The sequence below is a fragment of the Capricornis sumatraensis genome, chromosome 5 (genome assembly GCF_032405125.1).
Source record: "Capricornis sumatraensis isolate serow.1 chromosome 5, serow.2, whole genome shotgun sequence".
Taxonomy (NCBI): Eukaryota; Metazoa; Chordata; class Mammalia; order Artiodactyla; family Bovidae; genus Capricornis; species Capricornis sumatraensis.
Window position 1 is genome coordinate 124,115,733 of NC_091073.1, and position 142,847 is coordinate 124,258,579.

Sequence of the window (142,847 nt, forward strand, 5' to 3'; positions counted from 1 at the left end):
TTGTCCCTCACAGTTCAGTTCAGGTCAGTCGCTCAGTCGTGTCCAACTCTTTGTGACCCCATGGATTGCAGCACGCCAGGCCTCCCTGTCCATCACCAACTCCCAGAGTTCACTCAAACTCACATCCATCGAGTCGGTGATGCCATCCAGCCATCTCATCCTCTGTTGTCCCCTTCTCCTCCTGCCCCCAATCCCTCCCAGCATCAGGGTCTTTTCCAATGAGTCAACTCTTCGCATGAGGTGGCCAAAGTATTGGAGTTTCAGCTTCAGCATCAGTCCTTCCAATGAACACCCAGGACTGATCTCCTTTAGGATGGACTGGTTGGATCTCCTTGCAGTCCAAGGGACTCTCAAGAGTCTTCTCCAACACCACAGTTCAAAAGCATCAATTCTTTGGTGCTCAGCTATCTTCACAGTCCAAGTCTCACATCCATACACGACCACTGGAAAAACCATAGCCTTGACTAGACGGACCTTAATCAGCAAAGTAATGCCTCTGCTTTTTAATATGCTATCTATGTTGGTCATAACTTTCCTTCCAAGGAGTAAGCGTCTTTTAATTTCATGGCTGCAATCACCATCTGTGGTGATTTTGGAGCTCAAAAAAATAAAGTATGACACCGTTTCCACTGTTTCCCCATCTATTTCCCATGAATTGATGGGACCAGGTGTCATGATCTTCGTTTTCTGAATGTTGAGCTTTAAGCCAAGTTTTTCACTCTCCTCTTTCACTTTCATCAAGAGGCTTTTAGCTCCTCTTCACTTTCTGCCATAAGGATGGTGTCATCTGTGTATCTGAGGTTATTGATATTTCTCCCAGCAATCTTGATTCCAGCTTATGCTTCTTCCAGCCCAGTGTTTCTCATGATGTACTCTGCATATAAGTTAAATAAGCAGGGTGACAATATACAGCCTTGATGTACTCCTTTTCCTATTTGGAACCAGTCTGTTGTTCCATGTCCAGTTCTAACTGTTGCTTCCTGACCTGCATATAGGTTTCTCAGGAGGCAGGTCAGGTGGTCTGGGGATGGAATTCCAGTTGAGCTATTTCAAATCCTGAAAGATGATGCTGTGAAAGTGCTGCACTCAATATGCCAGCAAATTTGGAAAACTCAGCAGTGGCCACAGGACTGGAAAAGGTCGGTTTACATTTCAATCCCAAAGAAAGACAATGCCAAAGAATGCTCAAACTACCGCACAATTGCACTCACCTCACACGCTAGTAATGTCTCTCACAAGTAGGCTTAATTGGCAAACTACCTTTTTTTTAGTGTCTTCAAAAGTGAAAAATATTTGTATTTTCATGTGGTCGAAGAACCTGCAGATTTGGAAGAGGAATCCTGAAATCAGGTGGTTTGGGGCCCCAGCCTGCACCAGGCTCCAAGGAGGAGTGGTTGCATGAGCGCCCAGGACATTGGCGCCCTGGCCAAAGGGCTCCCTGAGCCCCGTGCTCTCTGACCACAGCCCTGCAGCCGGCGGGGGCATCTGCTTCTGCTCCTGACGCCCATTCCCAGGCGCCCTCAGTCTGCCCCCCGCAGCCCTTCGTCGCTGTCTCCGCTGATGCTAACAGCCATAGGGCAGTGCTCAAGCTTGAAAGGATGGAGACTCTGGTTTCAGGCTCCCATCTGAAGCCACTGTAACTATATTGCAGGGCTTTCTGCTTTGCTTGTATGTGATTAGACTCTTCGATGGGTAGAGCCTGTTATCTGCTTGGTCTTTGCAAACCAGGAAAACTCACAAAATGTCAAGTCTCTAAATGTCGGTGGGTAAAGTGTCATAAGTGTGATATGTCAGGATATTTGCTACTTTATTTGAAAGGTCAGGCTTCATAGGAAAACAATAAAGAAGTTCTCCAAAGCCAAAAATGCTTTTTAGAAGGTGCCAGTTACTACTTAAAAATATCAAACCAATATTGCAGAAGTAACTCATGACACATCCAGAACCAAATATTTCCTAGCCAAGAAGGTGACCCCTGGAAGCCTTCCTGGGGAGAGATGAAGGGCAGCTTTTATTCCACTGACTGTATGGTTTGGCTCTGGTCTAATGTGGACGTCATCCCACTTAATTACAGAGAAAGCCAAAATCCTTACTCTTACAGAAAGGCTGCTAGAAAGTTCTGTCTGATCATCAGTCTTCTGATTGTTATATGCATTAATAACTCACTAACTGGGGCAGACAATCACAGTTTTCTTTAAAGAACTTTTCTTTAAAAATCCATTTTCCCGAAGAGAAATTACTTTTCTCTTTGACTCAGGTCTAAGTTTTCACAAAACAAATTCAAGGTTAGCCCTTAAACACTGTTAGTTCTTCAAAACTGTGCCCAACACACGGGAGCTCAGGACACATCAAATGAATGAGAGCCGCAGTCTCCACAATTTGCATGAACGCTTGCTTACACTTTCTGTATCTTCTCTGCCTTCCCTGCAAGATGGTGATCTTGCCGTGGAGGGTACGGTCTCTCCACATGCTCAGCACTCCCAGGTCCTGATGGACTTCTGACGACTTGATAAAGAGCACCTTTCTGGTGGGGCTGGACTGGTCGGAGAGGAGCCCAGGTATCTTTAGACACAGCGATGCGCACAGAGAGGGATCGACAGAGCAGAACCTGCACAGAGAGGGATCGACAGAGCAGAACCTGGAGCCCGAAGGAAAGAGTGTTTGGAGTCGGTGATGGACCAGAGCAGCTGCACTGGGCGATAAGCTTGGACTGAAAAGCGAGGAGATGAGGGGGGCTGTGGGTGCTTGCTCTGCCCTGTGAAATAATCCACACCTTTAAAGGCACTTCCAGCCACTACCCACAGTCATAGTTTCAATAGAGGACTCCTTTAATGTCAGATGATTCCAATGAAAACCGAGGCTGCTGCCTGGGAAGAGCCCTCCTGGGGTGCTGGGTGATCTTCCCATGCGCAGGGCGTGGAGTGTTTCTCACACAGTGGAGCATCACTGTTACCACCACTGACGAGAGTCTAGGTCAAAATAGAGAAAAATCTGTTGCTGCAATTTGTGAAGCAGCACACTTCTGCTACTTTTGGTTTCGTGTAGAAAATCAGATGGAGCCGTCAGCCTGATTCCAGGGCACACACGGTGATAGATGTAGAAGGTTTGCAATTAACCCAATTTCTGCTCTGACTACTACAGGGCCAGCTACTCTGGGACTGACTATGGTCAAGTTTTACCCCTTGAACAAAGCTACTGCTCATAGACCCCAGACGTCAAAGGAGCTCGCCTCCCAACGTTGATGTCACAAAGAGATTTACTCTGGAACTTGTTGAAGTTGCTTTTTTTTTTAAACAAACTTTCCTTTATTTCAAAGACAAACTTCTGCCTTGACCTGTTTCTGTGTTCATCATTTCCACATTATACAGAATCCCAAACCACAAGGGTTATGTGCCATATGAACTTAAAGGAATTAGCAGGAATTTACCTCAACATAATAAAGGTTATGTATGACACGCCAACCAGAGAAGGCAATGGCACCCCACTCCAGTACTCTTGCCAGGAGAATCCCAGGGACGGGGGAGCCTGTTGGGCTGCCATCTATGGGGTCGCACAGAGTCGGACATGACTGAAGCGACTTAGCAGCAGCATGACACGCCAACAGCTGTCTCTGAGACAAGAGCAAAACAAGACTGTGCCCATGCTGGGCAATCAGGCAAGAAAAGAAATACAAAGCACCCAGGTTGGAAAGGAAAAAGTAAAATGATCTGTTTGCAGATGACATGACTTATGTGTAGAAGACCCCAAAGGTTCCATAAAAAAACTATTCGATTTAACAAATGAATTTAGTGAAGTTGCAGGATACAAAAATCAGTTGCATTTCTATACACTAACATGAATCATTCAAAAAGGAAATTGATCAAATTATCTCATTTACACAGGATCAAAAATTATAAAATATTTAGGAGTTAACTAAGGAGATGAAAGTCTTATTTCTGAAAACTACAAAACATCAGAAAATAAAGTAGAGGAGGTGAAAACGCACGGAAAGATACCTCATGTTTGTAGAGTGGAAGGCTTAGGGTTACAACGTCCAGAGCCAGTGTTTGTCCCCATCAGAACCCCAGTGGTAGTCTTTACAGAAGTAGAGAAATAGAGAGGAGCTGAAAATTAAAGTTAGTGAGGACCCAGAAAGAAGAGCCCAAGCAGTCCTGGTAAAGAAGAGCAAAGCTGGAGGCGCCACAGTTCCTGAGACCAGAACGCATCACAAAGGCATGCTGAGGCACAGGAGTTCAATCGAAGGAGCCATGACCTGCGTGGAAGGTGGCCCTTTGTGGAAGGAAATCCCCCATCCTCAAGCGTGCATCACCCGAGCGGCAAATCTTCCTAACGTTTGACTCAGGACCTGCTAATCTTGCGGATTTCCGAGAGTTCACATGTTTGCCGCGGTTACAGCCTCTGGAAGGCTTGAAGGACGGAGCACAGCCTGGCCTCCTTTGTAGCCCAGCCAGCACTTCAGGGAAAGAGCAGAGGGCACTTTGCTCTCTGGCCCACCCGCAGTTACGTGCTGGACAAGGTACTCATCCTCACGAGAGGTTGACGCGGCCGCAGGCCTGCCCAGCAGTCCACACGGCTCCTCTCTGGGCACCTGCTCCCAGATGGCGTGGTGCTCCCCGCCCTTGGCTCTGGGCTCCTCCAGGCTCGTGCCCGGGGGGAGGGGGGATGGTCAGAATCCACCATGTGTCATCATCTACTGCAGGCCTGCGTGTTCCAGAACAAAGGAATCCCCAGGACCTCTGGGTGGAGAGGGGAAAGAGGACTCCTGGATCCACAGCAGGTGATCAGGTCCATGTCCAGGGATGGTCTCACTTAGGGAGGAGGGGAAGTCCAGGAGGTCAGTGACGTTTGCCTGCACGCTGGGGAAGCGACCCTTAGCAATGGAGACTGTGCTACTTGGAATACTCTGCCCCGCCTGGCAGCTCAGAAAGCAGCCCATGAGATACAGGGCCAACGCAGGGCCTCTCTCTGCTGGTTGATCACGCTGATTCAAGTCCTCCCAGCTTTGGGCCAGAGCTTCTATTCCTCAGTCTGTCTTTGATCTCTGGACTCTTGACCGAGGACTGTGCCCCTCTGTGTGGCCCTGTGAGGTGTGAGTTGGTTTCTTTGGTCCACACTGGATGTCCTTTTTCACTCCAAACATGCTCCGGTGCTTCCCAGCAGCTGAGAAGAGTGTGGATGGCCGCAGTCTCCCCGAGCTCTTGTCTCATCTCATGTCCATGACGGGGTGACCTGTCCATGTCCCGTCTGGGGTGTGCAGAGCAGACCCACTGACCTGGGTATTTGTCCGACGTTTGTGTCCAGGAGCTGTTGCTTCTTCTCTGGGACAGAGACAGTATTATAGCAGAACTGTCAGTCTTGAGGAGCAGAAATGTCTTCGACAGAATGTCCTTTATTTTTAAAATTGTATGTCTTTCGTCATGCTAATGTTAATGACACAAGACGGTCGTTTCTGTTTTGAGTCCTTACTGGCCAAAACTTTAAGCAGGCAAGCCTCTGAGGTCACCGGGGCATTACTTCTCTTCGTGGTCCAGACGTCCGGAGCCAGGGGGCCGGGCCTCCCAAGTAGACCTCCTGGACTAGTCTCTGGGTGGGGTGCAGCAAGGTAAGACATGGCTGGTGGTGTCCGTGCATGAGGGCCCTCATGAACGTTTTGTGCTCAGCCAACAGCCCATGTGCAGACGTGTAATATACATGATCTGAGATGTCGCTTTGCTTCGTTTCAAAGCAGAGATGAGCCTTAGACTTTTTGTTATAGGAGCCGCCAACAGGAGTTGACTGAAATGTGTTTAAACAATGCTGTTGGTCTGTTTGAGCCTTTGCCCCAAACTTGGACTAAAAACGCAGGGGGTCAGGTTGACAGCAGCCATGCGTCCATGGCTTTTTTCAGTCAGCAGCCAGTGAAAGCAGAGCAAGTGTGTCTGTGCAGTAAGGGACAGCGATGCCAAGTCCTCCAGAGTCTGTAGTTTTTGGGGGGCGGGGTGGTGGTGTGTGGGGGTGGGGATCCCCTGGGGAGGGGGAGGCCCTCTGGAGTTCCACTGGTCCTTAGGCTCTGAGGCCAGACTCCTGCACGGCCAGCAGACTCTCCCAAGAGTGAGTGTCTCTGCTGGCTGGCCAAGCTATCTCGGGACCTTAGGTTTTACTCTATAGAGTATGTCTTGAGAAGGCTCCACTTCAAATTTCTTCACCCAGAGAAGGTGTTAAGGAAGCTGACATCACACCCTCTCTGCCTGGGGACTAGGCGGAAAGGAGAGCCGGCCCCCTGGCTCCTGATGTCCTGAAGAGCCAGGGGACATGCACCCGGTCCGATGTCCCTCGGGGCTCAGGTGATCCCTAAGAGGCCCCCACTTGTGCGCGAGGGACCCCGTCACAGAAGGCTGATCTGGGCCCTGTGCAGACCCAGGCCCCAGAGCCAGCTTGCTGTCTTCCTCCCCTCCCCTGGGTTTGCTCCGGCGTGTCTGGCTCCTGGTCCACGGTGGCTTGGACGTTTGGCTCTCGACACAATGCCACCTGGCAAAGTTAGGCAACTCCCTTCAGCGTGCGCTCGTTGCCCTGTCTGTGCAGGGCAGAAAAGGGCTTGAATTTTAACGACTCTGTATCTCAGATACTCTCACGTGTTCCTGGTTGACTAAGTAGGTGGGAAGGGGAAAGAATCCCATTTCACAGGTTGTAAACTGGGTCCGATTTGATGATTGGCTCGGGGTCAGGGCCACAGCTCTGGCTTTAGGGGCCAAACTTCCCGACCAAGCAGCAGGGCCTCAGGGTCTGCAGGAAAAGCATCTTCGTGCTCTTTGTTTACTGAAAAGAATCCTCTGTGTGTCGACAGCCTCGGGGTCACGGCTTTCACAAGCCCTGTATGGAGACGCCCGAGGCGTTTGGTGTTGGCCCAGGACTTTCTCTGTCCTGCTGAGGAGCCCGCGCAGGGAGGGTGGATAGGTGGCTCCTGCTCCTGGAGAGGGAGGCCAGCGAGCGTCCAGGTGGCTGGCATGGCACCGCCAGCGGACCTTTCCGGGAAGGCGCTGAGTCCGCCGACCGGTGAAGGCTCTTTGGGAGGCCAACCCCTCCCTCTTCTGGGGGCGCTCATGGTACCAGCTTCTCCCCCTCCCTGCCCCTCTTTCAAAGGGAGAGCCAGCCACAAACACATGAGGTTAGTCCAGGCTTTCAGCTACTGAGGGCTGATGTTCACGTCTGCGCCTTTCTCTGGGCGTTTTCAAGGTGGGAGCTCCAGTTGGCCTTCCTCGCCTGCCCTCTTCCCCGCCTCTCCATGCTCCCCTCCCCCTTCCCTCCCCCTGTCGCCCGCCACCCCTGGCCCCTGTGATCGAGGCCCAGAGCTTCGCTGGGTGAGCTGCCTGCAAGGGTACTGCCTGCAAGTGGGCCTTCCCGCATTCTCTTCCCCAGCAGGCCCTCTTCGTGAAGGAAATGCCACAACATCCTGTAAGATTAACAACAAATCAGCCAAGACAGTGAGCTGGCAAAGCGGTCTGCACGACGGCTCACTCTACGGGAAGAATCTCTTGCAGCAGCTGAAGTCTTTCGGGGGCCGATTTTGGTTTCATTTGAAACGATGCTGTAGTCACAACTTGCTGGCCCAAAATGTGTGCTGAGTGAAGAACTGCCTTTTAATTTAATTATAGAAGTGTGCATCTTAGAAAATTCAGCTCAGTTCTGTTCAGTCACTTAGTGTCTGACTCTTTGCAACCCCATAGACTGCAGCATGCCAGGATTTCCTGTCCATCACCAACTCCTGGAGCTTGCTCAAACTCAAGTCCATCGAGTCTCTGATGCCATTCAACCATCTCCTCCTCTGTCTAGAAAATTAGGAGGACCATTCATCCCAAATTCCTGCCCTGTGGGAACTGACAATCAGGCCAGTGAGGCACCTGCAGTGGGCTGACCCAGCGAATTAGGCACGATGCCTTGGACACCAGCTCCCGGGGCCCAGGGCTGTGGACAGACAGCCAGGCCAGAGCACCCAGGTCTCCTGACTCCCAGCTTTGTAGCCTTGCTGCTGTGGCTTTCGCTGGCAGAGAGCCAGGCCTCCCTGATGGCTCTCAGGTGGCCAGCCTCAGCTTTCAGCTGCCCTCTGCTAGGTTTCTACCAAGACGCTGGGTGATGATCATCCATCTAGTCAAGGATGAGGCTCGCTGTTGAGAAGTGATCACACCGAGTCCTGTCAGGAATGAAAAGAGCAACCCGACATCTGATGCATCAGGAATTCTCGGATCGCTGGCCAGCTCCTCCTCTAACCCTGGCCTCCCTCATGTGACTCCTGGGCAGAGGTCCACAGCCCCTGAGGGGCCAGGACAGCCCCAGCTTGACAGGAGGACCAGCTGGAGTAATTCTGGTCTGGCAGCGTTTACCAAGACTCAGGCCATGGAAACTTCTGGTTACTAAGACCCTAGAAAGGGCAGGACCTCTGTGGGACTGGCCCACGCAGGGTCTCAGGCCCCCTCTCCCCCAGGAAGGGGTGCCGTGAGGGTGGGGGTGGCCAGCGCCCCCAGGGTCGGGGAGCAATACAGGCAGACATGGCCCAGTCTCTGGTCGCAGACTCTCCTTGGCCGCAAGTAACAACAACTTAGCCTAGAAAACGGGGGGTTATTTATCACATGAAGAGAGGTCCAGGAGAGGTGGCCGCTGACTCTTAAAGTCACCCCTAGAAAGCCAGCCCCTGCGAGAAGCCTGTGCCCTGGTGAACCGGAAGGGCCGTGCCCTGGTGAACCGGGACGGCTGCACTGACTTGCTGATTTGTGCTCTGCAGCCGTGACTGGAGGTTTCCTGCATTTCTAGTCTGGATTCTAGACAGACTTGCCCTGTGATACATCTGCCAAGGGGAAGACCACCTTCACCAGCCTGGGGCAGGGGCTTCTCTGCGTGACCCGGACCTCCCAGCTCCCCTCACTCCTGGGGTGCGGTCGATCCCGCCACGGTGTGGGGCTGTCCACACAGCAGTGACTCAGGAGCAGCCACTGCTCTGCAGAAGTGGGACGTCCCCGCCACGCGCGTGCACTGTGGACCCGTGGACCCGGGGGAGCTGGAGCTGGCTGTGTGAGGGGGCACCGCGTTCATGATTAAGTGGGCCTGGACGATCCGAACATGATGTATAAACCTCAGCCTGGAGCTTGCTCATCTGAAAGTCAGCACCACAAAATCCTGGGAAAGCCCTCAAACGGGATTTGAACGGAATAGAAACGGGTCACTTCTGAGGGCCTGCGCCCCTCAGACTCGAGAGACGAGGTTGGAAGGGAAGGGGCAGCGGCTGGGGGCGTTGGGCAGACCTGCCGACCCCTAGACCAGAGCCGACGCTGCGCCCGGCCCTGGGCTTCAGACACGTCCCCACGCCGGCTCCGCCTGCACTGAGTGGGCACGTCGCGTTGGTGGCAGAGGTGGGTGGGGACTGCAGGCCTGCAGGCGGCCAGCCCACAGACCCTCCCCACCGCGGGCCTGGCTCCGGCTGCCTTAGAGCTCGGGGACGTTCTGGTGCCGCCACTGGACCCAGCCCAGCGAAGGGAGAGGGGCGGGCCTGGCCTCACAGTTAGAAGCCCGCCGTGGAAGCCCGTCTGCAGCGGCTGGGCTGCCAGGTTCGGACCAAGTGTCCGCTGCTGCGTCCTGGAGGCCAGACTGCTGGGGAAGGGGGCGAGGACGCTCAGCTGCCCACGATGGATGGCCCCTCTGGGCGCTGGTCACGCACACCGCAGGAGGGCCCCGTCCAGCAGAGAGGAGCTCCAGGAGCTCCAGAAGAAGTCCCTGCACCCCTTGTCGGCCCAGTGCCTGGGGGCAGAGTGGGGTGCTGTCCAGGAGCTGGGGTGGGGGGCTGTGTCTGGGGGCAGAGTGGGGCAATGTCCAGGAGCTGGGGTGGGGGGCTGTGTCTGGGGGCAGAGTGGGGTGCTGTCCAGGAGCTGGGGTGGGGGGCTGTGTCTGGGGGCAGAGTCGGGTGCTGTCCAGGAGCTGGGGTGGGGGGCTGTGCCTGGGGGCAGAGTGGGGCAATGTCCAGGAGCTGGGGTGGGGGGCTGTGTCTGGGGGCAGAGTGGGGTGCTGTCCAGGAGCTGGGGTGGGGGGCTGTGTCTGGGGGCAGAGTCGGGTGCTGTCCAGGAGCTGAGGTGAGGGGGCATCTCTGGGGGGCAGAGTCGGGTGCTGTCCAGGAGCTGAGGTGAGGGGGCATCTCTGGGGGGCAGAGTCGGGTGCTGTCCAGGAGCTGAGGTGAGGGGGCATCTCTGGGGGGCAGAGTCGGGTGCTGTCCAGGAGCTGAGGTGAGGGGGCATCTCTGGGGGGCAGAGTCGGGTGCTGTCCAGGAGCTGAGGTGAGGGGGCATCTCTGGGGGGCAGAGTCGGGTGCTCTCCAGGAGCTGGGGTGGGGAGCTGTGTCTGCAGGTCCATCCCGTCAGGCACACAGGTCAGCTGCTGGGCGTCACTCTTCTGTCAGGCTGCTGCCCCTCCATGGGCTTCCAGGCATCCTGCCCAGATAAACATCCTGCACTCACACTTTGTCTGGAGGTGTGCCCGGGGGAACCTAAACTGAAACAAGCGTGGTCCGAGCCTGGGTCCAAACCGGCTCCTGCGGTGGGAGAACAGGGTCCCACTGCCTATGGACCTCACCGTCCAAGAAACGCCTGCCTGGGGAGAAGGAGAAACTGCAGGGCACTGCGTGTCAAGTCACCCTCCTTGAGGGACAGACGCCATGTGAGGGTGACAGCTGGCCTCTGGGAGGCCGCTCTCCCAGAACCCTTGGGGCCTGGCAGACCCCCACCTCAAGGCCCCTGCGACCTTTGTGCTGCTGCTCTGCCTTCATGGCACACCCCCAAACCCTCCCTGGCTCCCCGCAAGGTTTAGACGTGGGCATCGGTCCAGAGCACGGACACTGACAAGACCCCAGAGGAGACCGGACTTGCTGGGGTGCCCGGGGGGCAGCTGGAGCCGCTGGGCATCAGACAGGGCTGGAAACACAGGGCTGGGCACTGAGAGCTGATGGTGAACGGTGTCGGGTGTGCGATCTCCAAAGACTTAGCTTCGGGACCAGGGACCAGGCTTGATCACTCGAGAGCTTTTGTGTAGCAGAGTTTTATTAAAGTAAGAAAGGGTCAAAGAAAGCCTCTGACACAGACATCAGAAGCGGGGTGGAGACTGTCCCCCTTGCTAGTCTTAACAGGGGAGGTATATACTTTTCCAATTAGCTACTACAGTACATCAAAATAATGTCTCAAGGCAGTAAAGGTCTTACCAGACCCACTTCCACAATTTACAGTTTGAGATAACAAGATTCAGTTCAGTTCAGTCGCCCAGTCGTGTTCGACTCTTTGCGACCCCATGAATTGCAGCATGCCAGGCCTCCCTGTCCATCACCATCTCCCGGAGTTCACTCAGACTCACGTCCATCGAGTCCGTGATGCCATCCAGCCATCTCATCCTCTGTCGTCCCCTTCTCCTCTTGCCCCCAATCCCTCCCAGCATCAGAGTCTTTTCCAGTGAGTCAACTCTTCGCATGAGGTGGCCAAAATACTGGAGCTTCAGCTTTAGCATCATTCCTTCCAAAGAAATCCCAGGGCTGATCTCCTTCAGAACGGACTGGTTGGATCTCCTTGCAGTCCAAGGGACTCTCAAGAGTCTTCTCCAACACCACAGTTCAAAAGCATCAATTCTTCGGTGCTCAGCCTTCTTCACAGTCCAACTCTCACATCCATACATGACCACAGGAAAAACCATAGCCTTGACTAGACGGACCTTAATCAGCAAAGTAATGTCTCTGCTTTTAAATATACTATTTAGGTTGGTCATAACTTTTCTTCCAAGGAGTAAGCGTCTTTTAATTTCATGGCTGTAGTCATCATCTGCAGTGATTTTGGAGCCCCAAAAATAAAGTCTGACATTGTTTCCACTGTTTCCCCATCTATTTCCCATGAATTGATGGCACCATATGCCATGATCTTCGTTTTCTGAATGTTGAGCTTTAAGCCAACTTTTTCACTCCTCTTTCACTTTCATCAAGAGGCTTTTTAGCTCCTCTTCACTTTCTGCCATAAGGGTGGTGTCATCTGTGTATCTGAGGTTACTGATATTTCTCCCAGCAATCTTGATTCCAGCTTGTGTTTCTTCCAGTCCAGTGTTTCTCATGATGTACTCTGCATAGAAGTTAAATAAGCAGGGTGGCAATATACAGCCTTGACGCACTCCTTTTCCTATTTGGAACCAGTCTGCTGTTCCATGTCCAGTTCTAACTCTTGCTTCCTGACCTGCATACAGATTTCTCAAGAGGTAGGTTAGGTGGTCTGGTATTCCCATCTCTTTCAGAATTTTCCACAGTTTGTTCTGATCCACACAGTCAAAGGCTTTGGCATAGTCAATAAAGCAAAAATAGATGTTTTTCTGGAACTCTCTTGCTTTTTCCATGATCCAGCGGATGTTGGCAATTTGGTCTCTGGTTCCTCTGCCTTTTCTACAACCAGCTTGAACGTCAGGGAGTTCACCGTTCACGTATTGCTGAAGCCTGGCTTGGAGAATTTTGAGCATTACTTTACTAGCATGTGAGATGAGCGCAATTGTGCGGTAGTTTGAGCATTCTTTGGCATTGCCTTTCTTTGGAATTGGAATGAAAACTGACCTTTTCCAGTCCTGTGGCCACTGCTGAGTTTTCCAAATTTGCTTGCATATTAAGTGCAGCACTTTCACAGCATCATCTTTCAGGATTTGAAATAGCTCAACTGGAATTCCATCACCTCCACTAGTTTTGTTCATAGTGATGCTTTCTAAGGCCCACTTGACTTCACATTCCAGGATGTCTGGCTCTAGATTAGTGATCACATCATCATGATTATCTGGGTCGTGAAGATCTTTTTTGTACAGTTCTTCTTGTATTGAGATAACAAGATTAGAACTAACAATAGAAAGATCTTACCAGACCCACTCCCATAATATACATTTGAAGATGACAGGATTAGTCAGAAGGTTCTCAGGAAGGAGGGTTCACTGTTGTCATATAACCATTGGTACAGATGAAAGGTTGTTGCTGAACAACACAGAGACGCTGGGATTCTTGGCCTCCGGAGGAGAAGAATTCAATCTGGGGCCAGAGACAAGGCTTGATCACTCAGAGGTTTTGTGTAATAAAGTTTTATTCAAGTATAAAGGAGATAGAGAAAGCTTCTGACATAGGCATCAGAAGGGGGCAGAAAGAGTACCCCCTGCTAGTCTTCAGCTGGATGTTATGTAGTCACCAGCAGTCTCTTCATGAAAGAAAGGAATGTCTTAAAACTCAGAATAGCACCAGGCCCCAAACCCACAGATGCATTTTGGGATGATCTTGAGACCAGTCCAGGCCACAAAATGATTAACTTGAATCTTGTAGAAGAGCAGGTTACCATACAAATAGTTTTGTTTACATAGATTAGGGGAACACTATCTGAGTATAACGTACTGGTTTGTCAAGTAGGTTCTGAGCCACTAGGTGGAACCGACTTGAAGACAGAGTTTGGGGTAAATGCATCGTACATTAGTATAGCTTAAGACAAACATTTCTGTAAGAAAAATGCATTGATTATCTCAAGGTTTGAGAATAGTTAACTTCAGGTGAAACCAGGTGTCATTATGGCAACACAGTATTTTAAGAGAAACCTCCTTTTAAATTTGTACAGAGAAGGAAAAAATATCCCTAGTGTGTTTCCTCCTGCCGCTTAAGAGAGGCAAAAATGTCTGACACTTGCAGGCTATCTCCTCTGTTTGGAGACCCCGGCCTTCCTGCCTGTTACCCTCTCACAGAATTCAAGATGAGCTGTTCTGTTGTGGTATCATCAGCTCTGGGCTTAAAGGAAAAACGTTTTATGTGATTAAGATGCAGGAATGTAGAAAAGAAGTTTGTCTTTTTCTCCTTAAGAGTCCCAGATCCCTTTCTCCTCCTTGGGGACCCTGGACTTCTTATCAACCTAAGAATTGACTCTCCCAGTTCAGTTCAGTTCAGTAGCTCAGTCGTGTCTGAGTCTTTGCGATGCTGTGGACTTCACCATGCCAGGCTTCCCTGTCCATCACCCACTCAAACTCATGTCCATTGAGTCGGTGATGCCATCCAGCCATCTCATCCTCTGTCGTTCCCCTTTCCTCCTGCCTACAATCTTGCCCAGCATTGGGGTCCTTTGAAATGAGTCAGTTCTTTGCATCAGGTGGCCAAAGGATTAGAGTTTCAGCTTCAGCATCAGTCCTTCCAATGAATATTTAGGACTGATTTCCTTTAGGATGGACTGGTTGGATCTCCTTGCAGTCTAAGGGACTATCAAGAGTCTTCTCCAACACCACAGTTCAAAAGCATCAATTTTTGGCACTCAGCCTTCTTTATAGTCCAACTCTCACATCCATACATGACTACTGGAAAAACCATAGCTTTGACTAGATGGACCTTTGCCGGGGGCCAGCGTGAGGAACTCCGCCCATGGCAAAGCTCATGAGGAAGGAGGCTTGGCACACACAAAGGCGTGATCAAGCCTCAGGAAACCCCCTGTTCCCGAGCATCTACCCCAAAACCAGAGTCTGTTTTATGCTCTCACCTACACCTCTGACCTTACGGGGGGCTCTCCCCCATAACCGTTTTTCTCGGAGGAGTTAACGTGCAGCGCCAAGTCAATAAAAATTCCTGGGCGTGACAAGAGTGTTTCAGCTTACGGACTCCTCTGAAGGTTATCTAGCCCGCCTGTATAGGTTCCTCCGGCCACATGTGATTGTTTACAGCCTCCCAACCTGAGAGGCACGAGATGTTTTAGACTTACTAAAGGCAAATTCCTTTGGGAAGTTGGAAATTGTCAGTATAGTGGGTTGGTTAGGAATTATATTGGTGAAGGGTTTTTCATTTGTTGTGCCAGTAATTGCTGCTAATTCCCTGCCCTGGGTGGGACAAGGGTGTCTCAGGTCAAACCTCTCTGCTGACAGACTAGCTTGTGTGACAGGATTATCCATACTCCTGCCACATGATTGTTTACTACCTCTTAACCATAAACAGCACAGAAAGTTTGGAGTATTTTGAGAGTCTTAATTAGCATAGGACTGTTTCTACTTGTTGAGTCAATGATTGCCGCCAGACCTCCATATCCTTAGGCACCTGGGAATACATTAATCAATGTATTTGGAATATAGAAAAGGAACTATAGTAGTTTTTAATGTTAGTAATACTAGATTTTTTGAGTGAATGAATTTTCTCTTTTGTAATAGATCACTGTACTTTGTTATAAATCACTGTGTCCTTGCTATGTAAAACTGTAACTTTATCACTATCTTAAGACTAAACAGATCTTAAGGGGAACATTGGTGAAAGGATTTTCAGTTGTTGGGTTGATGTTTGCTGCTAAATCTCCATGTTCCCTGCCCTTACAATGAATATAACTAGCATATAGGAGAAATAAGTATTCACCTTTAAGTATATAGGGGAAATAAGTATTAACCTTTAAGATTAATCATGTTAACCTTGGGTTAAATAACTCACTAAATAACCCTTTGTAACTCACTACACCCTCACCCTATAGGAATGTAGCTTTATTTGGAGGGTGGTGCCTGGTTTAAGAAAAAATACCCTTGGAAAAAATAAGTTTTCTGGTTATCAGAAAGAAAGGATCATAAAATGTCAGCAGGTCTCATAGCCAGAAGATGATGTAAAATCCCTAAGACCTTTTTATGTGAAGCACCTGATTTTGATAAAGGTCAGGACTGCTGACCCCTGCGTGACTCTGTATTCATCCCTATGTGTAACAAAAGGTATATAAGCAAACCCCAAAATAAAGAAATTGGATCAGTGTCTGGAAAGACTGATTCCCCCATGTCGTTTCTTTATTGCTCCCCGTTTTTCTGGCTGAATTCCCATCTGGAGCATGGATGCTATTCCACGTAAACCAAGTTATTCAGCCTCTTTTTTTCCACTAATTTTCCTACTACACTATCCATTTCTAATCTCTCTCTATATCTGTGATTAAATATGTATTTTTCCAAGGACGCCGACTCCATCCCCACCTTCGAATCACCCTGGATCCACCGGGGCTGGACCCTGGCAGACCTTTGTTGGCAAAGTGATGTCTCTGCTTTTGAATGCGCTATCTAGGTTGGTCATAACTTTCCTTCCAAGGAGTAAGCGTCTTTTAATTTCATGGCTACAGTCACCATCTGCAGTGATTTTGGAGCCCCCTCCCGCCCCCCGCCCCCCCCCGCCGAAAGAAAGTCTGCAACTGTTTCCACTGTTTCCCCCTCTATTTCCCATGAAGTGATGGGACCAAATGCCATGATCTTAGTTCTAAATGTTGAGCTTTAAGGCAGCTTTTTCACTCTCTTTCACTTTCATCAAGAGGCTCCTTAGTTGTTCTTCACTTTCTTCTATAAGGGCGGCGTCATCTGCATATCACTGTAGGAGGGAAACCAGACCAGTGACCAAATCACAGCCTCCCTGCCTCCACCTGGAATTACTCAGCACTGTCTTTGCCTGGATTCATTGCCAATAGATAAATAAAATATAGTAGTGTTTCAAGCATCATTTATTTTAGGTGAAACTTCTAAAAATAGCATGTGGCTGGATTTTGGCTTTAGATTCAGTTTTAGATTTATTCTTCTGCAGAGAATTAACCTATGAATGATTTCAGGTTAGTTGCTCAGTTGTGTCCAACTCTTTGTGACACTTTGGACTGTAGCCCACCAGGTTCCACTGTCCATGGAATTCTCCAGGCAACAATGCTGGAGTGGGTTGCCATTTCCTTCTCCAGGGGATCTTCCCAATCCAGGGATCAAGCCTGGGTCTCCTGCATTGCGGGCAGGTTCTGTACCATTTGAGCCACCAGGGAAGCCTGGGAATGATGTAAAATCATGTCTAATTTAAATACTCTTTCCTCGTTCTAACTCAGGCTTGCATGCAGCTTCCTTCTTTGGGTACTGATTGGTGTTTTCTTCTGTGTTCTCTGTTTTACAAGCAATATGTACTATATTCAGCGCTAACTAGTGATTATTTTTATTTCTTAATGGCATTCTTCAGCCATATTTCCCCAATTAGTAGAGTCACCGGTGTTGACTTTAAAAAGATGTACAATTTGAGAGGTGTGAGTTAAGTTTTCTTTGGGGCAAAAAGAGGCCTTCAGCCCGGGAGGCAGCGTCAGATAGCCCTGAGAGCCTGCTCCAAAGCGGCAGTGGGGGAGGTCAACACATAAGGTTTTGGTGAAGGGGGAGTTCAGTGTCGTGGAGCAATCATTTTTATGAAAGGCTTCTGTGAGTCATGAGGACCTCGTGTCGCCATGAAGGGGTTTACTGCTTCTCTAGATGTGAGGAGATGCAGGGACTGAGGTCATAAAATCTGTTCCTAAAAACACCCAACCATCTAAGGACCTGTCCCACCAGATTCCCTGGAGCACAGAGTGCTTCACTCTGCCCTGAACCCCCTCAGGGGGGTGTTAGGGGTCGCCAGCTAGCAGCATGGGGTTCGATCTCCGTGGGGGCAGATGGCAAACGCCTTTGTTGCTGAGTCGCTGGCAATGCTCTTGGTAAGTGCCCATTTGCAGTTGACACTGGTGACACGATCTGTCTTGAATCCCCTTCTGCTGAAGACGTGTTTGTAGAGCCCTCGCCTCTTCACATACGTGCCTTATGCATGTCCACTGCCCAGGATGAGGGGACATATCTACTGTTTTAAATGACTTGCAGTTATTTTATATAATCTTATGTAATTCAATACTGAGATTTCTTTTTTCATTTTCATTTCATTTTAAAAGCAGTTTAATTATTTAGATCATTTCTACTTAGACTGATTCGGGGCTAACAAGTTTTATAATACCATCACTTTCCCTATTTGAAAAATTTCATTTTCTCTATTTGTTGAACTGTTGACATGTAATGTCGTTAAAAAAAGCAAACAAACTGGCATTCCTGGGTGGTGTCTGCGTTCTATGCTTTCTGAGAATTTACATCTTCTCCTGCCTTTACGCATGAAGAGATGGGGCTATAAATCTGATGTCTAGGTTTGCAGAGAAATCTGACAGTGGCTTGATTTTCAGCCTTTATTTGTTTCAATGTGTGTAGAAGATTTTTTAAATTACAAAAAAGTCAAAATATAACTTAGAAGAATAATTTGAAGCTCAATTACTACTGCCACACATACCTCCCACACACTTTCTATCTGAATTATCACAAATTCCACTTAATGGAAATCTGAGCTACATTATGGAGGCTTAGCCCTTTAGCTAATGAGCTTCCCAGGGGACTGAGTGGTAAAGAATCTGCCTGCAATGCAGGAGACATGGGAGGCACAGGTTCAATCCCTGGGTCGGGAAGATCCCCTGGAGAAGGAAATCGCAGCCCACTCCAGCTTTCTTGCCTGAAGAATCCAATGGACAGAGGAGCCTGGTGGACCGCAGCCCATGGGGTCACAAAGAGTCGGACACAAGTGAGCACATACTCACTTAGGTCTTCCAGTTCAGTTCAGTTCAGTCACTCAGTCATGTCTGACCCTTCATGACCCCATAAACTGCAGCATGCCAGGCCTCCCTGTCCATCACCAACTCCTGGAGTTTACCCAAACTCATGTCCATTGAGTCAGTGATGCCATCCAGCCATCTCATCCTCTGTCGTCCCCTTTTCCTCCTGCCCCCAATCCCTCCCAGCATCAGGGTCTTTTCCAATGAGTCAACTCTTTGCATGAGGTGGCCAAAATATCGGAGTTTCAGCTTCAGCATCAGTCCTTTCAATGAACACCCAGGACTGATCTCCTTTAGGATGGACTGTTTGGGTCTCCTTGCAGTCCAAGGGACTCTCAAGAGTCTTCTCCAACACCACAGTTCAAAAGCATCAATTATTCTGTGCTCAGCTTTCTTTATAGTCCAGCTCTCATATCCATACATGCCTACTGGGAAAACCAGAGCCTAACGACTTAGGTCTTTAGGTAATAGAATAAGATGCTTTCCTCTTTTAAAGACATGTGCCCATAGTTCTACATGAAATTTAATATAAACAAAGTATTGCAAATAAAAAGCGAAGTAAATACAGACATCACTGTTTCTAAAGTCTGTGGAGAGCTTGCCCCTCTTTCCCCACTGAGCCTCCACCGTGCGGGGCTCCCCTTATGCTCGGAGAAGGCATCACACCCAGGATGGGAGAGGGCCGCCCGGGACCCCGAGGCTCAGACAGAGCGGCTGGTCCTGGTGAGGGCGGAGGACGCGGCTCGAGAAGGAACATACGGTTGTGTTAAAAAGCCAGCGCCTGGGATGGAGCGCAGGTTCTGATGAATAAACTGTCCTAAGCCTTTGTTTGTGTGGTGTCTGCTGGAGCTGTATCTCAGGGTGGCGCGCTGACCTCAAAGGGCGGAGGCCCACGGCACACGGCAGGAGTGTGCATAAGCGAGAAGGAACTGCCCGCAAGCCAGGTTTGTGGGGTCTCTGTTTCCACTGTTTCCTTCTCATCATAACGTCAGTGTTGGTTATCTCCGTCTTCAGCCCCTGATGCTCCCGAGCCCCGAAACCGTGCAGAGAGTGTGCAGGGCATGACGGACTGTCCGCCTTCCTGACTGGAGTCCTGGGAAGGCAGGGATCCATCCACGCGTGTTCCCAGAGCCCAGAGGCCAGCCTGCCATGTGCAGCGCACGCCACACACGCTGGTGACGGGAAGGAAGGACGAGCTGGTGAGAACGAGCGACTGTGGCCCTGGGAGCTGCCACTGTAATACTTTGCGTTTTTCATGCCTATCACGTGAATTACGGGCAGGAGGAGGAGGCGGAACAGAGGATGCGATGGTTGGATGACATCACTCACTCAACAGACACGAGTTTAAGTAAACTCCAGGAGTCAGTGAAGGACAGAGGAGCCTGGCGGGCTTCGGTTCATGGGGTCGCAAAGAGTCGGACATGACTTAGCGACTGAACAATGACAGTACGGACTGAGGATCCTACATGCGGTTCAGGGTTTCTGCTTTCTCCTAAGCATTAGCTCTCACCATTTTCCCGTCTGTATCCAGTGGTCAGATTATATCCCCGTGGACGGCACACTGCTATCTAGTCACGGCCCCAGTTCCCAGCTCTCGTCCTGTCTGCATCCTTGTGCATAAATGGTTGCTTAAAACCTTCCCCCTCTTTTGTTGCTTAGGGTAGATTCTTGTGGAGAAGCACCCGTCTTTATTTGGCTGCCCCGGCTGGCACACAGGACCCTTGTTGCAGGTGCGGGGTTCAGTTCCCTGACCAGGGGTGGAACTTGGGCCTCCTGCTCTGGAGTGGGGAGTCCTAGCCTCAGGACCACTAGGCAAGTCCCCCAGGATAGAGTCTTCAGAAGTTAAGCTGTCAAAGTTTGTGAACATTTTAAAAGTTACTGCTGTCTTTACCAAATCGTTTTCTACAACTTTTGGGTGAATTTAATCCTATCACTCACATTTCAAGTCCTGCCTCACAGGGTCAGAGTTGAACCTTATTTGTTTCACAAGTTATTGTAAGTGTCAGGAAATAAAAATGCGTCACTTCACCCGCTTGTGAAACTGAACAAGCTCCGTACGTTTATTAGTCATTGTCATTCATACTTGGCTTTTTATGCAACCTGACTATGTATTTCTTGGCGTCTTGGCAGGTTTCTTACTGACTGAACCTTAGGAATACTAACTGCTTTCCATAGTCCTTGCAAATATTTTTATTTGCCTTTTAATTTAGTTTTCGGCTTTTTCTTTTTTTGATGTGCAGAACTTTAAAATGTTTATGTGGTTAAATGGAGCACGTTTCTTTGAATTTAGGAAGAGTTTTCTCAGTTAGTGATAAAAAAAAGTCACACATATATTCTTTTTTAATGGACCTATATATTCTTGTGCTGTCTTTTGGTTTTTATTTTTAATACATTATTAACTGTTTTATCTATCCGAGGTTCATATTCATCCATAACGTGAAGTACTAGCATACGTTTTTCTTTTCTGGTTTTAAAATGAGCTTTGATTTTTTTTTTTTCTGAAAGGGCCCTTGAGAACCCCTGGTCAGGTGAGACATTTCCAACTCCTGGGGTGCTGGTGGGACGTGCATGTCTCGCGAGGAGCCCACGGGCACCTGGCCTCCTGGGTGGCTCAGACTTGCCCTCCCAGAGCTGTGGATGGGCAGGGCTGTGGGTGGGCCTGGCCCAGACCCTTGCCAGTGTGATGCCAGCCCAGGTCTCCAGCCTGGGCCTGGCTCGTGACCCTGGGGACAGCAAGTGTGTTCTCAGCACAGGGCGGCTGGGCTGCTGGAGGGAGACATGGTCCGACCATGAGGCTGGGAAACCTTTGCTCTGTTGACCTTGGCGCCAAACCAGGTCCATCGGCTATTTGAGAACAGAACTGTCTTAATGAAAAGATCCTATCAAAACAAAACCAAAAATTTTCTGAGGAAGAACTCTGAAATTTCTGGACTGGTTATTTCTCATTCCACACTCGTTACTATGACAACAAGTATCTTTTGCTAAGGCAGATAGCTGGAGACAAAGTGACTACTTGAGAAAATGAGTTACTTTTGTTTAAATTGGTATGTTTTTTTTCTTCCCTCAGAGAAATAAATGCTGTCAAATGTAGTCCTAGGAAAATAAAGTGAAGGCCTATTCAGTCCTGGCCTCATCAGGTGTGGGCACCCCCACCTGCTGACCAGGCCAGGCCAGGCCGTGGGTGGGTTGGTTGCTGGGACGGCTGTGTTCTCCCAGGCACCTCAGCCCCACAGCCACCCTCCAGCCCTCCTGGGGCCGCCTGCGACCTATCCTATCACCAGGGGAATTTTTAACGAAGTCCTGAATCTCTCACAGGCCTTTTTCTTAAGCTACTACATCTGCGGCCAACATGCCTAAGGCGTGCCCGGGGGCTCCATGCTCTCTCTGCAGCTCCGTGGCTGCCTGCCTGGGGGAAGGACTGTGGTTCACGCGGGTCCCCAGGGCCTGGGGCAGGGGCCTCAGGGCCCGAGTGGAGGGCGTCCTTCTGTCCCCCTGATCATGGTGCTGAGACCACGTCCCGCAGCCCCAGGGGCCCCGGGCACTCGTCTTCAGCTGCCTGTTCTACTCACCGCCGCGTGCAGACAAGCAGCACCAGGTGCGCTTCGACTTGACGGATCTGTAAGGAGCTGGCTGGAGAGTCACCTGGATCTTTACTCCCTGGAGAGATCTAAAGCGCCAGCTCTCCAGGAATTCTAAGTTGAGGTTTTCTGCTTCCAAGCATGGAGGAAAGTCAGCAGGACAACGTCTAAGCAGCCTTTGGACGTTGCTTTCCATTGGAAGCAGAGGAGACCCTCTGCCCATTTGATTCTTTGTGTCTAGAAAATCTGCCTCCTGAGTTCACAAGTCCCAGGGATGTGGGCCAGAGGAACGATTTCTGCCCTGGGCCAGATCCCTGCAAGGAACACTTCCGTAGGCAGCTTGCTCGCCTTGGCTACCACCATTAATGTGGAGCGAGTGAACAGGACCTGCTTTCTGCCGTGACGCCTCAGTCCTGGGGGGCAGAGGCAAACAAGACACCATTTGTCCCAAGAGACTTAGAGTCTAGATGCGAAGTGGAACAAGCATGTTCACGGTGATGCTGGTGCCAAGGGGAAGGCGGTCCCTCAGGCCCCTGGGGGAGTCCTCACCCTCAGCCACGGATGGGCACCTGCCACCCACCTCGGCAAGGATTGAACTAGGTGCTGCTGCAGCCACCGACCCTCAACATCCCCTGAAAGGAGCTCAGGGTGGGGAGAGGAACGAGGCACTCTGTGCTCCAGGAAAAACTGGCAGAACACGTCGTCAGATAGGTCTTTTAGGAGCTGACTTCATGAGCCCAGTTCTTGTTATCGCTTATTTAGAACACTATAATCCTTCACGGTGATGACTGCTCCTTGTGACCAGCAGAAACCTTCTGCACAAAAGTATGTGGCCGATTGTATGTCCGCCCCCTTCACTGAAATCATGTATACTGACCTCCCCTCTTACTTCTTACGAGCACTTTCTCAGAACTACAGGAAATGCTGTCTCCTGGGCTATAGTCTTCTTTTTGCCCCCAGTAAAACTTCACCTGCAGTCCTCACGGTGTGCATTTCTGGTTAGCCCAGCCTGCCAGCAGGGAGTGCAACTGCTTTGTGGGGTTGGCTGAGACCCTGGGGTCACAGTGTGGCCCAAAGTGCACATCAGGAAGCTCACCCTGTGGATGGTTTGGAGAGAATTCGGGGGAGAAGCAGCACCAGGACCCCAGCTAAGAAGCTGTTGGCTAACACCCACAAAACGAGGTCATAGAGGAGGGGGTGGGGTGGCCCCCCGCTTTCCTCCACCTTCTCCATCACAAAGTCCTAAGCTTGTCTGATGAGGAGCGACCCTCCTCAGAGGTATGGGAGAGGAAGATGCTTTGCAAAGGCCCTGGGGAGGCAGCTGGGGGTGCCTCCTTGGAAATACTCCCTGACTGGCATTCACGAGTGTGTTTTGTGTGCACACACACACAGAACCTGGAACTATGCTTCCAGAGATGAGCCTTCTATAGTGCTAAGAACAGAGAGTCCTTGGGTTTCAGAGCAGGCTGACAGTTTGGGGAGAACACATTGACCCAAGCTTGGGAAAGTCTGCAAGAGTCACCCTTTCATGGGGTCTTACTATATTGTGTGATTTAAACCTGAAAGCGTTGTGATTGTATGAAGATCAGAAAATCACAAAGTTTGCATATTCTGGATGCATGACTGTAATGATTAAATTAAATGATTAAACGATTAGTATGAAAGTTTGTACCCTTCAGGTGTCCCGAGTTTACACACTGCTTCTCATGCTTTGTCACCCACGGCCTCCAGCACACAAGGGTTTGTAAAACCTTAAATTTCCTAGGAAGGAATGATGCTGAAGCTGAAACTCCAGTATTTTGGCCACCTCATGTGAAGAGTTGACTCATTGGAAAAGACTCTGATGCTCGGAGGGATTGGGGGCAGGAGGAGAAGGGGACAATAGAGGATGAGATGGCTGGATGGCATCACTGACTCGATGGACATGAGTTTGAGTGAACTCCGGGAGTTGGTGACGGACAGGGAGGCCTGGCATGCTGCAATTCATGGGGTTGCAAAGAGATGGACACGACTGAGCGACTGAACTGAACTGAACTCTCCTAAGATTTACTGCCCAATGCACTCATCTCACACACTAGTAAAGTAATACTCAAAATTCTCCAAGCCAGGCTTCAGCAATACGTGAACTGTGAACTCCCTGATGTTCAAGCTGGTTGTAGAAAAGGCAGAGGAACCAGAGATCAAATTGCCAACATCCGCTGGATCATGGAAAAAGCAAGAGAGTTCCAGAAAAACATCTATTTCTGCTTTATTGACTATGCCAAAGCCTTTGACTGTGTGGATCACAAGAAACTGTAGTAAATTCTGAAAGAGATGGGAATACCAGACCACCTAACCTGCCTCTTGAGAAACCTATATGCGGATCAGGAAGCAATAGTTAGAACTGGACATGGAACAACAGACTGGTTCCAAATAGGAAAAGGAGTATGTCAAGGCTGTATATTGTCACCCTGCTTATTTAACTTCTATGCAGAGTACATCATGAGAAACGCTGGGCTGGAAGAAGCACAAGCTGGAATCAAGATTGCTGGGAGAAATATCAATAACCTCAGATATGCAGATGACACCACCCTTATGGCAGAAAGTGAAGAGGAGCTAAAAAGCCTCTTGATGAAAGTGAAAGAGGAGAGTGAAAAACTTGGCTTAAAGCTCAACATTCAGAAAACTAAAATCATGGCATCTGGTCCCATCACTTCATGGAAAATTGATGGGGAAACAGCAGAAACAGTGTCACTATTTTTTTGAGCTCCAAAATCACTGCAGATGGTGATTGCAGCCATGAAATTAAAAGACGCTTACGCCTTGGAAGAAAAGTTATGACCAACCTAGATAGCATATTTTAAAGCAGAAACATTACTTTGCCAACTAAGGTCCGCCTAGTCAAGGCTATGGTTTTTCTTGGGGTCATGTATGGATGTGAGAGTTGGACTGTGAAGAAAGCTGAGCGCCGAAGAATTGATGCTTTTGAACTGTGGTGTTGGAGAATACTCTTGAGAGTCCCTCGGACTGCAAGGAGATCCAACCAGTCCATCCTAAAGGAGATCAGTCCTGGGTGTTCATCGGAAGGACTGATGCTGAAGCTGAAACTCCGATATTTTGGCCACCTCATGCAAAGAGTTGACTCATTGGAAAAGACCCTGATGCTGGGAGGGATTGGGGGCAGGAGGAGAAGGGGACGACAGAGGATGAGATGGCTGGATGGCATCACCAACTCGATGGACATGAGTTTGACTGAACTCTGGGAGTTGGTGATGGACAGGGAGGCCTGGCATGCTGCGATTCATGGGGTCGCAAAGAGTGAGCGACTGAACTGAACTGAACCGATATCTCCAAAGGAGAGATGGGAACTGCTCGGCCTCCTTTTCTGTCATATTCCAATAGCTTGCATCCCCTGTGGTGCAGCGCCAGCGGTTGAATATAAGCAGCCTTGACAGCGATCCCAGTGACAGCTCTGGGTCAGGGTTGGCACTGAGGCCTGTTGCCGCAGGCTCTGGCCGGGACGCCCGGGGAGGTGGGGCTGCTGTCAGGAGCAAGGGGACCTCCCGCCACCTCTGCCCACTCCCCTGTCCTCAGTAAAGCTTTATAGAGGAGAAGAAGTGACAGGCTCTTTTCCTTCCGTCTTCCAAAGAGCACACTTCTGTATAAAAGATGCCCTAAATCCTGTGTTGATGTCCACAAGCTGAGTGTTCCTCTCGGAGGGCTTCACGGCCGGTGATGCAAACAGGTGACAGACGCACATTGTCCACGGCCTCTGCTGAGTCTCGCCCCCGTTTCCAAGAATAAACACATTACTCTGTAAACTTTCCCCAGGGCCTGAGTCAGGTAGGACAGCCACCTGCAGCAGCGGCTGGCTCCCTGACGCCTGTGTTAGTGGGTCGGGCTGAGGCTCAGCATCAAAGGAACAGCTTTCCGTAAAGAGACGCTCACCGTCCTCCAGACTGAAGACAGGCAGATTGGGGTGCAGAGAGAAGGGAAGCCCCGCGATGCGTCAACTGCAGCTCGGCCGGAGCGGTACCGCGCCACCTCTTCCGAGGCCACGCCTGCCCAGCGCCCAGCGCCCAGCGCGCACGCCCGGGGCCCCCACTTCCGGGGCGGCTCTGCGGGGACGCGCAGACGCAGAAGCGCTCAGACGCTCATCGGCGGAGGGGAGGGTGTGCTGGGATAAGCGCAGCATGTGTGCAACGGAGACTCACGCAGCCGTTCGGGGTGAACCACGTCTGTGTGCAGACAGGCGAGGTCCACACACGGCTGACCCAACGGAAAGGCAAGCTGCAGAAATGTCTGTCCAATATGACGTACTCTCCACGAGGAAGAGAAGAAAGAGTGCGAGAGAGGGAGAGACGTTTGCATGGGCCCAGAAGAAAATGTCGGGGAAACACCACGCACTCATGATGGTAATACTGACTTCCCGAGCGGTGAGAGGCAGATGGCGGGTGGAATTCACAGCTTTTTCACTTTTTAGCTAGTCTGCCTCTGATGTTTGCGCGTTGGTAACTCCTCTGAATAGCTTCTCTAGCCTGAAAATGGCACCACTGGAAAAAACTGCCGTTCATGATAAGAAAGGAAGGCACTGGCTATTTCCGTCTATAGAGGTGGAGTCTTCTGCAAAGTGGCCCCTGGGCACACACCCGTCCCCACGTTGTGTGTTCACTTCAGTTCCCCAAGTCTGGAAGAGACCTGATGCAAGTCCTCACGAAGCTCCTTCCACCAGCAGACATCTGACAGAGTCCTGTCACCAGGAGCCTGGGGCTCTTAGAAACCACGAGAGGCTGGTCTCCACTCATTTCTAAGTCTTCTCTAGCTCAGTCTCTGGAGATCACAGGGTGCGATGCTTTGGCACTGTGTGATATTCCCCTTGGAATGAGACAGTTTGACTGAGCATGGAGTTTATTAGAAATAGATTTTATCTGTCTGTGGCACAAATCAGAGAAGGCAGTGGCACCCCACTCCAGTACTCTTGCCTGGAAAATCCATGGACAGAGCAGCCTGTTAGGCTGAAGTCCATGGGGTCGCTAAGAGTCGGGCACCACTGAGCGACTTCACTTTGACTTTTCACCTTCATGCATTGGAGAAGGAAATGGCAACCCACTCCAGTGTTCTTGCCTGGAGAATCCCAGGGACGGGGGAGCCTGGTGGGCTGCCGTCTATGGGGTCGCACGGAGTCGGACACGACTGAAGCGACTCAGCAGCAGCAGTGGCACAAATGCCACAGTTAGGAGTTTGCTCCCAGAAGGCATGCACACACACGCGTGCACACACACATATACACGAGAACACGTGTGTGCTCAGCCCTGCCCTGGTGAACAGGTTCCCAGGTTCCGTGGAGCGAGGGTGTTTGTGTTGGGAGCGGCAGCCCCCTCCCCGCCTCCGGGGTGCTGGGAGCCCCTGCATGGACACGTCACTGACCAGGCCTGTAAGGAGCAGTTCCGACTGGTGCCAGCGCCCAGGAAGCCACGGAGTCCAGAGGCCTGAGCTGCCGCCCACCTGTCCCCACCGGCCCACCCTCTGCCCGAGCTCCTCTTCACAGGCGGGAAGGCTTCCTCTGAACGTCCTCAAGATGTTGATGCTATCAGAGTCAGCCAGCAAACAGACACGAAATGGGCTTTATTCAAGTGGCCACACACGGCGGCATTCTAGGCACGCGTTTACAGCACTTTGCGGTGACACGTGGGGCACTTCGGTCACCTCTGTCCTGATAACGGGTAGTGACAGGCAGTCTCCCCTCTGCTACCCTCTGGCCGGACCACCAGTCAGGCTCGCAGCCTTGGCGCTGGCAGCTAACAGACTCCCGGGTGCTTATGCAGCACCCATGCCAGACGGCGGCCCAGAGACGCTTGCTCGCTGTCTGAGCTGGGACACTGCTGCCGGGCCCCCCGCGGCTGCCCCACGCTCTTGGGCCCGGCTCCTCTCACTGGGGGCCAGGCACACCCCCAGGGGGCTTCTGCTGGGTGACAAGCCTCCCAGTCTTGCCCCGGCCGTCCAGCCCACTCCTCAGCGAGCCCTGCCCCCCGGCCCTGCGCCAGCCGCCCTGATGACAGGCACCCACGCTCAGGTCTGTGATGCCCCAAGACGAAGGCTCCATGGTCTCCTTGGTAAGTGGGGCCTGATGCCACAGAGCGGCTGGGGAACCGAGCGCAGCAGCAGAGAGGCAAGAGCCCGGATGTGGTGCGAGCAGGGTGGGGCCGCGGGCGCCCGGGGGTGCGGAGGCGAGGGGCCCAGCTGAGCTTGCGGGAGGCTCCGTGGAAGCCCTCAGAGTCGGGGGAGGCCCACATGTCCTGCAGCCAGCGGGGTGGGCCGCCCCCGTGACTGGGGGTGGGAGACCAGCAATGCAGGTCATGCAGAGACGGGGGGTAACCACGTCCCTGAGGGCCAGTGCCCCAGCTCAGGCCTGTGCCCCCCGAGAACTGGCGCTGAGATTAGAAAACCCCTCCTTTCTTCCAGAGTCGCTGGACCCAAGTCCTGGGTTCTACCACTGTGGTCTTTGCTAGTCTCTTTGAAAATGGGTCTGTCTGCATGGCCAAACAACGTGAAATAGAAAGCGTCTGACTGCTGGAGTTTGACAGTCTTGAGCTTTAAGTCCCAGGTGGTTTCGAGGTCCCCCAGTCCCCCGGGGGGTCAGCCAGGCCTGGCTCTGGGGGGTCAGCGCCGAGTCTGTTCGGGCCCCCACTGAGGCACCCTTAGATGACTGAGGTCTCCGTCTGCAGCAGGGATGGGGCCCGGGAGCCGCGGGGACCCTGCAGGGCGCCGTCGGAGCCGGTCCTGGAGATGGACGAACTGTGCAGCCGGTAGTCCCGGGCGGAGGGCCGGCTGGGCCACAGGCCACGCCACGTGCGTCTCAGCTCGCTCTGCACCTGGGGAGGGGCACGGCGGTGTGGGCTCAGTGGTGGGAGCTGGGGGCCTGCAGCCCCGGAGCAAATCTCCCCCGCGGCTCCCGGAGCAAATCTCCCCTGCGGCTCCCGGAGCAAATCTCCCCCTGCAGCCCACTTTTGGGTGTGGAAGCTGTGATATCCGTGGACGGGGTCAAGTGGGCTTGGGAACCAGGAGAGGACGGGGACGCAAGGGGTGCCAGAGAAGTGTGCTCTGACCCAGAGCCAGAGGCAGCTGAGACGCATGGTGGGCTGAGCTGAGAGCCGTGGGCACCGGCAGCGGCAGTGACCCCGGCAGGGTGACCTCTAGAAGGTGGACCGGATCCAGGTCTTTTGAAGTGAAGTCAGTCAGTCGTGTCCAACTCTTTTGTGACCTCATGGACTGCAGCCCACCAGGCTCCTCCGTCCATGGATTTTCCAGGCAAGAATACTGGAGTGGGTTGCCATGTCCTCCTCCAGGGGATCTTCCTAACCCAGGGATCGAACCCGGGTCTCCTTCACTGCAGGTGGATTCTTTACTGTCTGAGCCCCCACGGAAGCAGGTCCTTTAGGGGTGTTTTAAGGAATCCCCCTCAAGCCAGGAGCCTGTGCTCCCCCGGGACTCACCTCGCTGTTGAGGAAGCAGTAGAGAACCGCCACTGCCAGGCCCTGAAAGGGAGAAGGTGCTGGTCAGAGGCTGCGGCCCCTCCGCCCCCCGCCCCGTTCCCGCCTGGGACGCGCGGCCCCGCCAGCCGCACCTGAAAGGATCCGAGGCACAGCTCGAACAGAATCTGGTATTTGGAGGAGATGCCGTTTGGAAAGCCAGCAAACACCATGTAGTGGACTCCAAACAGCGGGATGAGCAGCAGCGTGGACTTGGCCAGCCTCCTGCAGCGGAGACAGCGGTCAGCTCTGGCCAACCGAGGGCCTCCCTACGCAGCCACACCTCTGCCCGTCCGGGAGGGTATGCAAACGCAGGGGCGAGCACCACTCTGCCCCGCAGAGCAGCAAAGCCCTCTCGGGAATCTTGGCCAGTCGGAAAGGGCGGCACTGGTCTGAGCAGGTGAGACAGCCCTGTGTGTCCCTCGTTTAGCAGCAGAGATGGGGAGAGCATCCCCAGCATCTGGAGGACGGGGCGAGTTTTAGTTTCAGATCCAAAGAGCAGGTGCTGCAAGGCTGCCCCTGGGCACAAGCGAGACCGTGTCCCCCTGACGGCCATGGACAGGTCCTGCAGGCGACCCTGCTGGGGGGACCAGACACCTGAGGAGTGGGAGAGCTTGGATCCGATCTCACTTCCCTGCTGCGGAGCTCTTACCCTCCTAACCAAAGAGCACACTTTCTTCTCACTGCAGTGGTGTTGAAAGCAAGACAGCTGAACTCAGTCCTACCTGCCCCCAAGCCTGTCCCACGCCCCAACCAGGTACAGGTCATCTCCGCTAAGTCAGCATTTCCCAGGCCGCTGCACCGGCCCTGGCACCAGGGGCAGCAGGCTGCCTCTGACTCAGCGTCTGGGCCTCAGCCCGAGAAGCTGCTTCAGGTGCACAGAGGCGCTGCAGCTGCTCAGCGGAACCCCCTTGGAGAACCTGCCGTGAGCCAGGGACTCTCACAGCTGCACACGAGAGTCATCGGGGGGCTCTTTAGACTTGGAATCCAAGCTGCCCCCCACCCAGTTACATCAGGTCTCTGCAGGTGACCTGGCCTCTTCCCAGGGGAGTCCTCGTGGCTGTATCTGATGCAGTGACCCCAACACGGCCTGAGGGTCAGGAGCCTGGGGTCACCTGGAGGATGGGCAGACAGGCAGCGGCTGGGCCCCCTCATGACCCCACCAGCCACCGTCCCGATGACCAGCCTCACCCTGGCAACGTGGAGGGAACCAAGGGAGGGGCGCCTCCGGCTCCTCTCCACCTGCTCTGCTGGGTTGGCGCCAGTACTTGGGAAGACCCTGATGCCGGGAGAGATCGAAAGCAGGAGGAGAAGGGGACGACAGAGGATTAGATGGTTGGATGGCATCACTGACTCAATGGACATGAGTTTGAGAAAACTCTAGGAGACAGTGAAGGACAGGCAGCCTGGCGTGCTGCAGTCCATGGGGTCACAAACAGACAAACTAAGCAACTGAACTGAACTGAACGGAATACTCAGAAAGAAGTCACCCCTTTGTTCACGTATTTTGAGACACCTGCAGAGTTCACAAGCGGTTTCCTCGTATTGGGTGATCTGCCCGAGCTCTGCCCCAGCTGTGCGTGTGACCAGGGCCTCGCTGGGCCAGGAGGCCTCAGGAGCCCCTACTGGCATGTGCAGGCCTGACTGTCTGACCACAGCACATGGTGGCCTCACGGCCTTCAGCACCGTGGCCGGTGTCTGCCTGGCGAGTGAGGCTGGGGTTCTGCAGGGAGCAGCCCATTAGGCAGATGTCAGAGGGATCTGCCTGGACTCCTGTGGTTGACACTCTGCTGGTCTCTAGAACAGGGGCTTAGAGGCGGGACCCCTGGGGCCCTGTGCCTGGGATCTGTCACTTCTGCTATGAGATGGAGACGGAAAACACGCCAAAATACAGCCAGGCGAGCACCACGGATAGCTCTGCTTTTGTTACTCTGGACAAAGAGTAGATTCTATTATCCGCACGTAATCTTGTTTCCAAAACAAAAGCACCGCTGTCTACCATCCACTTACGATCGCTCCCCAGAGCCCAAAGGAAAGGTCAAGGGGGCAGTGAGCGAGACCTGCGGAACCTGGGAGTGCCGTCGGGGGGTGGCCGGGGCTGCAGCTGGTCTGGGAGCAGCCCGGGCGGTGACAGTGCCGGAGGAAGGCTGCTCCCCTGTGGCCTGAGCCCACCGAGGGCCGGGCAGAGCCTGCCGCAGCCCGGGGCCCGGTCACGTGTGCGTGCTTACACACCCCATCACGGCACTTACTGGGGCCCGGTCACGTGTGTATGCTTACACACCCCATCACAGCACCTGCTGGGGCCGGGCACTAAGCTTCTTCTGAAGATTCCCTCTATCAGCGCTCACAGCCTTCAGTTCAGTTCAGTTCAGTCGCTCAGTCATATCTGACTCTTTGTGATCCCATGAATCGCAGCACACCAGGCCTCCCTGTCCATCACCAACTCCCAGAGTTCACTCAGACTCACGTCCATCGAGTCCGTGATGCCATCCAGCCATCTCATCCTCGGTCGTCCGCTTCTCCTCCTGCCCCCAATCCCTCCCAGCATCAGAGTCTTTTCCAGTGAGTCAACTCTTCGCATGAGGTGGCCAAAGTACTGGAGCTTCAGCTTTAGCATCATTCCTTCCAAAGAAATCCCAGGACTGATCTCCTTCAGAATGGACTGGTTGGGTCTCCCTGCAGTCCAAGGGACTCTCAAGAGTCTTCTCCAACACCACAGTTCAAACGCATGGCTCAGCCTTCTTCACAGTCCAACTCTCACATCCATACACAACCATAGGAAAAACCATAGCCTTGACTAGACGGACCTTAGTCGGCAAAGTAATGTCTCTGGTTTTGAATATGCTATCTAGGTTGGTCATAACTTTCCTTCCAAGGAGTAAGCGTCTTTTAATTTCATGGCTGCAGTCACCATCTGCAGTGATTTTGGAGCCCCCCCAAATAATAGTGGCTGTCTTCCTGCCAGCATCTCCACTCCAAGGTGAGGAGGCAGGCGGGGTGCAGGGTGGTCACCTCCCCTGGGCCTCCAGCTGGTACAGAACCAGCACTGGGCCGCCCACCTCAGGGGAGGCCACCTGAATGTCCCCCCAGGCCACCCTGCGTCTCAAGGAGGGAAGGGACGGACGCAGCTGAGGGGGCCCACCCTCCTGGGGTGGGCGGGTAGCCCCCTGGGGCCACACATTGTCGGGGTCTGCAATTCCCACCCCTGTTTGCCTGAACCCAAGGCTGGACCAGCTGCACCAGCCCCTCCACACTGAACCGAGTTTTAGTTTACACTCGAGTTGCAGACTTTATTTGTTCTTTATAAATTCCTGATAGACATTTACAGAGTCTTCCAGTTCCTTACAGAGTTCTCAGTCCTTGTTAATTAGGTGGATGAGGGTGGGTGATTATTTAAACTCTGCTCTCTTTCTCACGAGGGAGATGATATCCACCTTCCTGTTACCATTCAAGCAACAAACACCAAACAGCTGTTATCAAGCACAAGGCCCGCACGAGGTGCTGCCTGGACCCTGCGGCCCCACGGGGAGGACAGAACCAAATATGAAATGCGAGCAAGCGTGGCCAAGGAGGATAGGTCAGGGCACAAACAGGAGAGTGGGCAGAGCACTCCAGCACCCAGCTCCCTAGAGGGTGTCCACACTGGGGGCAAGGGAAGGACTCAGCCATGGCGATGCTAGCCTTTGGGCAAGTCACTCCGTGTCCGGGGGTCCCTGTAAATTGGCCAAGGGCACACTCCTGTGACTAAAGGAGAAGACGTGGGGTCATGTGTGGATCCCCGAGCCCCCGTTTCTCTGCTCTCCACACAGGTACTCCAAGTTATCAGGCTGCGTGAGGCTGGTGAGGGTGGTTCCAAGCTGGCTCTAAACACATACTCACTTGTACTGTGACTGATCGTTGCCGCCGACGTCTGGGGACGTCAACTTCTGCAGTAAAATTCGTATAATACTAACAAAAAGGATGAAATTGACCTGCACAAAAAGAGATGACATTTCAGGGTGTGAAGGCCCCCTGCAAGGGAGGCGGCGAGGCCTGGATATCTGCGGCTCAGCCCCACCCAAAATGGGGCTCTGGGCCCCGCTGGCTCAGGAGCGCCGGTGCCCTGCCCAGCTGGGGTCTGCTCCCCTTGCCCACCCCCCAAGTTCGAGCAGGGCAGTCTGTCTGTGGCGTCACCTATGTGTTGACCCCAGGCTGTGGCAGTTAAGTTGAGAACATTAAGACGTGCAATCCACAGATGGAAATCCAGTTCAGATCCAAGGCTGCACACCTGGGGGAGCTGACCGTGACCCTCCCCCCCCCGAAGGCATGTCTCCCTCTCACCCTCCCCCTCCTCCTGACGGTGGGCAGAGCCCCCGTGGAAGAGCTCAGCCTGGGACTCTTGTCTCGAGAGGCCGAGTGGAATGGGGCCATCTGTATTCACCACAGGGCTCTCTGCCCAAGTGCAACCTGGTGGTAACTCAGGTTTCCACACAGAAGTCACTTACTATAATAGAAATTAAAATTGGTGTTCGTATAACCCACCAAGGAACACTGTGGTCATTGGTATCCCAGCAACTATTGAAGAAAGAGAAGGAAAATCACATTATCACGGATTCCATCTACAAACCAAGCACAGGAGGATTACACATGCCCGTGGCCGCACCCCTTACGCTGGGCTCGCCGAACAAGCCAGCCCGACCACGACGAGCCCGACTCACAGGTTTGTCAGGTGGCCCCTCCTGATTGCCAGGCCCTGTCTCCGAGAGGAAGCTGGCACAGCAGGCTTGTACAACGCCCCCCGATTCCCTGTTAACCCACACCCCTCCCAGCAGAGCAGGCCCACCCTTGTCCTGAGCCTGGCTGGTTCCGACAGGAGGGCGTGGAGTCCGTGTGACTCGGCGTGGCCTGTCTAGACCCGAAGCCCCGGCCTCCCCTGCCAGTAGGTGCCCACGGCAGGTGAGTGAGCGAGACTGAGCTGGAGAGCTCACCAAAGAGCCAGGGACGGAAGCACACCGGTAAGCTGGAGCTGTGTGAGCGCCATGCTTGGGGTGTTTGTTACTGGCAGGGGACGGCTGGGACGGGGTGGCTGGTGGACCCGGGCCCGCACGAGGCACAGCAGCTGCTGGGCTCCACGGCGGGAGCTGGGGTGCCTCAGGCTGGGCACGGCCTGCCCCACCGTGCACACAGCAGAAGCGTCCGGGCCTGGCCCAGCCGCAGGGCCTCAGAGGGCTGAGCCCGGATGCCCTCCCGCTGGGCTCCCGCTGGGCTCCGGGCCACACCAGTCTCCCTAAGACAGGGCTCTGTCTCTGCCTGGCGGATGCCAGCCCTGCTCTGAGGCCAGCCCCCGTTCAGCTCCACCTGCACTGTGGCCCCTCTCCGAGCCCCCCGCCCTGAGTCCTCCCCGAACATCCAGAGGCTGCCTTCTGCCCAGACACAAAGCTGCCCTCCGGCTCGGCCAGGCCCTCCGTCAGCGGCGCTCCCCCTCAGCCACAGGCACAGCACTCACCCCGTGTCCTCCAGCAAGAGCCGGGCCACAGTCCACGCACCCGTGCAGACGGTGGGGATGCCTGCAGAGAGATACCCGGTCACCCCGGCCCAGCGCTGGCCACCTGGACCAGCCTGATGGGGACGCACATGGGAGCCTTTGTGAGCCCCCGCCAGCGGGGACAAGGGCTTTCTGACGGACAGATTAATGGAAACTCTTCATAAATACAGAGAAGGCAATGGCACCCCACTCCACTACTCTTGCCTGGAAAATCCCATGGACAGAGGAGCCTGGTGGGCTGCTGTCTATGGGGTTGCACAGAGTCAGACACGACTGAAGTGACTTGGCGGCGGTGGCGGCGGCTTCATAAATACAGGCTTACCCTCACACCTTACTAAGCAGCGAAGATAATTTAATACGTGTTTGAAGGCTTCACAGGCCTGAAACGCATGTGTTTCTGGATGTTAGTACCAACATGCTGGAGAGGCTGTGTCCCGACTTGGCAGAGACCTGAAGGGGCACCCCTCATTGCGAAGGTGGGGGCCTGCAGCTTCACCCCTTTCTGATTCCAGCTTGGGCAGAGCCCCGCTGGTGAGCATGTTAGGGGGCCTCACTGGGGACGGTCTCCCTGCTTCTTCTCCCAGGCCCCTTTCTTTCTGATCCCCCCCCACCCCCCGCCCTGGTTGGGGTTCACCCGAGGAATGAGAGTCACAACGGTTTTAAACCAGGCTCCAGGGCTTCCCAGGTGGCTCAGCTAGGAAAGAATCCGCCTACAATGGGCGAGACCTGGGTTCCATCCCTGGGTCGGGAAGATCCCCTGGAGAAGGGAAAGGCTACCCACTCCAGTAAGAATGCTTCGAATTCCATGGACTAGTCCATGGGGTTGCAATGAGTTGGATACAACTGAGCGACTTTCACTTTCACTTTCTGGCTTCGGAAACATTAAGGTGTTGAAACTCTCCCTCCAGGGGCAGCCCAGGGTTTTTCTGAGCGGAGAGCGTCTTTGCGGGCAGGTCCGAGGGAGCCCCTAGCAGGCAGGGCGAGTCCTTACCCCATCCGATCAGGAGGTAGGCCCGGAAGCGCCGGCCGGGGGCGAAGATGACCACGAGCAGGCTGTGGAGGTAGAGCCCCTCCGCCAGCAGCCAGTAGAAGTTGGCCATGATGCAGTACTGGAAAAACACCAGGCTCAGCTTGCAGCCCACCTGCACGGGGAGGGGCCGCGTGAGCGCGCGCCACGCCGCCGCTCCGGGTCCCTGCTGCGCGAGGCGCCTCCCGGAGGCCCACGGCCACCGCTCCGGGTCCCTGCTGCGCGCGGTGCCTCCCGGAGGCCCACGGCCGCCGCTCCGGGTCCCTGCTGCGCGCGGTGCCTCCCGGAGGCCCACGGCCGCCGCTCAGGGTCCCTGCTGCGCGAGGTGCCTCCCGGAGGCTCACGGCCGCCGCTCCGGGTCCCTGCTGCGCGAGGCGCCTCCCGGAGGCCCTGCCACCGCTCCGGGTCCCTGCTGCGCGCGGTGCCTCCCGGAGGCCCACGGCCGCCGCTCCGGGTCCCTGCTGCGCGCGGCGCCTCCCGGAGGCCCACGGCCGCCGCTCCGGGTCCCTGCTGCGCGAGGCGCCTCCCGGAGGCCCACGGCCGCCGCTCCGGGTCCCTGCTGCGCGCGGCGCCTCCCGGAGGCCCACGGCCGCCGCTCCGGGTCCCTGCTGCGCGAGGCGCCTCCCGGAGGCCCACGGCCGCCGCTCCGGGTCCCTGCTGCGCGAGGCGCCTCCCGGAGGCCCTGCCGCCGCTCCGGGTCCCTGCTGCGCGAGGCGCGCGGAGGTGCCTCCCGGAGGCGCGAGCGTGAGCGCGTGCTTGTGCGGCGAGGCCCGCAGGCTGCGGACGGCGGCTCGGCCGGGCAGACGCACCCCACGCCCGAGGGGACGCTCCCCCTGAGCGACCGCGCGGGGCCCGGCCGCCTCGTCTCCACTAACCCTCCGCTCACTCCCACTTCCCTCCTCTCTCCCTCCTCCCTGTGTACTCTTAACAACAGACGAGAATAAAGTAAAAAACAAGAGAAACCCACCGAACAAAGGATTTCCTCAGGTGTTTAGAAAGGGGAAATTTAGGCTTTAGATCACTAAGCTTATATAAACGCACTGAAAACAACCCCCCAGCACTTGTATTTCTATTGTTCTGTATCTTTACAGCCTGGTGCCCAAATACACACTCGTGGACAGATGCGGTGGACACACGGATGACGTGTGGACAGACCCACACGTGTGCACCTGGCGGGCAGGCAAGAAACGCGCGGCAGCCTTCCAGGCGGGCGCCGGCTGCGAGGAGCTCTGACCTGGAGCGGCTCCACGTCGCCAGGACGTTGCCTGGCACTAGGTTTCTCCTGCTCTGTTCTTTCCAAGGCGGTTAAGGTTCACCAGGGCCGGGTGTGGGGCGGGCATGCGGCACGTGGAGGACGCGGGGCTGGCCGGGTGAGTGGGAAGAGGCTCGTAAAACCCAACGATGAGGCCCTGGGACTGGCGCCCCCTGCTGGAACAGTGGCAGAGGCGGGTCTGGGTGTTGGGGGAGAAGGAGCCCACGGCGAGCCCTGGGGCCGGGGCAGGAGCACCCTGCACACGCGGTGCCCACGGCGCCCAGCTCTGCTTGTTACAGCTGAGATACATGTGCCCTTCACCGCCTCCAGTCTCTCGCCAGTCCCCCCTGACCGAGTGGTGGCAGAAATAGAAACCAAGGTGTGTCTGTTACTGGCGGGATGGTCACACAGACTACATCACACCTTCCAGATTCAAAGGAGACCCTGGGACCCTGGTAGACTCAGAAAGTCTCCAAGATGAACTGTTGAAGGAGGAAAAAAGACAAAGTGTGTTTAAGATGATTCCAGTTCCTTCTTCTCGGTAAAAGGTTTAAAATGCCATGTCTGCACTTCGTCCCTGCAGCTCGTACGCCATCAACACACTCCAAGGGCAGAGGGTCTGGGGTGAGGGGCTGTCTGCCGACCTTCAGTCGTGGGAAGGCCAAGAGGCCAGCGGCCAGGACTGCACCCTGCTTGGTTCCCAGCGGGTCCTTGGCCAGTCCTGTGCCTTCTGGGAGCCTCTACCACCCACGGCAGCCAGGCGTGCAGGGCACTGAGCCCCAGGGTCTGCAGGAGGTCCTGCTGAAGGTCAGCTTCAGGTGGCCCTTGGGTCGCTTCTTTTCTCCAGACTGCAGCGCAGTTTCCACAGTTTAGATGAAACCCAAACCAAGGAGTGCAGACAAGGAGGCCCCTGTGTGTGTGAGGGGGCTGGCCTTGGTAAGGATGCAAGCTGGGTTCTGTCTCTAGGTCCACTTTATGAGCCAATAAAGTTGGCTTCTTTGAGGGCCAACCCCTTGCAAATGATGAGAAAACTGCTCCCATTTCCATGACTGTCAAAAGCACAATCCAGGGCCACACTTGGAAACGCTTGCCTCTCGGGCCCTATGGGGACACAATTCCCTACGGTCCTGGGGAGACTTACAGAGTCTGCAGGTGCTAAGAGCCAGCAAACAGGAGATCTTACTTAAACGTGTGGGAGTGACGGCTGCAGGGCTGGGGAAGGAGGCTTTGTCTCCTCTGCGGGCCTGAAGCCCGGAGCCCTCACTGCTCAGCGAGCAGCAGAGGTGAGGGCCACGGCCGCGGCCGCTTCTGTGGTTTCTGGCGTCTTGTGTGCCAGCGCCCCACACTCGAGGACGTGGGCTCCCCCAGCACCACTCAAAGCCCCTGTCTTCAGAGCTGTCCTTCCAGGCTTGGAGCCAAACTTTCTTGATGGGAGAGACTGTGAAGAGTGTGTGTGTGCCTGGGTGTGAGCACTCACGGCTGCATGTCTGCATGCACGTGTGCACCTGTGTGTGTTGACAGGCTCTGCTCACTTCCCTTCCTCCTGTTCCCTCTCCCCCCTCTGCCCCCCTATTCTATCCTGGGCTGTGGAGCCCAGGACCCTTGGCAAAGTCAAGCCCCCAGCCCAACCTCCTGCCCTCCTCTCTGGGAGTACCCCTGTTCAGATGTTTCAAACCTGAGTTTGCCCCCAACGCCCCAGGCAGGTGGGACTCGGGGCAAGGACATCCAAGTCCCCATCCCTCCACCTCCACCTCCCTCAGCCTGGAGCCAGCCAGGTCCTCTGTCTACACAGCAGGACAGCATGCTGCTCAGGCCAAGGGCCTGGTGTCCGTGGGCCCATCAGGGTCCCTACAGCCTTTAATGAAGGAGGAGCTAAGGAAGGAGGGCTCCTTGGAGCGGAGCTCTGAGTAAGGCAGAGAAGCAGGGGGAGATTTCTGAGCGGGAGGAGAACCGGGTCTCCCTGGTCCTGGCCTCTGAGGGACCCCCACCTGTGCAGAGACTCCGTCCTGGGACAAGAGCCGGGGGGCCCCTTCCGCCTGGGGTGGGAAGTCCGGGTGGAGCGCCGCGCTGCTGACCTTACTGTTGCGCTCAGTCCACACGCCTCGAGGAGGGGCTGTCCCCAGGGGTATAGTAACCTGCGGGCCGGGAAGCACCGGCTCTACAGTGTGGTAAAGGCTTCACCGTTTTAGAAAGACCCTGACTCAGACCTCTTCAGGCCAGAGGAACGGTGGTAGCAAATGGGTCCATCCACGCCGGCTGCCGGTGGAGAGCCGGGTCTGGCTCCGCGTGGAAGAGCGGATCTGACCGGGTGACATGGAGAACCCCGGAGGAGGGAAGCACTGGGCCGCGGCACGCTCAGTGGACGCGCCAAACTGAGCTTCCTTCTAAAGCCCCGCTAAGTCCACCGCGTGCCCCACCTGCACCGCACAAACTACCAGTCCTGGGGATCCCTGCGCAGCCCGTTCACCGCACTGCGTCCGGGACAGGTGCCAGGGCCATGCGCCCCCAGGTGGTACCCGTCCTGCCAGCTGGAAGCATCCACCGCTCAGAATCCCGGGCACGGGGGAGAAAACGGCGCCACGCGTGCCCACCCGTGTCCCCTTCTTCCAGCCCACAGCTGCTGCTGGGCCCCCAGCGGTGCCCTCGAGCAAGTCTGGTCTTGCCTGCGTCAGTGCTCGGGCCATGACCTCCCAGCGGGCAGCGCCTGTGCCCCTCACCCGCGGCACCCGCCGCCCTGAGATGCTCTGAGCGCAGGCCGGACCACCTCGGGGCCTCGGTGAAGCCGGCTCTGGGCCTCATCCCAGACGGAGGTCGGAGGCAGGGCGGGAGTAAACAAGGCTGCCTAGAGGGCCCGGCCCCGTACAGCCTTACCCAGGAGGACGGCAGGTCCGGGCAGTGCAGCGTCCCGGAGCTGGAGTACAGCACGTCATCCTTGACCAGCACCGAGACGGCCCGCAGGATGAAAGACAGGAACAGGTTCAGGTGGATGTAGTTCCGGGTGCAGTGCAGCTTCCTGCAGAGGGGAGGTGGGGGGGGGGGTGGGGGCGTGGGAGGGCGAGGGGCGTGGGGGGGGTGGGGGCGTGGGGGAGGGCGAGGGGCGTGGGGGGGGTGGGGGCGTGGGGGAGGGCCAGGGGGGCGAGGAAGGCAAAGGGGAGGGAGGATGAGGACGGGGGAGATGGGGGTCATGGGAAGAGGGAGGAGATGGAGAGTTAAACGCTTCGACAGATGCCTGTGTGGCTTCACTCTTAAAGCTTCTTTTTTATGGAAGTGAACAATGTTGGAGAAGACTCTTGAGAGTCCCTTGGACTGCAAGGAGATCCAACCAGTCCATCCTAAAGGAAGTCAGTCCTGGGTGTTCATTGGAAGGACTGATGTTGAAGCTGATACTCCAGTCCTTTGGCCACCTGATGCAAAGAACTGACTCAGAAAATACCCTGATGCTGGGAAAGATTGAAGGCTGGAGGAGAAGGGGACCACAGAGGATGAGATGGCTGGATGGCATCACCGACTCAATAGACATGAGTTTGTGTGGACTGCGAGAGTTGGTGATGGACAGGGAGGCCTGGCGTGCTGCAGTTCATGGGGTTGCAAAGAGTCAGACACGACTGAGCAACTGAACTGAACTGAACAAATTAAGTATTCCTTGTGTATTTAAGATGGTTTCTGCTTTGCATTACGGTACACATTTCTGTGTATCAATATTGCCCTTTATTTCTGACTTCACGCCTTAGAGCAGAGTCCTAGAAAGAGGGTTTTGGGATAAATGTATATAGCACAGCCACGATGCATCTGAGCCTGCAGAACAAGCCCCACTTCACAGATGTGAACACCATGTGTCTCTGCAGCAAACTTCCTGCAAGACCCACCTCAAAGGACCTGTCTTTGAACTTAACTTTGTGTGATATTTGCTTCTCTAAAGCATGTTAAGAACATTTTGTTTATAATTATTTTACAGCACTTAAATTCTGCTTTGGAGAAGACTTAATTAGATATTTGATTTAACTCTGACTTTTAATTGTTTGGAGACAAGCTGTTCCACACAAATGCACTTCCAAGATCATTAAGTTGAAGTAGAGTTTACAAATTTGAAGGATATTAAAAAATATATTCTAAGCAGACTTCCACCTGTGGCTCCAAAGAGGAACTTATCTGACCTCCCTCCCATGTCAACTGTGATTTAAAAAGTTGTCTACGGAGCTCTGGAGGGCAGCAGAGGCGGCTGGGACCTAAAGGACTAGGGCCCTGTTGTGGAGGGAGCATCGGGCACGGCAGCCTCCTCTCATCTCCTGGCGGAGGGTTAACCCAGGTTTCAGGGCACAGTGCTGATTAGAGAGCGGAGGCCCAGAGCTTGTAACCAAATGGAACAGACGACAAAAGACGTTAAGGCTTTCAAGGCAACAGAGTGGAGAAAAGGAAGCCACAGGGAGCCTCAAATTCTGCAGGCAGTTACTTAAGAGAGTTTCCTTCTCTTTTTTTCCATTTCCCAAGGTGTTCATGTGTTGGATGAGTAGAAGGATTCCTAGGTTTTCATCTGAAGCCCCTAAAGGGCTGTGACTTAGGAATAATGACAAACAAGCCTTCAGAGAGCCTGAAATGCAGCCTTAGACTGACTCAGTCCCTGCCTGGCTCAGGCTTGGCCCATCTTGCTAGAAAGAGTAAATCCTCTCTATGGTACAATACCATCTAAAGCCTCTATAATTTAATTATATGTAACTTCAATAATCAATTAATAAATATGCCAGAAATGGTACCAAATGATCAAATGCAGTTAAAAATGGGAAAACAAAAATCAAACAGAATAGAAAGAGATCCAGATACTGGCATTTTAAGACATGACTATAAAATGGTTCTGATTAATATATCCAAGAAAATTAGAGGGTGGTGCGCTAATAAATATTTCCCTTTACTTCTGACTTAGTGCCGAAGAATTGATGCTTTTGAACTGTGGTGCTGGAGAAGACTCTTGAGGGCCCCTTGCACTGCAAGATCAAACCAGTCCATCCTAAGGGAAATCAGTCCTGAATATTCATTGGAAGGACTGATGCTGCACCTGAAACTCCAACACTTTGGCCACCTGATGTGAAGAACTGACTCACTGGAAAAGACCCTGATGCTGGGAAAGATTGAGGGCGGGAGGAGAAAGGGACGACAGAGGATGAGATGGTTGGATGGCATCACCGACTTGACGGACATGAGTTTGAGCAAGCTCCGGGAGTTGGTGACCGACAGGGAGGCCTGGCGTGCTGCAGTCCATGTGGTTGCAAAGAGTCAGACACGACTGAGCGACTGAACTGATACTGGTTAGAGGATGGAATAAATTGTAGAAATCAAATGGAAAATTGAAAATTAAAAAACCCCGTGAAATTAAGAATTAAATAGCTGGGTTTAAATGTTAGATTAGACACAGTAAAATAGGGTATTATTATAAGTTGGAAAACAGATTGGTGGACTGTGTCTAAGGCCCTGCGTGCATGTGCGCTTAATCGTCTGACTCTTGGCAGCCCCACGGACTGCAGCCTGCCACGCTCCTCTGGCGATGGGATTTTCCAGGCAGGAATACCGAGCAGGTCGCCACTTCCTCCACCAAGGGATCTTTCCAGCCCAGGGACCAAATCTGTGTGTCCTGTGCTTCCTGCACTGAGGCTTCTTTACCACTGAGCCACCTGGGAAGCCCACGTCTAAACTAGGGAGAAACAAATTAAGGGAAAATATAAAGAAACAAGAGGAAATGTACAGGAAATGCTGAAGATACTTATCATGTGAAAATGGTGTTTCAGAAGGAAAGGAGAGAGAGAATACGGTAGAAGAAATATTTGAGGAGCTGCTGGCCAAGAATTTTTGAAACTGATAAAATATAATAACAGATTAAAGGAATCCCACTAACCCCAAGAAGGAGGACCACAAAGAAAACCACACTAAAGCCCATGACAGCAAAACTGCTAAAAAGCAAAGACAAAGAAAAGTCTTCAAAGGACCCAGAGAAAAAGACTCATCCTTCAGCAGCATTATGGTGAGACTGGAGGCTGACTTTTTCAAAAGAAATAAGGACGTACATCTTCAATGTGATGAAAAAAAGTAACTGCCAACAAAGAATTTGGTACTCTCAAAAATATCCTCAAAAGTGAAGCAAAATTAAGATGATTTCAGGCATCAATAGCCATGAGAATGCTTCCTAAGGAGATCTTCAGGGAGGAGGAAGATGACGCAGATGGAAACAGGAAGCTGCAGGAAGGAAAGATGACAAACAAATTGCTAAACAAATGCTGACTTTGAAAACAGAGAAAATAGTGATCATGCATGTGGCATGGAACATATGTGCACAACTAGGACACGTCACGATGACACAGAAGTCATGAGGCTGCAGGGACGGCTCGCGCCGCCTGGAGGAGACGGAAATAGGAACTGGAGGTTAGATCCCGTGAGACATGCATGCACCTTGTTCACATGAGGTGAAAACCAGAGGAAGAATCGCCGAGTATACGACTGACGATCCAAAAGGGAGACACTGGAATAATAGAGATACTTGGCAACTATAGACAAACACAAGTAGAGCGCAGGGGCCACACAGCAGCTGAGACGGTAGCGAGGGGCGGAGGCACTGAGGCCCCCGCTGCCAGCAAGCAGCTGGAGCGCGAGCGCCAGACGCCGTGTGTGCCTAAAAGCAGGCCGGAAGCAGGCAACAAGTCTCCAGTAAACGGAGCTCGGAGAGCACGCAGATGCAAACAGGGATATACCTCGCAGACATCAAGGAAAAGAGAGCAGGCAGACCTCCACTGATACAGAAGTAGGTTTACTCGCACGGCAAGGCTCATAGGACGACAAAACCTGAAATGGGTGTGCCCCTAATAACATAACCTTGAAACAGATAAAGTGAACAGTGAAATAAACAAATGGGGATATAGTGAAGTCCACAGTTATAGCTGGAGATTTTAATACACATCTCTCAGTAACTGATAGAACAAGTGAAAGCGTTACTTATTCAGTTGTGTCCGACACTTTGTGACTGCATGGACCATAGCCGCCGGGGAAGTAGTTATGCGAAATAGTAAAATTTAGAATATTTAAATAACATGATCGATACATGGTGTAAATGATATATGTAGCGCATAAACCAATAACTGTAGAATCTGCATCGTCTTAAAATGAAAGTGAAACTTTGACTAAAAAAGATCAGATTCTGAGTCACAAATTAAATCTTAACACATTTCAGAGGATTTAATTCATGTGGTATGCTCTCGGATCACCACGAGTTAGGCCAGAGATCATTAGCAAGCTGAACAGAAAACTAATAACAGTTTGGAAATTAAACTATAAACTTTTATAGTTAAAAGATAATCAAAAGAAGACCTTAGAAAAACTAGGGCTAAATGGTAATGAAAAACACATCTTTAGACTTGAAAGACGGGAATGAAGCAGGTCTGAGAGGGAAATTTGTAGACATAAATAAATCAGTCTAAACAAAGGAAGGCTGAACATCTAGCTTAACAAGCTAGAAAAAGAACACCACATCGAAACCAGAGGACACAAAAGGGAGGGAATAATAAAGATACGAGGGCCTGTCAGCAAGTTAATAAGTGCGCATACCAGAGAAAAAAGTCAAACGCTGGTTCTTGGAAAACACTGGTAAAACTGATAAAACTTTATACAGTATGATTCATCAAGACACAAAGAAGGGAAATAAAGATGACAGTGTTGTTCAGTCGCTAAGTTGTCTCTGACTTTTGGCAGCTCCATGAACTGCAGAACACCAGGCTTCCTTGTTTGTCACTGTCTCCGGGAGTTTGCGCAAACTCACGTCCATTGAGTCGATGATGCCATCCAACCATCTCATCCTCTTCACCTCTTCTCCTGCCCTCAATCTTTCTGAGCATCAGGGTGTTTTACAGTGAGTCAGCTGTTCTCATCAAGTGGCCAAAGTATTGGAGCATCAGCTTCAGCATCAGTCCTTCCAAAGAATATTCAGTGTTATTTCCTTTAGGATTGACTGGTTTGATCTCCTTGCAGTCCAAGGGACTCTCAAGAGTCTTCTCTAACACCACAGCTCAAAAGCATCAATTCTTTGGTGCTCAGCTTTCTTTATAGTCCAACTTTCACATCTATATATGACTACTGGAAAAACCATAGCTTTGACTATATGGACCTTTGTCAGCAAAATAATGTCTCTGCCTTTTAATATGCTGTCTACATTTGTCATAGCTTTTCTTCCAAGCAGCAAACGTCTTTTAATTTCATGGTTTGCAGTCACTGGCCACAGTGATTTTGGAGTCCAAGAAAAGAAAACCTGTCACTGTTTCCATTGTTCCCTCATCTATTTGTCATGAAGTGATGGGACTGGATGCCATGATCTTAGTTTTTTGAATGTTGAGTTTTAAGCCAGCTTTTTACTCTCCTCTTTCACCTTCATCAAGAGGCTCTTAAGTTCCTCTTCACTTTTTGCCATTAGAGTGGTATCATCTGCATATCTGAGGTTGTTGATATTTCTCCTGGCAATCTTGATTCCAGCCTATGGTTCCTCCAGCTCAGCGTTTCTCATGATGTACTCTGCATATGAGTTAAATAAGCAGGGTGACAATCTACAGCCTTGATGTGCTCCTTTCCCAATTTTGAACCAGCCCGTTGCTCCATGTGCGGTTCTAACTGCTGCCTCTTGACCTGCGTACAGGTTTCTCAGGAGGCAAGTCAGGTGGTCTGGTGTTCCCATCTCTTTAAGAATTTTCCAGTTTGTTGTGGTCAAAAGCTTTATCATAGTCAATGAAGCAGAAGCAGATGTTTTTCTGGAATTCTCTTGCTTTTTCTATGATCCAACAGATGTGGGCAATTTGATCTCTAGTTCCTCTGCCTTTTCTAAATCCAGCTTATACATCTGGAAGTTCTTGGTTCACGTACTGTTGAAGCCTCATTTGAAGGATTTTGAACATTACCTTGCTAGCATGTAAAATGAGTGAAATTGTGCAGTAGTTTGAACATTCTTTGGCATTTCCTTTCTTTGGGATTGGAATGAAAACTGACCTTTTCCAGTCCTATGACCACTATTGAATTTTCCAAATTTGCTGGCATGTTGACTGCAGTACTTTAAAAGTATCATCTTTTAGGATTTTAAATAGAGCTGGAATTCCATCACCTCCACTAGCTTTGTTTGCAGTACTGCCTCCCAAGGCTCACTTGACTTCACATTCCAGGAGACGATTATAATCTTTGCAGCTGAAGATGGAAACGCACTATACAGTCAGCAAAAACAAGACCTAGAGTTGACTCTGTAAGGCTCGGAGACTTGCACTCTGAAAAGGACACTCGGGGACAGCCTCTAGTGGACTGACAAAGTGTATTATCCAATTGTGTAGTTTTATAATTTTCAGGGAATAGAGCATAAGGCTGACTTGCACGTAGCCATTCCAGATAAACATTAAAACATTCAAGCGTAAAATACAGTTCCTACCGCCCAAGCCATAACATAGCTTTGGCGAAACTCTAAAGGGAGTCTTATCATGAAACAACGGTCCTTGCTCTCAGAAACAGGTGGTCAGAAGGAAGCCTTCGAACGCCTCAAGGCCGGGCGTATTGACCCTTTCGTCATCCGTTCCCAGCCCTGGGCACTCAGTGAACGCTCATAACCCTTTGTTATGCTCGTCCCAGTTTCCAACCTTCGTCATGAGTGGAGCAAACACATTTTCAGTATTTGCTTAAAGCCTTCCAGCTCCTCCACAGACTCTGGCTCAGAACATGAGCTCTTTATTGCAAAATTCAGGCTTACATTGAAGGAAGTAGGGAAAACCACTAGGCCATTCAGGTCTGACCTAAATCAAATCCCCTATGATTATACAGTGGAGGTGACAAATAGACTTAAGGGATTAGATCTGGTAGAGAGAGCGCCTGAAGAACTGTGGACAGAGGTTTGTAACACTGTACAGGAGAGGGCGATCGAAACCATCCCCCAAAAAAAGAAATGCAAGAAGGCAAAATGGTTGTTTGAGGAGGACTTACAAACAACTGAAAGAAGAAGAGAAGCTAAAGGCAAGGGAGAAAGGGAAAGAAATACCCAACTGAATGCAGAGTTAAAGCCTTCTTAAGTGCGCAATGCAAAGAAACAGAGGAAAACAATAGAATGGGAAGGACTAGAGATCTCTTCAAGAAAATTGGACACATCAAGGGAACATTTTATGCAAAGATGGGCACAACAAAGGACAGAAAGAGCAAGGAGCTAACAGAAGTAGGAAAGATTAAAAAGAGATGGCCAGAATACACAGAACTATAGAAAAAAGATCTTAATGACCCAGATAACCATGATGGTGTGGTTACTCACCTATAAGCCAGATATCCTGGAGTATGAAATCAAGTGGGCCTTGGGAAGCATTACTACAAACCAAGAGGACCAATACCAGGAATGAAAAAGGAGATATCTGTATAGCTCTTACACACGTGAAAATATGATGAGAGATATAGAGAGAGATATAGATGAAATGAACAGATTCCTTGAAAAATACAGCTTGTAATTAACATAAAGAGAAACAGAGAATTTGAATCATCCTATGTCTGTTTTTAAAAACTTGAACCTAAAAATAAAACCTTCCCACATGACAATTCTCCACCCAGATGGCTTTCCTGGTGAAATCCACAAACGCTACAGAGGAAAGAGCGCCTTATTCAACCTTCACTATTTCACAGAATAGGAAATAGGGCCGCTTGCTTATTCACTTGTGGACCAGCATAACTGTCATAGCAAAGCCTGATTTTACAAGAAAGGGAATTATAGATTAAATTCATGAATGTAGACGCAAAAATCCTAAACAAGATATTAGTAAATTAAACCCAGCACAACCAAGTAGGGTTTATTATAGGAATGAAAGGGAGATTTAATATCAGAAAATCTCCCTATATAAATTTTCACATTAAATGAACTTTTGGAGAAAAAACCACCTACTTATGTTAATATACGCAGAAAAATTATCACAAAATTCATAACCCATTCATGATTAAAAATTCAGAAAACTGGGAATTGAAAGGAATGTTCTTAATCTGATAAAGAGTATCATCAAAATATCTGTAGTGAATTTCATGCTTTACAGTGCAATACCTAGACTTTCCACTCTGAGCTCAGAAATAAGGAAAGGTGGTCTGCTACCATCCCTTCCAGTCACTGTACTTAACCAAAACATGAGTGGCACATGGAAGAATCCAGATGAATTTACATAATCACTAAAATTTATAATTAAGCAGGGCTGCTGAAGCAAGATTAACATACAGAAATCAATTCCTTTTCTAGAAAGTTAACACACAAATATATACAATAGCATAAACAAGGGCTTCGGCATGACCGTCAAAAGATATCCAAGATCTTTCCTCAGAAGACCACAGAGGAGTATCGAAGGGAATTGAGAAAGCCCAGGCCAATGGCAGGAGCTGCCAAGATCACTGGTTGGGAGATTTAAAATGGTGAAGGTGACCAGTCTATCCAAGCTGATCTACAGATTCAGTGCAATCCAAAATGAAATCCCATCCACTGTCCTAATGGCTGCTGACAAACTGATTGGTTCTGAAAGTGCAGATGACCAGTCTCTTCGTAATGAGAAAGAAGAGCTGATAGGCTTACATTGCTGGAGATCAGGGCTCATTATAAAGGCACAGTGGTTACAGCAACAAAAATGGCAGGTGACAGGTGAAGGGGCAGGCAGGACAGAACGGAGCGCCCAGTCCCTCAGCGCGCAGCCCTGAAGACGCCTCTGCACTGTCCTGGCACAGGCTGGCTTCCCAGGTGATGGTCTTGGAGAAACTGAACACACACACGGAGAAAGCACATGAATCTCCACCCCTACCTCACACCGTCCACAAAAATAAACCACCCGTGGATCATAAACCCAAACACACGAAGTTGAAATAATAAAATTTCTAGGTGGTAGTAGGCTCAGGAAGCTTTCACCATAAAGACAAATAGTCAACAGACTTGATTAAAATGAAGAACTTTCACTGATCAAAAACCTCATCAGAGGAGTATAAAGTTGAACGACAGTGCTGGAGAGAAAATCTGTAATCCCCAGAGCTGACAAAAGGCTGCCCTTCAGAACTCCTAACAATTAACTTAAAAAAAGAGAGAGACAGCTGAATAGAAAAATGAGCAAACACTTGAAATGGTACTGCAAAAAAAAAAAAAGAAAAGTAAAAAGTTTCCAAACATGATATCATGATCCACCAGGGAATGCAAATTAAAAACACAACTCTATATTATACAGACCCAACTGCATGGAAACATCTTTTAAAACTGGGATTACAAATGGTGTGGGAGATGGAGTGGAAGGAATCTTCACTCAGCAGGTGTGAGTGTGCAGCACCCGGAGAGAAAGAGTGTGTGCATGGCTGTGACCAGGAAAGACGTATAGTTACAAAGCAGACGGGAACATAAGGGGAGGCGTGCACACACACCCACATCTGAAGAAGTGTGTGCCTGTGTGCAGGGGACGGCACATGGATGGTCACAGCAGCACTGCCTGTCGTCAAACAGTTACCCCTCGCTCCATGAACACTGAATGAGTAAGTGAGCTGTGTTATCTTCACATAGGACAGCCACATGCAACAACATGGATCAATCTCCCTGCAAATGCTGAGTGAGGAGCCCAGAGACTGGGCATTCCTCCCGTAAGTTCTAAAAGGGTCAAAATTAGCATTGCAGTCAGAGCTCTGACTAGCAGTAACCTACTGGGAAGCGGGAGCTGACGGACATGCAGTGTCCCAAGCCCGGCTCCTGGCGCTGCCCCTGCTGGACCGTGGCCTGGGGGCTGTGCTCGTGGGGGAGATGCATCTCAGCATGGGGAGCCCTACCCAGGCCCCTGCTGCAGGCTTCACTCAGGGAAGGGGCTTCTCTGTGTAACAGACCACAGGGCCTCCGTAGTGAGGTGTGCTCTGCGTGTGCAACAGGCCCATGGGGCCTCAGTCGTGAAGTCTGTTCCACATGTGTAACATGCCTGCAGGGCTCAGTAGTGAAGTCTGCTCTGCGTGTGTAACACGCCCATGGGGCCTCAGTAGTGAAGTCTGTTCTGTCTGTATAACATGACTGAGTAGTGAAGTCTGTTCTGCGTGTGTAACACGCCCGCGGGGCCTCAGTCAGGAAGTTTGTTCCCTGTGTTTAACACGCCCCATGACTGCATGAACAGATTCCTGAGGGTGAATGGGGTGCATGTGGCTGTGGGTCAGACCCTGCCGCCCCCCGTTCAGCGGCAGGGCCTCCTTCTCGAGTTGCTACACCTGGGATCAAGAGCACTCACTTGGTGGAGGTGTCGGAAGGACCAGATTATTAATAACGACCCTGATGAAACGCACAGCACAGGCTGGAGCAATCACTGCAGCTGCTCCTGGGCCCATGAGTAAAGGCCCGTGAGCACATGCCTGGACCCCGGGACATGGTCAGGAGCACAGCGACCGCCCGCCCACGACTCCCACGCAGAGCTGGGCCTGGCGCCGGCACCCATGTCTACACAACCTTGGACGAAAGGCGATGCACCCTCGCTGTCTGCAAAGTGAGGTCGTGGTGGCTCGGCCCTTTCTTAGCCTCTGGGCTGTTTTGGAGAATAAATGGTGACTGCAAAGAAGCCTGCTTCTTGGGTGTAATGACCAAGACAATGGGGCATGTTATTTTTATAACATGGACTTTAGAATCAGCTCAGTCCCATAGCTCTCCCTGGGTGGCGTGAGCAGGTGGACGGAAGCCCGGACGGAAGGCGGGGCCCAGCCTGCAGCCACTCCACACTGAGCCGCGGAGCAGGGACTGCCACTGCGGGCGTGTGCTGCCCCTAACCACGAAGTGCCTTCTCCTGTAGAGAAGACGGTGTCTGACATGCATGAAACCATCTGAGATTCTCCTCACGGGTCATGACCGTACTTGCAATAGTTAAACAGGCCATGAAGTACAAACCTGAGGGAAGCTGTTGATGTCAGCTGTGTCCGACTCTTTGCGACCCCATGGACTGTAGGCCGCCAGGCTCCTCTGTCCATGGAATTCTCCAGGCAAGAAAATCAGAGTGGATAACCATGCCTTTCACCAGGGGAATGTTCCTGACCCAGGGATCGAATTTGGGTCACCTGCATTGCAGGCAGAATATTTCACCAGCTGAGCCACCACGGAAGCCCCATACTGATATCAAGTATATGGTTTGCTCGAGATGGGAGCTCTTCAAAAACAAGCTGAGTTTTTTTCTCATTCAAGTTACCCTGTGCCAGCTAACCTCCTTAAATTGTTTTTTCTGTTTTCACAATTTCTAGATTGTAAAACGTACAGTAAAATATAGAAGATTGCAGAGCAAAGAGTAATAACATTATCAGTTTCTTAAAAGTTTTACCATATAAGATGACAGGTCTTCCCTACATTTTTCAAAGTGCAGTTCTGGATTAAAGGCACTGCCTCATTCTTTCTGAGAATTATCAGCCGCCTGTCACGTCTGAGATGCCCGAACCGAGAGGAGCACCGGCCAACGGCTGCTGGGGTCTCGTCTCCACGCTCCGCTGCCTCCACTCACTCATTGCCTTCCAAGGATGGATCTCCTAATGTTTCGAAATACCCCACTTTCCATGTCACTGATGTTATCTGAAGAGTGACCAACAGGCGAACTACATTTTAGCAAAGCGAAGGAAGACATGTGGTGTGTGGAGGAAAAGGAGACGGAGGGAGTCTTGCCAAGAGAGCGCCCACACGGGGCTAGAGGCCTGGAGGAGGTGGGCCGCCCACGTCTCAGCCGGTGGGATCTGAGCTCTGAGCACCTACTGTCTGACGAAGGTGCCCAGAAGGTCTGCACAGTATCCCTGAAACTCAGGTGCGTGTGGGACCCAGACCCTGGACAGCCCGTCACAGTCTACGCCATGAGGACAGTTTCCCTCTGTGTCAGGGCCAGTCCCAGTTCCTGCCAGACGTCTTTCACAACCCGCGGCTTCTTTCTTTACCAGCCTCCAACTCCTTCTCTTCCCTGGAACCCTCTCAGTTTTACCCAAATCTGTGTCTCCCAAGTTGCAATTCCTAAGACCCCCAAATAAAGCTTTGTCTACAGATTATTTTTTGACAGGTGATCAAAACCCATTAAAATAAGCTGGATAGCACCCCTTACATGGATTTAACCTAAAAGTAAAAGCTTTTCTCAGGTGGAAGCGTCTACACCTCCTTCACACCCCAGCACCAGCTGCAAAACGTCTGGTGTTAGCTCCAGAGACAGTGAGGGTCTGGGTGCAGGGGGGAGCAGGCTGTGCTGATGGCGCGCCGCCCACACGCCGCGTGGGTCCCTCAGCCTGTGCAGTTAACAGACACACAGAGACAAGGCGGTCTGCCGCGCATCACACAGCCGCTACAAGACCGCCTGGATTTGAACCTGTCCTCCTGAACACGTGACACTCTCTCTCAACAGAGCGCCTGTTGGGAGGCTTCAACCCGGGCGTTTCTGAGTGGGGAGGGGAAGGCCAGGCTGCGTCTGTGTTTTCAAAGCATGACATCAGTAGGGGGCTTCCCTGGCGGCTCAGCTGGTAAAAAATCTTGCCTGCAATGCAGGTGACCCAGGTTCCATCCCTGGGTCAGGAACATTGCCCTGGAGAAGGGCATGGTTACTCACTCTGATTTTCTTGCCTGGAGAATTCCAGCAGTTGAACTGCATTCTTATCCACAGTCAGCATTGTCTCCTCAAATGAGACATGCAAACGTCAGCTTCAGCATCGTACTGTACCTTCCAAGGGAGTCTGGCTGGCTCGGCACAGATGAGGGCGGGGGCGTGGTCTCTGCCCCCCTCCCAGGCTGAGACAGCTTAAATGGATTCTTTGCCATCCCCTGCTTTTGGCAGAATCACTCATTTCTGCTGCTTACCTGAAGAGGCAAAGAATTATGCTTCCTGTTGTAAGGGAGATCAGAGAGACGCTGTAGCCCAGGGTGTAAATGGCCTTCACCAGAATGTAGAACGTGACCTGAAAGAGAAGGAGATGCATCCGTGAGCCGCAGCGGGGCCCTCCTCCTCGGGAGGGGCTGGGGGCTGCTGCTGCTGGCATGACAGAGGCAGTAATATCCTGGAGTTCCACCTCCGCCCTGAGCCAGAAACGACACTCAGCGCCCACCTGTTCCCTTCCACGGCAAATGAACCACTTGGCCTGGTCTCCATAAGGCAAACCTTTCTGGAGGGCGCCAGCTGGGCAAGCTCGGGAAGCCAGGACAGCGGGCAGCACCTTTGGAGGGGCCTCCAGGGCTGCCCAGAGCAGTCAGCCCTCCAGACGCAGGGACCCATTTCTGCAGCCCGTGCTCGTCTCTGGGGGGAGAAGCCCACCCGGGTGGGTGCTGGGCCCAGCCTGTGGTCTTCCCCGAGGTCACCCTGCCCACAGAAATGGCCACTTCCAAGCAGAACCGGGCGGGTCTGACCCGGGAAGACCAGCAGGATCCTGCCTCCATGGCGCGTGGCTCCTGGCTCCCACCATGGACCCCTGGTGTGATCTGGGTCTTAAGTGCATGGAGACGGCAGAGCTAAGCGTGAGAGAAACAGCAGGTCCTGCCTCCAGTGACCCCGAGGCTCACAGGTCAGTGTGTGTGGGACGTGTCACTCTGCGGCCTCGAGCCTGCAAGGGAGGAAGCAGGGATGCGCTGGGGTTCAGCAGCACCCTTGGGAACCCGGATTGGAGGGTCTGTCCCGCTTGGCACGCTGACGCGGGGTCACAGGCAGGACGGGCATGTTTGGAGCAGCTGCCACTGTGTCACCTGCAGTTACAGTTCAGGTTGGACAGTTGGAAAATGACAGTTCACGCCCACCGAAAGCCCAGCAAACCAAGTGATGAGCACACACACTTGCCAACAGATCCCAGAAGCGCAGCCACAGCTGAGTGAGACCCGGGGGCGCCGGGGCCCTCCCCGGGCCTGATGCCCGCGGTGTACCTTTAACACACGTGGTCTGGTCCCCGGTCTCGGCGGGGTCGCGGGCGGTCTCCCCTCCTGCAGCCACCTCCCTGCTGGCCCCGCTGCTCCCCCTCCGGCGCCCCATCGCCCTGTTTGGGGTTGCCCGCCTCCTTTATTATGCAAACAGTCTCGGCTGCGTTTTCCCTTCTCGGGCTTTTTTCCTCACGTCTCTGATTCGGTCCCGGATTCTCAGCGCCCCTCTGCTTTCTGCGTCCCCGGAGGCACACTCCTCAGGCTCACTGATGGGTCTGCGGCCGCGGACCCATCAGGCTTGTTTTCTGGACCGTCTCTTCCCCCTGCGTTTCTGAACTCACTCTGCGCTGGATCCCCAGAGGCCCAGGCTCGGAGGAGGCCGCGTCCGCGCGGACTGCAGACGCTCAGCGGCTGGGTGCTTTCCGGGCTCACCGCAGCAGCCTGGCTGGGGATGGCCCTCTGTCCATGGTGCCTGGGCGGCCGGGGTCTGTCCCTCCTGCTGGGGCTGCGGTCACAGTGACACTGCTGCTCATCCCAGGGACCCTCCACGGCCTGCCCCCTCAACCCCTCTGCTGTGTCCTGGCAGTTTCTTTGGACCTTTCTTCCTGGTTCCAGAGATTGCTTTTCATCTGTATCTGGTTTTGCTCTTTGATGAATCTGCTGACTTTCATTTTAAAACTGGAGTGTAATTGATTCACAATGTTGTGCTGGTTTCAGATGCACTGCGTGCGACGACTCAGTTACACACACACATTCGTTTCCTTTATAGGTTATTGCAGAACATTGGGCATCATTCCCCTTGTTGCTTACCTGTTTTACAGATGGTAGTGTGTGTGTCTCAGTTCCAAGCTCCTAATTTATACACCCCCCGCCCCCGCCGCCTGCTTTGTTCACCACGTTTGTCTTCTGTGTCTGTGTCTGTTTCTGTTTGGTGAATAAGTTCATCTGTATCATATTCTACATCTCACATACAGCTGATACCGTGTGACATTTGTCTCACTTCACCGGGCATGACAATCTCTAGGCACCTCCATGTTGCTACAAATGGCATTATCTCATGCTTTCTAAGGCAGAGTGCATCCCGTCGCACCCGGGCACCGCCTCTTCCTTATCCGTTCACCTGCTGGTGGACAAACGTTGTTTTCACGCCCTGGCCACTGTAAACAGTGCGGTGGTGAACACTGGGGTGAGCGTTTCTTTTCTAATCAGAATTTTCTCCAGATATATGCCCAGGAGTGGGATTGCTGGATCATATGGTAGCTCTGTTTTGGTTTTTAAAGGAGCTTCCACGCTGTTCTCCATTGTGGCCGCACCAACTTACACTCCCACGAACAAGGTAGGAGGGTTCCTTTTTCTCCACACTCTCTCCAGCATTTATTATTTGTAGAATTTTCAATGATGGCCATTCTGACCAGGCTGAAGTGATACCTCATTGTACTTTTGATTTCCATTTCTTTACTAATTAGCGATGTTGAGTGTGTTCTCACGTGCCTGTTGACCATCCGTATGTCTTCTCTGGAGAAACGCCTAGGTCTCCTGGTCATTTCTTTTTGTTGGGTTGTTTGTCTTACTGTTTTTGGGTTGCATGAAGTATTTGCATATTTTGGAAAGTAAGCCTGTCAGTCTCATCATTTGCAAATATTTCCTCCCAGTCCGTAGGCTGTCCTTTCATTTTGTTTATGCTTTCATTCACTGTGCAAGAGCTTATAAGCTTAAGCCCCACTTGTTTATTTTTACTTTTATTTCTGTTGCCTTGGAAGACTGAGCTAAGAAAACACTGCGGTGATTTATGTCAGAACGTTTTGCCCATGTTCTTTTCTAGGAGTTTCATAGTGTCCTGCCTCATATTTAAGTCTTTAAGTCATTTTGAGTTTATTCTCATATACAGTATGAGGGAGTGTTCTAACTTCATTGATTTATATGCAGCTGTCCAGCTTTCCCAACACCACTTGCTGAAGAGCTTGTTTCTTCTCCATTGTATATTCTTGTCTCCTTTGTTGAAGATTAACTGGTCATAGATGTGTGGGTTTGTTTTTAGACTCTCGGCTCTGTTTCATTGATCCATAGTTCCGTTTTTGTGCCAATACCATGCTGTTTTGATTACTGTAGCTTTGTGGTATTGTCTGAAGTCTGGGATGGTTATGTCTCAAGCTTTGTTCTAATTCTTCAGTATTGCTTCGGTAGTTCTGGGCCATTCATGGTTTTATATAATTTTTAGGGTTATTTATTCTAGTTCTGTGAAAAATGTCATGGGTAATTTGATAGGGATTGCATTAAATCTGTATATTGCTTTGGGCAGTGTGGGCACTTTAATGACAATCTTCCAGTCCAAGAGTGTGTGGCTTCTTTCCATTTTTAAGATAATCTTTAGTCTCCTTTATTGGTGCTTCATAGTTTTCACCTTCTTGGTCAGCCTTTGTTGCTGTTGTTCCGTCTCCAAGTCATGAACCACTCTCTGCGACCCCGTGGACTGCAGCCCGCCAGGCCTCCCTGGCCTTCACTATCTCCCGGAGTTTGCTCAAAGTCATGTCCATTCAGTCGGTGATGCCATCCAACCATCTCACCCTCTGTCGTCCCCTTCTCCTCTTGCCTTCAATCTTTCCCAGCATCAGGGTCTCTTCCAATGAGTCAGCTCTTTGTATCAGGGGCTAAAGTGTTGGAGCTTCAGCTTTAGAACCAATCCTTCCAGTGAACATTCAGGGTTGGTTTCCTTTAGTATTGATGGTTTTAACTCCTTGCTGTCCAGGGGACTCTCAAGAGTCTTCTCCAGCACCACAGTTTGAAAGCATCAATTCTTTGGCGCTCTGCCTTCTTTATACTCCAACTCTCACATCCACACACGACTACTGGAGAAACCATAGCTTTGACCATATGGGCTTTTAATACATTGTGTGGGTTTGCCATAGCTTTTCTTCCAAGGAGCAAGCGTCTTTTCATTTCATGGCCGCAGTCAATTTCTGCAGTGATTTTGGAGGCCAAGAAAAGAAAATCTGTCACTGTTTCCATTGTTTTCCCGTCTATTTGCCATGAGGTGACGGAACCAGACACCATGATCTTAGTTTTTGAATGCTGAGTTTTAACCCAGCTTCTTCACTCTCCTCTTTCACCCTCATCAGGAGGCTCTTTAGTTCTTCACTTTCTGCCATTAGAGTGGTATCATCTGTATACCTGAGTTGTTGATATTTCTCCTGGCAACCTTGATTCCAGCTTGTGATTTATCCAGCACAGCATTTTGCATGAGGTACTCTGCATAGAAGTTAAATAAGCAGAGTGACAATACACAACCTTGACATACTCCTTTTCCAGTTTGGAACCAGTCAGTTGTTCCATGTCTGGTTCTAATTGTTGCTTCTTGTCTTGCATACAGGTTTCTCAGGAGGCTGGTAAGGTGGTCTGGTATTCCCATCTCTTTAAGAATACTCCACAGTCTGCTGTGATCCTCAGAGTCAAAGGCTTTAGTGTAGTCAATGAAGCAGAAGTAGATTTTTAAAAGAATTCCCTTGCTTCTATGATCCCGCATATGTTTGCAATTTGATCTTTTGTTCCTCTGTCTTTTCTAAATCCAGTTAGTACATCTGGAAGCTCTCGGTTTACATACTGCTGGTCAGTCTTATTCCTCAATATATATATATTTTTGATGCAATTTTTAAAGAGGTCCTTTTAAAATTTTCTCCTTCTGATATCAATATTTCATTGTCAGCATAAAGGAAAGCAACAGATCTGTATGTTTGCTTTTCATTAGTTTAGGTCTATTTTTTCCCCCTCAGAGCAGGTCCTTTTTGGAATGTCTTGTCTTTGGTTATTTTCAATTTCCTCTTAAAAAAAAAACATTAAAAAGTGCACTTTTTTGTATTCTGTGCTCGATGAATGCATTGTCTCCAGTGTTGGGGACATGGTTTCACTGTGAGCTGCTGCCTGGTTCACAGTGCTTTCTTCTTTGCGTGCGTGCTAAGTCGCTCAGCTGTGTCCGACTCTGTGCCACCCTATGGACTGTAGCTGCCAAACTCCTCTGTCCATGGGACTTCCCAGGTGAGACTACGGGGGTGAGTTGTCATGTTTCCTTCCAGGGGATCTTGCCAACCCAGGGGTCAAACCTGTGTCTCTTGTCTCCTGCGTTGGCAGGTGGGTTCTTTACCACTAGTGCCACCTGGAAAGCTTCCCTGTGCAGTTTGTACACTTAGGCGTGAGCTCATCTTTGGGGTTGGTTTCCGGGAATTTGGGAGGCCTGGGTGAGGATTTCCTTCTGGGAGAACCCGTGTTTGCATCTGCCAGGCCCCTTGGTGCTGCCGGTCAGGAGGGCTCTGCCTGTATGTTCAGCTCAGAGTCTCTGTGGTGAGCAGCAGAGCAAGAAGCGCCTTGCAGGAAGGCACAGCTGGGGTGACAGATGCCGGGGAAGACTGGCGGCCGGGGAGGAGGACAGCCCCACAGGGAAGCTGGCAAAGGACTCCTGTGGGGAGCCCGAGTCCACGGGGATCAACCAGGTACAGTGAAAATAATAAGATAACTATTTTGTTTACAAAGTTGGTGATAATTGAAAGAATATGAAACTGCCGGTGAGGGTGTTAGCTGAATCACATCCATTTCCAATGAAAATACACACCAGCGCGCTCCAGGGAGAGCTGTTTGACAATAATTAAAAACATCCTCTTCATGCTTCATGTCCTTTAACCAGGAACTTGAGATTGGCACCCAGATTTGTTTGGCTAAAAATAATCAGCTATTAGAAACAACCTAAGCTGTGAACAAAACTCAGCATGTTTATAAAACAGAATATCACACTCCCTTAACAATCTTGTTTTTGAAGGACGTTGACTGACTTCAGAAAAGGTTCATGATATGTGATACTTTGTAAAAGAGAAGAAGCAGGGTGTACATTAGGTACAATGGCAACTTTGAAGTACACACATGCGCCCGGAAGGGACGGGGGAGGGTGCTGTCCACGCCTTCCTCCTGGAGGGCCCCTCCCTGATCACACTGGCGCACCGTGCAGCGAGAGGAACAGAAACAGGAACCCGTTACGCGCTAACCACACGTGAGAGCAGAGGCTGCTCAGAGGCCGGTAATGGGCTGTCAGCCTTCAGTTCCCAGCAAAACTACTGGCAAGCTCCCAAGGGAGAAAACACCTAATTTTCTGTCACCTATAAAGAAAGTGAAGTCGTTGCTCAGTTGTGTCCGACTCTTTGCGACCCCATAGACTGTAGCCTACCAGGCTCCTCCGTCCATGGGATTTTCCAGGCAAGAGTACTGGAGTGGGTTGCCATTTCCTTCTCCAGAGGATCTTCCTGACCCAGGGATCGAACCCAGGTCTCCCGCACTGTAGGCAGATGCTTTACCGTCTGAGCCACCAGGGAAACCTTTTAACACCTATAATCTGCACCACAAACCTCACGAAACAGAGCTGAAGGCACAAATACTTGGGGGAAATGCAACGAGTCCAGTGGTCACCCCCCTTCTAATAGCTCTGAAATTAGAAGGCATTGCTCCCTTTCAGGGTGATGGACTTATCTAAACGCTCCTTTGTAATGATTTCTTGATACACAAAAGATTTATTCCACATGACTGGCTGAACTTAATATTCATTTGTGACCCAGTCAGGATAATAGGATGACACCCTCTCCAAACTCATTCTTATGAACTTTGTGAATTTATAGAAGTCTTAGAACTGGACATCTAGTCTAGTGATGTATGAAAGGACGTTTTTAATTATATTGCCAGTGAGGACTTGTTTCCCTGAAGCCAACGAAAGCTGATAAGAGAGCATGTAGGATGCTCTGCAGTTCTTCACTCTTTTCTTCGTAAGCCCTTTGGGCATCCACTAAGCTTGTGGTCCGTGAGAAGTTAGCTCAGAGAATACACTACTTAGCTGATGTTTGATTGCATGGGGTTTGGAGTCGGACAGGCCATGTCTGGCTACACTGTTGATGAGCCTGAGTCTCTGCCAGCCTCTGTCTGCACACACGGCCTTTGCAGAGCCTTTCAAGTGTTCAGAACTGTCCATCACCCTAACCTGTGTACTGCACACGTTTGGACCCCTGTGGTGTCATGGGCAAAAAAGTCACGGAGGGCATCTGTTGCAGATTTTGCTGTTTTCCCTGCAGTCCCAGTAAGTTTTTCACTGTCGCCGAACAGAAAACCTTTACGTGTGACCTGCAACGGTGCTGTCCTCAAGTTTATGCAGTTGGGTTTCAGACTTGACATCACATCCCCTGACCCTGACCGGGGCATCTTAAGGAGGAAGGTGGCCTCTGGGGTTTTCTCTGGGGCTTCTCCAAGGGGTGTTGGAGGATTGCGTTGGGTGAACAGAGAGAACTCATTAAAAACAGCAGACGAGCCTCGCACACAAGAGCCGTGGCCTGAGCCGTCCTGTGAAGCCACCGCTCTGTTCCCCTCCATGGGCAGACATCGCTCACGGTCTCAGGGCATCTCTTGGAGGACCGGTGAGGGGGTCAGGCTGGCCCGGCTGCGGTTCTGCTGCTGAACGTGTCAAGCGCGGGGCCCCTTGGGCCCGAGGGAGGCGGGACCGCTGTCCGTCAGCATGTGGGTCAGAGGCCACTTTACTCTGAACCGTTAAAACCCTGTTGTCCCGAAACAAGGGCGCAAACCTAAAAACCCAGTCAGGCAGCTAATTCAGCCACAGCCCTCGGTCAAGCGGCTGCGTTGCTTTGTTTCCCCGCTGCTGAATGGATGGGGCGCACATGCTTCTGAAACAAGGAGGGCCTGAGTTCTGGCTGCCAGTACCACCCTGAAACAAAGCGACCTCGCCTGGCACAGAGTGGGCGCCAGGGGCCGGGGGCCCCCACATCTCTGCCAGTGACGTGACTCAGCCCAGGGAGCCCAGGAGGGCAGGCGGGTCCCTGCTGGGTCAGAGCCAGGGCCCCTCCCGAGTCAGGGTCCGGGTCCCTCCTGAACGGCTCTGCTAGGGCGCCTCTGGGTGTGCAGATGGCAGGACGGGAGGCCTTAATGCATCCCATTCATATTCAACACTGTATTTTTGTTTTCCCAGAGAGTCCTCAGATTCACTAAGCTTGAGGCCTACAAGATGATTCCTGGGAGTGGAGAGTGGGGAGAACTTTGCTGGGGGCGCCTGATCTTGAGGGGCTGAAGCTGCAAAGGTGACTATCAGGGAACAGAAAGGTCAGTCCCAGTGCGGCCGAGGTGCCCCCCAGTGGGACACCCACGGGCAGGTGGGGGCCATGTTTCCAGGGCTTCTGTGCGACTCTCCAGTGGAGAGGCTCTGATGGTCCCGTGTCACAGGCATGCATGTGAAACTCCGATTTACTTGGGGAAATGCTCTACAGGGTGCCACCGTCATCGCATGATCAGGCGAGGGGGACACGCCAGGGAGCTCGCCCTTCTCGAAGCTTCGGGGCCGCGGTGGGGGGTGGGGGGGGCTGCGGTGGGCAGCGGGGATGAGGCCCTGCACGCTGGGCCATCGAGGCCTGCTGGGAGAAGATGCCGCCCCTTCCCTTGCCGTCACCTGGGGCAGCCTCCTGCCCCCCAAAGCATGTGGGGCCAGGTGGCGAGCGAGTCCCCCACAGACCCAGCCGTCCACACGCATCCGCTGCCTGGAGCTGCCGGCAGAGCCCTCCCCAAGGCCCCGTGGCCTGGCCTGTGTGTGCAAACGCAGAGTCCTAACTAAGCGAGGGGGCCTCCGCTCGACCCGCCAGGCCTGCCGCGCGTCTGCTGTCCCCGGGACTATTAATAGCTCCCATTCTCTCCTGAGAGGCCAGGTTTGGCCGATATTTTACACAGCCACCCTATTTATAACCCAGTAGTGGGTTATGCAATCAATTCCGAAGGTGACAACCAACACTTAAAAGAAGGCAGCACGGAAAATGTGGCTTTGTGGAGTGTTTGTGTTGGCTCACAGTGTGAAACGCATTTCTTACTGTGGATTTCAATCAGGAGTTGAAAGCCCCTTGGCTGGACCAGAGACTTGATTCGGGAAACTTCTGATTACAGCCTGGCCCGGCCCATTGCCTCGCCCCGCAGCTGAGGCACAAACACCCTGACGTGCTCTCTTTTGAACCTGTGGAAGCCCCATGCTTCAGTACCTTTGTAACACAAAAGCTCATTCATTTTCCCAGACCTTTTGGTAATGATTAACCTGCATACCTGGGGCCCTGGGAATGCAAAGGAATGCACCGTTGATACGCAGCGTCTGTCTCAGATAGGAGCCGCTCGATTAGAAGGCACGGCCCTGTCTCTGGGAAGCGTAGCACACGCAACGTCCTGTTGGGTGAACAGGACTAACACAAGCCCTGAAAACGGACGAGAGAGCGCTGACCTGCGCTTCTACCTGCAGACTCAGACCGAGCGGCCAAGGCACCAGAGGGGCAGGGAGCCCTCGCGGCTGGCAGCGGCAAGGACGGGTGGGGGGCTCGAGGTGGGGGGCGTGGGGGCGCTGGGGACACCGGATGTCTCTGGACGGGGGCGGGGCCGTCCGGGCTCCACGCGGAGGCCTCAGCAGTGCACGACACTCACTCCGCTCGGCAGCTGCTCCGAACACGCCGGTCCTGCTGGGTCTCCCAGCTCCTCCGAGAAGGCACCGCAGGGACCCACACACGCCGTCCTGTGGGGCGGCAGGTGGAGGGCGCAGCGGGCAGTGTGTGCTGCCCATGGCAGGACGCAGAGTGGGCTGGCCAGCCCGGGCCTTTCCTCGTGGCGGCTTTGGCACAGGGCAGGGTTTTGGAGCCTGTGGACCAGCAGCAGGGCCAGGAGGTGGCCTCTGTCTCCCGCGTGAGGAGGTTCCTTTTCTCACCTCAAAGATGGAAGCTGGGGGCTTCTTCATTTTAGAGGCCACCAGAAACACAGCCCCGCCCGTCTTTGGGGCCTGTGGTCCTCCAGCTCAGGATTGGCTGTGAGGCTCACTGTCATGCTGGTAACAATCTTACCATTGAGGTTTTCCTCCTGAAGGTCGTTGGCAAAGATCTTTTAAGACCCACCCATTCTGATTAGAAGATTCTGACTATAACCTAATTGTGATGGTGCTTTGCCATTTACAGAATGTAGCACAAAAGTTAATTCATTCTCTTCTTCCAATGGCCTGTGAAGGAGCAGACAGATCCTTGCCACACTTCTCTTATAAGGTGGGACCTGAGTCCAGGGAACAGTTGTAAAACGCGGGGCCACCGAGGTGCAGGGTTGAGACTCCACTCAGACCCTAGTGTCTTCTCCCTCCAGAGGCCCCTCCCTGAGGGCAAGTTACCCATCTGTTTCAGCTTTTTCCTTTAAGAGGAATTGGTCAGTTCTTCAGATAAGGACGTGGACGTCACCACTCTATCCAAACAAAGAGCAGAACTCTGAACACACTGAGTCAACAGCTCTCCTTGGGTCCACAGGAGAGGGGAGGACACAGGACAAACAGCTGTCCCCAGACTGGGGCAGACAAGGCAGCAGCAGGAGCTGGGGGTTCCTCAAACAGAACCGCTAGGCTGCCGTTAAGCTGCAGGAATCAGACAGTGGCGCGGCGGAAAGGACAGAAAAGGACGTCAGCGAGCAGGACAGGGCAGAGCCCAGAAACAGACCTGCGTGATGGTCACTGGTCTCTGACAAAAACTGAAGGCAGCACACTGGGGCAACGGCAGTCTTTCCAACAAACGTTGCTGGGACAACTGGACGTCCACATGTGAAAGAATGAACCTGGACACACCCTTATACGTTCACAAAAATTAACTCAAAATGGGCTATAGCCACAAAGAAAGGGAGTCGCGCGGTCCTATCTAACTCTGTGACCCCATGGATCCTCTGTCCATGGGATTCTCCAGGAAAGAATACTGGAGAGGGTTGCCATTTCCTCCAGGGGATCTTCCTGACCCAGGATCTTCAGGGGTCTCCTGCATTGCAGACAGATTCTTTAGCATCTGAGCTATCAGGGAAGCTCCTATAGATGTCAAGGTAAGACGCAAAACTATAACTCCTAGAAAATAACAGAGGAGAAAACCTAGGTTCCCTTGGGTTGTGAAGCTTTTTAAAATACAATCCCTATATGTATACCTATGGCTGATTCATGTTGAGGTTTGACAGAAAACAACAAAATTCTGTAAAGCAATTATCCTTCAATAAAAAAATAAATTAAAAAAAATACAGTGCCGAAGTCACTCCAAATCATTGATAAGCTGGACTTCAATAAAATTAAAAAATTTTACCATGTGAAAGAATTTCAGAGAATGAGAAGACGGGCCACAGATAGGGAGAAAATATTTGCAAAAGGCATCTGATAAGGATTGTTATTCAAGACATATAAAGAACTCTTAATAGTCAACAATGAGAAAACAACCCAATTAAAAATGGGCTGAAGACCTTAACAGGTGCCTCTTGAAAGAACGGATCCAGGTGGCAAAGAGGCAAATGAGAAGATGCTCCCAGAAAGCACAGGGCAGGGCGTCCAGGCGGAAAGAGCTCCGGGAGCCTGCGTGCTCGGTGGCGAGCAAGCTCGTGGGGACTCTGCACTCACTGGGGACCCCGGGGGTGAGCGTCCCTGCGCTGTGAAGCGGTGATTAAAGGCACAGCTTTCCCTCATGGGCTTGTCGGGGGGTTCAGTGAGCCAATCCATCTGAGAGCTGTAAACACCCTCAGTAAAAGCCCGAGACGTGATTTATGGCGCTTGGTTTGATTTTATAATAAAGACCGTTTTTATGAGGAAAGAGATCCTCGAGCTTGTTAATCCGGCGCCCCTAGTCCTCCCGGGTCAGGCTCCGTTTGCGCTCACTCTGCTTCATGGAGCACCTGGAATCACACCCACCGCCTCCCCACGGGCAGCGCGGTCCCGCCTCCCGCACGACGACCAGCATCCTGTTGAGGGGGACGGGCGGGCGCGCTCCTGCTGACCGCAGCTCCTCCTCCCGTCTGCGGGGCTCAGAGGCACCGTGCACCCAAAGGGGAGACGCAGGTCGCCGGCTTTGCGCTGGGCCCCTCCGGTCTCTGCTGCAGCCTTCGGGGCCTCTGAGGAACTGGACCTGAGCCCAGCTGGGCGCTCAGACAGCACTGTCCCGGGAGGAAATGACCAGGCCCCGGTCCCGGCAAGTTGGGGTCACCTGGGGACATCACTCACGTTGTCCCTGAGGTCACTGTCCTCCTGAGGACGAGCAGAGGCTTCAAGAAGGAGCAGGAGACCAGGGTCCAGACAGTCCCCACGACGGACGCCCCCTCAGCACAGGCAGACTCCCCGTGGAGACTGTACCCCTGAGCAGCAGGCAGCCTGGCCGCAGGCCAGGGTCAACCTTCCAGAGGGGTCCTGGAGGCCCCATGGCACTCCAGAGGTGGGGGCCCTGGGGTCCTGGGGTCCTGGGGTCCCGCGACCCTCCAGAGGCGGAGGACCTGGGGTCCCGCGACCCTCCAGAGGCGGGGGTCTTGGGGTCCCGCGACCCTCCAGAGGCAGGGATCCTGGGGTCCCACGACCCTCCAGAGGCAGGGATCCTGGGGTCCCAGGGTCCCGCGACCCTCCAGAGGCGGGGGTCCCGGGGTCCTGCGACCCTCCAGAGGCGGGGATCCTGGGGTCCCAGGGTCCCGCGACCCTCCAGAGGCGGGGGTCCCGGGGTCCCACGACCCTCCAGAGGCGGGGGTCCCAGGGTCCTGCGACCCTCCAGAGGCGGGGATCCTGGGGTCCCAGGGTCCCACGACCCTCCAGAGGCGGGGGTCCCGGGGTCCCGCGACCCTCCAGAAGCGGGGGTCCCGGGGTCCTGCGACCCTCCAGAGGTGGGGATCCTGGGGTCCCAGGGTCCCGCGACCCTCCAGAGGCGGGGGTCCCGGGGTCCCGCGACCCTCCAGAGGCGGGGGTCCCGGGGTCCCGCGACCCTCCAGAGGCGTGGGTCCTGGGGTCCTGGGGTCCCTGTCTGCACGGGTGTCAGGACTGTGTGCCCAGCTCCCTGTTTTCAGTCACCTCAGGGACCGCTCCTTTGTTGGTGTGGACGGGTTAGAGGAGAATGGATTTTCTTTTAAAACCCAAATGTGACATTTCTGAGGTTAAAAAAAAAAAGTGGTAGATATTTTTGAATGCTTTCTCCCACTGACACCTATTTCGAGCACAGGGTTTATGATAAAGAAAAGGCGACAGAAAGAGAGGTCGGGAGCCTGTGCTTTGCCACCAAGCATCCTCACGCTCGGCAGGGAACCAGGACCTGACCCTAGAGACACCAGGCAAAGCCCACAGGGAGCCGGGCTGAGGGGTGAGGCCTCCAGCATGGTGAGGGAAGGACAGAGGACGGCTGGGGCGGGAGAGGCTGGGCCACTGCGCCAGGGCCGCCCTGGCTCCTCCGAGGGACGTGCCCCGGGCCGGGGACGCAGACAGCAGTCAGGGAGCAGCTTTGCAAGATGTGCGGTGCTGGGGTTACAGCAGGGCTGCTCACACCTGAGGCGGCGCGGGTGTGTGGCCGGGTGTCTGCCGCTTGCCCCCCAGACCTGAGGCTGCAGGACAACCAGCCAGCTGGGTTCCCTGAAGCACTCCTGCAAGAAAGTCGCCTCCAAACAGGCCTCAGGAAATGCTCGGCAGCAGGAAATTTGACGGTTGAGTCTCCCCATTGTCCTGACAGAGTCCGGGCGGGGGCAAATGTCACTGAGAGATGATTTGTCAAACAGCAGAAATTTGTTCCGAGGGTACTTAAAACTGTTTGAATATAGAAGTAACGTATTTGCTGACTTTTGAAGAAGTAGAAAATATAACCAAGCCACTAAAGAGAACATGCAGCTTCTCTGTTTCCGGCCCTTCATCCACGTGTTTCCGGGCATGCAGTCTCTCGCTGCCCTTGTCCAGCCCCTGACATGCCTACCTCCCGCCCCAGTGGCGGGTGGGACCACCCTAACAGCGGGGAGGGGGGCTTCTCTGAAAGCCTGTCTTCTCTTTCTAGGTCTGTAACAGATCGCAAACACCCAGAAAAACAAACATTGCTAATTTCCATGTTTTCTTCAATTATCTCTTTGGACTACAGACTTTCAGTCCTGAAATTTGTATGTCACGTGGTGAAACAGACAGGATTATCCAGCGAATATCCTGGTGGCCCCCATCCTACCCTGGAGCAGTGCCTCCCTTCCTGAGGGCCTGGGGGGGTACCCAGCCCTGATGGCAGGGCTCCCCATCCTGAGCCCCCAGGTCTTACCCCGCCTGCCTCACCTCCCTGACGCAGTGCCGCCCCGCCATCTGATGAGCGGTCCATGCACTGAGAGTGCCCTCGCGTGCCCTGAAAAACCCTGGGAAGCTTCCTCCCGCCACTCGATGCAAAGTGAAGCAAAGACACCGCCCTTGGTGCTTGTTTGGAGGCAGAGTGGGATCGGCCCCCGTAACAGAGCTGAGCGTGGGCCCGCCTTGGGCTCCAATCCTGGCCTCCGCCCCCTGCAGGCCGTCCCTGCCGAGCCCCCGCCCCACCCTGACGCGGGGACATCGTGGTCCTACAGGGCCTGGGAGTGACAGATGGAAGGCATCTGGCGCGGGAGGACCACACGCTAGGGACGGGGACCCTGGGGGAGGCCGCACCAGCGGTCAGTGTGAGGGTTGCCGCCGTGGTCTGAAAGCTGAGAGGAGGCTGCAGAAATATTTTTAGGAATATGGCATAACATGGAAGAAATGTGTCTGCTTGAAGCATGGGAAGGTTGAAATGCCAAACAGTTCTCTTGGCTAAATTTAGCAGAAGTGCTCTTTATTTAAGACCTATGTTAGCAAATATATAATGTGGGAGACGTATGGCGTGCCTGGCCTGGCGTGTCCACTCAGCACAGGACGCCAGCCTGTCACTGGGACTGCTGTCCTTGGGAGGGGCCGTGGGCCAGGCGTGGAGCCACGTGCAGTGACTGAGTCACGCCTGGTGGCCAAGCGGAGTACAGCCCTGGGGCCATTCACCTGGGCGGCTCGCGGTAACCGGGGGAAGGAGACCTCCTGGGCCCACAGAGACTCATCACGGCTGCCGACTATGAGCTGTTGGATGTTTTGCCAGCTCTCGGGTGGGACACTGGGCAGGAGGTGGGAACCGAAGGCAGAGAGGCTGGCCAGGACACTCGGACCAGGAGACTCCAGGTGGCCTTCAGCGAAGGAGGGAAGTCAGGAGGATAGGGTCTGCCTGACGTGCTGCGGGGGAGCCCCTGGGCCAGGAGAGCCCCTGGGTCTGGGGCAGGACTGGTCGGGGGCCTGGGGGGCGGGTGGGCAGGCAGATAACATGGGGTGGAGTGCCCAGTCCTGGCTGGTCCCTCCTGAGGCCGAGGCCATGGTGCAGGATGAGCTCCTTGGCTCCAGACACCCTCAGCTCTCAGGGAAACCCCGGGCTCCCATGATAAGGGTGGGGCTTCCTTAAACCTTCTTAGTGGTATTAAGCCCTTTATCCAAGGGTTAAAAGAGAAGAGATTTAAGATGAAGATACACAGGCCAGGCTGGAGGTGACTTTTGCTGGGAGAGGAACACGGACGGGGGAGACTTCGTCTGTGGAAGCTGGGGTATGGTAAGAGGGTGTCCCCAGCTGAGCGGGGCTGGGTCAGGGTTTCGCAGCACCAGGAACGCAGGCTTAGACCACTGAGTGCCCCCCAGCCCCTCGCAGCTTCACAGTCACGGCTCCGGCCGTCATCCAAGGGGTCCTCTGGGGTCTTCAAGCCCGTGTCTCCTTCTCAGGGCTCCCGCTCCCCATTACTTTACCTCCTGATTCCTCACCATATGTGGCTTATGAGGAGGCTGTTTTTCCCCTTGAATTTAATTAACTTTGAAACCAACAAAGGTTGCACGCATGGCACCCAGGGAGGAGTTTGGCTGCGTGACAGCAGGAAATCCAATCACAACTGTGGAACTGGGGAGAAAGGTGGGCTGATGAGACGCGGAGTGACGTGCTAGCAGGAGCCGCGGAGGGTCGGTGGGCTGAGGCTCTCGCTCGCCACCCGGGACGGCCTGTCCTGGCCTCGCTCGGGCAGCCCCACGCCCTGAGGCGCTCGTCCTCTCAGACTCCCTAAACAGCCAGGCATCCAAAGCATGAGAGCGTGGGAGCTGCAACCAGGCAGAGAGTTACTCATCTTGGCTTTGTGCCATTATTTCCTTCACTTTCTCTTATTAAAATATTTTGAGTTTCTAATCCATTAGCAGGGAATATGCACTCATGATACTTGCAGAGTCTCTGAAATGTTTAACTGAGAACAAAAATAGCTTTTCACGCTGGATAGAAAAGCATCGGGAAGTCACAGGCGCTCCATCCTCGAGGGGTCTGAGCCGACGTGGTTCCCACAAGGTGTCATTTACAGCCATGTCAGAGCTTTGTCGCCTGAAGACAGAGGGGAATGCCGGGCTTCCCGGAACATTCATGTGTGATGTGAGCACAGGCTGTGAGCACGGGGGGGCTTGGACACTCTGCTTCCCCCCATGGGGTCCCGAGGCCTGGGAGGTCCACACGCGGGCTGGCTGTGATGGCGGGCAGGAGCTGTGGGCAATGGTAGGTGGGTGTCGGAGCCCCACCTGCCCTCAAGGTTCAGGAGGCCGGGCGCTCTCCGGCTGCTCCCCTCGCCCGTCTGGGAGCACATGTGAGGTGACGGGGGCCAGGCTGTCGTGGGGCTGTCCTTGCTCCCGGTCAGAACAGAGCTGGGACACTTGTCTCTACAGGGACGGTCCTCAAACTGGGGTTAATGCTACACAGTGCAAGGCTCACTCGTAGAACACCGACAGGATGGTTCCCAGTTTGGGCACGTTACATCGCAGAACAGCAGTGTGGGGCGAGTCTGGAACCTGAGACGGCTCACAGGCCCGTGAAGATCCCTCGGTGGTCTCTGGCCTGCCTGGGGGCCTGGCCTCCAGCAAGCCTGCGGGCCATGGCGCTCAGCCTGTTCTGGGTGACGGGGCTGACAGTGGAGGTGGTGAAAGCCCCGCAAGCCGCAGGCTCAGCACCGGGGCCCCACCTTCTCTGTGCTGCAGCCAGGGGGCCACGGGGGCCTCCTGGCTGCCCCTTCTCTGCGGGGTCCCTGCAGAGCACCCAAGGGTGCAGGTCCAGGTGGGTCTGTGGATGGGTCAGCAGCCCCGGCCTGGCTGCCCAGGTGGGTCCCAGCGCATCTGGGCAGCTACCCCTTGTGTGGGGAGCGGGGGCTTGGGAACTGCCCCCAAGGAGGGGTCAGACGGACTCACTCTCGTCAGAATGGCAGGGGCCCTGGCCACGCCACATTGTTCCTCCAAACCTCAGTTTCTCCGTCTATAAAGTGGGCTGTCACCTGGTAAATGAGGTGCGGGGTGGGCAAGTGGCTGGCGAGCACACACCTGCCATGGTGGAGGAGTAGGCTCGGGGCCTCCCCAAGGTGGATGTGAGGGGCTGTGAGCCCCCGCGGCCGGCGCACGCAGTAGAACCCCACACCTGTCAGCGAGGCGCACAGAGCTCGGACGCCCAGCCGCACCCCAGTCACCCTCCCCGACCGCCAATCACGGCTCACCAGGCTGACCTTCCAGCTGGAGGGGTACACGCAAAAAAAGGTGCTTCTTCTCCAGGGTTTCCTGATCCTACAGGAGAGGAACTGGCTTTAAATTACAGACCCCGGTGAAGAGCGCAAAGGAAGCCCCTCGGTCATCCAGGAAAATGACGGCAGCAGTGTTCCTGCAGGTCTCACCTGGGGACTGACACGAGGGGCTGGCGGGAGAGGGGGCATCAGCCCCACAGACAGGCTTCTGCCAAGGTTCTCTGGGCTCCTGCTTGGGCGGCAGGCAGCCCCCAGGCTCTTTGAATGAGCCCCACACCCAGTGGGTGGACTGTGTGGCTCACAACAGACTGTGGAAAATTCTGAAGGAGATGGGACTATCAGAGCACCTGACCTGCCTCCTGAGAAATTTGTATGCAGGTCAAGAAGCAACAGTTAGAACTGGTCATGGAACAACAGACTGGTTCCAAATAGGAAAAGGAGTGCGTCAAGGCTGTATATTGTCACCCTGCTTATTTAACTTCTATGCAGAGTACATCATGAGAAAAGCTGAGCTGGAGGAACCACAGGCTGGAATCAAAATTGCCAGGAGAAATACCAATAACGTCGGATGACACCATCCTTATGGCAGAAAGTGAAGAAGAATTAAAGAGCCTCTTGATGAAAGTGAAAGAGGAGAGTGAAAATGCTGGCTTAAAACTCAACATTCAAAAAACTAAGATCGTGGCAACTGGTCCCATCACTTCATGGCAAACAGAAGGGGAAACAATGAAAACAGTGACAGACTTTATTTTCTTGGGCTCCGAAATTGCTGTAGATGGTGACTGCAGCCATGAAATTAAAAGATACTTGCTCCTTGGAGGAAAAGCTATGACCAACCTTGATAGCATGTTAAAAAGCAGAGACATTACCTACAAAGGTCCATCTAGTCAAAGCTATGGTTTTTCTAGTAGTCACATATAGATGTGAGAGTTGGAACGTAAAGAGAGCTGAGCACCACAGAATTGATGCTTTTGAGCTGTGGTGTTGGAGAAGACTTTTCAGAGCCTCTTGGACTGCAAGGAGATCCAACCAGTTCATCCTAAAGGAAATCAACCCTGAATATTCATTGGAAGGACTGGTGCTGAAACTGAAACTCCAATACTCTGGCCACCTGATGTGAAGAACTGACTTACTTGAAAAGACCCTGATGCTGGTAAAGATTGAAGGCAGCAGGAGAAGGGGACGACAGAGGAGATGGTTGGATGGCATCACTGACTTGATAGACGTGAGTTTGAGTGAACTCCGGGAGTTTGTGATGGACAGGGAGGCCTGGTGTGCTGCAGTCCAAGGGGTCGCAAAGAGTCGGACATGACTGAGCGACTGAACCGAACACCCGAAGCTGGCAGGGAGCAGACGTCTGAACGAGGCCCAACCTGGGGCTCCTAAGGTTCTTCCCTGTCCACACAAGGTCATGGCCCTAGTGACAGGGCCTGAGGGGAGACAGTGGGCTGGTTTCTGGTGGTAAACAAAATAACCCCCATCACGGCCACGGCTGGGTGAGCGTGCCGGCGCTGGGGAGTTTACAGAAGGCCCAGGGCAGGCTTCAGCGGAGCTGCAGTTGTTCCTGGAGGAGAGGCTCTTCTCGCCCCTCACCGGCCCCGGGCCAAGTCTGGGCCCAGCCTGAGAGCGTCACCAGCAGGCGCTGAGCCGAGGCAGCGCCGGCCAGGCACACTGGCTCTATATTTGCAAAGATGCTCCAAGCTTGGTCCCGTCCCTGGAGCTGGCTCAAGGCTAAGAAACCCGCTTCACAGCTTCTTGAGAGCCTGTATTGTGGCGACATCTCCAAGGGAACGAGAAACCCTCACAGCAGAAAGGACACCCATTACAGCTGGGCTCAGCAAGCGCCGCCACTCTGGGGTCACTTTCCAGACGCAGCAGGCTGACGAGGCCTCCCTACCCCAACCTTACAGAACTGTCACGATTCCTAAGCTCAGGCAGCTGAGCTGAAATAGGGCCCTGGCTGGATTTGACCGGAAGTGGAAGGAGATGTGAACAAGGCCAGGAGTAGCGAACAAGGTGCTTACCTTGCTCTCGTCCTCAGGGTCGCTGTAGCCACACGCGTCCATGAAATCCGGGAATGTCTCTGACCACCCGTCACTGGTGCAGTTCTTGCTTATATTTCCTGGAAAGTGAGCGCCATGGATCTGATCTGAGTGTCCATGGCCTGCACCCGCGCCTCGGGGCCTGTCTATCCCTCGGGCCGGTGAGGGTCAGGGCCTGGACCAGGGTGCCCGCTGTTCAGGGCCTCCTGACCCCTGGAACCTGGGCAGTTGTCTTGCATTTCGGGGTGCCTCAGTGGCTGGAGGGAGCAGGTTCTCCGACAAAGCACGGGCACGTGATGGTGGTCACGTGGGATGAAGTTAACAGAGCAGAGTGGAAGTAAACGGGGTGTATCCTGTCAAGTGAGAAGGGTCTGCAGCCAGACCCCGATCACCCTGTCCTGCCGGCTGGAGTCGGGAACAGAGAAGAGCGCTGGCGGAGCAGCGCGCGGGGCTCTTTGTAACTCATGCAACCCTGACGTCTCACGAGGAGGCCCTGCGACGACCCCTTGCTGTGGACGAGAAACCTGACGCTTAACGAAGGTGGCCCACCGGTGACCCACAGCCTAGAGCAAGCGGCCCGTTTCAGGACTGGGCAGTCAACTCCTCAAGTGCACAGCACGCTTGCGGCCCACCTGCCTTTGGGACTGTACCCTGAGGTCTGGAAGGCCAGGGGGCGGGGCGGCGAGGGGGCGGGGCAAAGTGGAGGGGCGGAGCAGTGGGCGGGGCCGCGAGGGGCGGGGCCGCGAGGGGCGGGGCAGAGAGTGAGGGGGCGAGGCAGTGGGCGGGGCAGTGGGCGGGGCAGGCGCACAGTTAGAGGGTCTCCCCACCCGGGTCTGTGAGAACCTTGCTCTCCAGGGGCGTCACTCGCTGTGGGACCTCCCCCTGCCGCAGGGCCCTCGTATCTCCAGGCCACTCCCTATTCCGGCCGTCCTGAGTTGCGGTTCATGGGGGGTTCTCAGCACAGTGGTGACAGGCACCCCCCAGCACCCCCAAAGCTGACTGCACACCCTTCATGGCTCGGAGGGCATGGCCTTGCTGTGCAAGAGACACAGGTTCGGTCCCTGAGTGGGGATGATCCCCCGGAGGAGGGCATGGCAGCCCGCTCCAGCATTCTTGCTTGGAGAATCCCATGGACAGAGGAGCCCGGGGGTCACGACAGTCCTTAGGGTCTCAAGGACTCAGACACGACTGAGAGACTAGCGTTTTCCCCACTCTTCTCCTTGCTGCTCAGTGCATGGCTGAGCGTGACTGTCCCGTAGGGCCATAGTCACAGTGCCTGGTTCTGAGCACTGACCGCTGGGCTCCGACCCTGCTCCGGAGGGTCCTGACTCGGGGGCGAGGCTGGAACTGTGGCGGGCTCCACGAGGCACCAGCCCCCGGGAAGAGCTCCCATCCCGGGTCACGTTCAGGCTCGAGTCGGGGCAGGTCATGACGAGCCCTGCAGCCCTCTGAAGACCAGCCCTGCGGCTTCTAGAGAGAAGCAGGCAGAACGCAGGGCTGGGCCCTCTTGCTGCTGGATGCAGAGTGCAGCACCTTCCCCCACGGGGGAGAACCCCTGAGGGCCTTCGTCCATTCATCAGAACAGATCTCAGAGTCCTTGAACCTGGCCCTCCTGCAACTGGAGGTTTGACACCGCTCCTTTCAAAGACCTGCCTCGGAGCGACACCCAGCCCAGCTCCCCACCCAGAGGCAGAGTCTTCTGCGGCCCGTTCCCACCCGCATCCTAGCCCTGCTTGGGGGGACCTTCTGCAGGCCCCATGGCCCACTGGCATAGTTGCTATGACAACGTGCACCAATGTCTGGAGAGACCCACCCGACCACCCCCCCCCCCACAATTTCCCACCTACAACTTTAAAAAAAAATAAGAAACAGGTGTATTTGTCAAATAACCGGGTTTTCACGGTCTGTGTGCAGAGCAAGCCCCGGGAAGAGGCAGCCCTTGGCCCCATGAGCGCCTCCTGCAGGTGTTCAGGGGCTGAGAACCCAGAGTTGGTCCAGGAGGGAGACGTTTGCTGTGAGGGAGAGAGTGTGTCCCAGGCCAGCAAGGGACACCCTGGAGGACATGCTCTGAGGGCCACGGGTGCCCGGGTGAGGCAAGTGTCCCTGTTCTCCCCCTGCCTGGTGCCTGCGGCCCCTCGTCTGCACTGGACACCTGTACTCCTGCTCGGGGTCTCCCGTCCGAGCCCTCTGCGTGTGCTGTGGGTGGACGGCCTGGCAGCAGGCATTCTGTCCTCCCAAGCTCTAAGGCCAGGTCAGCACAGCTGCTCCCTGACCCACCCGGTCGTGGACACCGACGCCCTGCTTCTTGTGCCTCCATGGAGAAGTTGATCCCTCCGACCAAAACTCCCGAAAAGCTCAAAAATGACACAGCAGAACAGTACCTGGTTTGCTGTAAAAATTGCTGAACAATTTTGGACAGGGCACCGTGACGGTCTCGCCGACATCTGCGGGGCGCCAGCAAGTAATGTTGTCCCAGATGCCGCTGCAGGCTGCAGGGGAGACAGGAGTGAGCGAGGCCCGCTGCCCACCTCAGGCAGCTCCCTCCGGCTGCGCGTGTGGCACCCAGAGCGGTGGGGCCAGGTCTGCTCTGAAGCTTTGCAAATAGAGAGCCCATCAATTAGATGATTAGACTGCAAATCACTCTCCTGTGAAACAGACTCGCCCAGGATATTATTGAGAACATGCTTTGCACGGGTTCACTGTGATCAGCTCTGCAGAAATGAGTGAGTGTGAAGGGACGAATCTGAGGCACCCAGCATGCTCTGTGCACGTTTGAATTTCAGCAGAATCGGTGCTTCTTCCTGATGGTGTGCTTGCCCCTGTGACGCAGCGGGCACCACCGGTATCTGTGTAAGTCTCGGAGGTGAGGGTCCCCCGAGGCACTCACCTTTGTGCTTTTATGGACTCTGACTTCAAGGGCAATTTGCAGCTTTAAATATCTGATAAGATTTAGTTGATTGCAGCAGTCAAGATGATTATTGGTGATGAATTTTAGGCTACCTTCATGGAGTTATCTAATAACTTAATTAGCACAACGGTAAAGCCTAAAACATTTTTCAGATCTCTTATTTTGCGTAATAACCACCCCGTGAGGGTAATTCATACAAGCATTGCATTAAGCATCTCACCAACAACGAGCACTGAGGTTCAAACAGTGCCACGACCTCTCAACGTGAAACAAACAGATAATGAATCCTTGAACCCAGGGATTTTTTACTACAAGTTCAAGGTGTTTCTACTATGTTTTGTGACCTCTACAGTTTTACATTTCAGGTAAACTTCAGTATTGGAGGAACAGTGTGCTGGCTTCAGTTAAAACAAAGAAGCAACATTTCTGCTGTCTGACATGCCATCCAGACCTGTACGATAACCGGGATATAGTTTTGGTTTGACCACAGGAATGTTTTACTTCTATGAAAACAGATAATGAAAAGTTGGCTCCAAACCAGATTTTGCAGAAAAGTTGAAAATATCTTTCTAAAGGCTTTTACAAAGAAAACGAAAATATGTGTGCTTAGTCACTCAGTCCTGTCCGATTCTTTGTAACTCGATGGACTATTCGCACCAGGCTCGTCTGTTCGTGAGATTCTCCAGGCAAGAATACCACCCCTCATGGGGTGGTTATCATGCAAAATAAGAGATCCGAAAAATGATTTAGGCTTTGATGTTGTGCTAATTAAGTTATTAGATAACTCCATGAAGGTAGCCTAAATTTCATCACCAATATATCATCTTGACTGCTGCAATCAACTAAATCTTATCAGATATTTAAATCTGCAAATTGTCCTTGAAGTCAGAGTCCATAAAAGCCACTTCCTTCCTCAGGGGATCTCCTTGACCCAGGGATCGACCCCAGATCTCCTGCATTGCGGGGCAATTCTTTACCATCTAAGCCACCAGGGAAGCCCCAAAATGAAAATACACTCATCCTACAAACTGAATTACATACCAAAGATTGAGTACATAAATTTATACTACAGTAGCTTACATATTTAAAGAAAATGTTGCTTTCTGAAAAATTAATTAGAATAAGTCATCAGGACAAAGATGTCAGTAGAAACACTCTCCCAGTCGGGTGGACAGTGTGGCCTGCGGGCCTGGGGGTGTGTGGGTGAGCAGGGGGCAGTGGTGGGGGGTTTACCTGTGCAGTGAGTCTGAGCACAAGCCACGGATAACGGGGAACATGTGAGCTTCTCTCTCCACCTTCCAAACCTCATGAAAATGACAGTCGAGAAATCAGAAAGGGCAGTTCCTGGAGCTCATAAAACTGAAGACAGACAGCACGTGTGTTTTAAAGACTCAGGCGGAGCAAAGGGGGCACAGAAGAGCCTGCAGAAGGGAAGTGGGCACTGCCCTGCAGGGCCCTGGACCCCAGGACCCGGGGATCGGGCCGACTAAATTTGGAATCACATTGAGTGTGAATTCTGAACTCTGGGAACTCCAGCCTCCCCCAGCCTGCCAAGTGTCTGGAAGCTCTGCTTAGGCCACCTGCTGGAGCAGCGCCCAGGGGAGGCCCCAACCAACCAGGCCACCTGAGACGGGCGGAGTCACTCTGAGAACTGCAGTTGGGGACCACCCGGTGTTCCTCCCGAGAGAAGCTTGTCTTGTTCTGCTGCAAAGCCTGATGCTAGTTGTTGAGAGATACGGGGCTTCCCAGGTGGTGTTGCTGGTAAAGAGCCCGCCCGCCAATGCAGGAGCCGTGAGGGATGTGGGCTTGACCCCAGCAGATGCCCTGGAGGAGGGAGTGGTGACCCCTGCAGTGCCCTTGCCTGGAGAACCCCATGGAGACTGGAGCCCAGCGAAACTTTGTTTCGCAAAACCAGATTTCCAGACATTCCCAGCCATCATTCTCACCTCTAACTCTGTGGCTGCTTAGCAACTCACTTTCCTAGTTTTTCCAAAGCACACAAACTGGTTTTCCCAGAAACAAGTGCCTTTTGGTACCTGTCAGCTTACATACTGTTTAACTAAGCCGTTGGTTGAGTAGCAGATGTGGGCGGTGACGATACATTGTAAGCTCGGCAAAGTGGTCCCAGCGGTTGCAGGGAGGAGGTGACAGGGAGCCTTGAGCAAAGAGCTTCCCACCAGGGTCACCAGAAAAGAAAGCATAGGAGCCCGCGGACACTGGTGCTGGGCTTCTTAAGCTCCTCTTGGGAGGGCAGTTTAGTGCCCTGAAATGATCTCCTAGCCCAAGCGGTTCAGGAAAACTGACCTGATGCAGGGTGCAGCCTCCAGACATGCCCGAAACTCCGCAGCATCTCATACAGAATACACAGGAGGCACTGATGGAGAGTGCGGGATGGGCTACGATTGGAACACGGGCCTCCAGATATGCTGGAGCTCCACGGGGACAGCGGCAATTCACCCTCCAGACGGGAGTCTTAAGCAGGGGTACCCACCATCATGGAGAGAACCCTAATCCCCTTGTTCCTCAAAACCAACTTTCTCTCCGAGCTAGCTCCGGGCAAGTCACACTACCACAGATGGGGGTACTGGTGGTGTTTTGACTCCTGGATTTATTTTCTCATTGTTTCAATGACATAAACATTGCTTCCAGAAAACCACGTGAGTCTCACTACCCAGGCCCTGCAGTTTCTCTGGGCAGAGCTTACGCGGGCACTGCATTTCCTGCTCACGGGTGCACACAGGGAGGGCGGGGCCAGAGCCCCACCCGGCCACCACCGCCCTGACCCCTGAAGGCCATGTCCTCACTGGAGGTGACAAGCACCAAAGAACGGATGCTTTTGAGCTGTGGTGTTGGAGAAGACTCTCGAGAGTCCCTTGGACTGCAAGGAGATCCAACCAGTCCATCCTAAAGGAGATCAGTCCTGAATATTCATTGGAAGGACTGATGCTGAAGCTGAAACCCCAATGCTTTGGCCACCTGATGGGAAGAACTGACTCATGTGAAAAGACTCTGATGTTGGGAAAGATTGAAGGCAGGAAGAGAAGGGAACCACAAAGGATGAGATGGTTGGATGGCATCACCGACTCAATAGATATGAGTTTGAGCAAGCTTCGGTAGATGGTGATGGACAGGGAGGCCTGGCGTGCTGTGGTTCCTGGTGTCATAGAGATTCAGACACAACTAAGTGACTGGACTGAGTGATGTGGCGGGGACCCCCAGCCCCACCTGCAGCGCCTCCGCATGACCTGTGAGGGGTGGGGCAGGGTAGACACCCAGTGGGCGCCCAGCTCAGTGAGGCTGCTTTTGCCCTGGCCGTCAGTGGCAGCGCCGGGCCGGTGGTCTTGGCCTGGGCCAGATGGAGTATCACTGACCAGCCTGGGCCTCCTGGGTGGCGAGTGGCCCCCAGGGCCCCCAACCCTGGCACTCCTGTGGGGCCACCCGTGTGAGGGCCACAAGCCCACTGCTGGGCTGAGGACAGGAGACCAGCTGGCTGGTCGGTGCTGCAGGACGGCTCTGATGTCGGGGCCCTCTCGTCCCCTGAGTTCCGGTCTGGGTGATTCAGGCCACACTAACTACTAGACTCTCCCAGCGGGAACAAAGCAGGCTGAGAATGACTGCCACGATTCCTTACCGTGCCTGCCATTCTCCTCGTGAGCCTTTGACAGTCAGTGCCGGGGCTCTGCCTGGAGAACAAGGACTGTGGGGCAGGGCCAGCTGGGGCTCACTAAGAGGACCCAAGGACGTCAGAGCCAGGAGGACCTGCCGACCCCTGGAGGCACTCTGCCTCATACCTGGGGGTCCACACCTAGTGAGTCTCAGGAGTCTTAAGGCCCATGGGCTGCAGGCCACTTCCCGCGACACCAGCCTCTGTCCACTTGGAACGTCTCAGCCATTCATGGAGATGCCCTTACAATCCTACAAGACCTTCCAGGTGTGCGATCTTAAACTACAAGCGCTGCACATGCGCTGGGTGTAAGTTTGCATGGGCCTCAGTCCAGGTGTGGGGAGATGTGCACGGTGCTGGGAGCCCGTGCCTGCTCCAGTTAGTCCCTGGCTGACGGCATGTCGTGCCAGGGGTGGAACGGCTCCTGTGGCCCCTGCTCCAAGGTGCAGCCTGGTTCCTAGTGAACGCACCTCCCAGACCCCAGCTTATTTCAGGCCAGTGGCCCAGCATGGGGGGCCAAGGGCAGCCTGGGGCCGATCTGTTGGTGGTGGTTTTCTGGGCTCCCCTTAGAATCCAGCACCTCCACTTCCCACAGCCCAGAGGCTCCTCACCCCAAACGCTGGCACTGACCCCTTCTGGACTCTGCTCTGGGGGCTGTCCTCCCCGGCAGAGGACAGTTACAGACCCAGCAGACCTCCCTGCCAGCTGCAGTGGGGTGGCTGCCAGTCACCTCTCATCCCTGCGTCCCCTGGGACTGGGGGGCCTCCCTTCCCTCCACAGTGGGGCAGAAATTACAGGGTGTTCCAAGGACTCTCCCCAAAGACACCCGCTCCACAAACAGTCCTGCCCTTTTGCTTCCATGCTGTGGGTGTTGGGGAAACACTCCTCTGAGTGGCCTCCTCCTGGCCACTCATGGGTACCTGGTTCTTGCTCTCTTCAGGGCCTGAGAACATCCTATACATCAGCCTATACATCCTATACAACATCCTGTACAAAATCCTACACAACACCCCATACAACACCTTATGCTGCTGCTGCTGCTGCTAAGCTGCTTCAGTCGTGTCCGACTCTGTGTGACCCCTTAGACGGCAGCCCACCAGGCTCCCCCGTTCCTGGGATTCTCCAGGCAAGAGCACTGGAGTGGGTTGCCATTGCCTTCTCCAATCCAACACCCTATACAACACCCTATACAACACCCTATACAACACCCTATACATCCTATACAACACCCTATTAAATATCCTGTACATCCTATACATGCTATACAATATCCTACACAACACCCTATACAACACCCTATACAACACCCTATACAATATCCTATACAACACCCTATACATCCTATACAACATCCTACACAACACCCTATACAACACCCTATACGATACCCTATACAACACCCTATACAACACCCTATATGATATCCTAGACAACACCCTACACAACACCCTATACATCCTATACAACACCCTATTAAATATCCTGTACATCCTATACATGCTATACGACATCCTACACAACACCCTATACAACACCCTATACAACATCCTACACAACACCTTATACAACACCCTATACGATATCCTAGACAACACCCTATACATCCTAGACAACACCCTACACCACACCCTATACAACACCCTATAGAACACCCTACACAACACCCTATACAACACCCTATACAACACTCTATAGAATAGCCTATACATCCTATACAACATCCTGAACAACACCCTATAGAACGTCTTCCACACCCTACACAGCATCCTGCACGTGCTATGCAGCAGCCTGCACTCTATGTACCACGGGCACAGTGACGTGACGTGCTTTCCTTTCAGAAAAACAGGATGCCCTGTGGGTGTCTTCTTTGCTATCTCAACAATATGCATCTCATCTTTTTCCTGTTATTTCCGCAGCGTGCCGCGTTTTTAATGGCTACGAATAGTCCAACATCCACTTGCGTGTGACACACACATGAAGTGATGACACGACTGTCTGATCAGAACTCTAGGTAGTAAGTCTTAGTAGGTGCCTCCCACGTGACTGGACTTGTTTCCTGTTCTTTTAGAAGAAACTGCAGTTCTTCCCCAAATGATGAGGAAAAGCTCTTCTTTACAGAGAATGCTAATTGATATGTGCAAAGAATGGTTAGAACTTCAAAAGCTGACATTTTGGACCCTGAGACAGACTGGTTCAAGTGTGAATCAGCAACAGGATTGGGGGAAGGCTGGGAAAGACGAGCAGCTCCAAAGCGCACGAACCAACTACAGGGAAAAAGAACTTGGTGTTCGAGATCTGGAGGCCACTTATACTTAAGTGGCCAGACAGCATAATGGGATACTGAGGGACATATCGATCACCAGTGTGGGGACCCCACGGAGCACACACGTGCCCTGCATCCGCTCTTCCCAGAGGGTCTGACCTGAGTCTCCTCAAGCCTTCATGCCCAAGCTGCTGGAAGGAGACACAGGGGCTGGAAGGACACACCGACACGCACCCGGAATATGGGACACTCTGTGAGGTGACTGATCTGCTGCTTAATGTCTGGGGGTGCAGGCGGAAGCGCTCTAGGGTCAGAGCCCACAGCTCTGTGGACAGGTCCATGGAATGCATCCTGTACGAGCCGGCGCAGCAAGTGCCGAAGCGCTGACAGCTGCTGAACACCTGGCGCCTCCTCTGCAGCACCTGATTCCACGGATGTCCAGTCACACAGAAAGGGCAGCTGCGCTGCTGGAAAACTGCTCATGAAGACAGTAGGGAAAGCCACAGTCCCTTGGCCTGCAGAGCGAGGTCCGGCCCTGGAGTAGCTGGGGCAACATGGGATCCTGGGCCCTGGCTGGAGAGAGGCGGCCAGGGTCCCTGGTGGGGGAGGCCGTGCACCCAGGCCTCGTGCAGCTGCCACTGAGCCCAGGAGCAGAGTGCACAGGGACAGAGGGAAGCTGTACTCCAGGAGAGGCCTCGGGGTGCTCTCACGGGAGCAGTCTCAGAGCTGGAAAGCGCAGCCCGCTCTCGTGTAGCTTACTTATTCTTATTCCTTGAAGGTGAGGACTCTGCATTCCCGAAGGAAAAGAGCAAATGCCAGACGAACCCTGCTGGGGCGGCAGCACAGATGTGGTCACCGCCGGCTGGGCTGACATGAGGCTCACCGCTGGCTGAGCTGACGGTGAGGCCGCCCTCGTTAAAACAGGACCGCAGCTGCCCTGTGCAGACACAGCTTGGCAGCACCCCCTGCAGGGGGCTGTGCTGACCCAGGAGGTTTGCCAGTGGTCCTCTGTGCTCTGAAACTCTGATTTAACAGTTTTAAAGAAAGGAGTTATCTTCATTTTAGCCCTCAGAGCCCCTGATCTGCTTCCAGCTCCCAGCAACCCCTGTCTACTATCAATGTAAATAATTGAAAGCTTGATGGATCGTCTCACCAACTGAAGTTAGGAAAAATCCTTTTTAAAGTGGGTTGGCCAAAATGTTGTTCGGGTGCCCCCTGGCCAGCTTTAACTTGAATGAAATTCTTGGCCAACCCAAATAAAAGGGTCTGTGCTTCTCTGTGAACCCGCTTCCCTATTCTGACCCGAATGGCCGACCAGGCCACTTCCCGCTTGCCTGCCGCCTGAGGGCCCCGCTCCGGGTGCAGGATGAGTGCGAGATGTGCCACTTTCTGCAGGTAAATCCAGGCCAGCTTTTGAAACCCCCAGGGTCGGGACAACTCTGACCAAAGGGCTTCCCCAGGCCAGTGGGCACCTGGGATTTGAAAGAGGCCACACAGGCAGCTGGGGCAGCGCAGAGCATCCCACCTCTCACAAGGTGCAGAGAACAGCGCGGCCAGAAGCGGCCATCCTCCGGGCCTCTGTCTCTGGGCAAATTTGCTGTGTGCCCATGGCCTAAGCGGGCCTCCGTGGAGGCTCCAGGCTCAGCCCTGGTCGAGCCTGGCCCCTTCCCAGGGCGGCTGTGGTTACGACCAGCAGAAACCTCCCCACATCCTCACTGCCGCCTCGCCTTGACTGCCTGCCGAGACCACCTCTCAGAACACTCCCACCCTAGACTCTCAGGCCACACAGCACACGAAGGACCCCAGGGTCTGCCTCCTGACTGCAGGGTGTGCAAGGCTGAGATGTGGAAGGTACCCCCAGGGAAGCGTCCCGGAATGCCCCATGTTTCAGCCCCTGAGCCCGGCGGTCTTAGTGCACACCGAGGGAGTGGATGTGATGCTGATTGGGCTCAGACCCCCAGCCCCGCAGACGGTGACGTGATCCCTGGGGACCCGTGCACTGGACCTGGAGGCTCTGAGACACCGGCCTGCCAGCCCCTCCCTCAGTTTCGGAGTCACCCTTTGGGCATATTCGGTGTGACCTGTCCAGGTGTCCAACTACGAATGCCCTGTTTCCCGACACCCTGCAGAGAACCCAGTTATCCCGAACACTAACAGTGGCGGCCAAGCTCTCCCAGGTGGAGGCCTCCTTCTGTTGTTCTAAGGATGCATATTTACACCCTTTGTTCTCAAAATACTTGCAGTGGTGTAAGGAGCGCTATTTCCATGCATTCCCTCAGCTGGACATGGAGCCAAAAGTCTTTTTAGAAATGCTGTCATTAGGGATGACAACAGTACTTGCTAAGGGTGGAAGCAGAGAGGAAAGGAGCCTTCTGAGGGGACAGCCCCCCAGAACAAATAACAGCCCATGTCGGGAGGTGCACTTCTCAGACATGTCAGTGCAGGTGAAATCAGCCACGTGCTGGGAGCAGGCTGCTGCAATCAGGACTCGGAAGGCACTCACAGAACAGGCTCAGGGTGAGATGACAACCTCTGCTCATGCAGGCAGAGATGGAGTATTCATTTTCCACAAATGGACTGAACCTTCTTCATGACTCAGCACAGCTCTGGGACCAGCGACAGCCTCGGACTCTTCACACCTGCAGTGATGAGCGTTCATGTCTCCAAAAAAAAAATATTCACTGAGTGTCACTGGTCCTGAGGCTGCCCGAGGGCCTCATGGAGGCACTGGGCCAGGAGGCTCTCTCCAGGGCTTCCTGAAGCAGGGACAGCACAGATTCACAAGCCAACAAAGGCACCAGCTTGGGGCTGGCCCTTCCAAGTCCACACTGCAGGCCAAGCCTTCGGGCCCAGACAGAAACCATCGGGCGGGTGTGGACCATGACCCAGAGCCACGCTGCTTCCTAGACCACCTGTGCAGGAGCCTGGACTCTATACGGGAGCGAAGCCGGGTGCTCCCACAACGGTGCTCCAGCTCTAAATGCGTTTCCAGGGCTACAAGGAATGTTTTACGGGGACCTCATTCTTCAGACACCTCCTGGATATCCCAATATTCAGTCTAATTAGGGTGTTACAATGATCGCAATCTTGGTAAGTTGGAGGCAAACCACAAACCAAGGTCTGGGAAATGCCATTTTGGGCGACAATGCTACCAGATGGTGTCTTGATTGAATCCCTTTGGAATTTCAAATATGGAAGTGGCAAAGTTTCATTTCAGTTCAGGTGGATTCCATAGTTGGGAGTCATATTCTGGGACCTGAACTAATGCTAAACAAAGACTCAAAACCCAGAACTAATCAAAGCTGCTAACTGAACAAAACGATCTATTTTTTTAAAGAAAAAAAGAGAAATGTACAGAAGTCCACTTTGAACCTATTTAAAAAATATGCTGAATCCAGTCAACCCCAAATATCAAAATGTCCCCTACACTGAGCTGAGCAAATGCGGTGCCTGTGGTGGGCGTCCTGGCAGGCACGCCTGCCTGAGGGCTGACTGGAAATCCCCCTGAGACAGGCGTCTCCTCCCACAGCAGCAGGACAGGACCGTCAGGAGACCCATGGGGCCCCGCAGCGGGTCAGCTCAGAACTGATGGAGAGCTAAGCTTGTGCAGACGCCGCACCTTCACCCAACGTCCTCTGTACAAATCCTCAACAACCTTCTCTCTAACGTCAGTGACCCCTTGGGATGTTGTTGGTGCCGCACAAGCTCCTGGGTGGGCAGAGTCAAGCCGCATCGCACGGGAGGCCGGACTCAGCTGACGGGCTGGGGCTGGAGCATGGGGAGTCCTGCCATGTTACTCCCAGGGCGATCTTCCGTGGATTTACGAGCAGCACTTGGGCGCTGTCCCGGGATGGTCCCGGGACATCCATCTCGCAGTGTTATGACAAGACATCCTCACATAGGCCGGCAGCTGCTCATCCGAGTGTGACCTCCGGGGCTGGACGCCCGGCCGTCCAGACCAGCCTCCCAGACCAGCCTCCCGCGGGGCCACCCTCCTGGCTGCGGGAGTGGCCGGGGCCAGGGGCGTGGCCGGAGCCAGGGGCGTGGCCGGAGCCAGGGGCGTGGCCGGAGCCAGGGGCGTGGCCGGGGCCAGGGGCGTGGCCGGAGCCAGGGGCGTGGCCGGAGCCAGGGGCGCCGCATGCGTCCCCAGGCCGCTGCCTGTGGGCACATCCTGCTGACCTCGCAGCCGGGAGCCCTCTCTCCCTGCCTTCCTCCTTCTGGGCCACACCCTTCGGGCCGGCCCTCGGTCACTCCTCCGGCCTCCGGGGCCCATGGCCCCGCACGGTCCCACCTGGCGGGCGGCCTCCAGCCTTCCTCCCGTCCCTTCCTCTCGCTCTACCCAGCCTCCTCCGGGGGCCCCGCTGCCCCCAGGGAGGGGTCGGATCTTCTCACCCCACCCGTCTGCAGCTTCAGGCCTTGAGGCGCCTCTGCCTTCCCCCCTCCACCAGCTCACTGCACTCGCCTCACGGCGGCGTCCCCAGCCAAGTGGCCTCTCCAGTGGCCTGTCCAGCTCTCCAAGCTCGGGAACAAGCCTGAACCCCCACCTGCCTGCTACCTGCCCGGCGACCTTTGGTGCTTCACGCAGGGCGGGTAAGAGGGACAGCAGGGGACGCATGCTGTCTTTGTCACCGGGGCAGCGGGCCCCCGGGAAGCCTGGCTTCACCCTCTGCGTCTGCTCAGACCAGCCTCAGTCCTTTCCTCGCAGGGAAGGAAGGAATTGTAAGAAGTCACAGATGACTTGAGAAGTGGGAGCAGCCCTTCCCTGGGGTGGGGAAGGGGCGACTTGTTGGTCAGTTCTTGGGCTGCAGGAGCCCCTCACAGCTCACAGCCAGGGTGGCGTGCAAGGGCAGGCGTCTGGGCTGCCCTGGGCCCCAGTTCAGCACCCGAACTGTGGGGACTCTGCCTGCAGCTGAACCCCAGAGGCCTCCGATGGCCCCTGAGGACACTCAGAGAACCGGGCTTGTAGTGAGGACAGCCAGCCAGGAAGGACTCACCAAATCCCCATGCTGCCTCCAAACCCCAGCAGGGCAGTGTCACTCTGAGTGGCCAGGGAGGGTCCTCCATCCCAAGGGGGCGCCTGAGCAGAGGTGCAGACAACAGATGAACAGAGCAGCTGTGGGGGTTCAGGGGGAGGCTCCTCAGCTTTGAAGCAGGCTTGGGAGGGAAGAAAACCCTGGTCTAAAGCACACCTCTCTCACTATGGTGCCAGGTACAGTTTTACGAAAAGAGTGCTAGGCTCAGGCTCCAGGGAGCCAGGTGCTGCCACCAGCTTGGGCAAGAGACTGGGGGTCCTCTCTTGTGTCCTCACTTCGGGGAGGTGGCTGAGGGCACCTTCAAGCATCAAGACCGGGATGCCCCATGCCTGCTGGGTGGACGTCACCCTCCCTTGTCCAGAGGGAGGACGCTCAGGGCCTTCCACCTGCCCGCCAGGTGGGGTCTGCAGGTCTGCTTCTGGGTCAGCAGACGGGAATGGCCCATGGCAGACGCCTTGGTGCCAGGAGGCTGGGGGTGTGCAGACAGGGCCCGCCCCGGAACAGCAGAGGGTGCACCTGGCCACTCCCAGGAGTGCCAGACCGGACCTGTGGCTGCAGGGACAGCGGAGAGCGCAGCAGAGGGGCCAGCAGCCCACGTGGGAGCCGCTGCCAGAGGCTGCGGATGGCCTCCCTGCGGGGAGCCGCCTCTGAGCTGGGGACAGGCGTGGGTGCCTCAGGAGGGGCACGGACAGCCTTGCTTCAGACCCTCCCTGAGGACGAGCGTCGGTGAGTGAGCTTGGCAGATGGCGTGTGGCCCCGGGGCTGATCGCCATAACGAGAGGGCAACTCTCATGGGGCAAAGGACAGGCGGGCACACCAGCGTCTCCCGCGGCTCCTGGGTTCCCTAGCTCAGGGCTCCTCAGGAAGGACACACCGCCCCAGGCCTTCCTCCGCAGCTCGTGGGGCTGAGGGCAAAGGGCACCCACGGGAGTGAGAGCACATCACCCACAGCCAGCTCTGGCTGGAGCAGTCACCTCTGATGACCAACCTGTCAGGGCCTGCGCCCTCTGCAGGCACCCGGGATGAGCCAGGACCTCCCGCTAGCTCGAAGGGGTGCAAACCCAAACCCGCCATGGCTCTCGACGGGTGAATCAAAATCAGTCCAGTATCCTTTGTTTAGAAAAGTCAGACAGTGGGAAGTTTGCTAGTCCAGTGCCTCCCGGGGACCTGGTTTAAGCTGCTGCTTGTTATCAAAGCCTCCATAGCCATGAATGACGTGGCTCAGACTGTGGAACTGCCCCATCCTGCTCCCAAATTGGGGCAAAGATGATGCAAAGTCGCGGGGAAGGTCCCAGGTGACGCGAACACAGGCGGGGACGCAGGCTGAGAGCAGCAGTGACTCAGGGCCCCCACCGTGGTTGGCAGTGCAGGTGAGGACAGAGCTGCTGTGAGCTTATTTCCTGGCGGCCGTGGCCTGAGCTTCAAGGGTGGGACTAGGTTAGTCTTAGTGCTGAATCAATATTAAGTCACAAAGCCCTAAATATCTCTAAACACCTCCTAAACTTTTCTTTTTTATAAAGTGAATCCGTTAAAGAGGTTTAGAACTGACGTCGGCTTTTGTCTAGATTTCTGTGTTGGTTGGTTTGTGTTTGTTTTAGATCCAACATGTAATAAAAATGATTCCTTGTTAGACTTACACAAATTACCTCACCAGAATTGAAAACTAGGGTTTTTTTTTTTGCCATTTCAGGTGCTGTCTCACGCCGCTTTCTTGCAGCGCCTACAGACCCTGTGTCTCCTGACGTTCACTGTGGGCACTGGAATCCGTCTCATCTTGCTCGGCGAGAAGGCCTCTGCTCAGCTCCTGGTTCACCTCGTCTGCAGTTTCTCTATTCTGGTAACTCATTGCTATTTATATCCTTGGTATTCGAGCCACACACACTTCAAAGAGCAACAAGGAAAAGATGGGAATTCAGAACACAAGCTGCTTCTCTCTGCAGAAAGTGAGGGTACCAGGCAGGCTACCTGGCCGGCCTCCCTCCTGTGGGGGCGGAGCGCTGCCCACAGGCTCTTCCTGTGAGTCAGGGTGAAAGGGCTCTGGCAGGTGTTTCTACTGTCGAGCTAACAGTGAAATAAGAGCCTTTGATACAAGAAAACACCGAAGGACTGACGCTTGTCATTGCAGAAAGACCGAGTGACACCTTCCCCCGGCTCCAGACGGGAGGGCCGTCCTCTAACTCTCCCACATCTTTCTGACCCACCCGGCACCAAGGCTGTGCCATCCACATCCCTGGCAGCATGTCCAGCGGGCCCTGTGAGGTCACTCTGAGGAACGCGGAGCCAGACAGCAAAGCCTGCGAGGGCTGAGCCCTGAGGAGCGCTTTAAACCTCCTGGCCCATCTCTGCACCACGAGCAGCTCTCTGAGCAGGGCTGGCCTGGCCCGCGGTCCCTGCAGAGCAGCCTGGCAGCTCAGGCAGCGTCTGCACAGCAGCTCCGCCTGCTCCCACAGAACCTTTTAAAAAGTGCTAGTTGCAAACTTTTAAGAATTGGAGTATTTTCACCAACTCGATGGACGTGAGTTTGAGCAAACTCCAGGAGACGGTGAAGGACAGGGAGGTCTGGTGTGCTGCAGTCCATGGGGTCACAAAGAGTCGGACATGACTGAGCAACTGGACAACAGGGACCTAAAGTTTGCTTTTCTAACGTTTGGTGCCTGCGTTTCTTCACAGCAACAAGCGGGTGCTGAGGGACATTCCCCAAGGCCCCGTGGCAAAATGTTACCCTGTCCAGCGGCACGGCCCCGGCTTACACTCGTGAGCTGTTGGCCAGGGACCAGGGCCAGACTCGAGCCTTTGGAACGAGAAGCATTAAAGGACAAGCCTTTGCACTGCTTAAGGCCACACTCCGTCCACCTGGGCCAACCGGAGGTGAAGAGTCTCTGTGAAAGAGAGCCGACTGAGGACCATACCCCCTGCCCCACAGTGGACGCGCTCACACTGCTCTCCTGGGCCCGCTTACACCAGGCTGAGTCATGGGCACAGGCCTGCAGGCACCCCTCCTGACGCCCAGTGGCCCTGGCCAGCTGGGAGGGGTCTCCATGAGGGAAAGCCACGGCCAAAGCCCCTCTCTGGAAAGTAAACGCTCCCTTCCTCCTGCTGGGCCGGCTTCCTCTTGTTAGCAAAGCGCTTCTGGTGAGCACGGGGGATGAAGAGTGCTAAGGAGGAGACACCGAGGCGGTGTTTTGGTGTTCCCCAAGCAGAGGGGACAGCGAGGGGTGGGAGGGGCCACCCCGGGTGACTGTGAGGCGGGCTGGGGCAGAGGCTTTATCCGTGCGGGTAAACTGACTCCAATTCAGTCTGCCCGTGTCAGGGGTCACGTCCTCCCTTGTTCCCACGTCAGGAGTGCCTGCTGTATCAGGCCTGTGGCAGGGGCCTGCCAGCAGTGAGGGCTGCCCTCTGAATGCTGGCCGATGCCCCGCGTGGAGAAGGGGTTCTGTTCACAGCTGTCCCCGGTCAGCGCCAGGGAGTGGACGCCATCTGTGAGCAGCCTCAGAGCCCAGCAACCTGATGGTCCGGTGACGGCCCTCGGGGGCAAAGGCCGAGGGTCACCCCTACAGATGTGGCGGACGGAACCCGCCTGCGCTGTCCATGAGCGAGGCCTGGACTGAGCGCTGTGCTGGCCGGACCTGCTCCCTGCCACGACTAGATGCTTCTGGGGTTTCGGCACGTCTCCTATCAGCGTTTAGCTCCCCTAAGTCTCTTAATTTTCACCGAAAGGACAGGCCTCAGTGGCTGTGGCAGCTGTCTTGTCCTGAGGCTGACCTGACTGGCAAGACCCAGCCTCATGGACCCTAGTAGCTGGCTAGTGGTCACATGTGGGTTTTACAGGACACCTCCTGAGTTCATGTTTGAGCCGCCTGTTTTGCATTCCTCCGGACAGAGCTTGACCAGACCTTTGGGAAGACATGGCTCTCAGAACGCTGTGGGCACTGCAGAACCACAGATCTCAAAGGCTGCAAGGAGCCCCTGGGCCAGAGTCCTTGTCTTCTTGGCTGAGGAAAGGGAGGGTCCAGGGAGACAGGAAGGGGCCCAGGAGAGCTGTTTTAGAACCGGTTTAGAACCCCTCTGGCTGCAGACCACCTGTGAATACCTGAAATGTGTGATCCAAATTGTGATGCATTCCAAGTGTGAAATGCATATTGGGTTTCCAAGACAATACACTAAAAAAGCAAAATCTCTCATCAATACTTTACATTGATTACAAGTTGGAAAAATAGTGATTTGGATATATTTGGATAAATAAGACCATTGTCAAAGTCCTAAGTTTCTTTTTCCTTATTTTAACATGGCCACTAGAAAACTCAAGCTGCCCGTAAGGCTTGCATCCTGCTTCTACTGGGAAGAGCCGGTCTAGAACAGCACCCACACCTGGGACTTCCCACTCACGGTCCTCTGCAGGGCGCCAGACTCAACACGTGGCTGTACTTTGATTTTAAGTTTTTTCTTGAATAGACTAGAATGATAACACAGAACAAAGGAAAAGAAGAAAGCTGAAGGACAAGAGGTTTTTGCCACTGTTTATGATCTGGGTGTTATCCCAGAACCTTCAGAGTTTACAAACAGGAGACGGTACCCAGGGCGGGAGCTCATCGTCCCAGCTTTACTTCTGGGAGAAATAGTCAGTAAGCTCACTGTACTCATAACTGGTCTGTTCTTCAAGAAAGCAAAAGTCTCAATTTCCTGTTTAATTTCTGATAAATTCCCACTGTTTTTAACTGGATCTAAATCATCTGTGATGTAACTAAGGATTTAAAATGCAAGAAATCAGATAAATAGTTTTTCCATGGGAAAAAGAGTTGCCTTTGCAAAGCGTAACAACTGTCATAGATTATTTTAATAACTGTTGCTATTGTCTCAAACCGCGGAAACTATTACGTTAAAAGGTTTGCGTGAAGGACCCCCTTCCCCTCTGCCCTTCCCAACACACATACCCCACTGCCCATTACCCGCAATGCTATAGGATTTTTGCCAGCAGTTCATTAAAAAAACAGTGGAAACAAACTTTTTTTTTTTTAAAAGACACAAGTGACTGTAAACACCAGTTTTCTGAGTGAGGTGCAAGCTACTTGCAAGCCTGCCTGTCCATCCCGGGGAGAGTCTCACCAAGCATCTATCTGCCTTACCTTTGTGTTTTTCTGTTTGAGTCCTTAGAAGCTCTGCACATCTCGTTTCTTCCTCCTGAATTTCCAGATGAAATCGGCATTCTGGGTGAATACTGCTCACCTAGTCATGGTTAAAAGAAAGGGACAATTCCACTGTAATAGGAAAGGCAAGCAAAAACTCTATATAAAAGCCCCTAAATCTCACAGTTCTAAACTGCTTCCAAACTAACACTCATTTAAAAGCAATAACCTTCACATTTTGGCACGGTTATTTTTTTTTAAAGGTTCAGTATTTACTTTGTAAAAGAATTAGTAAACAAATAAGAAACTTGATATAATTTTTTTTCTGGGCAGGAAAGCAAACTAACTAGCCTGATACATCGTATGTTGTCAGTACTAATTTGGCAGCAATAAGGCTCTTTAATCCAATAATCTTCCAGTATTCGAGTCCTCCATTTCATAGCCCTTGATTTAATCAAAGTAAATACATGTTTACTCATCAGCCCATTCTTAATGGCTGCACACAACCCCAGACGCCAGCGTGCTTCATCTAAGGCCAGCCTCCACATTCACTGGAAAGCCCTAATAGAATAACTTTATTTTTAGAGGCTGCAGGTCACATTCAAAACTGAACTTTGGAATCTGGTATGAACAAACTTTTCAAAAAGATGAGGGGTGAGCAGGGAGAGGCCTGGAGCAGAGTCACAGCCGGGAGGCAGTGGGGGACTTCTCGCCAGGCTCGATTACGGGAACCAAAGATGCGATTAGCACTGCCTGTCAGTGTGTGCAAAAGACAGGCCGAATGCCGCCTGAGTCAGTGTGTGCGAAAGACAGGCCGAATGCCGCTTGAGTCAGTGTGTGCGAAAGACAGGCCGAATGCCGCTTGAGTCAGTGTGTGCGAAAGACAGGCTGAATGCCGCTTGAGTCAGTGTGTGCAAAAGACAGGCTGAATGCCGCTTGAGTCAATGTGTGCAAAAGACAGGCTGAATGCCGCTTGAATCTTGGAAGGTAATATTCTCTGGTCTTTATTTTCACAAAGGTCCAGCATTCTCTTCTTTTATTACCATCTCCAACCCCTGATGAGTACTCACACGGCAGGCTGGAGCTGTGTGGCCCACTCTCATGTCTGAACAAAACTTTTGTGTTACTGGAGAGAATCACGCTCTTGCATGTATTACGGCTACCTATATCTAACTGGGCTTCCCTGGTGGCTGAGGAGTAGAGAAGCTGCCTGCGGTGCAGGAGACGGGTTTGGTCTCTGGGTCGGGAAGATCCTCTGCAGCAGGGCATGGCAACCTACTCCAGTATTCTTGCCTGGAGAATCCCCATGGACAGAGCCTGGCGGGACTGCAGTCCACAGGGCTGCAAAGAGTCAGACATGACTGAAGCGACTTAGCACATATGCTCACGTTTAGTTATCCTACCACTGAAATAAGTCAGTAGAATTCTAACCAGAAATAACATTTCCCAGCAGTGTTAAGGGGCTTCCCAGGTGGCTCAGCGGTAAAGAGTCTGCCTGCCAAGGCAGGAGGTGCAGGAGACTTGGGGCCCACCCCTGAGTTTGGAAGACCCCCTGAAGGAGGAAGCGGCGACCCACTCCCATCCCAGGTCCCCGAGAATGCCTGGGAAATCCCATGGACAGAGGAACCTGGTGGTCTAGACTCCACAGGGCCACAAGGAGTGGGACCCAGCTGAGCATGTGCGCAGCAGCGACAGGAGCAGAGACTTAATGCTGGATGCTTTTGCCACGTTTACCCTCACTTTGGGCTTCCCTGGTGGCTCAGAGGGTAAAGCGTCTGCCTGCAATGCAGGAGACCTGGGTTCGATCCCTGGGTCAGGAAGATCCCCTGGAGAAGGAAATGGTAGCCCACTCCAGTACCCTTGCCTAGAAAACCCCATGGACAGAGAAGCCTGGTAGACTGCAGTCCATGGGATCTCAAAGAGTCGGACACGACTTAGCGATTTCACCCTCACTTAAGAAAACAAGATGTGAAGCTTGGTCTTTTTTTTTCCTCCCATGGCTCATCGCGGGGCAACGACCACTGTACAAGCTTCTGGTTTCAACCAGGTTGTATTTTTCATACATTAACAAGTCAATACCTTAAATGTCAGAATTAGGAAAATTGTATTGACTTAAAAAATGGATTTTTGATAAGGTACTAAAAGACATCATAATACCAGGCATTCTTGAAATACGCACAGTGATGCCGTATTTTGGGATACCCTAGAAGTTAAAGCAGCGTTAAGCCTAACAACTCCTGCAGCTCTTTCGCGCACTGAAATGGTCAGACAGGCTCTCATCCCCCCAGCATTCCTCTGAGGGAGGAAGGCATCGTTCGCCTTCACTCTGAGGAGGGGTTGGCCTCTCTGAGGGGTGGGCTAGGGGCAGACGGGAAACAAACACCCTCAGCAAGAACGAATTTCCCTAAATAGCTCCATCCCTGGCTTCGCAACCTTAAGAGGGGGTACGAGTCAATAGAGACGGTGATCTGGCCACGGTGTGAAGTGCGTACGCGCGCACACCCAAACTGGCTCCAGGCTGCGGGAGGGAAGCCGGAAACCGGGCTTACGGTTTACGTGTCTTCTCATAAGAGGAAGAATTAAATAGTCTATAAATGCATTCAGTTAACAAACTTCCACCCAGCATATGACCTCCTCCGGTGCTCTTAAATAATGGTAACAAATCAAAGCAGGCTATTTCCAAAGGAAACTTTGTTTAGCCACACCACGTCTCCCTGACACACACTAAAACAAACCAGAAGCTTAGCCGGTACTAGCAGGTGGAAAGGGAGGTATTTAATGATAAGGCAAACTCCAATTTCCCTCTGAAAGGAGAAGCCTGCGCAGGTGACCGCAGCTCAGTCCCCAGCTCCAGAGGGGGCGCCAGGGCCCCGGACCCGCTCCGCTACGAAGGGCGTCGAGCGAGGCACTGGGTTCCGGTCCCAGCAAACCCGGGACCGCCGAGCAGACCGAGCGACCGCACCTTCCCAGCCGGGTCTTAACACCGGGCCAGGCTGGGGCTTCGGTTCTTCGCGCTCTGCGCGGTGATCCAGAGTCCCCGGCAGGCCTGTGCCCTCCAGAGAGCTCGGAGGGCGGGTGGAACCCCCGGGACCAGCCCCGATCTCCGCGCCCCCGGGACCGGATCAACCCTGATCCCCGCGCCCCCGGGACCGGACCAGCCCCAATCCCCGCGCCCCCGGGACAGGACCAGCCCTGATCCCCAAGCCCCGAGGACCAGCCCCGATCCCCGCGCCCCCGGGACCGGACCAGCCCCGATCCCCGCGCCCCCGGGACCGGATCAGCCCTGATCCCCGAGCCACGGGACCAGCCCCGATCCCCGCGCCTCCGGGAGAGGACCAGCCCCGATCCCCGAGCCACGGGACCAGCCCCGATCCCCGCGCCTCCGGCACAGGACCAGCCCCGATCCCCGAGCCCCCGGGGCCGGACCAGCCCCGATCCCCGCGCCGCCGGGACCAGCTCCGATCTCCGCGCCTCGGCGGTAAAGCCGGGCGCCCGGGGCGCTCCCTCCAGGGAGGGTCGGCGCGGCGGGTCGTGAGGGCGCGGGTCCGAGGGCACTCACCGGGGCGAGCAGCCAGCCGCAGCAGGTCAGCAGCGCGGGCGGCAGCAGCGCGGGCGCCCTCATCCCGGCTCCGCGGCGCTGACAGGGGCCGGGCCGCCCGTGCGCAGCGACGCGGCCCCAGGGTCGGCTCCCCGCTCCGAGGTCGGCGGGCGGCACCCGGCAGCCGTCTCCGGTCGGCGGTCCGCCGAGGTTGCGCCCGGCGCCCCGGCTCCGCCCCCGCTCCCTCCCCCAACTCCGTCCGCACCCCGCGCCCCCCGCCCCGGCCTCTCCGTCTCTCCCCTCCCTCGCGCTGGCTTCGCCGCCTGGGTCTCCGCCCCACGTTCCGCAACCGCCCCCCGCCCCCCGCACTCCCTTCGGCCGCCAGCCCCCAGCCGCTTGTACCTCCTTCCCCGCGCCCCTGGCCTCTCCCTGGCGACCCCCAGCCTTCGCTCCCTCCACCGCCTCTAAGCCGCGGGTGACGGGTGCGCACGAGTGGGCTCCCTGTGCGGCCCAGCTCCCAGCGGAGATGCCAGGGGAGAGCGACTCCGGAGCGACCCACCTTGTCGGAGACCCGGGCTCCCGGCCTTTGCACCTACTGTGTCCTCCTTGTTAAAGACCCCCGAGAAGTTGGCAGAAAGAACAAGTGGGTTGGTTGGGGCAACTGAAAAATCAGAAGGCACTTGGAGGGCGTCCTGATGGGGGGAGACCCGCGTCAAGCTGGGCAGGTCATTCTCTCCCCCCACCCCGCGCCCCTCCCCGCAGCTGCTCGGGCCGCAGAGTTGGACGCTGGGCAGGGGCGGCCCGGGCCTGAGATCCCGCCTCATCCCACACCTGTCTCAGAACTTCGCAAGGAGCAGCCGAGCCTAAGAGCTGGTTGCTACTCGGCAAATGGAAAGGCGCTAGGAATGAAAAATGAAGCCGGGAATTTTCATCTGTTTTTCTGTCCTCCGCCCATCACCTATCGATCTATCAGTTTGTCATTATCACCTACCGTCTGTCCTTCTGTCTGGGGTTGGGGGGCGGGAATCAGTAGTAGAGACAGGATCTGGGCTCGGGGTGTGCTATGCAGCTTGGGATCTGGAAACGTAACCATTCTGGATCCAACTTGACAGACATTTTTTTTACTCACTATTTGAAGCTGGACAAGCCGTGAACTATGGGCCAAGTGCCCTTGTAAATGAGAAAGCTGACACCTGCCCCTCACCTAGAGGGTTGCCGAGACTGTAGACCATTTATACGGATGTGAATACCGTGCCGGATGTGAACACCATGCCGTAAACGTTAACTGCTTCAGGGGCAGGCAAGACGCACTGTCTCCCTCTATAGGACTTTGTGGTCCAGAGAAGGGGGACTGATGTGCAGAAAAAGTGTGATAAGTGCAAGAGGCAGACAGATGGGGGGAGGAGGGGCCCAGAGAAGTGAGTGTGTAAATGAAACACGGTGGAGAGTGAGAGACGGGGATGGTGGGGCAGGCATCTCCACCGCAGGGGGCGCTTGGGCAGAAGCCTGAGGGCCAGGGTTGTGTAAGGGAGAGGGTCACCTTGCGAGGCCTGAGGGCCTGAAGAACAGTCTTCACTCCGTGGAGAGCAAAACCTGAATCACACAGACTGGCAACGGTAGCACACTGCGAATTCACAGCACAAGGTTCTTTACTTCCTGACTTACTGTTCTTGTTCAAAACTGGTGTTGGGATGGGTGGTACTTAATGTGTCAGTTGAAGGTTACTCTGTTTCTCCTGGGTGAACGCCCATTCTTTCAGGAATTTTTCCACTTCCCCCTGCAGGGGGAGGTCTGTGTGTCCTCAGGGCTGCTGGGGAGAGGGGCTCCTCTGTGGGTGTCTGATGCGTGGGGCTGGTGGTCCTGTCTCTAGACCCCTGGCACTGGTGCCCTGAGGCGTGGCAGCCCCCTGGCGGGGCTATGCTGATGCCCATGGGTCCTCGCTCCGGACCCTGGTCTCCAGGACCTGACCCCTGCCTCCCCCTCCTGGGCCTCTCCTGACTGGGACCACGTGGCTCGGGGCCCTGGCACCTGCTTGCCTGTGTCCCGAGGCCCCAGGAGGGGCCAGGCTGGTGAGACCCTTTTCAGTTGCCTTCCCCACCCTCCTGCCTGGACACCCTGCCTGTCACCACTCCCACTCTGCTGCGTCCCTGAGTGTCCAGGCTGAGCTTTGTCTGTTGGTGGAAGCTAGCTGGCTCCTGGTGTGCCAGCCTGCACGCCAGAAGCCTGGAAACCTACTTATTCAGTGAGGGAAGCTGCAGGCCTTTGCAATCAGGAGCAAGTGAGATTGCTTCAGAAACACATGCCATGCTGTTACTTTATATTTTGTTCAAAGGGGGATAGAAGCTTCGCAACCACATGACTCCGAGGCTGCCTGGTCCTTCTGTTCCATCTAGATCTGGTTGGGGGGAGGGGACATGCCCCCACCCTCAGGTGCATTTTTAACTCATACCTACAAAGAAACGAAGCAGTCACCTGTGTCCCTCTTTTTGTGTCCTTTGAAAGCTGCTAGACTAGACTTCAGTAAAAGTTTACTTCTTCCTCCTGCTAAAAAAGACAGGGGAGTCGAAGATGCTGCCGGCAGGAAGTCTCTGACCAAGGTGGCAGGGAGCACTCTCCGGAGCTTGAACCCTGGCCCGTGCCTCCTGGGTTCCTGGAAGCAGACTTAGAGCATGTTTCTTTGCTGCGTCCTGGCTCTCGTAGGCATAGGGTACCCTGGCTCCTGGGTGCCATAGCACCCCGGCTGCCTGCAGCACAGAACGGGTGCCCCATGTGTGCTTGGAATATCAGACTGAGTTAGATCCCCAGGCTGTGGTGGAATTCCTAATATGTGCTCAGCCTACTTGTCAAAATGATGGTGAAGATAAAATCAAATACCAGCCTGGGAAAGCCTTCACAGACATTTTTCAAGTATACTGATGTGATGTGCTGCCTCAGGGGTGTGCCCCTGTGACCCCATGGGGGCTCTCTGCTGCCCAGGCCACCACTGGCAGTCTGCGCTCAGGCCTCAGGACAGGTCAGGGACCTGCTTGACTGGCTCATTTGCCCCGGGTGGTTTCCAGCCCCTCCTGTTTTCAACCATAACCGACTTGTCCTGTGAGGGGGATTAATTAGGGCCAAGCTCCCTTACAACTGCACCCCTGCCTGATGCCTGCAGTCCTGGGCCCTTTGCTGGTGATGCTTTCCTTTCCAGCTATGAAAAAGCCCAGCACTCGGATGGCAAAGCGCCCCACTTCCTTTAGGTTCAAAGGTCTCTCCTGCAGCTCGGTTCTGGATCAGGCCCCGAGCCTGAGGTTAAGGAGCTTTGTCCTCTGCCGGCAGCAGGGAAGGCTCTGAGTCCGGAGGAGGGCCGGACAGCAGACAGAGCTGGGCAGCAGTGGGCAGGGCAGGGCGGGCGGCCTGTTTTCTTTCCTGCTCCACCTCTGCCCCCTTTGAGGCTTGGGGGTCCCCCAGGCTCAGAGGGCGGGTGGGGGTCAGGTAGCCCCACTTCCTGGCAGAGCTGGGGCCCCTCCTGACCGGCGCCCTCCTCGGCCAGGAGCGAGGCCGCCTCTCAGGACGCCTGCTGCTCCCAGAGGCGGTCCTTTGCTTGGGATCAGCCTCCCTCCCCAGACGGTCCTCCCCGGGAGGAGACTCTCAGATGGTCCTCCTCAGGCTAATGAGGACACAAGCCCATCCTGTGCTTTGCCAAACGGGGAAGCGGCGGCTGCCAGGAAAGCGTCCTCCCGGGACTCTGCGGGCGGGCGGCCAGGCTCAGCCGGCCTGCCCCCGCGGAGGACTTGGGCTGAGCTCCGCTCGGTTTGCGGTGCGGAAGCGCTCCGCGCCCCTTCCTGGAGAAGGGAGTGCTGAGCCCCGGGCCCCTCACCTCTGAGAATGCTTCCCTCGGGCCCTGCTGCGACTCAGCCCGGAGGTGGGCCCAGAGCTGGGCCCGGAGCTGGGACTTACGGGCCTCGGGGTCACACACCCTGCGGATGGTCCAGCCCCTCAATTTAAACACGGGGACTTGATCAGAGCTGTGTTGGTCTTTGGGCTCACACACTGACATGATGAGCTGAGCTGTCTCCGATGTCTGACCTCACTCTCAGCTCTGTGGCCAGGGGGCCTTCAGAAACATCTGGGGAGAGAGCTGCCCTCGAGCGTTCCCAAGAGGAGAGGAAGTGAGGCGTGGTGTGGAGGACGCCCCTGGAAGGTTGTGGTCTTGTAAACACTTTTTTTTTAGAGCAGCGCATGTTCACAGGGAAGCACGGAGTTGCTATATCCACCACCCTGCACACACTCGCCTGTGTTAACACCTTGTTGCACAGTGGCACGTCGGTAAACTGACGAGGCGCTGTCACTGTCCACTGAGGCTCACGGCTCACGGTCATCATGGTTTTTTTCCCAGAATGGCATGAAGTTGATTCAGATAGTTTGCAGCCTCTTCAGATTGGCTACTTTCACTTAAAAACAAGCATCTAAGGTTCCTCCATGTCTTTTGGAGGCTTGACAGCTCATTTATTTTTAGAGCTGAATAATTTCCCAGTATCTGTGTGTACCACAGTTTATTTCTCCACTCACCTACTGAAGGACGTCCAAGTTTCTTCCCATTGTGAATAAAACTGCTAAAACAACACAGTCCTACTGTGTGGCACAGGAAACTATAATCAATATTTTGTAATAAACTATAATGAGAAAGATATGAAAAAGAATATATGTATGTATGCATAACTGAATCATTTTGCTGTACACCGGAAACTAATACAACAATGCAATTAACTATACTGCAAAAAAAAAAAAAGAAAGAAAGAAAGAAAGAAAGAAACCTGCTAAAAACATTGCTGAGCATGTTTTTATGTGGACATAAGTTTCCCCCTGATTTGGATAAACACTGAGGGGGGTAGCTGCTGAATTGTATGGCAAGTCTATATTTGCTTTTATAAGAAAACGCCAAACTCTTCCAAAGTGGCTGCACCATTTTGCATTCTTGCCGGCAATGAATGAGAGTTTCTGCTGCTTCACGTCCTCGCCAATGTTCAGCGAGGTCAGTGCTCTGGATTTTGAACATTCTAATGTTTGAATGGGCTTCCCAAATGGCTCAGAGGTAAAGAATCTGCCTGCTTATGCAGAAGATGTAGGTTTGATCCCTGGGTTGGGGAGATCCCCTAGAGAAGGAAACGGCTACCCACTCCAGTAGTTTTGCCTGGAAAACCCTGTGGACAGAAGAGCGTGGTGGGCTACAGTCTATCAGGTCACTAGAGTCAGACACAGCAACTAAACAACAATAGCGTTTGTGTAGTAGTATCTCATTTTTTTTTTTAATGAATAAAGCTAGTGGAGGTGATGGATTTCCAGCTGAGCTATTTAAAATCCTAAAAGATGGTGCTATTAAAGTGCTGCACTCAACATGCCAGCAAATTTGGAAAACTCAGTAGTGGGCACAGGATAGGAAAAGGTCAGTTTTCATTCAGATCCCAAAGAAGAGCAACATTAAAGAATGTTGAAACTACCATATGATTGCACTTATTTCACATGCTCATAAGGTTATGCTCAAAATCTTTCAAGCCAGGTTTTAGCAGAATATGAACTGAGAACTTCCAGATGTACCAGTTGGACTTAAAAAGGCAGAAGAGGAGCCAGAGACCAAATGTCAACATTCGTTGGTTCATAGAGAAAGCAAGGGGTTCCAGAGAGACACCTGCTTCTGCTCCATTGACTGTGCTAAAGCCTTTGACTGTGTGGATCACAACAAACTGCGGAAAATTCTCAAAGAGATGCAAATACCAGACCACGTTACCTGCCTCCTGAGAAATCTAAATGCAGGTCAAGAAGCAACAATTAGAACATGGAACAACTGACTGGCTCAGAATTGGGAAAGAAATACAACAAAGCTGTACATTGTCACCCTGCTTATTTAGCTTCTGTACAGAGTACACCATGTGAAATGCTGGGCTGGATGAATCACAAGCTGGAATCAAGATTGCCAGGAGGAATATCAACAGCTTCAGATATGCAGATGATACCACTCTCATGGCAGAAAGTGAAGAGGAACTGAAGAACCTCTTCATTAGGGTGAAAGAGGAGAGTGAAAAAGTTGGCTTGAAACTCAACATTAAAAAAAACTAAGATCATGACATCTGGTCCCATCACTTCCTGGCAAATGGAAGGAGAAAAAGTGGAAACAGTGGCAGATTTTATCTTCTTGGGCCCCAAAATCACTGCAGGTGGTGACTGCAGCCACAAAATTAAAAGACACTTTCTCCTGGAAGAAAAGCTGTGACAAACCTAGACCATGCATTACAAAGCACGGACATTACTTTGCTGACAAAGGTCCATATCACCAAAGCTGTGGTTTTTCCATGTATGGATATGAGGGTTGGACCATAAAGAAGGCTGAGAGCCAACGAATTGATGCTTTCAAATTGTGGTGCTGGATAAGACTCTTGAGAGTCCGTTGGACTGCAAGGAGATCAAACCAGTCAATCCTACAGGAAATCAACCCTGAACACTCATTGGAAGAACTGATGCTGAAGCTGAAGTTCCAATACTTTGGCCACCTGGTGAGAAGAGATAACTCATTGGGAAAGACCCTGATACTGGGAAAGATTGAGGGCAGGAGGAGAAAGGGGTAGGAGAGCATCAGATGGGTACATAGCATTAACCATTAACTCAATAGACATGAATCTGAACAAACTCTGGGAGATAGTGGAGGACAGGGGAGCCTGGTGTACTACAGTCCATGGGGTCACAACAGGTCTGGCGTGACTTAGAGACTGAACAGAAATAATCTCGTTCTTTTAATTTGCATTTCCCTGATGGCATAAGAGGTGAAATATTTTTCACACGCTTATTTGTTATCTGTCTAATTAAACTTGGTGGAGTGCTTATTCCCATCTTTTACTGCTTTTTAAAAATCGTTTCATTTGTTTTCTTAAGGTGAATTTTAGGAACCTTTTGTACATTTTAGATTCTAATCTTTTATCAGATAAGTGGTTGAAAATATTGTCTCCCAGTCTTCTCATTCTCTTAACAGTGTCTTTCTCAGAGCAGACGTTTTCAATTTTAATAAAAACTCACTTATCAAACTTTTCCTTTCTTGATTTATGCTTTTGGTGTCATGTCTAAACTGAAGGTTACCAAGATTTTCTCCTGTTTATCTCCTAGAAGTTTCATAGTTTTGCGTTTTTCATTTACATCTATGATCCATTTTGAGTTAATTTTTGTGAAAGGTGTAAGATTAGCATCCAGACTCACTTTTTTGCCTGTGGATATTCAGTTGTTCCAGCAACATTTTCTGAAAAGACTCATTGCATTGCTTTTGTTCCGCAACTGTCAAAGGCCAGTTGACTGTGTTTATGAGGGCCTATTTCTGGGTTCTCTATTTTGTTTCACTGATCTATTAGCCTATTTCTTTGCCGATATCACGTGGCCTTGATCACTGTAGATGTCTAGTAAGTTGTGAAGTCTGGTGGTATTAGTCCTCTGACCTGGTCCTTCTTTTTCGATATTGTGTTGGCTATCCTGAGTCTTTTGTGTCTCCATATATAGATCTTAGAATCAGTTTGTCCACATCCAGATAATAATTTGCTGAGATTTAAATTGGGATTGCAGTGAATCCATAGGTTAATTGGGAAAGAACTGACATCTTGACTTTATCAAGTTTTCCTATCCATGGACATAGGATCTCTCTCCATTTATTTAGTTCTCCTTTGGTTTAGTTCATCAGAATTCTGTTTATGTGAGTAGCTTTCCTCATGCAGATCTTGTACGTATTCTGTTTTGATTCATAGACTTGCATCTAGCAGTCCATGGTCATTTTTGTGCTAATGTTGGTGGTATTTTGTGTCTTTATTTCTCAGTCCCCATTGTGTGTTACTGGTATATAAGAAACACTGAGTTTTGTATGCTAAGCTTGTTTCCTGCAACTTTGTGATCACGTATTGGTTTCAAGAGATCTTTTGTGGTTGTTGATTCTTTGGGACTTTCTACATAGGCAGTGATGTCATTTGTGAAAACGGCAGCTTCATGTATTCATTCTGGATCTGTATTGCTTTTCTCCCCGGTCTTGCTGCATTCGCTGGGACTTCCAGTGTGATGCTGAATAGGAGAGGTGAGGGGTGGCATCCTTACCTGGTTTCTGGTCTTAGCAGGAAAGCATCTAGTTTCTGACCAGTAAGTATAATACTGGCTGTAGGTTTCTTCCCCCCAGGTTTTCTGTATTAAATTGCGAAGCTCTCCTGCATTCCTACTTTGTTGAGAGTTTTTATCATGAATGGGAGCTGGGTTTTATTAAATACTTTTTCTGCGTCTACTCTATGTGAGAATGTAATTTTTCTTCTTTGGCCTGTTGATGTGATTTGTTGTTATTGTTTAGTTGCTAAGTTGTGTCCAAATCTTTTGCAACCCCATGGACTGTAGGCTGCCAGGCTCCTCCACCCATAGGATTTCCCAGGCAAGAATGCTAGAGTGGGTTGCCATTTCCTTCTCCAGGGGAGCTTCCCAACCCAGGGGCTGAACCCACATCTCCTGCAAGATAGGTGGATATTTGCCGTTGAGTCACTGGGGAAGCCCATTGATGTGATAAGTTATATTAACTCATTTTCAAATGTTCAAGCTTTGTATACCTGGAATAAATCTCAGTTTTTTGAAGTGCGTAATCTTTTTATATACTGTTGGCTTTCATTTGCTAATGTTTTTGTTGAATATTTCTGCATCTGTGTTCATGGGTGATCTTGGTCTAATTTTCTTTACTTACAATGTCTTTATCTAGTTTTGGTATTAAGGAAATAAATGAGTTAGGAACATTTACTTTACTTCTATTTTCTGGAAGAGATTGTAGAGAATTTGTAAACTTTCTTTCTTAAATGATAGAATTTACCAGGCAATCCATTTGGACCTGGTGCTTTTTTGTATTAGAAGAGTATTAATTACTGATTCAGCTTATTTAACAGATATAGGACTATTTAGATTATATGTTTCTCTTTATATGTCTCTTTATATGTTTCTCTATCTCTTTTGGTAGATTGTGTATTTCAAGAAATTTGTTCATCTCAGCTAAGCTATCACACTTGTGGGCACAGAATTCCTCCTAGTATTTGTTATCCTTTTAATGTCCATGGAATCAATAGTGATGTCCCCTCTTTCACTTCTGATATTAGTAATTTGTGTTTTCTCTCTTTAGTTAAGTCTAAGAATTAACTTGCCCTGAAGCTTATAAATTTTATTGATTTTTGCAAAAAAACAGCTTTGGGGTTTCTTTGATTTTTTTCTATTAATTTCCTATTTTCCATATCATTGATTTTTGCTCTGATTTTTTAAAATTAATTTTTATTGAAGGATAGTTGCTTTACAGAATTTTGCTGTTTTGTGTCAAACCTCAACATGAATCAGCCATAGGTATACATATATCCCCTCCCTTTTGAAACTCCCTCCCACTTCCCTCCCATCCCACCCCCCTAGGTTGATACAGAGCCTCTGTTTGAGTTTTCTGAGACATACAGCAAGTTCCCATTGGCTATCTATTTTACATATGGTGATGTAAGTTTCCATGTGACGCTCTCCATACATCTCACCCTCTCCTCCCCTCCCCCCATGTCCAGAGTCTATTCTCTGTGTCTATTTCTCCACTGTTGCCCTGGAAATAGATTCTTCAGCACCATTTTCCTAGATTCCGTATGTATGCGCTAGACTACAGTGTTTATCTTTGTCTTTCTGGCTCACTTCACTCTGCACACTAGGTTCTCGGTCATCCACCTCATTAGAGCTGACTCACATGTGTTCCTTTCTATGGCTGCGTAGTGTCCACTGTGTATAGGTGCCACCACTTCATTATCCCTTCATCTGCCGATGTTCTAGCTATGCTAGATGCTTCCACGTTCTAGCTGTTGTAAATAGTGCTGCGATGAACGTTGGGATACATGTGTCTCTTTCAATTTTGGTTTCCTCAGGATATATGCCTAGGAGTGGGATTGCTGGGTCATATGGTGGTTTTCTTCCTAGTTTTTAAAGGAATCTCCATACTGTCTTCCACGGTGGCTGTATCAATTTACATTCACCCCAACAGTGCAAGAGTGTTCCCTTTTCTCCACACCCTCTCCAGCATTTATTATTTGTAGACTTTTTGATGAGGGCCATTCTGACCAGTGAGGTGATATCTCACTGTAGTTTTGATTTGCATTTCTCTAATAATGAGAGATGTTGGGCATCTTTGCATGTGTTTGTTAGCCATCTGCATGTCTTGCTTGGAGAAATGTCTGTTTAGGTCTTTTTCCCACTTTTTGATTGGGTTGTTTGTTTTTCTGGTACTGAGTTGTATGAGCTGATTGTATATTTTGGAAATTAATCCTTTGTCAGTTGGTTCATTTGCTGTTATTTTCTCCCATTCTGAGCGTTGTCTTTACACCTTGCTTATAGTTTTCTTTGCTGTGCAAAAGCTTTTACATTTAATCAGGTCCCACTTGTTTACTTTTATCTCTGTTACCCTAGGAGGTGGGTCACAGAGGATCTTGCTTTGATTTATGTCATCAAGGGTTCTGCCTGTGTTTTCCTCTAAGAGTTTTATAGTTTCTGGTCTTACATTTAGGTCTTTAAACCACTTTGAATTTATCTTTGTAAATGGTGTTAGGAAGTGTTCTAATTTTATTCTTTTACATGTAGCTGTCCAGTTTTCCTAGCACCATTTATTGAAGAGGCTCTCTTAGCCCCATCATATATTCTTGCCTCCTTTGTCAAAAATAAGGTAGCCATATGTGCATGGGTTTATTTCTGGGCTTTCTATCTTGTTTCATTGGTCTGTATATCAGTATGGTACAGCAGTACCATACTGTCTTGATGACTGTAGCTTTGTGGTATAACCTGAAGTCAGGAAGGTTGATTCCTCCAGCTCCATTCTTCTTTTCTCATAGCTTTGGCTATTTGGGGTCTTCTGTGTTTCCATAAGAACTGTGAAATTTATTGTTCTAGTTCTGTGAAAAAATGCCATTGGTAATTTGATAGGGATCACATTAAATCTGTAGATGGCACTTGGTAGTATACTCATTTTCACAGTATTGATTCTTCCTACCCAGGAATATGGAATATCTCTCCATCTGTTTATGTCTTGATTTCTTTCATAACAGACATAAAAGGAGAAATTGATAGTGACACAATAACAGTAGGAGACCCTAACACCCCACTCACACCAATGGACAGATCATCGAGATGGAAAATTAGTAAGGAACACAGGTCTTAAATGATGCCTTAGATGAGACAGATCTCATTGATATCTTCAGGACACTCCATACAAATGCAGAAGAATACACCATCTTCTCAAGTGCACAAGGAACATTGTCCAGTATAGAACACATCTTGGGTCACAAATCAAACCTCAGAAAATTTAAGAAAACTGAAATCATATCAGGCATCTTCTCTGATCACAATGTTATGAGACTAGATATCAATTACGAGAAAAAAGTGTAAGAAACGCAAACACATGGAGACCAAACAAGCTGCTTCTAAATCACCAATGGGTCACTGGAGAAATCAAAAGGGAAATAAAAAAAATTCTAGAAACAAATGACAATGGAAACATGGCAACTCAAATCCTATGGGATGCAGTGAAGCAGTCCTAAGAGGGAAGTTTATAGCAATACAATCCTGCCTCAAGAAGCAAGGAAAACATCGAATAGACAGCCTAACTTCACACCTAAAACAACTGGAAAAAGAAGAACAAACCCCTCCAAAATTGGTAGAAGGAAAGAAATCATAAAGATCCAAGCAGAAGTGAATGAAAAAGAAATGAAAGAAACAATAGTAGAGATCAATAAAACTAAAAGTTGATTCTTTGAAAAGATAAACAAAATCGACAAAGCTTTAGCCAGACTCATCAAGAAAATAAGAGGGAAGAATCAAATCAACAAAATTAGAAATGAAAAAGGAGAGGTTTCCACAGACAATGCAGAAACACAAAGGATTATAAGAGACTGTCATGAACAGCTATATGGCAAGAAAATAGATAACCTGGAAGAAATGGACAGTCTTAGAGAAGCTCAATCTTCCAAGACTGAACCAGGAAGAAATAGAAATTATGAACAACCCAATTACAGGCACTGAAATTGAAGCTGTGATCAAAAATCTCCCCCAAAATCAAAAGCCCAGGACCAGATGGCTTCACAGGAGAATTCCATCAAACATTTAGAGAAGAGCTAATGCCTGTCCTTCTAAAACTCTTTCGAAAAATTGCAAAGGAAGGAACGCTTCCAAATACATTCCACAAGGCCAGCACCGCCCTGACACCAAAACCAGAGAAAGACCACACACAAAAAAGAAAACCACAGGCCAACACCACTGATGAACACAGAAGAAAAAAGCCTCAACAAAACATTAGCAAACAGAGTTCAGCAACACATCAGAAAGCTCATGCACCATGATCAAGCTGGGTTTATTCCAGGGATGCAAGGATTCTTCAATATACACAAATCAATCAATGTGATGCACCATATTAACAAATGGAAAGATAAAAAGCATATGATAATAGAAGCAGAAAAAGCCTTTGACAAAATTCAGCGCCCATTTATGATTAAAACTCTTCCAAGAAATGGACATAGAAGAAACCTGCCTCAACATAGTAAAGGCCCTATATGATAAGCCTACAGCAAACATTATTCTCAGTGGTGAAAAACTGAAAGCATTCCCTCTAAGATCAGGAGCAAGACAAGGGTGTCCACTTCCACCACTGTTGTTCACGTAGTTCTGGAAGTCCTAGCTACAGCAATCAGAGAAGAAAAAGAAATAAAAGGAATCCAGATCAGAAAAGAAGTAAAGCTCTCACTGTTTGCAGATGACATGATACTGTACACAGAAAATCCTAAAGATAGTATCAGAAAATTACTAGAGCTAATCAGTGACTTTAGCAAAGTTCCAGGATACAAAATCAACACACAGAAAGCGCTTGCATTTCTATATACTAACAATGAAAAGTCAGAAAGAGAAATTAAGGAATCAATCCCATTCACCATTGCAACAAAAAGAATTAAATATCTAGGGATAAACTCACCTAAGGAGACAAAAGAACTGTACACAGAAGATTTTTGCTCTGATTTTTACATTTTTTTCTTGTGCTTATTTTGGATTTAATTTGTCTTTCTTTTTCCAGTTTCTTAAAGTGGAAGCTTGGGTGACTGGTTTTAGATCTTTCTTCTTTTCTAGTGTATGCATTCAATGCTATAAATTTCTGTTAAGCACCATTTCCCCTGTATCTTGAAAATTTGTTTAGTTAGATTTTATGTTCATTTAGGTCAAAATATTTTTAAATTTCTTACAAGACTTCTGTTAGATCCACAAATTATTTAGAAGTATGTTGTTTAATCTCCCAGGATTTGGGGGGTTTCCAACTATCTTTTAGTTACAGATTCCTAGTTTACTTTCACTGTGAGCTGAGAGCACACATTGTATGATTTCTATTATTTTAAATTTGTTAAAGTGTGTTTTACGGCCCAGAATGTGACCTGTCTTGGTGAATGTTCCTGGTGAGGCTGAGAAGAATTCTGCTGCTGTTGAACGGCACAGTCTATAAATGTCAATTAGATCCAGCTGATGGACGCTGCTATCCAGTTCAGCTGTCTCCACTAATTACCTGCCTGTTAGATCTGCCAACTGCTCACTGAGGAGTGTTGAAGTCCAACAGAAATGGCAGATTCAGGCTATTTCTCCTTGCTGTTCTGTCAGCTTTTGCCTGATGCATTTTGGGGCTTTGCTGCTTTGCACAGACACATTCATGATTGTTATACATATTTGAGAAGGTTCCATTTAATGATTATGCAGTGCCCCTCTTTATTCTTGATAATTTTCCATGTTATAAAGTCTGCATTGTCTGAAATTGAACTAACTACTCAAACTTTCTTTTGATTCCTGTTAGCATGACAGGAATCTATTTCTTCTTTCCTTCACCTTTAATCTAGCTGTGCCTTTATTTAAGGTGAGTTTTTTTGTAGACAGCATATAGCTAGGCCTTGTTTCTAATCAACTCTGACAGTCTTTGCCTCATACCTGGCGCATATTGAGATCATTGACATCTAAAGTGGTTACTGATATAATTGAATAATCTACAATTTTCGTTACTGTCTTCTATTCATTGCCCCTTATGGGCATTTTTTTCTTGTTTGTTTGTTTCTTCATCTTCCATGCTCATCTTTCTTCTCTGGTTTCAGTTTATCTTTTCATGTGATTTAATTTTATCATCTCTAAGCATATTAATTGTATTTCTTTAAAATGACTTTTTTTAGTGGTATCCCTTGAGTTTGTAATATACACTTAAGACCAATTCATGTCGACTTTCAAAGGACACCTCCCTGCAAAGAGTAACCACAAGACAGGCAGAACACAAGGGAAAAGAAAGCCCTGAAGTCAGGAGCATTGGGTTTGCATCCAGCTGAAGACTGGCTCTCCTGGGGTCCCTTCTGCTCAGGCCTTGGCATCTCCATCTGTAAAATGGGAATGCTGGCTGAGACAGTCTCTCAAGCCTGACTCTGTGTCCAACACTTTGAAATTTGAACAAGTCTTTAGGGGAATATGTTGAAGTATAAAAGTGTCCTTTTGAGTAAGTTTTATTTTGTAAAGTTGAAAACAAAATAACAGAACCAACGCTAAGCCACTAGTAACATAAGCACCTTATAACAGAGTACCCCCAACGAATCCTGATGTTCTTTATGGCATTCGGTTTATTCATCCATCAGCTATAAAAAATGTACCATTTCTTTTACTATTTTGAGCAAAGTGTCATTGTTGGATCAATTAGAAATAAAAATTAAAAAACTTATTTCACCTTCAGTTAGACCTTCTTCCACACTCTTCTTTATAGAGACGCAGATTGCTGACCTACAGAATATTTCTTTTTTCTGAAAAATTCATTTTAACATTTCTTGCAAGGCAGAACTATTTGCAGCAAATGCCCTCAGTTTGTGTGTCTGAGAAAGCCTGCGATATTGGAGCCTAAAATTTCTCGTGTTCATGGTTTTTCCTCCTCTATTGCCTCTGGCTTTCTCGAGAGATGACTTCTTTTTCTTGTTTAAAGCTTTGAGGTGTGCAGGTCTTTCAATTTATCTCCGTGTTGTGTCCAGGAGCCCTGCTGATGTGGCAGAGGGGCATGTGGGGAGGGGGTTTTATAACCTGTGAGAGGCCTCAGCCTTGAGGCCTGTGTCCTTGGCCTGAACTTGCCAAGTGCTTCCCAGTTTTTTCTTCCCCTTAAGCAGATGGATGGCCTGGGGTGCTGGAGCTGAGTATTTCCCTGCCCCTAGTGGGTCAGGCAATTGTCAATCAGCTCCCCCAGAGGCAGGCCTTGATAGGAACAGAGCGCTCTGGAGCGTTTCAGCTCAGCTCAGTCAGTCAGTCGTGTCCAACTCTCTGCGACCCCGTGAACCGCAGCACACCAGGCCTCCCTGTCCATCACCAACTCCCGGAGTCCATCCAAACCCATGTCCATCAAGTCGGTGATGACATCCAACCATCTCATCCTCTGTCGTCCCCTTCTCCTCCTGCTCTCAATCTTTCCCAGCATCAGGGTCTTTTCAAATGAGTCAGCTCTTTGCATGAGGTGGCCAAAGTATTGGAGTTTCAGCTTCAATATCAGTCCCTCCAATGAACACCCAGGACTGATCTCCTTTAGGATTGACTGGTTGGATTTCCTTGCAGTCCAAGGGACCCTTAAGAGTCTTCTCCAACACCACAGTTCAAAAGCATCAATTCTTTAGTATTGAGCCTTCTTTATAGTCCAATTCTCACATCCATACATGACCACTGGAAAAACCATAGCCTTGACTAGACGAACCTTTGTTGGCAAAGTAATGCCTCTGCTTTTTAATATGCTGTCCAGGTTGGTCATAACTCTCCTTCCAAGGAGCATGCGTCTTTTAATTTCATGGCTGCAGTGATTTTTGGAGCCCAGAAAAATAAAGTCAGGCACTGTGTCCACTGTTTCCCATCTATTTGCCATGAAGTGATGGGACTGGATGCCATGATCTTAGTTTTCTGAGTGTTGAGCTTTAAGCCAACTTTTTCACTCTCCTCTTTCACTTTCATCAAGAGGCTTTTTAGTTCCTCTTCACTTTATGCCATAAGGATGGTGTCATCTGTATATCTGAGGTTATTGATAATTCTCCCAGCAGTCTTGATTCCAGCTTGTGCTTCCTCCAGTCCAGCGTTTCTCATGATGTACTCTGCATATAAGTTAAATAAGCAGGGTGACAATATACAGCCTTGACGTACTCTTTTTCCTATTTGGAACCAGTCTGTTGTTGCATGTCCAGTTCTAACTGTTGCTTCCTGACCTGCATATAGGTTTCTCAAGAGGCAGGTGGGGTTGCCTGGTATTCCCATCTCTTTCAGAATTTTCCACAGTTTCTTGTGATCCACACAGTCAAAGGCTTTGGCATAGTCAATAAAGCAGAAATAGATGTTTTTCTGGAACTCTCTTGCTTTTTCCATGATCCAGCGGATGTTGGCAATTTGATCTCTGGTTCCTCTGCCTTTTCTAAAACCAGCTTGAAGTGTTTAAAAACGATTTTTCCTCTCCATCCCTGCTGGAAGCACAAAGGGATTTTCACTATGAGGACCTAGTCACTCCTGGAGGTAAAAGTCATGAAAATGTGAAGCCATCTGGGTTCCTCTTGGAGTTTTTAACTCTTGAATTTGTCCACAATGAATTTTCATCAATTAATAATTACAGATAAGATTTTCCAGCCCCAGGCCTTGTTCCCACAATGGTCTCGGCTTCTGGTCTTTTGTCTGGAAAGCTGTGGTTCTCTGCAACAGTTGTCTGTCTCTCCAGTTTGGGGGGAATGGTTTGCCCTCTGAACTCAATTTTCTGATATGTCTAAGTGAGTTTTTGATCTCCAGGTTGTTCAGCTTTTTCTTGCTATGAAGACAAGACTGATGGCTTGTCCTGCATTAGTAACTGGACGCCTAAGGGAAGTCAGGGGTGAGGTAGAATATAGCATGATACTTCTGTAAATACTCTGGATTACTTTTTAAAGGACTTGCCAGAGTATAAATCAGATGGACTCCATCATTTACTCAATGTTTGGTAAAGTCCAGGGAAAACAGATCAAATGATTAACCGATCAGCAGATTAAGTGATAAAACAAGATTCTCTGTACTTTTTGAAGATCAGGAAAGCCTTGTAGTTATAGCTTTAATGTTTCAAATGGCAGGCTGACTTCCAAGAGTTGATAAACTCAAAGCAAAAAGCTGGAGATTATCAGCCTGGAGAGTGTAATGACCTTGACAGAATGGGTTGAATCCTCATTCTCAGAAGAGGGGAAGGGGGAGAACAGAGCAAACCTCCCAACACACCTAACTCTGTTTGGTTCCCTGAGCCTTGCTCTGCAATCTGACGTGCTCTACTTGCCTCTTGATGAAACCATGCCTGCACGGTGGGTGCTGCGACTGTCCCCTGCGGACCCCTGCATGGCCCGAGCTGACATCCGGCTGGGCAGCCTCTAGCGGGAGCCTGGGAGCTCAGAAGGCCTTTCCTGTTCCTGCCTCCCAGGTCACTGCCACACAAAGCAGCTACTTCCCCACTGAGCTGGAATCTCCTCAGCTTTTCTTTCAAAAACCTCACCAGTGACATCTAGTGTTTTTGATGCCCAAGTCACAGGTATTTCTGTTTCTGTGACTGAGCATGCACACACACACACACACACACACACACACACACACACACACACACACACACACAAAGGTACCAAAGCAGCCAGCAAGGATTCAGGGCTGCTTCTGCTCAGGTTGCTGGGTCCAGGGGGCAGGACCAGCCTTTGGGATGCTGATGTCCTTACAGGTCGAGCTTGTCCTGCACACCTGCCCTCCCCCAACACTCTTCCTCACCCCCAGCTCAAGGGTCCACCCTGGGAGGCAGACTCTGCCTCCTACTGGCTGCCTCCATCACAGGCCGAGTGTGAGTGTAGGAGGCGTGAAACCGGCCCCAGACCACCAGCAGCCTCAGGTGGAGCTGTCTCTCCTGGGCTTTGTGGAGCAAAGGAAGGGGCTTGTGAGCATCAGTGGGGCCGGGTACACAGCACCCTGAGATGCAGGCAGCTGTTCCTCACCTTAAAGACCTACCCTCCAGACCTGTCAGCAAAGGCATCTGAGAGGCAAGCCTTAGGTGGAACCTCACAATCAGCTTAGAAAGATGAGATCTAGTCATGTGGGGATTTTCCCTGAAGCCACTGTGAGATGTAGGGGACTGATGGTGTGGCCCAAGGAAGGCATTAGGCAGGGCACACCAGTGGTCAGGGCCGTGGACAGGAGCGTGGGGGTGAGCCCAAAGTCCCTGCAGAGCTCAAGGACACCCCTGGTGATGAGTTCCTTGCAGTGACAGGGATGGAGGGCAGGGGGATGTCGCAGATACAGGCTCTGTTGAACAACCGCCAAACCCGCTTTTAAAACGCAGTGACCATGACCCCTTCCTGCCCAGAACCCTCCTATTGCTGCCGCTTATACACCTTTCAGCATCACGCGGAGTCTACCACCTGCTTCATCCACCGCCCTGGCAAGGTTATTACCGGTGTCCCTTGCATTTCACCTGCAATGCAGGAGACCCCGTCCAATTCCTGGGTCGGGAAGATCCCTTGGAGAAGGGATAGGCTACCCACTCCATTATTCTTTGGCTTCCCTGGTGGCTTGGCTGGTAAAGAATCTGCCTGCAACACGGGAGACCTGGGTTCACCCCCTGGGTTGGAAGATCCCCTGGAGAAGGGAAAGGCTACCCACTCGAGTATTTTGGAGAATTCCATGGACTGTATAGTCCATAGGGTGGCAAAGAGTCAGACACAACTGAGTGACCTCCACTTTCACTTGCATTCTCAGACCTGTCCTGGTTTGGACCTATTCCATGCTCACCCTACACTTGAGGCCACAGGTGATCTGACCCCTTCTTACCCCCTTCTCTCACCACTTGCCTGAGTTTGCAGTGAGCAAAACTTGCTGTCGCTCCCAACTGGACAACTCAAGATTCTACAAGCCCAAGCTGGACACTCTCACCTTTGGCCCATCTCTGGAAGCATCTTTTTTCCTTGCTGAGGGAAACATGGAGAACCTCCACCCATCTAAGCAGAGTTTAGAGCCAGGCCAGGCCGGGGTTCTCACCCAACAGAGCCAGGAGCTGGGCTTGAAGAGGCCCTGGGAAGAGCAGCCTGGGGACTAGGGCTCCCTCCCCAGGCTGGGCGGAACCAGCAGAAACAAATCCAACAGCTCTCAGGAGGAGAAGCTGGCCTTCTAAACCAGGCCCCAGCTTTGGGGCACAGGTGACAGGTTTTAAATCATGCAGGTTTAACACGAACTGGTAACTCAGACCCTTCATCTTTGAGAAAAGTCTGGGCAGAGAGTGCCCTGCAGTGGGCCTGGCGAGGAGGGGCAGTGGGGAAGGAGGGCGGTGTGGTAGGATGCTCCTTGCTCCCTCAGGTCCTCCTCCAAAGTAGACCCAGCCTTGCAGTTGTCATGTGTCCAGTTCTTACATGACCAGGGCCCTTGCCTCAGAGCTGGCTGGTGGAGGAGGCAGGCTGGGGTGCCCAGAGGACGCTGAGGGCATGACCAGTTCAGAGAGAGGAGAATGGCGGGGGCAGGGGGAAGGAGAGAGCAAGAGGGCAGAGATACAGAGGCCCTGGGGCTGGGGCTGAACGCCCCGGTGGAGCATGGGGCAGGGACGGGGGACTGATGTGGAGGGCCCAGGGCGGAGGGACGGTATCTGCTGAGCCCCGTTGCACAAGGGGGCATGAACAGTTTTGAGAAGGGTCCCATCTGGTGTTTCTTTCACAGGGCAGCCCTGACCAGTGGCGGGGACAGACCTCACACTCAGAGGATCTGAGAGATCCTTTTCAGTGTCTTGTTTCTGTTTTTTCTGTTTTTTTCTTAGGGAAAAGAGAAGGAAATGAACAAGTTTGAAGGAAAACCACATGTTCAGCGGCCCAACACGATTAGTCACCAGTCAGCACGCAGAGCGCGTGGGGCCATGCTGGGCCTTCGAGGACCAGAGACCCGCCCCGGCCTCCGGGGTTCAGCGCCTGCAGGGAGACCGCCTCGGCGACGACAGGAAAAGCTGAGTTGTCATCAGTGCTTTGTTCTGATAAACTCAGCCGGCTGATCACAGAGAACGCAGAGATGATTACACACGAAAGAAACAGTGAGCTTCAGCGCAAACGCCTTTCTGAGTCAACATAAAGTAAACACGTGGAGTTGGACGTGGTGTGAGCGCAGAAGAGGACGCTCTCTTAGGCCCACGTGCGTCCTGAGGCTGCGCCTGGTTGTAACCAAGGGCACTTCGCTGACCCTTTAGGGTGCTCATCCCCCAAACACTCACTTCCCGCTTGGATTCTCTGCGCCGGCAGCTCTCCCTGCAGCTTGTAAAACGCGAGACCCACGGGAATGGGAGTGGGAGCCCCGCTCTGCTCCCCAGGCAGGGGTCACATTTTCTTCCCTTTGAAGAATAATATAAAAAATGCTTCTTTTAATTTTCCCATTTTCCTTACAGTTCTGTTTATGAAATGCTCTTTTGAAAATGCAATTTTAATGCCATCTTCTTAGAATTTAATTCCTAAGAAGATAGAAAAATAAAGTGCTGTGTTTCCGATTGGAGACCAACACTGAGGACTCAGGAGATGGGTGTGGTGAAGATGGAGCAACGGAACCGGGGAGCCCTGCCGGCTCTTCCTCAGGTGTTTACCCAAAGCAGTGTCCCTCAGTGCCAAGAGCTGCCTTCTCTCTTCTCCTAACTTCTCCACCAAAAGACGCATTTTTGTTGCCTTCCCACTCAAACACTTTGTGCAGTCCAAATAGAAGTAGTGTATTCCCACAGCTCTCTGGAGCCATTTCCCATCCTGGGGTTCCTTCCTCACTGTCCCTTCCTTAGTAATACTCAAGACCACCCCATCATGAACAAGCCCACCTGGCAGTCACTTCTGCTCATGTCCACCCTGTGCGTCCCAGGTACCTATAGCCCAGAGAAGTGACCCATCAAGCCAGGTCTGAATGAGCTCAGTAAAGCCCCGTGCAATAAGAAATAATTCAGCAGTAAATGGAGAAGCCAATGAAATTGTGACTCACTTTTGAAGTTAAAGTTCATGACACAGTTATAAGATGGCAGAGTAGGAGTGCATGTGCTCACCTTCTGCAGGAACTCCAAAACTGCAGCTGGCTGCTGAACATTCATCGGCAGGAGAGCGCCGGATTCCACCAAAAAAGGTACTTACTCCACACCCAAGGGCGGAGGAGAAACCCCAACAAGATAGTAGGAGGGGCAGAATTGCATGAGAACCAAACCCCATACCCACCAGAGACGCTCAGAGGACTCAAATAAAACCTTGTGCACACCAGGACCCAGAGGCCCCACAAGAGACTAACCAGACCTGCCTTTGAGTGTTTGAGTGTCTCCTGTGGAGGCACGGATCAGCTGTGGCCTGCTGCAGGGACAGGGGCTCTGGCTGCAGCAGACCTGGGATCCGTGCCATATGGCATAAACCCTCTTGGAGAAGGTGGCCATTAGCTCCACCACAGAACAACCGAGCAGACCACCCACAAACTGGAGAACAATGATACCAGAGAAGTTCTCACACTGCTGCAAACTTCTAGGGCCCTCAACAGATTCCCCAAGCTGGGGATCGACAGAGGGGCTGAGACGCCCCAGGGAATTTGACTTTGAAGGTCAGTGGGATTTGATTACAGAGTTTCCATAAGACTGGGGAAAAAGACTCTTGGAGGGTACAAACAAAACCATGTGTGCACCAGGAGAAACGAGCTGTGACCCCACAAGAGACGAGCCAGACTTGCCTGTGAGTGTCCAGGAGTCTCTGGCACAGGCATGGGTCAACAGCGGCCTGCCGTGGGGACAGGGGCACTGACTCCAGCAGTGCTGGGAGCCACGGGGCATGCTGGCATAGGTCCTTATGTCACCATTACTACTGTTACACCTACGAGGCCAAACTACAGGGAGGGGAGACAGCCCCACCCTTCAACAGAAAATTGGGTTAAAGATTTAGTAAGCATGGCCCACCTACCAGAGCAAGACCCAGATTCCCCTACAGCCAGTCCCTCTCATCAGGAGGTTTCCACAAGCCTCTCTTTCTTATCCATCAGAGGACAGAAAACTAACCAAACTGATCACGTGGATCACAGCCTTGTCTAACTCAATGAAACTATGAGCCAGGCCATGTAGGGCCACCTGAGGTGGACGGGTCATGGCGGAGAGTTCTGCCAAATCGCGGTCCACTCTAGAAGGGAATGGCAAACCACTTCAGTACTCCTGCCTTGAGAACCCCATGAACAGTATGAAAAGGCAAGAAGATATGACGCTGAAAGAGGAACTCCCCAGGTCAGTAGGCGCCAATATGCTACTGGAGAAGAGCGGAGAAATAGTTCCAGAAAGAATGAAGAGAGAGTCAGAAAGAAAACAACGCCCAGCCATGGACACGACTGGTGATAGAAGTAAAGTCCGATGAGCAATATTGCATAGGAACCTGGAATGTTAGGTCCTGAATCAAGGTAAATTGGAAGTGGTCAAATAGGAGATGGCAAGAGTGAACACTGACATTTTAGGAATCAGTGAACTAAAATGGACCAGAATGGGCGAATTTAAATCAGATGACCATTATATCTACTACTGTGGGCAAAAATCCCTTAGAAGAAATAGAGTAGCCCTCATAGCCAACGAAAGAGTCCAAAATGCAGTACTTCTCTGCAGTCTCAAAAACGACAGAATGATCTCTGTTTGTTTCCAAGGCAAACCATTCAATATCACAGTAATCCAAGTCTATGCCCAACCAACCACTAACACAGAAAAGGCTGAAGCTGAATGGTTCTATGAAGACCTATGACACCTTCTAGAACTAACATTGAAAAAAGATGTCCTCTCCATCATAGGGGACTGAAATGAAAAAGTAGGAAGATGAGATACCTGGAGTAACAAGCAAGTTTGGCCTTGCAGTACAAAATGAAGCAGGGTAACAGAATTGGCTGACAGAATTTTGCCAAGAGAATGTACTGTTCAAAGCAAATACCCTCTTCCAACAACATAAGAGGCAATTCTACACATGGACATCACCAGATGGCCAATATTGAAATCAGATTGATTATATTCTTTGCAGCCAAAGATGGAGAAGCTCTATATGGTCAGCAAAAACAAGACCAGGAGCTGACTGTGGCTCAGATCTTGAACTCCTTATTGCAAAATTCAGACTTAAATTGAAGAAAGTAGGGAAAACCACTAGACCATTCAGGTCTGACCTAAATCAAATCCCTTATGCTTATACAGTGGAAGTGACAATTAGATTCAAGGGATTCGATCTGATAAACAGAGTGCCTGAAGAGCCATGAACAAAGCTCATAACATTGTACAGGAGGCCATGATCAAAATCATCTCTGAGAAAAAGGAACACAAAAAGGCAAAGTGGTTGCCTGAGGAGGCCTTACAAATAGCTGAGAAAAGAAGAGAAGTGAAAGACAAAGGAGAAAGGAAATATACAGCCATCTGAATACAAAGTTCCAACGAATAGCAAGGAGAGATAAGACAGATTTCAGTGCAAAAAAATAGAGGAAAATAATAGAATGGGAAAGACTAGGGATCTCTTCAAGAGAATTAGAGACCCCAACAGAACATTTCATGCAAAGATGGCAAAATAAAGGACAGAGATGGTACAGACCTAACAGAAGCGGAAGAGGTGGCAGGAACGCACAGAAGAACCACACGGAAAAGATCCCCGTGGCCCAGATAACCACGATGGTGTGACCGCTCAGCTAGAGCCAGACATCCCGTAATGTGAAATCAAGCGGGCCTTAGGATGTACCGCTGCAAACAAAGCTAGTGGAGGTGATGGAATCCCAGTCGAGCTATTTCAAATCCTGAAAGGTGATGCTGTGAAAGTGCTGCACTCAATATGCCACCAAATTTGGAAAAGTCCGTTTTCTTTTGAATCCCCAAAAAAGGCAATGCCAAAGAATGTTCAAACTACTGCACAATTGTACTCATCTCACACACTAGCAAAACAATCCTGAAAATTCTCCAAGCTAGGTTTCAAGAGTATGTGAACCGAGAACTTGCAGATGTTCAAGGTGGATTTAGAAAAGACAGAGGAGCAAAAGGTCAAATTACCAACATCCGCTGGATCATAGAAAAAGCAAGAGTGTTCCAGAAAAACATTTACTTCTGCTTCATTGACTACACTAAAGCCTTTAACTGTGTGGATCACAACAAACTGTGGAAAATTCTTCAAGAGATGGGAATACAAGACCGCTTTACCTGCCTCCTGAGAAATCTGTAAGCAGGTCAAGAAGCAACAGTTAGAACTCGACACGGAAGAACAGAGTCTTTCCAAATTGGGAAAGGAGCACGTCAAGGCTGTATATTGTCACCTTGCTTATTTAACTTCTGTGCAGAGGACATCGTGTGAAATCCCAGACTGGATGAAGCACAAGCTGGAATCAAGATTGCTGGGAGAATTATCAATAACCTCAGATATGCAGATGACACCACCTTTATGGCAGAAAGCAAAGAGGAACTGACGCGCCTCTTGATGACAGTGAAAGAGGAGAATGAAGACGCTGGTTTAAAACTCAACATTCAAAAAACTAAAATCATGGCATCTGGTCCCATAACTTCATGGCAAATAGATGAGGAAACAATGAAAACAGTGAGGCTTTATTTTGGGGGACTCCAAAATCACTGCAGATGGTGACTGCAGCCATGAAATTAAAAGATGCTTGCTCCTTGGAAGAAAAGCTATGACCAATCTAGCAAGCATGTTAAAAAGCAGAGACATTGTTTTATCAGCAAAGGTCTGGCTAGTCAAAGCTGTGTTTTTTCCAGGGGTCATGTATGGATGTGAGAGTTGGACCATAAAGAAAACTGAGTACCGAAGAATTGATGCTTTTGGACTGTGATGTTGGAGAAGACTCTTGAGAGTCCCTTGGACTGCAAGGAGATCAAACTAGTCCATCCTAAAGGAAATCAGTCCTGAATATTCATCAGAAGAACTGATGCTAACGCTGAAGCTCTAATACTGATGTGGCCACCTGATGCGAAGAGCTGACTCACTGGAAAAGACCCTGATGCCGGGAAAGATGGAAGGTGAGAGGAGAAGGGGACGACAGAGGTGGAGACGGTTGGATGGCATCAATGACTTGACGGACATCAGTTTGAGCAAACTCTGGGAGCGGGTGATGGACAGGGAAGTCTGGTGTGCTTCAGTCCATGGGGCTGCAAAAAGCCGGACACAGCCAAGTGACTGAACTGAATGGAAAGTTCATGAAATAATTTTGCTCTTTAAATTTTTATTCACTGTATTTTTATATCGTCTGCCAATTTGTCCTTAAAAATCAACTCTTGGCTAAGGCCAGAGGAGCCACCACTAACACGGCTTCTCGCCTGTGCATCCGGCCTCTCCGTCTCTCTTGGGGTCTCTTCTGCTCACGGCCTCTTCGAGCCCTTGAGCTGGGGGTGGGCGATGCTGAGAGTCTTGCCTGGAGGAATGGGTCCCCCTGGTGCTGCCTGGGGCAGAGAGAAGGGAGGCCAAGATGCTTCCCCCAAAGCTGCTAGAGTTACAGACGCATGGGCCTTTCTACAGCCCATTGCACATGCCCCTCAGGTTCACGTCGGCCAGGAGCCTGCTGTTCGTTTCTCTTTGCTTCCCCGAGGGGATAATCCACGTCAGGCCTGTCACCTGTCCCAGAGGTCACTACAGGAACACACTGCATCACAGGGAGGTTGTGTTTGGACAGCAAGGTGCTCTGGAAATTGGAACAGAAACTGTTTTCTGAGAGACAGGTGAGGCAGGAGGGAAGCAGAGGCCCCATGTCTGTAGGTCAAGTGCGGCAGCCACAAGCTGTGGACCCCTCCACAAGAGAGACCCTGTGCCCTGCACACCCACATGAGCTACTACAGTCACATGCCAACAGGACCGCAGGTGACCGGAGCAAAGACTGTGCTGCCAGACCAGGCTGAGCCGTTTCCACGCAAGCTCTCAAGGGTGGGTTTCAGCGGTTCAGCATTTATGATCATTTGGACACAGGATGGCTCACTGTCAGCTTATTACCCTAAGAATTTTCAGGGTGACATTCTTGAGCAAGGAAATTCATTTTTGAAACTTTCAGGTAAATTTTGAAAATGAGATGTGTTTGACATCTATTATATGTCATGGACCATTTTTGTTAAGGGCATAATACCACTTTAAAGGCAGAATGTGAAGAGGAACTAAAGAGCCTGTTGATGAAGGTGAAAGAGGAGAGTGAAAAAGCTGGCTTCAAACTCAACATTCAAAAAACTAAGGTCATGCCATCTGGTCCCATCACTTACTTCATGGCAAATACATAGGGAAAGAGTGGAAACAGTGTCAGATTTCATTTTCTTGGGCTTTAAAATCAATGCAGATGGTGACTGCAGCATGAAATTAAAAGATGCTTGCTTCTCAGAAGAAAAGCTTTGACAAACCTAGACTATTGGAAAAACCATATCTTTGTTGGCAAAGTGATGTCTCTGTTTTTTAATACATTGTGTAGTTTGTCATAGCTTTTCTTCCAAGGAGCAAGCATCTTTTAATTTCATGAAGTGATCTGAGACAAGATGGACATGAGTTTGAGCAAAATCTGGGAGATGGTAAAGGACATGGAAGCCTGGCATGCTGCAGTCCATGGGGTCACAAAGAGTCAGACATGACTTAGCAACTGAACACAGCATAATGTTATATAAATACTGTTTTATTTAGAATTAAAACCATGTGTTCTTCACTTGCTTTCAAAAGAGGAGACCCAAGTGGCTAATAAGCATATGCAAGTGTGATTAAACTACTTACTCATCATTATTTATCAAAGAAATGTTCTATATACTCAAAGAAATGGCTGAAATTAAAAACACCAACAGAACCGAGTCTTAGCAAGGAGGTGGGGTAGGGAACTCACATTGTTTGCTGGTAAGAGTGTAAGTTGGTACAAGCCCCTTGGAAAACCATTTGGAGTAGCTACTGAAGACCAAACCTGCATCTGTGGGTAACCCATTGGCTCCGTCCATGGGGGCAGCCGAGATGGATGTGCGCGTCCACCACTGCACGTGTGCAATACTCTTAGCGTCTTTTAATAGCATCCCCGAATTAAAAGCAATCTCATAGTCATGAGTAATAGGAGAGATAGGTAACCTGTGCTATTGCTGGGACAATCTAAGCAACAAGGAGAAGAGACCGCTGACACACATGATGTGACAAACGGGGAGGAAACCAGACCCAAGACTGTCCAGCGAGGATGAGCCCAGAGACACCAGGTGTGAGAGCAGACAATGCTCACTGTGGCAGCAGAGGCCAGAGCTGAGGTCCTCGGAGGGTCAGCAATGCCAGAAAGGTTCTGTGTGTTGATCTGGTAGTTGGATCCAGGGGGATGTGTGTGTGTGAAATTCACTGAGTCATGTACTTAAGGTTTGCTCAACTTATGTGCATCAGTTTTCCCCCATAAGTTTGAAGCAGGGATTTTTTTTTTTTTATTGCCACACAAAAGTGGCTTCATCTCCTAGACCATGGGGTCCACTCAAGGCCACCTGGAGAAGGACTGAGAACTCTAACATTTAACTTTTTGAATACTTTTCAGTCAGTTAATTGGATTTTTAAAATATGTTTATGTTTTATATATTCTTGGTGGCTCAGATGGTAAAGCGTCTGCCTATAATAAGGGAGACCCGGGTTCAATCCCTGGGTCGGGAAGATCCCCTGGAGAAGGAAATGGCAACCCCCTCCAGTACTCTTGCCTGGAGAATCCCGTGGATGGAGGAGCCTGGTGGGCTACAGTCCACGGGGTCGCAGAGTCGGACACGACTTCACTTTCACTTTCACACATTCACATGGCTTTGAGTGACAGTGAAAATGCTACAAAAGCCAATCAAAAAATAGTTGGTACTGATGAAGCTCTTTGCAGGGCAGGAATAGAGACACAGACATAGAGAGCAGACTGTGGACACGGCAGGAGAAGGAGAGGGTGCGCTCAATTGTGAGAACAGTGTTGACAGATACTACTGTGTGTAAAAGAGACAGCCAGCGGGAGGCTGCTCTGCAGACACAGAACTCAACTCAGCTGTGACAGCCTCGAGGTGTGAGGCTGGGGGGAGGCTCAAAACGGAGGGAACATGCAGACTCAAGGCTCGTTCACGTGGCTGTATGGCAGAAGCCTACACAGCATTGTAAAGCAATTTTCCTCCAATTAAAAATAAATTAAAAAAAATTAAAACCTTTGGGTTAAAAAAAAAATACAGTCCTTGAAGAAAACAGCAGGCACTGTTTCTTAACGATGTCCTTCTTGGTTCCATCAGTGGGAAATCATAGCTTTTTCTCTCTGCCACAAATAGCGCTGCAGCTAACTCTGAGCAGCCAGTTTGTTTGGGAGGTGGCCCCGGAGTTGTTGATGGGGTCACGGGGAGGAGACATGGGGAAGAGAAGGTCATTAATAAGCAGATTATTGTGGTGGGCATCTGGGGCGTGCCCCAGAATTGCCCCATCCCAGGGGCATGAACGAAGGCCTTCACCTTTCAGCTCTGCTGTGCCACTGGGGCTGCCTTGAGGTCTGCGGCGGAGGCTTGGAGCTGCCTGGGGTGGGCGCATCCAGGGAGAGGCGCTGAGGTCGCAGGGGCGCTTCCGATGCATCTGTGTTCAGACGCAGCTGACCATCAGGATCGACTCGTTTCTTGTCATCATTTTTTCTTTAGTCACAGATTAGGTGTTTGAAACCAAAATGAAGTGGAGATAGTTACTCAGATATTTCAGGCACTACTCCCCTATCCCTGATGTAAAAAAGAGAGTTTGGTGCAAATGAAGCCCTTTCTGGACATCTCACTTACTGGGGGTGGTAGGGGGGTCTTCTTCCCCCTTGGGGTCTTCCTTCCACTCAAAGTTCCCAGTGCCTTGCACAACAAGGTGAAACCATTAAGACTCAGTGAAGACCTTCTCCCAGGCTCAATTAAAAAGAATTTTTTTCTGTTTGCTCTTACAACCAGAACTCAGTTCAGTCTGCACACACCTGCCATGCATAGAACATGGCCCCCATTGCAGGACGTCTGGCAGGGACTGGACCAAGGGCAAAGGCCAGGAGTACAAGCCGCTACCCAAGTTTACCTCTCTCAGGCCAGTTTCCAGAAGATGTCTGAGTGGCTGGAAACGGCAGTGATGCAGCTGTTGGCACTGCTGCCTGTTCCCAAGCTGACATCGTCACGTCCTGGGATAAGCTAGGAGGGAGCACATAGAGCTCCCTTCCATCCCCACAATGAAACCAAGGATCTGATGCTAAGCCTGGTACTTAAGTCTGTTTTCCTAGCGACCGAGATGGATTTGCACGTGGCCTTTCTTACGGCACTGGCTGTGACTTGGCTGTGAGTCTCAGTGTCACTGAGAGCCGTTTATAAAGACCTTCCCCTGGGAGACGATGGTCTGGGGAGTTGGCGCTGGGGAGAATCATCGCATTTGCCTGCCTTGGCGATGGAGAGGAGCATGCCTTTCGGCCCGGAACATGACCTGAGTTCATCCGATATTATCTGGTCCCAGTGCGTTGCCGTGTACAAGGCAGAGGTCCTGGGCTGCAGAATGAAAGACGGCAACAATATCACGGACACAGGCTGCTGTGACGGTCGAGCAAAACGAAGCACAAGGAGGAAGTGAGGACCGGCGGGAGGCGGCAGCTGCGGACGGGGCTCTGGCGCCTGTTGACAGCCCTGCCCTGTCTCCCTATCCGCGCCCTCGCCACCTGCTCCAGGACTTCTCCCTGGGTCTTCCTTATGCTGAGCCTTTCCCAAACATCCCTCAACTGGGCTAGCTTCAATCCAGCAGAATCTTCAACACCAAGCTCTTAATGGTGGTCCCAGTTTAATACCAGCTTCCAAGGGTTTAACCTAGAGCAGTGAGTTTTAAAACTTAAAGCCAGAGGAGGAAAGTACGGTAGTCTTGCTCACATGTTAAGCTTCAGGATTTCACTCTGATCTTGGAAAAGCTCCTCCCGACCAGCCTGGCTGAGTCTGACACGGTCTCTGCTGCAGGGCAGCTGTTTTGGCTTTCAGGCCTGTTGGCCAAGTTGTGCTTGTGGGATGCTGTGCCCTCCGGCTCGTCTTCTATCAGATAAAATGACCAGAGCTGGAACAGGCCCTCATGCCTGGAGGATCACAGCAAATTATTTCACCTCTCTGGGCCTCGTCAACAGAGCAAGGGGCTTGGCTCTGCTGGTTTCCATCTTCCCTGAAAAGCAGTGCGTTTCTGGAAGCCTCGTCTAAGCCAGAAACTGCTACACACCAAGCCAAAGAGAGTGCTTCTGAACTTCCTTTGGGTGAACTGACATGCACAACCAGGATTTATGATTTTATTTTCCAGACAGAAGAAATTCTAGCTTCACAACATTTGCAGATTTTTCATCCAAGAAATCAGGAGACTCTTGATTTATTGGAGTCAGTCATGGGTGCAATTTTGAGCAGGTCATCATGACTTCTGGCTCTTGCGCCTTTCTTCTCAGAGCTGCCTGGACCCCTGTGTGGGCTGAACCGCCTGGGGCCGCGGGGTGTCCCCAGGGGAAGCCCACCCTGCCCTGAATGTTCCCTCTCGTCTCTCGGGGGTCCCGCGAAAGCGCCCACCTCCTTAGGAAGTTGAGGAAATTGAGACTAGACTACTAGAAAGAGAAAGCGAGGTCGCTTAGTCATGTGCGACTCTTTGAGACCCCATAGACTGTAGCCTGTGAGGTTCCTCCACTCATGGAATTTTCCAGGCAACAGTACTGGAGTGGGTTGCTGTTTCCTTCTCCAGGGGATCTTCCTGACCCAGGGATCGAACCCCAGTCTCCAGCATTGCAAGCAGACGATTTTACCATCTGAGCCACCAGGCAAACTCTTGGTGAGGAAACTGAGGAAACTGGGACTAGTCTACTAAAGCTCTGCAAAAACACTCGTTGCCGAGATTTAAGTGTCTATAGTGACTTACTGTCATGATTTCTGACTGAGCCTCACCGGGCATTGGCCAGAGTGACTGACAGTTTCTCTGCCTGCTTCTGACCGTGTTAACATAAGGACATTTGAACCATGAGCAGGCGCATCACTCTCGGTCCCCAGGCCCTGTCTTGCGGAGGCTGTGTCCTTGGCAGGGGCAGCCGACCACACAGGCGCCCTCGCCCTCAGTTCTCGGGCAGGGCTGTGTTTCCCTCCCCGGGAGGACGAGCTGCCCTCACGGGGCACCTCCTCCTGCACCGCGTCGCAGAAGCCTCTCCCCCTCGGGCTCCCACCTGGAGGAGGGAAGCCTCCCCCGGCCCAGCAGGCTGACCCCGGAGTCCACACCCCAGCTCCCTCGGTCCCCGCCAGGCTCCCACTGGCAGAGCATGGGTGACGCTGCAGGAAGAGAGGTCGCCTCTCCCCACTGCGCTGGTGCCATGGGCCTGGAGGGAGGCAGGCACGATGCGGAGGAGTCCCGCCCGCGGGGCACTCGCCGAAGCGGAGTCAGTAGCCAACGGGGTCTGGGCAGGGGGAAGCTACCAGGGGGCTGGTAGCTCCACAGTGTGAGCAAGGCAGCAGAGCCTCCAGAAGCTTCTCAGACGACCCAGAGGGAAGGAGCGAGGCTGGGTGCCGGCAAGCAGCCCGAGTCGCGAGCCGCAGACATGAAAGTGTTTCCCGGCCACACGCAGACCATCACTAGGGCAGGGTCACACCCGGACGAGGGCCTTGAGACCAAAACTGACTAAGCTGCTCTGACCCAGGGGTGACTCCTCGGGAGCTGGGCCTGTGAGGAAGAGCAAGGCAGGCCTGGCGGCCTGGAAGACCATTCGTGCCTCCCACCGTGTCCCTCAGGAGCGGTCAGCAAGGAAAAGCACAGGCGGCTGCTCTCTGGATGAAAGGGGGCAGAAAAGCTGAACTTAGTGAACGGCCTTAGCTGCGCCAAGCCCCAGTCATATAGCGCGCTAAAGGGGGAAAACGCCACTGACTCAAACACAGCTGTCGACCAGACAGTGACCTGGGCTCACCCAGAGGTGAGACTTACGTAGCCAGACTAGAAGATGGTGGGAATCTGGTTGGAGATACTAGGGCTTGCCCTGGATGTTCGCAGGCAAGCTGCTGGGGAGACGGACTTTAGAGAACTGGTTCAGCCAAGAACAAGACAAACCGCCAGGCAAACAACAACACCCGGAGCTGAGTCAGTGTGCGGTCACTACAGTGTATTATCTGAGAGCCTCTGTTTTTAACCAAAAATTCTGAGATATGCAAGAACAGGTACGTGTGGTCCATACACAGGGCAAGAGAAACTGCCTTTGAGGGGCCCAGAGTGTAGACTTAGAGACTTCAGTGCAGCTGCAAGAAAGATGTTCAAAGAACCAAATGGAACCCCACCTAAGAAACTCAAGCAGGATGACAATGTCTCATTAAACAGAGAATATGAATTAAGAGAAGTCATTGAAAAGAATAAAGTGAAAATGTTGGAGATGAAAGTGATAATAGCCCAACGAGAACGTCCCTAGAGGCTCACCTGCGGGTCTGCACTGGCAGAAGGAAGACCAGGAGCGACCACACAGTGGGGATGAAGAGGCATCTGAGGCTTGGTTAGGCGTGGAGCGTAAGTGCAAGGCAAGCAACAGAGGAGAAGAGGAAGAAAGGGGGAGCAGTGTTCAGAGAGGTACCTGCTGCTTCCCAAGCTCGATGAAAAAATTGATCTACCTGTCAGAAAATTTAAAGGAAAAGAAAGGATAAAGCCCAAGAAATCCACGTGTAGCTATATCACAGCCAAAATGTTGGCAGCCCAGGACAGCCTCAAACTTGAAAGCAGCCTGAGAAAGTCTACTCACCCTGAAACATTCAGATAATGCTAACATCTCTTCAGAAACAGCTGAGGCCAGAGGAGGCAAAATGACACATTCAAAGTATGGAAACTGAAAAAAGTTTAGCTTTAAAATGAAGTCAGGATATAGACCTTGTTAGGTAAAGAAAAATAGGCAGAAGACCTGAATAAGCCTTTTCTCCAAAATAACATGCAGGTGGCCAGTAGGCGCATGCAAGGAAGTCCAGCCTTGCTGGTTATGGGGAAACGCAGAACAGCTCTATCCCGACACATCACTTCACACCGGCCAGAAGGGCTCTCATCAAAAGAGCCGCAAACAACAACTGCGGGAGAGGGCATAGCGAGAAGGAAACCCTCCTGCACTGCTGGTGGGAATGCAGACTGGTACAGCCACTCCGGAGAAAGGTGTGGGAACATAAAAGCTGCTTGTTTCTCAAGGGGACTGTTCTGTCTTCCCCTTCCCTTATCTGCCCTTTCTCATGCTCTTAAGATAGATACCTTGGCTGACACGTCAGCCTCAGCAGACGTTCTGCACACGGAGCAAACTTCCTTATCTTCAAAGCTTTGCTGTCACTTTGCTGAGCTCTGCTACTGAATGCCAGATAAGTTCTCAGTAAGCATGCACTCAGCATTTTCTCAGGGTCTTGCTCTTTCACGAGTTCTCCCCGAGCTGTCTCTCAAAATGCTGTGTGTTTGTGAGAATTAAGTCAGGGTGACATGGCCACAGATCAGTAAGGAGATTCCTTAAAAAACTAGAAGTGGAGCTACCACGTGACCCTATAAGTCAACTCCTGGCATCCATCTGGAGAAAGACATGATCCGAGAGGATACCTGCATGCCGGTGTTCACTGCAGCACTGTCTACAGTGGCCAGGACACGGAAGCCGCCTCAGTGTCCATCAACAGAGGACTGGATAAAGAAGACGTGGTGTATACGTATGACAGGACATTACTCAGCTGTTGACGAGAATGGAATGACTTCATTTGCAGCAACATGGATGGACCTGGAGAGTGTCACACTGAGTCAGGAAGTCAGACAGAGGAGAAAGGCTGTACGACATCCCTTATTATGGAATCTAAACAGAAATGATACAAAGGAACTTACTTATAAAACAGAAAGACTCAAAGACTTAGAAAATGAACTTATGATTGCCAAGGGGAAGGGATAGTTAGGGAGTTTGGTAAGGTCATGTACACACAGCTAAATTCAAAGCGGGTAACCAACAGGGACCCACTGTGTGGCATATCGAGCTCTACTCAATGTTATGTGCCAGCCTGGAGGAGAGTGGGCTTTGAGGGCGACTGGATGCATGTATGTGTGTGGCTGAGACCCTTCGACGCTCACCTGAAACCACCGCAACAGTGTTAATCGGCTGCTGTTGTCGTTGTTTGTTGTTAAGTCATGTCCGACTCTTGGCAACTCCATGGACTGCAGCATGCCAGGCTTCCCTGTCCTTCATTCTCAGAGTTTGTTCAAAGTCATGCCCATTGAGTCTGTGATGCCATCCACCCATCTCATCCTCTGTCACTCCCTTCTCCCCCTGCCTTCAGTCTTTCCCAACATCAAGTTCTTTTCCAATGAGTCAGCTCCTCACATCAGGTGGCCAAAATATTGGAGCTTCAGCTTCAGCATCAGTCCTTCCAGTGAGTATTCAGTGTTGATTTCCTTTAGGATTGACTGGTTTGATCTCCTTGCAGTCCAAGGCACTCTCAAGAATCTTCTCCAGCACCACATTTCAAAAGCATCAATTCTTTGGCACTAAGCCTTTTTATGGTCCAACTCTCACATCCATACATGACTACTGGAAAAACCATAGCTTCAACTACATGGACTATATTCCAATTCAGTAAAAAAGTTTAAAGCTTGGAAACAGTTTAGATTTAAGAATATAAAACAAAGCTAAAACTAACGTATGTGTTGCTGCTGAGTTTAATCTGAAAAAATTTAAAGACAGAGAAGGACAGAAATTCCTGTTGAGTTGAAAAAAATACCATATAAAATTTTAAAATTTTATTGTGGTAAGCCTACTTGGATAATAGGTCCCTGTGGCTCAGTAAAGCATCTGCTTGCAATGTGGGAGACCTGGGTTCAGCCCCTGGGTCAGGAAGATCCCCTGGAGAAGGAAATGGTAACCCACTCCAGTATTCTTGCCTGGAAAATCCCATGGGCAGAGGAGCCTGGTGGGCTATAGTCCATGGACTCACAATAAGTCGGACATGACTGAGTGACTTTAAGAATACTTAACATGACATCTATCCTCTTAAGAAAGTTTTAAGTGCACATATGTTATCTTTGACTATACACGCAATGTTGTATAGCAAACAGAAATCACTTTTTTTCTGAAAGGAAAACTTACTATATGACTGAATCAGAAAATAGGGACATTGTTAACAGAAAATCAAGGAAACAAGTGGTCCTAATATAATATTTTGTTTTGTTAAAACAGGATCTCTTGTTCTCCAGTTATTTAAGAGAAACAACCCATAAAACCTGATTGAAGAGCAGCTCAGAGACCCCTCAATAGGAATCTCCTCTCTTACCTGGACAGCAGTTGAAGACCCCAAGGTGAGACCACCCAAGGAATCTCTCAGCAATGAGCTCCGTCTAGAACAGACATACTCTGATCACCAGTACGTTTTCACTTGGATAAAAATAGAATTCATTTAGCTGGAAATGTAGATGAGCAGCAAAACTCATCTATTTAAACCATATGGGCTGAAATAAAATGAGGACAGACAGCCACAAATCTGTTAGGAAAACTGAATAAAATACAAGGGCTGCTCGGCCAGCCAGACCCGGCTGTTGTCAGGACCCTGCTGTCCTTCAGCCCCAGCTTCTCCGTGTCTCCCGACCACACTGCCCCTGCTCTGCTCTGCTTTGTGGCGGAGGGTGCCCAAGCCTCCTTCCTCTAACAAGGAACACGCAGAACAAGTGTTGGTTTGGTTTTGAAAGAGGAAGATTTTCACCAAGGCCTCATTTGCTTTTGAATTTTTCCAGCCAAAACAGATTACTACATGAACTCCTCTTGAGTATCTATGTGAACCCATTCCATCTTATGAGCAACGGTAAACTTGAAGGAGGTCACAGACACCAAACTTGGAGGGACAGCACTTTTTACAGCTGTTTCCTCTTTGCACATTGTCCCACTCTTGCAGTTCTCCAAGAGGCTGTAAACACCCAGGATGTCAAGCTGGCCAATGAGCGGGTCTCTCAGAGGACCGTCGCGGGCGGGGGCACCGGAGCTCAGCCGAGCGTCTCGACTCCCCCTTTCCTCCCCTCCCTGCTGGCCCCCTTTCCTCCCCTTCCTGGTTTCACATTCTTTCACTGTTACCTCAGGCTGCTACCTCAGGCTTAAATGATTTACATCCGGGGGATAACTAGGAAGTCAAACACGTGTAAGACACTCTCCACTGTCCTCTCAGCCTGGTTGCTTTCTACCCTTTCTCACTGCTTCTCAGCAGAGCTTCCCAGAGGAGCCGAAGCTTCTCTCCCCCTTGTCACACGTGTGTTCCCTCCAAAGTTTTCCCTGTGGTTTTCATGTGTGTTTTCCTGCCAAAGTCAACAAGCCCCCAAGACAGCCTTGTAGGTTCCTCTGTGAGCTCCACGCGGCCGCAAGGCTCAGATGTGGCCAGCTTAGCTTTGCGGGCGCCTGGCCTGGGGGCACCAGTGCCCTCCCCACCACGTTGGCTCCTTTTCTTGCTGCAACAACAAACCCGGGGCTTGGTGGCTTAACAACACACATTGGTTTCTTACAGGTCTGAACGCTGGCGTGTCTGGCGAGGACCTGCTTCCTGGCATCTTCCCAGTGTCCTCGTGTGGAGGCAGGAGCCGGGAGCTCTCGGGTCCTTCTGGAAGGCACTGTTCCCACCACGAGTCTCTGTGCTCCTGGGCTAGTCGGTCCCACACGCCGTCCCAACGAGGGTGAGATTTCCACACTCGGATGAGCAGGGGGACAGACATTCTGCAGCAGCTCTTTGCCCTTCGTGCCTCAGCCTCACCCTCCTCCTGGGCTGGTTCTCACCCCAGGGATTCCTTCCCTACTGGTGTCTCCTCAAGGGTCCACGTTTCCAGGCTTCTCTCCTCAACCCCCTTCGTACCCTGTTAGCTCCCTGCATGTTCCTTCTCCCTATGCTCCTTTTAATTGCGTACGGATTTCCTGAACTACCGTAAGATCACTTTCCCCAGTGAAGCCACTTGATCTGAGCTACTTGAGGGGAGGCACTGCGCCTCGTCCCTGGGTCTCCAGGGGACCTAACATGTAGGAATCCACTTGGGGCCCCTGTGACTTCAGTTGCGGTTTGTAGCTCAGAGATGCTGAAGTCTGCACTGCAGCTCAGACTTCTCGGGGCGGCAGGCTGAACCTGTGCTGCTCGGCAGAGAGGTGAAGTGCGTGCTGATCAGGGGTGAGACCAGCTTCGGAGCCCGTGTTCACGCTGCAGCTCTGTGAGGACCCGTCCCCCGCCTCAGTTTTGACCTGAAACCAGGGGGTAAGAGCACCGGATGGGGCAGGGCTGTGACGCTGAAGGATGCAGGGCAGAGTGGGGCCTGTACGGACCAGCTGGCACCTGCTGTTACTGTGATTCTCCCTGGGATGTCTCAGCCCCAACTCATCCAAGGATGATTCCTCACCTGCGTTCTGGGCACCAGGACTCCAGCCTGCAACCCCCCCTGCCCCCACCTCCTGTCATGCACAAGTGTTGCCAGCCCCGCCTCTCTGTCCTCATGGTCTCAGCCTTGCCGCAGCGACCCTCGGCTCTCATCTCCCTAGACTCTGAGAGCAGAGCTCGCTGCCTGGTTTCAGGTTCTAAACCATCCCCCACTCTGCGCCTGGAAGTCCTTCCCAAAGCAAAGCTCTTGTCCTCCCTCTCCTCCACTTAAATCCTACAGCAGCTTTAATCACCTTCAGGATAAAATCCATACTCAGCACCATATGGGAAGACCCTACCTTTCTCTGAGCCTCAGTCTTCGCTGAGCCCAGGATTCACAACTTACACAACAGGAATGTGTTCCTCGCCTGCCAAGCGAACACCTCTTCGTCCTTCAAAACCTGTATGCTGAGGACTGCAGCCTGAGGAGTCCGTGAGCTCACCCCACCCAGGACAGACTGGATCACTCCTCTCCTTGAACCGCTCTTTCCTTGGAATGAACCATCTTCATCACTACTTTGAGGCCAGATGTGTACAGAAATCATCTTTTTATATCCAGTGTCCAACATTAGACCTAGAACAGTGGCCCCCAGCCTCTGGGATCTAACGCCCGATGATCTGAGTTGGAGCTGATGTAATAGTAACAGAAATAAAGTGCATACTGAGTGCAATGCCTTTGAGCCATCCTGCAACCACCCCTGCCAACCCAATTCATGGAAAAACTGTCTCCCTCAAAACCAGTTCCTGGTGCCAAAAATATTGGGGACCACTGATGTAGAACATAGCAGGTACTTACAGCTGAAAAAACTATTATGAGAATGGCTACCATTAGCACTGGTTAGTAACTGAAGCCGTTTCCTGCTGCGTTAGGCCTGACTAGGCCTCCTCTCCATTTCAGTCTCCAGGCTCTCCCCCGTTATAACTCTGGAAACTCCCATGTATCCAGGGAAAAGACTACAGTGTCTGGAGGGTGGGCTCTGGGTTGAGCCCAGGGCCTCCTCCCATGAGGGGTGGGGAGAGTCCTGCTCCCACCACACACTGAGCTCCCAGGGCCTCAGAGCCAGGAAGGACAAACAGCTGTTAAATGAGGCGGGGCTCAGACAGGGGGGAAGCCTGGAGCCTTCCTGGCTTGGAGACTAGCTGCCCGGGGGCTGGGCCGGGCAGGGCAGATGAAGCCCCCCAGGACCAGGCGTCTGCATCACCTCTGCTCACCTGCACCAGCCAGCGGCCCTCAAACAGCCCCAGCTGAGTGCGCAGGCTCACTGGGCAGCTGTATGCTCAGTTAAACTCTGGAGTAAGAGAAAGGGAGGGTTCTGGGGGAAATGGGCTCTGTCTCAAGTTGGCCTGGCTGGCTTTATTGAAAAAGTTGACAGCAAATTTAAGATGGGGTTTCATGTTTACCTACAAATGCAGTGCTTTTCATAACAAAGTTCAAAATTACATTCCCTTCATCAACCAAGTGAGCATTTTCATATTTTTGTATACTTGTCAAAAATTCCATGAAAATAGCTATTGCGTCTGTTCTGTTCCTTCACACAAATAACACGACGCACAAACCCCGCAGGTCTGTGTGTGTAACCATAAGGCAGTCACTGAGGAGAAAGAGGAAAAGCTAATTAGTTGAGATGATAGCATTGTCTGTGTGCTGATAGTTTCCAAAATAGGCCATTCTGCACATAACCAGCCTTTTTTCATATTTTTTTTATGGCAACAAACATTCCACTTTTTCCTAGTCCATTTTGTAGTGTCTGCAAGAGACTTTTCTGTGGAAAAGCTTCAGCATATTTTATATGGAGAGTTGGCTTTCTTCTGGCCTCGTTTTCACAGTTACCTCTAGTAATGGGAGATTATGCTTCAAAGGGAAGTTTATAAGCAGAGCATTCTCTGCCTGCATCTCTCAAGCCAGGTTTCCCTTGATGAAGTTTCCTTCTTGGAAAAAATGCAAACTTTTGTAACAAATACTTTTCCCATCTGGCAATTTAATGATAAAACCTGTTGAAAGGGTAGAAAAAATGTTTAAATCATCATAATTTTCCTCTGCATCAAACACTTTGGTTTGGTTTCTGACTCCCCAATGGCAAAGACTCCACTGACTGCTTTTCTTGTTGTTTTCCAGTTCTGAGGGATTTTTTGAGTGGTTTTCCACACCGTGATCTGGAAATCCTTCACCTCAGTTCTCAAACTCTTGACAAGTGTGCTCATGCAGAGCACACCAGACTAAGGTGACTCAGGCGGCAACTCAGGCGGCTGGGACCAGTCCTTGGGTGACTTCAAGTGTCAGTGTTATTAAATACTTACCATTCTTTGTGGGGTCTTCTCTGATAGCTCAGCTGGTAAAGAATCTGCCCACAATGCAGGAGGCCCTGGTTCTATTCCTGGGTTGGGAAGATCCGCTGGAGAAGGGGTAGGCTACCCACTCCAGTGTTCTCAGGATTCCCCTGTGGCTCAGCTGGTAAAGAATCCACCTGCAGTGCGGGAGACCGGGGTTCGATCCCTGGGTTAGGAAGATCCCTTGAAGAAGGCAAAGGCTACCCATTCAATTATCTGACTTCAACTATCAGAATAATTAAATATTTATCAGATTCATTCTTTGTAAGTTTTCAGCAACTAGAATCCAGTCATCTTGCTTGTTTTTAAGGGCCTGTCCAACAACGTACCAACAGCGTCGTCCAGCCACGTTCCCTGCTGGCCCTCAGCTAGAATCCTGCTGCTTGTTCTGCCAGTTTGGTCAGATACCTGGTTGTGAATATGTCTTTAATCTGCTCATTGTCATTCCCTCTTTTTTTGCATGTGTAAATCCTGTCCCTCATTCAAGATGAAGCTGAAATACTTCATCTCTCACTAAAACTTCAAGTAACTCACAGGCCCCTAATTGCCTCCTGTGAATTTTAATATTACTTATGATTTACGTCACTCATTTGGTAATCACCAAGTCCCATATTTTGTTAGGTATTCTTTTAATTAATGGGTGTAGATAACCTCCCTGGGGCATTTTAGGCACAGGGTACAGAAAGCAAGAGAGGCTTAAGTAAGACAGCTCTTTACTGCCCTGCAACATCCCAGGAGTCCAGAAGTGGACAACTGAACGTTGGCACGATGGTCCGCAGGGACACAGAGCCAGGCGCCTCTCATTCTGTTGTGTGGTCCTGGGCTTCCACTGCCAAGGTCACTCCAGTGTCTAAGCTGGCTGAAAGGAGCCCCAGCCATTGCTTCTCCATTCTAGAAAGCAGTGCGGGAGAAGAGATGGAAACTATGTGTCCTTTCCTTTCAGGACACTGCCTGGAAATCACACACACGTCCTGTTGACCAAACATTACTCAAGCACACCCACCTCTGAGAAAGACAAGAAAAACTGGGTTATATTTTAGGTGGCCATATAACCATCCAAAAAGACAGACGTTCTATTCATGGAAATTAAAGGGCAAATGAATATTGATTGTCTCTGTCACAAAGGGCAAAAATTGTATTATTTCAACACTGCTATGTGGCTAATTCAGAATCTTATAACTAATACAATCACAATGCAATGCATTTGGAAGTTTCCCGAGTTACATTTAAAAGTTATTTTGGGGGAATTCCACTTTTGTTAGTGGTATGCTAGGAAATAAGGAAAAGCCTCCTGACAACAACTAGAAAACCTGGACAAAGATAAAAACACTTGCTTGAAAGCCTCAGAGAGCCAAAGATATGGGGCCAAGACTGGGAAAAAGGAGGTAATCCAGTGAAGTTTTTTCTATAGGAACATTTTCCTGATTCTGAGACGGCAAAGGCAAATGAAAGACATTGAAGCTTAGCAGAGCCTTTAAGGGAAAGAGGGGTGAAAATTGGAATATAGTGTCTGCCAAGAAAATGAGAGAAAAAGGGCTGAAGACAGATTCAAATCCTCTCAATCCTTAGGAATACATTAAGGTGCTCTGGAATTGTTACAGCTCTTAATCTAGCTGACTGCTAAAAATAAAGAAAAAGTCTGTCGAGATATATTTCATCCTAGGCCTTAAGCATTCTGTTTTTTTTTTTTTCCCATAAAAAGTACACATCCATAAAAAATAAACTTGTCTCATAAAAAAAAATAATCTTGTCTCAAGGAGAAAAATAATGTGATTGAAAAAATAAAAGAGATAATACATGATAACTAGAGACACACGACTTTAAAACAGCCACCTCATAATAAAATAATAATAAAAGACAAGGGTGATCTTTTGGCAGAGAAATGGAAATAAGACATAACCAAGAGGAAATTCTAGAACTAAAAAGTACTATAACCCAAACTAAGAAATTAATGGATAAGATTATTAATAATAAAAACAGAGTTAAAGAGACTATTAGTGGAATTGAAAGATATTTTAGAAAAAATAAATAGAATGAAGAAACAAAAATATGGAATATAGAAAAAAGATTAAGAGTCACAGAGGAAATAATAACAACAATAAAAATCTAACATGGCTGTAACTGTAACTGTGGAAGGAGAGTGGAGAGAGAATGAAGCAAAAAGAGAATCTAAAAAATATTGCTAAGAATTTTCAAAATATGTTCAGCTCAATTTAGTTCAGTTTCTCAGTCGTGTCCAACTCTTTGTGACCCCATGGACTGCAGCACACCAGGCCTCCCTGTCCATAACCAACTCCTGGAGTTTACTCAAACTCAGGTCCATCGAGTCAGTGTTGCCATCCAAGTATCTCATCCTCTGTTGTCCCCTTCTCCTCCTGCCCTCAATCTTTCCCAGCATCAGGGTCTTTTCAGATGAGTCAGTTCTTCCCATCAGGTGGCCAAAGTACTTGAAGTCCAAGGTACTCTTAAGAGTCTTCTCCAACACCACAGTTCAATAGCATCAATTCTTCAGTGCTCAGCTTTCTTTATAGTCCAACTCTCACATCCATACATGACTACTGGAAAAACCACAGCTTTGACTAGTCAAATCTTTGTTGGCAAAGTAATGTCTCTGCTTTTTAATATGCTGTCTATGTTGGTCATAACTTTTCTTCCAAGGAGTTCAGTTCAGTTCAGTTCAGTCTCTCAGTCCTGTCCAACTCTTTGCAACCCTATGAATCGCAGCACGCCAGACCTCCCTGTCCGTCACCAACTCACGGAGTTCACTCAAACCCACGTCCATCGAGTCAGTGATGCCATCCAGCCATCTCATCCTCTGTCATCCCCTTCTCCTCCTGCCTCCAATCCCTCCCAGTATCAGAGTCTTTTCCAATGAGTCAACTCTTCGCATGAGGTGGCCAAAGTACTGGAGTTTCAGCTTTAGCATCATTCCTTCCAAAGAACACCCAGGACTGATCTCCTTTAGGATGGACTGGTTGGATCTCCTTGCTGTCCAGGGGACTCTCAAGAGTCTTCTCCAACACCACAGTTCAAAAGCATCAATTCTTTGGTGCTCAGCTTTCTTCACAGTCCAACTCTCACATCCATACGTGACTACTGGAAAAACCATAGCCTTGACTAGATGGTCATCTGAGTTAAATTCACCCATTCCAGTCCATTTTAGTTTGCTGATTCCTAGAATGTCGACGTTCACTCTTGCCATCTCCTGTTTGATCACTTTCAGTTTGCCTTGATTCATGGACCTGACATTCCAGGTTCCTATGCAATATTGCTCTTTACAGCATCGGATCTTGCTTCTATCACCAGTCACATCCATAACTGGGTATTGTTTTTGCTTTGGCTCCATCCTTTCATTCTTTTTGGAGTTATTTCTCCACTGTTCTCCAGTAGCATATTGGGCACCTACTGACCTGGGGAGTTCCTCTTTTGGTATCTTATCATTTTGCCTTTTCATACTGTTCATGGGGATCTCAAGGCAAGAATACTGAAGTGGCTTGCCATTCCCTTCTTCAGTGGACCACATTCTGTCAGACCTCTCCACTATGACCCGCTGTCTTGGGTTGTCCCACAGGCATGGCTTAGATTCATTGAGTTAGACAAGGTTGTGGTCCTAGTGTGATTAGGTTGACTAGTTTTCTGTGAGTATGGTTTCAGTGTGTCTGCCCTCTGATGCCCTCTTGCAACACCTACCATCTTACTTGGGTTTCTCTTACATTGGGCATGGGGTATCTCTTCACGGCTGCTCCAGCAAAGCACAGCTGCTGCTCCTTACCTTGGACAAGGGGTATCTCCTCACCACCACCGTTCCTGACCTTCAATGTGTGATAGCTCCTCTAGGCCCTCCTGTGCCTGCACAGCCACTGCTCCTCGGAAGAAAGGCAATGCCAAAGAATGCTCAAACTACCGCACAATTGCACTCATCTCACATGCTAGTAAAGTAATGCTCAAAATTCTCCAAGCCAGGCTTCAGCAGTACGTGAACCATGAACTCTGTGATGTTCAAGCTGGTTTTAGAAAAGGCAGAGGAACCAGAGATCAAATTGCCAACATCCACTGGATCATGGAAAAAGCAAGAGAGTTCCAGAAGAACATCTATTTCTGCTTTATTGACTATGCCAAAGCCTTTGACTGTGTGGATCACAAGAAACTGGGGAAAATTCTGAGAGAGATGGGAATACCAGACCACCTAACCTGCCTCTTGAGAAATCTGTATGCAGGTCAGGAAGCAACAGTTAGAATTGGACATGGAACAACAGACTGGTTCCAAATAGGAAGAGCAGTACGTCAAGGCTGTATATTGTCACCCTGCTTATTTAACTTCTATGCAGAGTACATCATGAGAAACACTGGACTGGAAGAAATACAAGCTGGAATCCAGATTGCCAGGAGAAATATCAATAACCTCAGATGAGCAGATGACACCACCCTTATGGCAGAAAGTGAAGAGGAGCTAAAATGCCTCCTGATGAAAGTGAAAGAGGAGAGTGAAAAACTTGGCTTAAAGCTCAACATTCAGAAAACGAAGATCATGGCATCTGGTCCCATCATTTCATGGGAAATAGATGGGGAAACAGTAGAAACAGTGTCAGACTTTATTTTTGGGGGCTCCAAAATCACTGCAGATGGTGACTGCATCCATGAAATTAAAAGACGCTTACTCCTTGGAAGAAAAGTTATGACCACCTAGATAGTATATTCAAGAGCAGAGACATGACTTTGCCGACTAGGGTCCGCCTAGTCAAGGCTATGGTTTTTCCTGTGGTCATGTATGGATGAGAGAGTTGGACAGTGAAGGAGGCTGAGCGCCGAAGAATTGATGCTTTTGACCTGTGGTCAAAAAGAAGACTCTTGAGAGTCCCTTGGACTGCAAGGAGATCCAACCAGTCCATTCTGAAGGAGATCAGTCCTGGGATTTCTTCGAAAGGAATGATACTAAAGCTGAAGCTCCAGTATTTTGGCCACTTCATGCGAAGAGTTGACTCATTGGAAAAGGCTTTGATGCTGGGAGGGATTGGGGGCAGGAGGAGGAGGGGACGACCGAGGATGAGATGGCTGGATGGCATCACTGACTTGATGGATGTGAGTCTGAGTGAACTCCGGGAGATGGTGATGGACAGAGAGGCCTGGCGTGCTGTGATTCATGGGGTTGCAAAGAGTCGGACATGACTGAGCGACTGAAATGAACTGAACTGAACTGACTAGATGGAGCTTTGTTGGCAAAGTCATGCCTGTGCTTTTCAATATGCTATCTAGGTTGGTCATAACTTTCCTTCCAAGGAGTAAGCGTCTTTTAATTTCATGGCTGCAGTCACCATCTGCAGTGATTTTGGAGCTCAAAAAAATAAAATCTGACACTCTTTCCACTGTTTCCCCATCTATTTCCCCTGTTTCCCCATCTATTTCCTGTGAAGTGATGGGACCAGATGCCATGATCTTAGTTTTGTGAATGTTGAGCTTTAAGCCAACTTTTGCATTCTCCTCTTTCACTTTCATCAAGAAGCTCTGTAGTTCTTCTTCACTTTCTGCCTTAAGGACGGTGTCATCTGCTCATCTGAGGTTATTGATATTTCTCCCGGCAAACTTGATTCCACGTTGTGTTTCTTCCAGCCCAACATTTCTCATGATGTACTCTGCATATAAGTTAAATAAGCAGGGTGACAATATACAGCCTTGACGTACTCCTTTTCCTATTTGAAACCAGCCTGCTGTTCCATGTCCAGTTCTAACTGCTGCTTCCTGATCTGCATACAGATTTCTCAAGAGGCAGGTTAGGTGGTCTGGTATTCCCATCTCTCTCAGAATTTCTCCCAGTTTCTTGTGATCCACACAGTCAAAGGCTTTGGCATAGTCAATTAAGCAGAAATAGATGGTCTTCTGGAACTCTCTCGCTTTTTACATGATCCAGCAGATGTTGGGAATTTGATCTTTGGTTCCTCTGCCTTTTCTAACCAGCTTGAACATCTGGAAGTTCATGGTTCACGTATTGCTGAAGCCTGGCTTGGAGAATTTTGAGCATTACTTTACTAGCATGTGAGATGAGTGCAATTATGTGGTAGTCTGATCATTCTTTGGCATTGCCTTTCTTTGGGATGGGAATGAAAACGGACCCTTTCCAGTCCTGTGGTCACTACTGAGTTCTCCAAATTTGCTGGCATATTGAGTGCTGCACTTTCACAGCATCTTTTAGGATTTGAAATAGGTCAGCTGGAATTCCATCACCTCCATTAGCTTTGTTCGTAGTGATTTTCTAAGGCCCACTTGACTTCACATTCCAGGATGTCTGGCTCTAGATGAGTGATCACACCATCGTGATTATCTGGGTCATGAAGATCTTTTTTGTATAGTTCTTCTGTGTATTCTTGCCACCTCTTCTTAATATCTTTTGTTTCTGTTAGGTCTATACTATTTCTGTCCTTTATTGTGCCCATCTTTGCATGAAATGTTCCCTTGGTATCTCTAGTTTTCTCAAAAAGAGCTCTAGTCTTTCCCATTCTATTGTTTTCCTTTATTTCTTTGCATTGATCACTGAGGAAGGCTTTCTTTTCTCATTGCTATTCATTGGAACTCTGCATTCAAATGGATATATCTTTCCTTTTCTCCTTTGCTTTTCACTTCCCTTCTTTTCACAGCTATTTTTAAGGCCTCCTCAGACAGCCATTTTGCTTTTTTGCATTTCTTTTTCTTGGGGATGATCTTGATTCCTGTCTCCTGTACAATGTCATAAACCTCCATCCATAGTTCATCAGGCAGTCTGTCTATCAGATCTAGTCGCTTAAATCTATTTTTCGCTTCCACTGCATAATTCTAAGGGATTTGATTTAGGTCATGCTGAATGGTCTAGTGGTTTTCCCTGCTGCTGCTGCTGCTAAGTCGCTTCAGTCGTGTCTGACTCTGTGTGACACCAGAGACAGCAGCCCACCAGGCTCCCCCGTCTCTGGGATTCTCCAGGCAAGAACACTGGAGTGGGTTGCCATGTCCTTCTCCAATGTATGAAAGTAAAAAGCGAGAGTGAAGTCGCTCAGTCGTGTCCAACTCTTAGCGACCCCATGGACTGCAGCCCACCAGGCTCCTCCATCCATGGATTTTCCAGGCAACAGTACTGGAGTGGGTTGCCATTGCCTTCTCTGAGTGGTTTTCCCTACTTTCTTCAATTTAAGTCTGACTTTGGCAATAAGGAGTTCATGATTTGAGCAAGTCAGCTCCTTGTCTTGTTTTTGCTGACTGTATAGAGCTTCTCCATCTTTGGCTGCAAAAAGTATAATCAACCTGATTTTGGTGTTGACCATTTGGTGATGTCCATGTGCAGAGTCTTCTCTTGTGTTGTTGGAAGAAGGTGTTTACTATGACCAATGCATTCTCTTGGTAAAACTCTGTGTTAAACATATTTTAACAAAATATGTTAAAAGACATTAAATCTTATATTTGATTCCCTGTAAATTCAAAACAAAATCACATTTACATATATTATAGTAAAACCTGTCTAAACTAATGTTAAGAAGAAACTCTCCAGTATTCTTGCTGGGAAAATTTCATAGACAGAAGAGCCTGGCCAGCTTCAGTCCTTGGGGCCACACGGCTGAGCACACACGCGTCAGGGGGATGACGCGAGGTGGGTTGGTAGCAATAAGCAGAGCAACAGCTAAACATCTTTCAAGCAGCCAACTACTGAGGCGATGTCAGATGGAACGATAATGAGGAGATGCTTTATCTCAGGAAGAAAAAGTCCAGAACAAAATAGGATGTTATTGCTAAACGTGAAAAGAAATAAAAATACCAAGCTGAAATTTTACATTCAGTAAAATATTATTTAATAATAAAGAAATTTAAATATTAAAACTTCTTTGACAAACAAATTTGAGAGATTTTTTTTTTACAAGAAGAGCTAATTCTCTAAAGGAAATATTTAAAGTCTGTTTAAATATTTTAAGTAGAAGTATAGTGATACTAGATCATAGCATCTTAGAGCTTCAGGGAAGAATGAAGAAC

The 142,847-nt window shown here is 51.2% G+C and overlaps 1 protein-coding gene across 1 annotated transcript; it reads right to left on the reverse strand.

Annotated features, from left to right (window-relative positions):
* Positions 1–27,663: 27,663 nt before the first annotated feature.
* On the reverse strand, positions 27,664–95,241 carry VIPR2 (vasoactive intestinal peptide receptor 2). Its single transcript, XM_068972637.1, has 13 exons — positions 95,159–95,241; positions 91,600–91,699; positions 74,990–75,097; positions 72,591–72,688; positions 53,122–53,219; positions 40,167–40,308; positions 36,008–36,158; positions 34,978–35,038; positions 33,977–34,046; positions 33,372–33,463; positions 29,588–29,717; positions 29,457–29,498; positions 27,664–28,835 (listed from the first exon to the last, which is right to left on the reverse strand). Exons 1-13 carry the CDS (start codon positions 95,219–95,221, stop codon positions 28,662–28,664), a joined length of 1,329 nt encoding a protein of 442 aa, XP_068828738.1. The 5' UTR covers positions 95,222–95,241; the 3' UTR covers positions 27,664–28,661.
* Positions 95,242–142,847: the final 47,606 nt, after the last annotated feature.

Coding starts and splice junctions, on each gene's coding strand:
- VIPR2 (XM_068972637.1), bottom strand. CDS start 95,221: ATGAGGGCGCCCGCGCTGCTGCCGCCCGCGCTGCTGACCTGCTGCGGC. Junction 75,098..91,599: donor TCAAACAGAAAAACACAAAG/GTAAGGCAGATA, acceptor TCTCCCCTGCAG/CCTGCAGCGGCATCTGGGAC. Junction 53,220..72,590: donor ACCCTGAGGACGAGAGCAAG/GTAAGCACCTTG, acceptor CTTCTCTTTCAG/GTCACGTTCTACATTCTGGT.